The sequence below is a fragment of the Calliphora vicina genome, chromosome 5 (genome assembly GCF_958450345.1).
Source record: "Calliphora vicina chromosome 5, idCalVici1.1, whole genome shotgun sequence".
NCBI lineage: Eukaryota > Metazoa > Arthropoda > Insecta > Diptera > Calliphoridae > Calliphora > Calliphora vicina.
Genome location: NC_088784.1, coordinates 110816852 through 110961030, shown reverse-complemented (window position 1 = coordinate 110961030; position 144179 = coordinate 110816852). Strand labels below are relative to the sequence as shown.

Here is a 144179-nt window from a genome sequence, read left to right as displayed (position 1 = left end):
AAGTTAGTGACAATCCGGTTTTTCTGTTGGTTTATTGATGATTTTGGAACCGAAATATAAAAGATCATATTTGTTCCATACAATGAATACCCTTCATCATTATAATTTTTGTTGAATTTTTCTCACTTGTATGCATGAAGGCCTATACATACACACACTCATACACTTATTCAAACACATACAAACAGCCATAAATACATTTAGCCAACTGGGGAATTTTTGCGCTGTGTGCATCTGCAACGTGTATTAAATTGTAATTGAGGTTGTCAGCGTTTATGGCGTAGTGTAGTAGTGTAATAGTTGTTGTAGCTGTTGAAACTAACAACATCATCATCATCATCATCGTCATAATGTTGTTGCCATAATATTGTATAAAATGTTAATAATTATTTTATGAATTTTTCTTGTTTTTTTTTGTCTACTATTGCAGTTGTTGTTTGGCAATGTTTGTGCAACAGTAATAAAGACACGTTTAAATGTGTCCTAGTTAAGAACTCTGTTGCAATACATACAGTGACCAATTGTAAATGAAATCACATACATATTTATTAGCTGGGATTCAAGGTAATCTCTATGTAGGTTTGCACATTTATTTTATGTGCCAATCGTTTGAGGTTTTTTTGTTTTAATAAATTTGGGTGTATATAAAGATCAGATTGTTATTATTATTTTATACCCACCATCAAATAAGATGGAAAGTATATTGATTTTGTCATTCCGTTTGTAAAACATTGAAATATTTATCTCAGACCCACAAAAGTATATACCAAAACCGCTGCTAATGAGTTTGAAATTTTGCCTGCAATTGCACTAAGCAATTTCAATAGTTCCACAGTAAGTAGATTAAAAAAATCCCTGTAAAGATATTACGATTTTCGCTTTGGCAGCTTCTCGTATATTTTACGTATGAGTGTTATTAATAGTACATGAAACATAAATAATAACACGCATACGCCGTTGTGTCCTGCTTTTTCATATTTGATCGCTAAAGTTTTTCTATTAAGCAGTGTTGTTGTTATTTCTGTTGCTGTTACTGTTGTTTTTGTTAATATTTCTGTTCTGTTAATGTTTGTTAAGGACTTTATTATTTACTCTGAATGTTGATGTTTGTTTAACAACTTTTTAACATTTGAAGACCTACACAAATATTTGTTTATGATTTCTTCTTATCATTTTGCATCTTTTTTTCTTCTTCATTATTTCTACTCTATGTCAATTTCTATTCCTTTTTCTATTAATTTTGTTTATATTTATTTTTCTTTTTGCAAAAATATGTTCTTCATCGTCATCGATGACAAATGTCTTCTCATCATCGTCATCATCATCGCCAGCATCAAACTCTAGCATCGCCATCAGCATCATCATGTGTTTGTCACTTTTCTTGTGCTTCTTTGTTGATGTTTATTTAGTTGTAGCTGTTGTTGTTGTTGCTCTATATACAATACAAACATTACTCCTATACAGAACGTGCGATAATTGAATAAGGAAACTAACTACTTTCGGAACTGTTTCGGAATTAGTTTAATGAATATTACAAGAGAAGTTAATTTTTGTACAGAAACTTCAGTTTCTTCGGATCTTCCTTCATAGGAATTTTCATAAGAAAAATTTATAAAACAAAATTTGTTTTATAAACCTTTGACAAATTTAAAGAAGTAGGAAAGTATGGTCGGTCAAGCCCGACCATATAATACACTAAGTAAAAGAGCAAAAAAAATGTTTCTTTTAAAATTTCAATAATTTATATTTTTGAGTGATTTTCGGAAGTGGGGTTATATGGGGGCTATGACCAATTATGGACCGATCACCATTAAATTAGGTCGTGTGATTTATGTCTATATGAAAGTTTACTATGTTGAATTTTGTGAGTTTACCAACATTTTTAAGCGATTTATGCACGTTAAAGTGATTTTCGGAAGCGGGTCTATATGGGAGCTATGACTAATTATTTACCGATCGTAACAAAATTTCGGGAGGACATTTGTATGGGGGCTAGGTGAAATAGTGGACCGATTTCAGCCAGTTTCAAAAAATAATATGTACCAAATTTGATCGAAATATCTTCAAAATTGCGACCTGTACTCTGCGCACAAGGTTTACATGGACAGCCAGCCAGCCGACCAGACGGACGGACATCGTTTAATCGACTCAGAAAGTGATTCTAAGTCGATCGGTATACTTTAAGGTGTGTGTTAGACTAATATTTTTGGGCGTTACAAACATATGCACAAACGCATAATACCCTCCCCACTATGGTGGTGTAGGGTATAAAAACTTTTTATGCATATGGGGGTAAATATGCAATTGTAGATAAGTAAATAGTTATTTTATAATTATGACGATTTTCGGTTTATCACTTCATGAAGTTTAATGAAAAATGGGACGGGTCGGAAAAAATGGTGAGTCGCCTCCCATACAAAGTAAATAGTTATTTCTAAATATTTTGTGAAATATAATTGCAAGATTCTTCAAACTTAGTCTAAATGGCTCTTTTATAAATTTTCATAGTTTCGCTGAAATTGTTCGGGATTGGAATAGTGGGCGTGGCACACCCTATGCAAAGTATATAATTAATTTTCAATATCTGTAGAACTATAATTGTAAAAGTGTTTAAACTTTTAGCGAATTAATTTCTTATTACTGTGCGGAGTTTAGCTGAATATAGACGGAATTAGATTAGAGGGCATAGAACCCAAAATGGGAGAGGTCGGAAAAGGATGTGAGTCACCTCCCATACAAAGTAATAATTGCAAAGTTCTTCAAACTTTGTCCGCATAGCTCTCTTACCATTTTACACAGATTGGCTGAAAATGGTCGGGATTGCATTAGTGGTTATGGAGCAAAGTAAATAATTAATTTTGAATATTTGGAGAACTATAATTCTAAAAGAATTTAAACTCTGTATCAATCAATTTATTACCATTCTAAGGAGGTTAGCTAAAAACGAATTTATTCCTGATCCCTGTTCGAATTTTAGCTAAGCGTGATCGGTGTAGTAGGAATGACACCTCCCTTATAAAGGAAAGTTAAAGTAAAGCTTGATATTTACATAAAAGGTTTAAAAATGGGTGGGATCAGAGGAGTGGAATGGTATCTCCCATACAAAATTAGTTACTTATTTTCGACTATCAAGTGAACTGTAATTGAGAGATTATCAAATTTTGTATGTGTTATTTTCGTATTTCCATTCATTTTTTTTTTAATTTTACTAGGGTAGGGGTAGCGAAGTGCACCGGGTTATGCTAGTTATTATAAAAGACTGATCAAAAAAGTATCTTTTATCGATTCATCATAAGCATAATATCGTTTCTACTAAAAACATATGTATAATGGGCAATGAGCTGAAATTTGTAAAGGGACGTTCAATTCAATTCGCATTTCTTGCTTATATAATCTAGGAGTCCTATAATATGAATACTTATCTGAACGTCATCGTAATTTATTGATATAATTTGATCAGAATAGGAATAAATAGCTTGGATATGTTAGAGAACAGACTTATGATGCTGATAATCACCCCTATCAGCAATAACATGTGAAATTTTGTTCCCATGAAATATCCATTTCCCTCGAAGATAAAATTGCTATCGAGATATTCCCATGAACTTTTTAAAACAAAATTCCATCTAAAAATTTACAACATGGGGAATTTTTTTCACGTGAACAAAGTTGATGTTGACGAAAAATGGGAAAAGGGAATATTGATTCAAGGGACTACGTATGTAGTAACTCACCATCTCCACTACTTTGGGTGACCATATAGTCGCCAAAGAATTCCTTACAATGAAGGATTAAATTGCTTATTACATTGTATTTCGAATGTGTTTCGTTCCGAATCGAATTACATAACAACACCCCCCCCCAGGAAAGTCTAAAATATGTCTGTTGAAAAGTTATAGAAAAATCACAGGCTATATAAATCTCACATTTCAGAACAAAATAATATACATATCAATAATATAGCTGAATATGTTTGACTGGCATTTATCTAGGAAGGACTCTATACAGAAAAGTATGTAGAAGAATATGTAGTTTTTTTAGAGACTATTGTTTATACACTAGTGTTATAAAACCTATCCTGATTTATACATCAATAGTCTGGTGTCCTTCACAGAATAGCAGATGCAACATCAATCGCCTTCAAAAGAAACAAAAAAAGTACTTGCAGTACAATAAAAACTACATAGACAATTCACTCAATACTTGCAACAAGATTGATAGCTATGGCTGAAGGGCTGGGATACATAATTACTTACGGACATCAACCAATATTGAACATCTTGCATCTTGTTCTAAAATCAATTGACTTTATAAATTACAAACTATTTCTCGCTCGTTTAAACCGATAAAACACATTCACCATTCAAGCTAAAGAAGTAAAGCAAAACTTCCCACATATGACACTTTGTTGGCACAAAATTCGACATTTTCGAAGCAAAAATACTTTGTTGTTTACACTATAATGTTCAATAACTAAGTGAGAATAAATTACAGATATGTTCCCTTCCAAATGACATAGAAGTTATTAAAAGCAAAAAGCTCAGTTAAAAATATACGCCATCTATTGTAAACCCCACATTTTTAAGTCATACACCCAATAATTAATAATTAACCCCGATATATGTAAATAAAATTTTGTATGGAAATTTTGTTTTATTAAGCTTTGAATTTTTTAAAAATTGTTTCTGATACATACATATTTCAGGATTTTGACTAGAGAAAAATATAAGCTCCTTGAGTTTATTTTTTCAATTAAACACATATTAAAAAAAGTTTTACTTGAACTTTTCACAAGAAACCCGGATTCTTCATTAAAACCCTGAGTCCCTAATCTATTTTGGTGGAATATACTAGAATAAGTACATTGATTCGCATGAAGAGGGACTGTTTTATAAATTGTTTGTTTATTTTATTAAAGCTTAAAAGCAGAAAAAGTTAAACAAGTTACAAGCAAGAAACCCCATTATAAATTAACAAAAAGAAGGAAAAAAAAACTGAATGAAGAAAATTCATCAATAATGTTGTGCCAAATTGGTTTTGGACAAGTTAACACACAGTCAGGCAGGGGTGAACCGGTCACACTGCTGCAATATGTTGTTCCATTACGTAGTGACTCCTTAAACGGCAAAAAGAGAAAGAAAAAACAGAATATATAAAAATGGTAATGAGATAAAGATACAATTTGTTAAAAGGCTTCAGGGTCAACAACATGGTCATATCAACATCATTCATTCATTCATTTATTCATCCATCCATTTATCCACTCAGTCATTCCAGCAAACAAATATGTGTAAATACAAAGACAGTCAAATGGACGGATGGACGGACGCATCGAAAAAAAACACACACGTTCGTATATGATTATTACTGGCCAAAACAATTTGTTTCCATTTGAAAAATCAATTTAAGCCTCAGGAAAGGATATTAAAATTTCTATATTAATAACAAAAATTTATTACTTTCTACCAAAAGAATATGTAGTATTTGCTGTTACTTTTAATAGCAAAACCATTTACTTTCTCTTAAGTAGGAAAAAGAAGTTGTGAAATATTTTTATTTATAACTTTAACTACATTTCATTTTACAAGAGTGTTTATGTGTGAGTGTTGATTTGTATTTAAAAATGTATCTCGTTACTACACAGTTATGGAGTACTTTAATTTTCAAATAGAAATTCAAATTTAAATTCAAATTTGTTAATATCACCTCAGGGGGAGTTGACTTTCTTATTTATTCCTCTTAAACACAAAATGAATGAGAAGATTTTATGCAAATTTTATTAAAGCAATTTCCGTTTGTTCCCCATTCACACAGAAAGGGTGCATGTTGTTTGGCTGTGCAAAATATCCTTCTCTGCTTTACAAGACTTGTTTTTTGTTCCTTTTCTGCTTAATTTTGTTTGGGTTCTAAAATTCCCTTGAAAGTAAATGGGTCGTATGACAGAAATTAGCCAAATTACAAATTGGGTTGTTTTCCTATACCCAATAAGTGGAAGTACTCTCTAAGTACTTACATACATACATACTTACTTTGAATGCACTTGTATGGGGGTGGTGTGGAAGATGAGGTTGGGGGATGGTGTAGTTTGCTGTTGGAAAATTTTAAAATCAAATAAAGCTGAGGAATGTGCATGCATGTTAAGTACTTGATAAGGTATTAAACTCACATTCGATATATGAAAATTTAGCAATTTTCAAATTTAAAAAGTAATAAGCAACTCGACAAATGATGTCGATGTCGACACAGGAGTGTGCCAAATGTTAGTTGGCACATTGTAACCTCTCTCTACCCCCTCCCTCGCACAGCCTTAACTGAATTCAAATAAACCCAAAAAACACACATTCTGGTAGACACGACTGTTTGGTTTAGCTAAGCAAAATTTTCCAACCCCCAATTATAGCAAAAATAAAAAAATGACTGAATAGAAATAAAACCCATAAAAACAACAAGTCCAATGTGTTTTTTTTTATTATTTGTTTGCAATAAAAGTGAAACAAACTACATACAGCCATTTGGTTCGGAGTCCATGAAATGTTCATATGTCAAATACGGAATGTGCACTTTTTGACAGTTTTCTTTTATACGCCACTCCAAACGAAATGAACACACTCCTCCACTTAGACATATCATTACATTACATTAGATGTACAGTGGGCTGTTGTGTTGCTTTGCAAAATATTCTATACAATTTCACAGGGCATATGGTGGTTTTGCCCCCTGTAATTTCCTGGAATAATTGTTTGGAACACAGTAAAAATAATTTGTAGTTTATGGTTTTTAATTGAAGGCTGTGAGTTTAATAGGAAACTCAAAAAGCCAGAAACTAATAATAATCTTTACATTTGCAAATGGTTAATATTTTGGACCAACTCCAATCAAAGGCAGGATCTTCGCGATGCAGCATTTTGACAGGTAAAAAATTAAAATTTCAAATAGGTGGTCAACTTTGACTTGTTTTCATCTTGTATTCTAAGAGAGTGGTAACAAATTAAATTTTCTGAAAGCTGATGTCCTTAGAAAATTAAGATTTATTACCTCCTTTTTCCGATCGAATCCACTGTGCTCCATTTAAATGGAATTATCAAGTGTTTAGGAACCATATCTGTTTCATATATGTTATCGTTCCTTTTTAATTTGGACCACTTTAAAAGGAGTTAGAGCATGCATCCATATCCTTCGATAACACATCATTTGGGAAATTTAATTGTCTTTCGTTTAATGTAATGAACAGTTTATTGGAGATATTTGGAAAGTTATTAAGTTGGACTTAAGTGGGTATTAGTACACCGTGCGGGTGACTAGGGGCTGTCCCCAAGTTGGTGTATGATCTCATGTGGTCTTTGGTCATTGATGAACTGAAGAAGTGTGAAATTTACTTAACCTTACAAAAACCTTTATTGTACCATTTACCATACGTAGGGTTCTGAGATTCATGAGCTGGTTCTGTACGACTCAACCATTAAGTTCTAAAAATGTGTGATTACATATGGGTTATTCTTGATAGGACACTTGGAATAGTCATTTATCTAACACCACTAACAATGCCACTATTTCAATTTATGCCTGTCTGCGATTCTTAGGTAGAACGGGAACTAATTTATATAAGAAATAAGAATGTGGTTAAGTGAGGCAGGTCTTCATTGGTTACCAGTAGGGTATTCATTCGAGTAATGATCGTTCGATTAATCGAATAATTTCTTACGAATAATTATTAGAACAATTTAAAAATGGCCATTTTCGAATAACGAATAATTCGAACAATTTTATGTAGAATAATCAAACAAAACGAATAAATGTAAATTGCAAAAAATTTTTCATAATTCCAAATTTAAGTAAGTGTTGTTTCTGAAATTCGACAAATAACTAAAGATAAATGACGTCTTTCGATCACTGTAGACGAGTGAGAATTGATTTCGAAACAGAAATTTTAGGGTCTAAACATGAGGGGGAGGTGTGAACATATGCTGGCTAAATATTAGCAGAATCGAAATTAATAATCAAAAGCTGTTGAAAGTGGTCGCCATCACTGATTTTGAAACGGTCGTCGAAAGTGATATTGAGGATGACATTTATAATGATTACGTTGAAATAGACGAAGGCCACAAAATATACATACATATATACAGTGGTGGCCACCAATTTAAGACAAATACTTGAATTTTTTTCATCAACTGAATTTTAAGTGCGATAGAGCCAAAATAAAAGGACCTCTAAGGGTATGAAATTTATATAATGTTTCTAGTTTCTGAAAAATGTTTGGACAAATCGGTAAAACATATATGGACAAAGATATGTGGAAATACGTTGACCCACCTCAGCGAACATCCGCTGTTAATAACATGATATGAGCGAAACTAATGGAACTAAAAATACGAAATTTGGTCCGCATATTTTATAATAAATAAAAATATAATGATATAAATGTGAGAAAATATGTTTATTTAAAAAAAAATTTTTTTGGTCAAGTTTTAGAAAAATTGTATGTGTTCGTGGTGAATATGTATGAATTGACACAGTCGAATAAAACACACTTGTGTGTTAAAACAGTCCTCATGCATACATATTTGTGGAAATATTTGAAAAAATAATTGACAATCACGTGGAATTTAGCAAACAATTTTTGTCTTAAATTCCTGGCCACCACTGTAAGTGATGTTATTAACATTTTAATAAACTTTTTGCGTATTTTTAAATGTGTCAATCATGCACTGTCTGACTTCAAATTAGCCACTTTCACTGACAATGAGATCATAAGTTGGACATATTTGTGTATTTCTCTAAGACCACTTGATTAATCAAAGATTTGGCAACGTTGATAGAGCTTGTTATAAATAATTTAGAAAAAATTAATAAATTATTCATTTACTAAAGAATTAGTTACTCACTTTAAAATCCGAATAAACATATATTGTACTTGAATTCAGGATCATGTCCAACTAGCTCAAATTTTATTAAGCATAGCTCCAAAACGGAAACTAAAAAGTTAGCTAGTCAATTGTTTTGTAGATTTTTCGGGAGGGAATCTGATCAGAATATTTCTGATGAAAATTTAATGATGGACTTTGTTTTCGAATGTTTTTTAACATTATCAATACTTGAATTGTTAATTTTAACGTTATTTTTTGATTTTCTTTAACAATAAAATATTAAAAAACCTGCATCAAAAACTCATTCTTTACTTTTTTAAAAAAAATTAAATTAGTCGAATAATTCGATTAATTTTAAACGTATGATCGAATTATTCGAACAAGTTAAAATCTCTTACCCCCAGTAACACGAAGTCTGGTTATGTTTTAACTAATAGTTATACTGACAGTTTTCATACAAAAATAATTTTAACCTACAGTATAACTATTAGTTAAGGCATAACCAGACTTCGTGTTAATGGGGGCTATTTGAATTAGTCGTTTTATTCGAACAAGATAAAAATCGAATAATTCGAATACCCTAGTTACCAGCCACTTTAGACTACCATGCTAAGGTGGTAATTGTAAGTATAGGTCTGATTATAATAACAAAAGACATACAGAACATTATTAGTGCTGGTTCACATACGTCAAGTTTACTTGAGCAAGTCTTAAGTTTTTTGGAAAATAGAGAAGGAAAAGAGGAAAATCTTTCAAATCTCCTCTCTCATCTACAAACTCAAGAAATTCGCAAGTAAACTTGGATGAAGCCTATTGAAACTGGCTGTAGGAACGCTTTTAGACTAGGTTGGGCAAGCGTACTCAAGATTCTTTAGAATGAGGTGTTTGAGGATTTTTGTGGTGTCGGTAAGATGAGACAAAAAAGCCCTGCTCATTTCCTTAATTGGCCACCGTACAAGAATATGCTAGAGAACAAATTTGTACTCGGGCAGCATCGGCATGCATTCACCAATTTTCACCAATAAAATACTTACATGACAGTTTACCGTTCCTAGAAACCATCAGTATCTGATAGAGTAAAAATAACATTTAAATAATTACGATTAAGTGCTTGTAAGAAAGGCCGTGATAAGTATAGTGGTGTCTCCCAACACAGTGACTTTAATAGATGATCTTTACAATAGTAAAGAACAAAAAGAATGCGGAAAATTATTGTATTAATATCTAAAAATAACTATGTAACTATATTCTTTATAATCATTATAATGAAAATACTTAAGTCTGATTGAAAATTGATAAATTTAATTTTGTACAAAATATTTTACAAACAATTTAAACAATTTCTAAAAGAAGTTGCAGTCTAAAATAAATATAAAGTTATTGAGTAGAATATAATTAGTTTTTGTACCACTGTCATTTGCAGTTTGATTTTTATTTCTCATCCCCCCAAGTTCAGTTTCGTTTTCCTATAACTTTCCTTGCCGGTTTGCTGTTGTTGTTAATGTTGGTGTTATCAGTACTCCTTATAGACATGATGCACGTTTTTTCAATAAAAAAAATAAAATTTTCGAAAAGCGAAAACCAACTTTTAGGCTGGTTAAAGTAGAAACTCAAAAAAAAAACAAAAATTAAAATGGAAATTGAATAACAAAAATATATCTATGTACATATGTATGTATTTATATTACGGGCAAAACTAGAAAAAATAATTTTCTTTTTCTATTATTGTTTTTTTTTATTTTTTGCTAAACATTTTTTTGCATGTTTTTTTTTTTATTTTATTTTTGTTGTATCTTTAATTTGCCACCCGCCAGCAGCTGTTGACGGCTGCTGTTGCTGCCGGTTGCTAGACTGGCTGGCTGGCCATCTAGTTTGGGTGTCAAACTAGATGTAGCAAAAAGGCAAAGAAAAAAATAGATTATAAAAGGGTCTGGGTTCCAATTGTCGTGATTGACGGGTAGCACAGCGTTCGGTATGTTAAAATGAAATCAAATGACAAGATGAAATGGATATTAAAAGTTTCAACTTCTGTTTTTTTATTTTTTTCCTTTCTTTCTTTAATTTTTTGTTCGCTTTCTATAGCCATTTAATAAGGAGTTGTTTTCCAGTATATTTTGCTGCACTGCATATTGCTGAGTTATTTTTATGTCCTGTTGTTGTTTTGGAAGTTCATTGTCAGGGATTTTGGTTTTTGATGGCAAACAGTTTTTGTTATTTTACGGTTTGTTGTTGGTATGAAAGTGACATTAGATAATGACAAGTTTTTCCGTTCTAATTCCAACCATAAAACAATTTTCTTAAAAATGCAAAAAAATTAACTTTTTTTCATTAAAATAAATATAAAAAAGTAGAGCATGAAATGTGTGTAAAATTGAAAAGAAATTTATTAAATTTACATACATATGTATCTGTATACAGAGCGTTATATGTATATGAAATTAAGCCCTTTTTAGGTTGATGACGGATATTCATGAATTTATTATTTGAAACTAAAGAATGCATAAAAAACTCAAAATATGGCATTAGAAATATAAAATAATAAACTACTGATCGATTAATGTCCAAAATTTACACAATAAATTTTAGTAACATTTTATTAGTTAAAATTATCTTTTGAGAAAACGATGGAGCCTCCATCATGCTTCATCCATCTTTTTTGAAATTATAAAGAAGTGACGAAGAGTTACTGCCAGTTACTTTGTAAAGAAGCGAGAAAAGGAGAACGATTTGTGATCACTCATATTTTGGATAAAAAATCTGTTTTTCATATGAAAAAGCTCAAAAATCTCATATTTCTGATAAAAAGCGATTTTTCATATGAAAAACTTAAAAAACTTCACTCATATTTATTTCATATGAAAAAACTCAATAATCTAAAATCCTTAATAACTTTGTAAATAAGCATTTAATAGAGAAAAGGAGGTCGATTTGTGATCACTCATATTTCTAGCCAAAAAACGATTTTTCATATGAAAATACTCAAAAATATAAAATCCTTAATAACTGTGTAAATAAGCGTTTAATCGAGAAAAGAAGGTCGATCTGTGATCACTCATATTTTTAGCCAAAAAATGATTTTTCATATAAAAAATTCATAAATCTAAAATCCTTAATAACTTTGTAAATAAGCGTTTAATCGAGAAAAGGAGGTCGATCTGTGATCACTCATATTTCTGAACAAAAATCGATTTTTCATATGAAAAACTTCATAAATCTAAAATCCTTAATAACTTTGTAAATAAGCGTTTAATCGAGAAAAGGAAGTCGATCTGTGATCACTCATATTTCTGAACAAAAATCGATTTTTCATATGAAAAACTTCATAAATCTAAAATCCTTAATAACTTTGTAAATAAGCGTTTAATCGAGAAAAGGAAGTCGATCTGTGATCACTCATATTTCTGAACAAAAATCGATTTTTCATATGAAAAACTTCATAAATCTAAAATCCTTAATAACTTTGTAAATAAGCGTTTAATCGAGAAAAGGAGGTCGATCTGTGATCACTCATATTTCTGAACAAAAATCGATTTTTCATATGAAAAACTTCATAAATCTAAAATCCTTAATAACTTTGTAAATAAGCGTTTAATCGAGAAAAGGAAGTCGATCTGTGATCACTCATATTTCTGACCAAAAATCGATTTTTCATATGAAAAACTTCATAAATCTAAAATCCTTAATAACTTTGTAAATAAGCGTTTAATCGAGAAAAGGAAGTCGATCTGTGATCACTCATATTTCTGACCAAAAATCGATTTTTCATATGAAAAACTTCATAAATCTAAAATCCTTAATAACTTTGTAAATAAGCGTTTAATCGAGAAAAGGAAGTCGATCTGAGATCACTCATATTTCTGACCAAAAATCGATTTTTCATATGAAAAACTTCATAAATCTAAAATCCTTAATAACTTTGTAAATAAGCGTTTAATCGAGAAAAGGAGGTCGATCTGTGAACAAAAATCGATTTTTCATATGAAAAACTTCATAAATCTAAAATCCTTAATAACTTTGTAAATAAGCGTTTAATCGAGAAAAAGAAGTCGATCTGTGATCACTCATATTTCTACCAGAAATCGATTTTTCATATGAAAAACTTCATAAATCTAAAATCCTTAATAACTTTGTAAATAAGCGTTTAATCGAGAAAAGGAAGTCGATCTGTGATCACTCATATTTTTAGCCAAAAACTGATTTTTCATATGAAAAACTTCATAAATCTAAAATCCTTAATAACTTTGTAAATAAGCGTTTAATCGAGAAAAGGAAGTCGATCTGTGATCACTCATATTTCTAGCCAAAAACTGATTTTTCATATGAAAAACTTCATAAATCTAAAATCCTTAATAACTTTGTAAATAAGCGTTTAATCGAGAAAAGTAGGTCGATCTGTGATCACTCATATTTCTGAACAAAAATCGATTTTTCATATGAAAAACTTCATAAATCTAAAATCCTTAATAACTTTGTAAATAAGCGTTTAATCGAGAAAAGAAGGTCGATCTGTGATCACTCATATTTCTGAACAAAAATCGATTTTTCATATGAAAAACTTCATAAATCTAAAATCCTTAATAACTTTGTAAATAAGCGTTTAATCGAGAAAAGAAGGTCGATCTGTGATCACTGATATTTCTGAACAAAAATCGATTTTTCATATGAAAAACTTCAAAAACCTAAAATCCTTAATAACTTTGTAAATAAGCGTTTAATCGAGAAAAGGAAGTCGATCTGTGATCACTCATATTTCTAGCCAAAAATCGATTTTTCATATGAAAAACTTCATAAATCTAAAATCCTTAATAACTTTGTAAATAAGCGTTTAATCGAGAAAAGAAGGTCGATCTGTGATCACTGATATTTCTGAACAAAAATCGATTTTTCATATGAAAAACTTCAAAAACCTAAAATCCTTAATAACTTTGTAAATAAGCGTTTAATCGAGAAAAGGAAGTCGATCTGTGATCACTCATATTTCTAGCCAAAAATCGATTTTTCATATGAAAAACTTCATAAATCTAAAATCCTTAATAACTTTGTAAATAAGCGTTTAATCGAGAAAAGGAAGTCGATCTGTGATCACTCATATTTTTAGCCAAAAACTGATTTTTCATATGAAAAACTTCATAAATCTAAAATCCTTAATAACTTTGTAAATAAGCGTTTAATCGAGAAAAGGAAGTCGATCTGTGATCACTCATATTTCTAGCCAAAAACTGATTTTTCATATGAAAAACTTCATAAATCTAAAATCCTTAATAACTTTGTAAATAAGCGTTTAATCGAGAAAAGGAAGTCGATCTGTGATCACTCATATTTCTAGCCAAAAATCGATTTTTCATATGAAAAACTTCATAAATCTAAAATCCTTAATAACTTTGTAAATAAGCGTTTAATCGAGAAAAGAAGGTCGATCTGTGATCACTGATATTTCTGAACAAAAATCGATTTTTCATATGAAAAACTTCAAAAACCTAAAATCCTTAATAACTTTGTAAATAAGCGTTTAATCGAGAAAAGGAAGTCGATCTGTGATCACTCATATTTCTAGCCAAAAATCGATTTTTCATATGAAAAACTTCATAAATCTAAAATCCTTAATAACTTTGTAAATAAGCGTTTAATCGAGAAAAGGAAGTCGATCTGTGATCACTCATATTTCTGACCAGAAATCGATTTTTCATATGAAAAACTTCATAAATCTAAAATCCTTAATAACTTTGTAAATAAGCGTTTAATCGAGAAAAGAAGGTCGATCTGTGATCACTCATATTTCTGAACAAAAATCGATTTTTCATATGAAAAACTTCATAAATCTAAAATCATTAATAACTTTGTAAATAAGCGTTTAATCGAGAAAAGGAAGTCGATCTGTGATCACTCATATTTCTAGCCAAAAATCGATTTTTCATATGAAAAACTTCATAAATCTAAAATCCTTAATAACTTTGTAAATAAGCGTTTAATCGAGAAAAGAAGGTCGATCTGTGATCACTCATATTTCTGAACAAAAATCGATTTTTCATATGAAAAACTTCAAAAACCTAAAATCCTTAATAACTTTGTAAATAAGCGTTTAATCGAGAAAAGGAGGTCGACCTGTGATCACTCATATTTCTAGCCAAAACACAATTTTTCATATGAAAAAACTCATAAATCTAAAATCCTTAATAACTTTGTAAATAAGCGTTTAATCGAGAAAAGGAAGTCGATCTGTGATCACTCATATTTCTGACCAAAAATCGATTTTTCATATGAAAAACTTCATAAATCTAAAATCCTTAATAACTTTGTAAATAAGCGTTTAATCGAGAAAAGAAGGTCGATCTGTGATCACTCATATTTCTGAACAAAAATCGATTTTTCATATGAAAAACTTCAAAAACCTAAAATCCTTAATAACTTTGTAAATAAGCGTTTAATCGAGAAAAGGAGGTCGACCTGTGATCACTCATATTTCTAGCCAAAACACAATTTTTCATATGAAAAAACTCATAAATCTAAAATCCTTAATAACTTTGTAAATAAGCGTTTAATCGAGAAAAGGAAGTCGATCTGTGATCACTCATATTTCTAGCCAAAACACAATTTTTCATATGAAAAAACTCATAAATCTAAAATCCTTAATAACTTTGTAAATAAGCATTTAATCGAGAAAAGAAGGTCGATCTGTGATCACTCATATTTCTATCCAAAAATCGATTTTTCATATGAAAAACTTCATAAATCTAAAATCCTTAATAACTTTGTAAATAAGCGTTTAATCGAGAAAAGGAAGTCGATCTGTGATCACTCATGTTTCTAGCCTAAAAACGATTTTTCATATGAAAAACTTCAAAAATTTAAAATCCTTAATAACTTTGTAAATAAGCGTTTAATCGAGAAAAGGAGGTCGATCTGTGATCACTCATATTTCTATCCAAAAATCGATTTTTAATATGAAAAACTTCAAAAATCTAAAATCCTTAATAACTTTGTAAATAAGCGTTTAATCGAGAAAAGGAGGTCGATCTGTGGTCACTCATATTTCTAGCCAAAAATCGATTTTTCATATGAAAAACTTCATAAATCTAAAATCTTTAATAACTTTGTAAATAAGCGTTTAATCGAGAAAAGGAGGTCGATTTGTGATCACTCATATTTCTAGCCAAAAATCGATTTTTCATATGAAAAACTTCATAAATCTAAAATCTTTAATAACTTTGTAAATAAGCGTTTAATCGAGAAAAGGAGGTCGATCTGTGATCACTGATGTTTCTAGCCAAAAATCGATTTTTCATATGAGAAACTTCAAAAATCTAAAATCCTTAATAACTTTGTAAATAAGCGTTTAATCGAGAAAAGGAGGTCGATCTGTGATCACTCATATTTCTAGCCAAAAATAGATTTTTCATATGAAAAACTTCAAAAATCTAAAATCCTTAAAAACTTTGTAAATAAACGTTTAATCGAGAAAAGAAGGTCGATCTGTGATCACTCATATTTCTATCCAAAAATCGATTTTTCATATGAAAAACTTCATAAATCTAAAATCTTTAATAACTTTGTAAATAAGCGTTTAATCGAGAAAAGGAGGTCGATTTGTGATCACTCATATTTCTAGCCAAAAATCGATTTTTCATATGAAAAACTTCATAAATCTAAAATCTTTAATAACTTTGTAAATAAGCGTTTAATCGAGAAAAGGAGGTCGATTTGTGATCACTCATATTTCTATCCAAAAATCGATTTTTAATATGAAAAACTTCATAAATCTAAAATCTTTAATAACTTTGTAAATAAGCGTTTAATCGAGAAAAGGAGGTCGATCTGTGATCACTCATATTTCTAGCCAAAAATAGATTTTTCATATGAAAAACTTCAAAAATCTAAAATCCTTAAAAACTTTGTAAATAAACGTTTAATCGAGAAAAGGAAGTCGATCTGTGATCACCAGGGAAACCGGAAATATGCTCTAAAAAAAGCGTTTTAAGCGCATTAAATATGCAGTAAAAACTTTAAAATATGCTCTTAAAATTTAAAAAATATGCTCTTAAAAAAACAAACTTTTACATAATTTTTAACCAAAAAATATACTTTTATTTAAAAAAATCAATAAAATTGATTTCTAAATAGTTAAAGTAACATAAAATAAACAAAAATAACAAACTAAAACAAGTATAACAAAAAATAAATACAACATAAAAACCATAAGCTATGAAAAGGCCTCGAGAGGTATTTTTTGATGATATTTTATATAAATATAAAGTCACTTCTTCAATTAAGGTTATTATTGCAATAAATTACAAAATATTGACTTAAATTTTCAAATAATAATCGTTGTCTATTGGATCTGAAAACATTTGTATACATAGAAAATGTTCGACATCAACTGATGTTATAGGAGCAAATTTAAAAGACAATATTTCTTTAACACTTAGAACTGTTAAGTTTGAATTAGAACTAAAATTTGATATTTAGATGGCGCTATTATTAAAAAGTGCTTATTTTATATTAAAAAAAGCAATATATTTTTCAATTTTAAATTTAAACAAAGGAAGTAAAACCTGTAACGCAACAACGAAAAATAAGTAAGACAAAATTTGTTTTTGATAAAGTCAAAATATGCTACTAAACAGTAAAATATGCCCTAAAAACGTAAAATATGACATAAATATGCTCTTAAAACAAATATATGCAAAAAAATGCATTTAAGGGTAAAATATGCAAAAATATGCACTAACAAATCGATGCCCAAATTCTTAAATAGTTCTGAAACCTGTAAATATCTTATCCATGTGCTCATTAGACTCACCAGAAAAAACATGCATTTGCATATTTTGGTTTCCCTGGTGATCACTCATGTTTCTGACCAAAAATCGATTTTTCATATGAAAAACTTCATAAATCTAAAATCCTTAATAACTTTGTAAATAAGCGTTTAATTGAGAAAAGGAAGTCGATCTGTGATCACTCATGTTTCTAGCCAAAAACTGATTTTTCATATGAAAAACTTCATAAATCTAAAATCCTTAATAACTTTGTAAATAAGCGTTTAATCGAGAAAAGGAAGGAAGTCTGTGATCACTCATGTTTCTAGCCAAAAACTGATTTTTCATATGAGAAACTTCAAAAATCTAAAATCCTTAATAACTTTGTAAATAAGCGTTTAATCGAGAAAAGGAGGTCGATTTGTGATCTCACATTTCTAGCCAAAAATCGATTTTTCATATGAAAAACTTCGTAAATCTAAAATCCTTAATAACTTTGTAAATAAGCGTTTAATCGAGTAAAGTACGTCGATTTGTGATCACTCGTATTTCTATCCAAAAATCGATTTTTAATATGAAAAACTTCGTAAATTTAAAATCCTTAATAACTTTGTAAATAAGCGTTTAATCGAGAAAAGGATGTCGATCTGTGATCGCTCATATTTCTGACCAAAATCGATAAATGTGAGATTTACTTTGTTTGTTCGTAGAATATAAGAGAGTGAAAATATGAAAGCTTTACAGAAATCGCATTGAAATTAAAATAGATATTAATTTAGTATATAAACAAAATAAAACTTCATTTGCTGCAAATAATACTTTTGGATTTTAGTTTGGATTAATGAAGACAAAAAAATTACAGATATATTTTAGACGATTTGTGTTCCTCCACCCCTGTTTCAATAGCATGATATCAGTTTAATAGTTTGCAAAATTTGGCCAAACTATTTAAAATCCTCAATTAAATTTTAGCTTTAATCTATAAAAAGCATCAATTGTGTGCGTGTGTTTTTGTTTATTTGGTTTCAACTTTGCCCAACCAAACAAAAAACTAAAATTGTGTTTTTAAGCCAGAAGTCAATAAGTCCTTGTTAATATTTTTAGTTAAAATTTTTTTCCACTTTTCCGTTTGTTTTTGTTTGTAGTATGCAGCAGATACAAACCATTGTATAATAAAATTAAATTACTTTATAGTTTTTTTTGAAACATTTTAGTTGGTAATGGCGATAAAAATCATCACACATGTTTGTAATTTTATCGATAAGAGCGAATAAAACAAAAGGAAAACTTGTTAAATTTAAACATTTTATCGTGAAACTTTAATCAATTTTACACAGCTGCACACAGACACACTTATGTGTACACATTGTTACAATTTTTAATTGTAACAATAACACACACACACAAACATTCATACACATACACAATATATTTTCAATAAATATTCAATTGTAAGTTAGTAAGTGTGTATGTTTGTGTGAATTTATATGATGATGAATGAATGAAGAGTACAAAAAAAAAATGAAAGAAATAGAATAAAACGCGTTTACTGCTCTGATAATATTCACAAAAGCATAAACTTTTAATTACTCAAACCATCAAACCCAACCCCCTCCACCACAGCTCTCTCCATAAACCAACCAAATCCTCTATGATAAATAGTTGTTGAAACAAGAAAAAGAAACTCAATTTATTGAAATGGAGCGAGAAGGAGCAGTTGGAGTTGGAGACTGCAGCTGAATTTTTCTGTTTAATAGAAAAAAATTAACTGGCCCTCATGCTGAGGAAATAGCAATTGACCCATAGTTCGTTCATAACATTTTTTTTCCTTTTTTCTCAATTGTTTTTTCTTTGTTGGACGAATTTTAATTGTTTGGGACACCCTCCTACGCGCCTTTTGATGTTTGCGTTTAATCAAATGGAAAATTTGTACAATCAAAAACAAAAAGAGAGAAAAAAAGAAAATTGTAAACTGTTATTTCAATTTCAATACATTCATCCATTCATTCATTTGTTCATTCGTTCATTGATTCATTCCTTCATTCATTTATAGTGTGCGTATGTTGCTACATAAAAACAAAACTGCAATGCTGGACGAAAAAAAAGAAGCAAAACAACAACAGAAAGAATATTAAAAAAAATTTTATATAAAATTGAAACAGAAATATTTATGCTTCAATACCAAAGTCCTTTTTTTATAAAGGCAGAGGGTTAAAGGAATTGATTCATTGTAGAATTAGTTGTGTTTTAAATATTTGGAATTTAGAGAAATCAAACGAATTTTGATGGCATTAGGGAATTTAATTCTATTGAAGAATTTAAGCAAGATCGCAATTGGAGTTATTTGTCACGGTTCTATCAAAACTACAGTTCTATTTTGTTCTGATGAAAATATGGAATTTCTTCTCCACAACTTTACAAATTAGCTTTACATGTCTAAAAAAAACCTTAAATATTTGCTATCGACTGAGCCTGGAATCGCTCAGCTCAGACAATGCCTGTAGATATCTATTCTGTCAGTTACAATATGGCCAAATTTGTACTCAAATAAAAAACATGGTTGTGGTGACCATAATCGAACAGCGAACGGTGGTTATATAGACAGAAAAAAGAAGGGAAATAAATCTGTAACTTCTAAATGGTTAGTTCGGTTTTAATGAAATTTATTTTCAAAAATTGTACCCACCATACTCCAGTTTTGTGATAACAGTGGGGCCACATATTTCCCAATTTTCTGCGATTTTCCTTCATTACACTAACAGCAAATTTATGTGTTAAATAAAATTGTTTAAAACTATTGACTGAGTCTAATTTTATATGGATTTGAATTTAAAAAAATAGAAAAACGTGATTTGTTGCTAAAATTTCCCATAGTATTTCTATGGGATTGAGATCTGGCGATTGGGCGGCCACTTCAAAACAGGTACCTAGTTGGATTGTAACCACTCGGTCGTTGTCGTGTTGGAATCTCCGAACTAGTGTCATATTTTCCTCAGCGTATGGATACATAACATCGTTTAATATGATTCTGTATCCTATACCTGTCATGGTATCTTTTATAATATGAATTGGGTCCATACCTTGCCCTGAAAAACATCCCCATACCATAGTATTGCCACCGCCAAACTTTACAGTCTTATTTGTGTACTTTGGATCTAATCTTTTTTTTTAAGTCTTCACAAATCTTAACTTTAGCCATTTTCATTAATTTTGAAAAAAACAATTATGCGAAAAACTTAGAAAAAGAAATTGTGAAAAATTACCAGAATTTAAAAATAAAATAAAATAACTGTAAAAAGGATGCTTTTTACATCGTTCTTTTAAATATTATTTTCGTTTTACACTTCTTTCTTGCAGAAGTTTAAAAGTTTCCATTGTGTGTGATTTTTTTTCTGAAGAGTGCAAGAATGCCTGCGGCACTCTTCAACTTTTTGCACCAGGTTTCTAAACTTAATTTGCAAATTAGTTTATGATTTATTGGGTCATTATTACCCTAAAAAAAATTATTCGGCAACTTTTTTTAACTTTCTAAAGTTTGCGGGAATTAGGGAAAACTTAACATCTCGCAGAGAATTTATTCTAGATCGATAATATCTTCGTAAATAAGCTCAATCGGTGATCGTGATAGCATTCAAATTTGTTGCCAATCGAATGATTCAACCTTTGTCACCGAATTTTATAGTTGTGGCTACAACATTTTGGAAGGGGTAACAAAACTTTGGTTGCTTCAATCGAAATTCTTCTTTATTAACTGACTTTCTGTTGATAGAACCGAAAAATTCTATATGTGCAACCCAATCATTCGATTGGCAACAAATTCGTTTGCTAACACGAATCTGTTTTCTTTGTGTAAAAATCGAATTTTTGTTTAAAAAACTCAAATATTTAAAATCGTTAATATCTTAGTAAATACTGCAATTTTAGGGAAAATATGTTTAATCTGTGATCAAATATATTTTGTTCCAAAAAAAAAAAAAAATAGATTTTTAGTAGAAAAAACTCAAATATTTTAAATCATTAATAACTTATTAAAATTTTGAAAGCACTGAATGATTTTATTCCTTTATAAACTGTTTTTAAAATAATCGCTTTGTATGGGTATGCGTGCTGTTTATGTGTCTTTGTATGTATAACAATTTAAAATACGAACTAAAAAAAAAAACAGAACAAACTGTCAGCACGGGGGGGCTGAAGCAGCGTGAAAGTAGAAGATGGACGATTAAAACTGATGACGAAGCATTTAAAGGAATTAAAAAAAAGCACAACAAGTTTTTCTGTAACAATTTTATATAAATATTATAGAAAACACAAAAAAATATTTTATATAAAAACAACAATGAATGTGTTTCTTTGTTGTTGTAGTTGTTGTTGCATACATATTTCGAAAATTACCAGGATTCACAAATACACTTACACACACACACGCATATTTGCAATTATTTGTACAGAAATGGAATTTTATTTAAAACATTTTTATTTTTTTTTTAGTTTTTGTTCTGTTGTTTTTAAGTGAAAATTAAAATTGATTATTTTTGATTGTTTCAAGTCTGGCCATTATTTTCAATTGTTTAAATGTATGAGTTTTTCTATTGCAGATGTAAAAAGTGTGTATGTGTGTGTGTGTGGAAGTGTGTACAAATGTATTTAAATTAGAGTTCTGACCAAAAATTAATATTTGTCTAAAATCAAAACTTAAACACAAAAATATAAAATTCAATAATAAAATCTATACGCAAAAAGAAACATACAGGCAGGCAGGCATGCAAGGCAGGCTTTCAATGACATAGCGACACACCACATATTGTTGATATTTACATACATACATTCATAATTACACACATACAGTCGCTCACTCACTCTCATGTATGTGACAGTATATATTTTATATCAGTGTTGGGAAAACTTGCTGAAATAGTACCTTTTCTTGTGTACATACTTTACAAAAATCTGAAAACGCTTTAGCTTTTAGAAGATAAAAGCTTTAGATCCGAGTTCAGCATCCATAGACATCGGGGTCCGACACACAAATAACTATTTCTGCTACAAAAGCATTGACATACCACCTGCTTTACTTATTTTCTTGTTTTGGACCTTATTTTCGTTACTTTTCCGGCCTGCATCTAAATAAAGTAGGCGAGAGGGGGGCACCTTTGAACACTTTTTGCTTTCAAGCTTCATACAAATTTATGTTTTTGAATTATTGACTTTTTATATAATTTAGCTAATAGGTATGGAAATTAACTTTAGTTTAAGTCTACAAGTAACTTATTTTAAGTTCGATTTATATATGTTTTCATTTGTTTAATGGATGAAGTCATTATGTTCAAATGTGCCCCCCATACGGGGCAGCTTTGAACGGAAATTTTTATCTTGTAGCGTTTATGTACAAAAATACCATAAATAGTTCTATTTTCTTTATATATAATAAATTCGATTTATTTATGAAGAAAAACCATAAACATTAACATTTAAAAATAAAAAACAATAAATTTATTTCACGAAAGAAAACACTCTTACAAAAAAATAAAAAAATTTACAAAATTTACTGCAAATACATGGTCACCCTACTACATTCGGTCGACGACTGAAAAAACTAGCGAAAATTGTTGACGTTGCTAGAAAACAAGGTTGCCACGTGAAAAACTCGGTTAAGGGTCGGAAAAAAATGTTAGCTGAGATTTTATTAACATTATTCAAAGGTGCCCCTGTTCAAACGTGCCCCCCTCTCCCCTACTATATGAAAAAGTAATTATTTGTAATTTATTACCACCTAGATCTTTATCTTTTTGAGTCATTAAAATCAAATCTAGACGGAACTCTAGAGAAACACACAGCTTTAACGGAATATTTTCGCTTAGAAATGTTTTAATAAATTAGGAGTTCCTTCCATACACTCTAGAACTTTTAAATGATTTGAAGAACATTTTTCTAAATGAAATGCATCTGCTACATACTTCGCAACCAGAGTTAAAAAATGTATAATAACAATCGCAAGCTACGATTTAGAACTTAATGATTTTGAAATTAAATTTTCATATCAAGGTTACTTAGACCCCTTTCACACTAGGCCATTTAGTTGCCCAACAACAAAACAGCAAAATTTTCTTCTCCTTAAACCGACATTACCTCTAGCATCTACAAACACAAGAGACTTGCGCAACTGAATTACCTAGTGTGGAAGGGGTCTTATTAACATTGGAAAAAATGTATCTAGGAGATTTAGCTCAATTTAAAATAAATCTCAGTCAGAGAGATTTATTGACTTATTAAATAAATTTCCTAATTTAAATAATATGATGCAAGATTTACATGAAGAATATCGTGAGCATTCACTCCTCTACCATGAGTACCTGATTTAACTCGTTGCGGTTTAGTGGTCACTTTTCTAACCACCTTTTCTATAGTCTTTAAAACATAGTTTATTGGCATCTATTGGAATTTTTCTAAACTTTGCCGTCAGATTGGTTAGATTAATATATTAATTTGAAAATATTGTAAACCGCAGTTTTTCTAAGAGACTTTCACGCATTCAATAAATAAAGCACAGAGAGTTTATTGTTCATCGAATTCTGGGATACTTTGCTATGTCGTTTGTTTTGGTTAGAAAATTTAGTCAAAATGATTAGCTTTCAAACAAATTTATAAGCTACGAAAATGTTCATCATAATTATTTTTAATTCCAACCACCGTGGTGGTTAATAAACTAAATCACCCCATTCCACCTTGGAAAAAATTGTGTATCCTGATTTACAAAACTCTTCTTTTGACATATAAACTACTCGCATCCCACTAAGAGACACAAAAAGCCCTTAAAGGAATGAAGCTAAGCTTTCTATAGAATGTAACATTCATTAATATAAATAAATCTACATATTTCTACAAAACAATGCAGAAAGTTAACGAGTTTCACCTATTTATTCCATATAAATAGTAAAATTTTGCATATATCTGAACTTTGAACTTTGGCTCAAATTTTCAGCACTTAACTTTTAGACCTAGTGTCACAATATTCCACCCGGCACTCTTTGAAATCTAAAAAAAAAATCGGCTGTCACTCTAATATACATATGAGGTGTTGTTGCAAAGGGTTAATGGGTATGATAGGGAAAAGTGAGACAGACCACTGCTATATAATCTTACTAGCTAGTAATCATCGTAACAACGTATAAGTAATATTATTGCAATTAATATAACTCATACGTTGTTACAAAGAAACTAATTTTTAAATTGGGAAGCAGCGCTAATAAATCAATAAATATACGTATTTCACAAACAAAATATCCAGCTATATCCAAATAAGTACCATTCTTCAATGGTGTTGGTACATTTTGCAATATACATATGTATGTATGTATATTTGTGACATTATATGCAATTGAACTATAAAATGAGAAGGGTAGATGGAGAGCCAGAGAAGAAATATGAAAATTTTAACTGAAAATGTTCATACAATAAATGACAATCAAAATTTTACTAAATTGTTTTATGCACAACTACTTGTACAATGTACAACATATGGACACACATACACACTAATATATTTAGTATTATATATACCCAGCAGTTTTTGGAGACTGTCCCGAACTGGTGATTTTACCCATCATTTAGGGTGATAATTAGTTACATAACTAGCTACGTGACTAGTTATTTTAACGCATTGAATAACTCTGAGACTGTCTGATAGCTGGTATAAAGTAGTCAATGCATTGGATTCACATACCGGTTACATAGAGTTAGTTACCTTACTATCTACCTAACTGGTTACTTGTTTAGCTACATAACTATTTATTTTAACATGTACGAGTGATAATTGACATAAATTAGTCAATTAAAAAGACATCTCATAGACAGTCCAATAACCGATTGTTTGTAAACAAACCTTCCTCCGACAATTCTCCAATAGATTATTTCTGGTGAGTAAAATAACTTAAAGTGTAGTACAAAATAAACGCTAAAAGTGACTACACTCTAGATTACTTAGAGACACTTAAGTGACAATTGTTGCACGCTTGATTACCTGGGATGTATAATGTAACCAATTGTCTTCTCTCTACACTACAAAGAGCACATACGTCTCAAATGAACTAAAATATATGAACTGGAGTCAGCCAAGCGATCAGACATTAGTGACAATTACTGTCTATATAGGATACACTGACTACTTTCTTAATGGCTGGTACGTACAATATACAGAAATACATATGTATTTAGGTAATATCAATTTGTATATATTTAGTATATGTGAGAGTTTGTTGTACACTCTAAAAAATTCATGTAAATTTACTAAATTTACTGTTTTAACAAGTGTCCAATATCTCTACACTGGCCTTAGATCCAGGCATTTTAGAGGATTTCCATCTCTTGGTACATATACCACATTATTGTTCTCGTACCATTCAAGTCCTTGCTTACTATAGTGACAGTATGCCAAATCAGGCTAAAAATTTGAGGACACATTAAGAAGTCTTATGAATGGAAGCATCCTTTTTTGTAAACATTCCTTAATGTATATTTCAGTATTTATAGAGCCCTTTGTAACAAATGTTTGGCTTCTTTTGCCTTAACTGCATATTGCTTGCCATACCAAGAAATTTTCTGTTTTTCGGTCCTAAACTTTTCTACAACATTCCCTTGAGCATCAGCAACATACAAATGTTGTCTTGGAAGCTGCAAGAAAATTCCCAGAACAAACTTATCGTCATCCATTATGCAGCAGGTATATTTTTTTTAAAGAACTTGACTTCAATTTCCGTGCTCTGTTTTTGGCCTCTAAATTTTTAGCAGCGTTCCAGACAGGAACTTTTTGAGTCTTGTATGTTTTTAAACCTGCATTGGCTTCAATTTTTCTTACCAAATAGTCTGAGTACTGAGCAAACAGGACTGCTTTCCTACCGGATGCAGCTCTTTTGATGCTTTCTATTATTTGATGCTTTCTATTTATTGGCTTTAGTAGCATCATGTGGACCCGCAACTGTTTAATAATATTGGAATCAGTTTGACGGCAGACCTTTGTTTGGTCAACTTTTTATAATTAAAATTGTGAAAATTTCATTTAAATAGTGGGGGAAATCATATAAGTAAATGTAAGTAACCTAACAAGAATCAGTGATTTTTCAAAATTTAACTTAAAGTTTAAAAGCATAATTATTTTTACAGCTAACTCAGTTGGTATAATACTGAGTAGAGTGTGATACAAGGCTAGTTTGGATACAAAAAATGTTTTATTTTTCATATCAGCTCTATGCTGTTAATCAAAAGTTTCTCCAATTTGTTTAACCCTTCCAAAAATAAGATTTGTTGAGGTCATCCAAATAGGTATTTTTTGTGAGATGATTTCATCTTTTAAGTCAAATCTCTTTCTTTTATCAAGTTTAACCTTTATTTAAGTGATGGTTTCTTTCGAAATTAACTTTTTTCCAATTTCTCCTCAAGTCACGAGGTAGTGTGCAGTCAATGACTGTCAAACACAAACTAAATAACACAGCTTGTTCAAATTTTGACAGGAGTCAACTGATAGATGGCTGTTGCCAGGAACAGTGTTTCCCTTTAAGTTAAGAGCCGGAAATTAAAAAAGTCGCTGACTTATTGACCCATCCTCGTATATGCGCATTAGTAATGCATTGTTAAAATATCTGTCACTATTACATTAACTTTATTTATTTATTTCATTTACCAATTTACCAAAAGTAGTTTCATTCTGCTTTACTATTTTGCATTATACTTCATTACAAATAAAATAAATTTAGTTATTTATTAAAAAAACATTTTGGATGATTTTACAAAACTGATTTAGTGCGTGAGTAGATAAGTTAAATACTATAAATGGAGTAATTTTACATGAAAATTTATTAGAGTGCATTGATGTACGTACATGCTACATATGTATGTATGTGAATTGGTGTATAGTTAAACATTATTGATGTTATACATGTGTTATTGTCCACTTAATGTCCATCTATCTCTATGCCACACACCCATACACTAGCTATATATATATTTAGGTGCAGTTGTATAAGTGTGAATGTAAGTGTGTGCATCCAAATATATCTGTATGTGAGTGGATGTGGTACATAGTTGGTGTCATTTTGTTTTTACAGTACGAATATTGTTAACATTTTAACCAGAAACAAATGCAAAACATTTTGAGATTCGTAAAATGTTTAAATACTCGTTGTACTAACACTCTACAAACATACATACATCCGCACACACACTCACACACATACACACACATGTATGTATGCAAGTGTGTATGCATGTGTGTATCTATGATACAATTTTATTTTACTGTTGCTTTTTGTTTAATCATGTACATTTCGTTCTTTGGTTATTGTTTTAAATAGGAAAATCATTTTTGCAACGTTAATCACGTAGGATCATATAACATCAAGCGTATCATGGTCATCTCATCGGGCAAACACTCGCACACATACACTCACACTCAAATGCAGATGCACACATTCCTATAAACGAGTGGATGGATATTTTTTTCTACTCGTACTCCTAGCGGGACAGAAAATAGCATGGCCTTCGAAAAGGCCTTATTTTGTAAACAACAGATATCTGATTGCAAAGCTACACGCAGAGAAAAAATATAGTTGTACATGTTAACTGTAACCATACCACTGTAATTATTTATATGATTGTGGTAACCATAATATGGTAAAGTTACCATCCAAATGATTATCGCAATCATATATATGATTGTAGTAAATAAATATATTTGAATTCATTCAAATGAATGAGAACAATGAATTGCAATTCAAATGAATGAAATCAGAATGAGTTGCAATTAGGGTTTTTATCCTGGGAATTCTCGGTACAAATTTCCCGGGAATTTTGCCAATTTTTCGCTACCCGATTCCTGGGATTTTTAGTCGGGAATCCCGGGAATTAAAAACTGACGAAAATACATAGAAAACAAGTTAGGACTCTGTTTTTTTTTCAACAAAAAACAGTGAAAAGTTTTTTGCTTATATTTTGGCAATAATAGACCGCTTATTATTATTTATCTGGGGTTTTTCGTATGAAAATTTAAAAAGAGAATTCATTATTTATAGAATTTAATTCTTATTGAATCATTGTAATTTCTTTAAATTTCTTCTTCAAATCCATAACAAAATAGCTTCAAAAATTTATTAAATGATTAAATTTTTCTTCAATTAAAATCGAGTACAAAAAGGTTTAAGACAATTTTTTCAATTAATTTTGGAAATGATTTGATTTAACAAAAATTTAATCATTCAAAGTTTGAATAAATTCTGTTATTCATTAACTTTAAAATTAATTCAGTTTATACAAAGGCTTTGGAATGAATCTAAAAAATTAAATATTAGGAATGGAGTTATGGAATGAAAGGCTGACATATTTTAATTACGGATTAAGATTTTAGTGAATTAAGCTCAAATTTTATTAATTAATTCGAAGATCTGATATTTAATAATTATAACACTAAGTTTGTATATGAAATTTGGCTATAATATTCCTAATTTACAGTATCATTATATATTTCGGGAATAGCCGGGTGCCCGGGAATGTAGAAAAAATTTCCCGATTCCCGGGAATCAAAAAAGGTCGGGAAATTAAAAATCCTAGTTGCAATCAAGAGCAGATCTAGGGGGATTGAAAAATAAAAATTTAAGTTCATTTTAGCAAATAAACAAAATTTTCCCATTTTGATAGGATTTTCGCCGATAATTAATATTAAATTCCTATTCTGCCGCTACCTGACAATTCCAGTATATCATGGTATAGTCTAGTATATCATTTCAAATCTAAGAATTTTTTGTCTTTGGACTATACAAGTGTATACAAAACGACAATGATTTTTACAGAAATCACTGTCGTTTATTAACAAAACAAATTCAAATTTCAATCAATTCAATTCAAATGAGTTGGAAATGAATTGCTAATTTTTTTTTCGAATTCATTTGAATTAATTAAAAATCAATTCAAATGAATGTCAAAATGAATTGCAATTCACTTTGACAAATTCATTTGAATTAGAAACGAATTGCAGTTTATTCCACAAATTCATTTGAATTGGAAACGAATTGCAATTAATTTTTACCAAATTCATTTGAATTGACTAAAATTTCAGTTAATTAATTTTTTGTGTGAAAATAATTAATTCAAAACTTGCTAATTCAGTGCATGAATAATTCACGAATTAATTCAAAAATGATCGATTCATTTACAGCTCTGATTCACCCCTATCGGCAATAACATGTGAAATATATGTTCCCTTGAAATATCTATTTCCCTCGAAGGGAAAATTGCTATCGTGATATTCCCATGAACTTTTCATTCACAATAGTTGATTATGTTTACAACAGTTGTATATTATTTTCAAAATTCCATCTAAAAATTTCACAACAATGGGAATTTTATCACGTGAACAAAGTTGATGAACGAAAAATGGGAAAAGGGAACATATTTTATAAGCTAAAATATCATCATAAATTGTTGTTACAAACATATACATACTTATTTACTTCAATCATGAGAATCTTTATTTTAACATTCTATGGTTACCGCAATCATATACATAATTACAGTGTCCATAATATTGTTATAATATAATACCCTACACTAAGTAAATAAGCATAAACATTTTTCTTTTAAAATTTCAATAATTTATATTCGTGAGTGATTTTCGGAAGTGGGCCTTAATTAAACACTAATGACCGATAAAGTCCAATTTCGGAAGAACTTTTGTATGCCGTATAATCGACCCAGAAAGTGATTTTGAGTCGTTCGGTATACTTTAAGGTGGGTGTTAGACTAACATTTTTGGACGTTACAAACATCAGTACAAACGCAATATACCCTCCCCACTATGGTGGTGTATGGTATAATGAAATGACCAAATGACTCTATGTGTTTACATAATATGCTCAAAATCGGAAATTGATCTTTCTTGCTAACTTCTCCAAAGGATAATATTTTGGCAAGTTGTATTCTAATGAAATCTGACCAGTAGTTTAGAAGTTAAATTTATATGGCCATTTATTTTGCGATAGGTCGGACTTACAGTGATCAGCTTTATTAAAAGCTAAACAAATTTTAACTGTAATTTTTGTTTCTCTTTGAGTTTCATTGATTTGAACTACAATGACTGTTTGCGATATAAACATTCCCAGTGCTCGAATCTTTTACTTGTCAACAATGTTGATATCAATCTGTTATTAACATTGTTTGTAAGTATAACAACATTAACTGTTAATGCTGCTAAAAGCTCTAGAAATAGAATATTCTAGTTGTCCGTTAAATAATTCATGAAACTACTAGAAGATGGTACACAGTGCCATACAGCGAGTTGCAGAGAATTAGTTTATCGTAGATGCTGTTAGCGTTAACACCAACTGTATTATCAGTGCATTGTTGTACATTATAAAGTCTGTAGAAAAAGTGTGTGTATTAAAAGAGAGTGACTATTTATTTTGTTGTGTAAATTTTAATAAATAAAGAGTTGTTACTATTTTAAACTACTAAACTGCTTTTATTTGCAATTAAAAGAATACGTTTTATTTAAAGGAAATAAACCACCGTTTTTAAAAGATAAAAACAAAGTATAACAAGTAGTCCAACTCTCTGACAGCAGTACCTAACTCTAAACATGTGATAGTGAAAAAGTACCTAATTCTGTAACAAAAATTTACATGTGTTGGTGCCTTTTCAATTTTCACTAGAATGTTTAAATATTAATTTATTTAAATTTTCTTCTAATTCCAATACCAAAACTTGAAACTCTGTTCTATAAATTACATAAATTCTACCACAAATAAAATTATGTGTCAAAAATTAATAAAAAAATATTTTTTTCATTTGAGCAAAATTAACATGTTTCGGGAATAAAAGTGTGCTGCAAAGTATTAAAAAAATTCGTAAAATATTGTGTAGAAGTGTAATAACGTGGTTCGGCCTTTATATAGTCGGAAAATAGTTTTTAAAATTTCAAGTATTTTGATGTGCATAATTCTCTCACAAGGGTGTTGAATTCACACGGTACCGGGTACCCGTATATGTGGGAGAGTAATTTTAAAAAATTGAGAGTCTGACTATTTGGTATACTTTGGGTAAAAACGTAACGAAATATATACATAAGTAAATTACGGATTGCATTCCGTCACTGAATTATAATGTCTTCTGACATAAGGCAGGAAACCAATAAGGCCTTGTCATTTTATCCAGCTCAATATTTACACTGATATTAATATTCATATAAAACAATCAAATTCAAAATTTATGTACAACTACTTCTATACAAATATACACACACGTACATACACACGCCCTCAAAAGTGAGTAAACACCAATGAATTATTTGTTTTTTTTTAGATAATGAAACTCATTAGAGTCCGATCTAAACCTTTCTTTCTGAACTGAATCTTCAACAAACCGAAATTTTAATCGATGGTTAGATTTTATAATTTTTATTATCTTAAAAAAATCAAATAAATCTCTGGTGTTTACTCACTTTTGTGGCTGAGTGTATATATAATTTTTTTGGATTTTTTTTTTTTGGATATTACCTTGTTCTGGCCTTTTTAGTTCCAGTGCACATCAACTGACCGTTCGAACCAGTCAACGAACCAAATGCTGTTGTCTGTCAGTAAAATGTCTACTACGGTGGCCAGTTAGCATTTCTGTTGCTGCTGCTGCAGTTCCTCTTCACAACCGCTACCCCATTTTGTTGGGATTTGAATTGGAATTGCTAGTGTCATTGTTGCTGAAACTGCTGTTGCAATTGTAGTTTGAGTATGTTTATGTATCTGCAATGCAAGAGCAAGAGCAACAATAACAACGACACGTAATTAAAAGGCAACAATTCATGTGGTATTCAGGCTGTCACGACCAGTTAATATTGTTGAATTTTGAGCAAATAACAATGTACACAGCACATTATATTGTTTAACACAATTCTATACACGCACATGTGTACTCTGTACATACATACATATACTTATATTTAAAATACATATGTATATATGGAGCTACTTTCATATGTATGTATATACAAAATTATATAAACAATAATGTACATAACTAGTTGCCAATATTATTAAATTTCATGTTCATCGTGTAGATATGAATCAAATAAAGTTTTTCTTCAATGTAGGCATTTTCATTAAATACTTTGATTTTGGTTTATTAAAAACTTCTAGATGGTTTTAATCCCAATTAATTAACTTAAAAATACCTTTTGTATAAAGAAAAACATTTCATAAGTTTATATATAAATAGTTTTTAAAATTTCATACATGATTGTCATCATAATATTATAGGATTTAATGATATTATGATTGTTCGCTATCACTCACTAATATAATCATATATTCTTGAGTTTTTTTTTTTTTTTTTTTTTTTTTTTTTTTTAACGTTTATTTATTTATCGAATCTGCCTTGCTTAGGCCTGACAATAAGTAATAAAATCTTATAACTAAAATTAAGACTAAATGCTCTCTGACGGGAGCGTTGATGTTCATATGGGCCACATCTTAGCGGGGTGGTAGATCGGCTCTTCTTGAGTTTAAAAATATTCTGATTGTGATACGATCATATCAACAAATAAGTTTAAAATAATGATATGATTGGTATGTTTTCAAAATAATCATATTATTATTGTCTTGAAATTATAATATGACTGGGCTCAAACCGTTAAAATCATATAGTGGATTAGTTACCCAGATAATAATAACAAATTATTATACCCTTCTAGTGTCTATAATCCGGTTAGCCGGTATTTCTTCAAAATGTCGGTTTTTTGCCAACAGGTTAATTTGAAATGTTGATTTTCGGTTTATTAACCGAAAAAAAGTTAGTTTCAGAAATCGGCAACGAAAATTGGGAACGAAACGGCACCGATCAGTAACGAAAAACCTTTCATTTGGGGCCGGAACGAAAACAATTTCAAGTAGGTTGTTTTCAGTGCTGTAGGAACGAAATTATTTTAATTATTTTTTTTTATTTAAAATTTAAGGAAAATCAAAATGAATAAAAAAAAATAATTTTCTTTATCGGAAGAGGAAAGAATAATAGATTTTGTCAAAAATAATGAAATTCTATTTAATGTGCGACATCCAAAATTAAAAAAATAATTTCGTTTCTGTTTTATGCCGCAACGCACCCAACTGAAACGAAAACAATTCAGAAACGAGACGTTGACGAGCACCAACATTTTTCAGTCTCAGTTTTCGTTATCGGCGCAGATTACGGTGTATGCGGAAACCCAGCTTTAACCGGTTTTTAAATTTGAGACTAAAATCAGTAAATCTCATGAATTTTTTATAGTAATTTTATACAAATTATATCAAACATTGTATACCAGCTCTTTCAATAAAAATTTTTAATAATTACAATGATTGTAAGTAAATATTAGAGGACGATGAGTTTCCTTAAAAACTTTTTCAGAATCAATTACACACAACGAAACTATGAAAAATTAAATTCCTCATAATTCTAGAAGTTTTGGTTAAATCTTACTAATGATTCATTAAAAAGCTAGTGGTGATTTTACCAAACGTTGAATTGAATTTGATGTACATATCTTTGATGTACACACATTCTTTCAATAAATGTGACTTCCTTGTGTGTTTTGTTTTTAAAATTTTATTTTATTAATCATTTCGTGTATAAACGTGTTATGTTCCTATTATAATACAGGATAAACAAAAAACAAAAAAATTTATAATTTATAAAAATGTATAAAAATTCTTTTTATAAAAGATTATTTCAGAAGATCTCACTAAAACCCTAAAAACCTCACACATCGCACATTTGCTGCAACAACGTTATAATTCAAAAAAAAGTCGTTTCGAGAAAAACATCTTTGAATGTTTTATGACACTTTACTATTTCTTAAATAAATTTTCAACAAATCATGCGATTTCAGAAATATAAATAGTAGATGTTAATATCTTTTTAATCTGTATTTATCCCAAATTTTTACTAATCAAATATACGAGAAAACATGAATTTTGATGTCTACAACAAAAAACACTCTCACACAAAAAATAATTAACTTTTGTGAAAACTGATAAAACTATATGAAAGATTTAGAACACGGATTTTGAGTTATGACGTTGTTGCAGCAAATAGGCGATATGTTTACAAAAATGATCTCAAATACCTTATTTGCCGTTTTTTATGTTTTTGTACACAAAATTCGTTGTTGTATTTTCAATTTAAAATTAAAATAGAAATTATTCGGTGAATCGAATCATTTTAAATTAACCGATTGTTAACCGAATAAATCTAAACCTCGATTAATTATTTGCTCGATTAACCGATTAAACCAGAAACCCGATTAATTGAATACGCTAATAGTTATTAAATATAAACAATTCTTGACTACTAAAAATTTGTTGGATATTTTATGTTTTCTACATAATGTCGGTTAACAGATTTTTTCGAAGTCGGTTAACCGAAAAACCGGTTTTTTAAAAAAAGAAAATTTTCGGTTAACCTACAAACCGGTTTTTTAAAAATCGACTTTCCGTAGCCCTCAAATAACTTACATACATACTTGGTTCATAAATCAATATATCCGTTCGGTTGCTAATTAAAAACGATAAAATCGGACCAAAAATGGCTGAGATATAAGGAAAAAACCAGGACAACCTGATTTTTGGCCTATTTTTGATCTATATCTGGATTACTAAAGCAAAAATAGAGAATATGGATATCTAATGAATGATATTTCTAAGTCCATAGTAATCTGGAAAAATATTGAAATTTTTTTTTTTAAATAATGAAAATCAGTGAAAAATTTTTTTTCTTTTAAATTTTGTTTCCCTAAAACTATTTAAAATTTTTATTTTAAAGTATAATTTTGTGAAGTGCTGAATATAGCTCTCTTACATGTTAAATTATGGTTAATTAGGACCATATTAGGATATTCTATGATACTAAATATTAATAATATTTAGGTTATATACGAACTATAATTTAATTTGACAGCAACCATTCGATTAGGATCACTGCAACCACGCTTTTCTTTTGCGTGAAGAAGCATTTTTAAAATGAGCAATTTTTTTTTTTAGTTTTTTTGTAAAAATAAATATTCTATCACAAAGTCATCAGTTAATTACTTATAAAAAGTGATTCAGTCAGAGATTTTTTTCTTCAATTGTCATCTTATTTCAAAAAACAAAAAGTGCTAAAGTATTTGTTTAAAAACTTATTCAGTATTATTTTCATAATGGAAAGACTCCCATCTTGGCCGTAAAAAATACGGCCCTTTTTACAAGTTCCAACTTTGGATGCGTATTACTTTTTATAGGGAACAGATAACTGTTAGCAAGTTGTTTTTATTTTATTAAGAATTTTATCGTCAATATATCTGATATTTTAAAAATAAATTTCGACCCTCCGTAGGCCCTCCATATCTAAAAAAAGATCGAGCAAAATTAAAAAAAATAAATCAACAAACCTAAATATCTCATCAACTAATAGAGATAACCTACACTTTTGTAGTTTGTACATTAATGTGCATGTTTGTGTGTATGTAGGTATTACGAACGAAAACACAAAACGAATTTCAAGTACATCAGAGTGTGTACCCCTTTCTATTCCTCTTGCCTATAAAGTAATCTTTCATGCGAGGAAAATCTGCATGTGTAAACGGCGACAAAGATCGCACAGACCAGCCAAAAAATTTTGAATACCAAGAATTGGAGTCATTACTACTCTTTATTTCACTTTCTCTGGGATACTCTTCACTTTGGAATAGAGTAGTTTTTCACCATTGATTTATATTGGTTAAACTCATATTTGGTATTGGCATATTGTCTGGTTAGACAATATGCCAATACATTATTAGATAAGTTCACGAAAGAAATGCAGATTGTAAGCATTGTTTTTATACATTTCTAAACGGGAGTTGATAGGTACTTGTAACGAGGTTATTTACGGTATCAGATTGTTTGGAATTTTGGAAAAGTTATACGCAAGTTTAAGGCGTAAGCGGATAATGTAAGTGATTATTTTCATGACACATTGTAATTATTTGTGCTGATGCAAATGTCTTGTAAATAAGTACTTGTATATAATAACTCATTATAGGACTACTTCAGAGTAATGCAGACAGTATGGAGTAGCCATTGAAAATTCTGTTATTTAGTAATTGCAAGTATGTACAATTATCACGTTTTTGCTGGGCAGTTCATGGTCTCTTTCATATTAATGTCATGTTTTAATCATGCCCTCTCTTTAACACTCAAACATACACATTCATGGCTGAACACATAAATGCAAATATTGAAATATGTGAGTTTTAAAAGTAGCCACCCAGCAGTTCTGAATTGATAACAAAAACAGTAATTATCTCTAATATTTAATAACTTAACTGAGTCGAATTTATAAATTTTAGAGCACGTTTGAGCTCACTCACCAGAATTAGTCTATTGGAGAGGCAATTTTTACAAAGAGTCCTCATTGTTATCTATACAGGGTCCTACTTACTTTTACTTTTTTTAAAATAAATATTCACCAATCAAAAGCCTTATTAGTCTCTGGTTGCATAAATAACTACATAGTTTCATGAACTGTGAGGTATATGTTTAAATAATCATCAATCTGTTTGTGATGTGTTTGTATTTTATATAACTTTTTTGTGCCCCTGCTGTTGCCAATATAATAATAATAATAATAATATGAAGTTGGCCATTGTTGTTGTTGGTTTTTCATATATTTTTTTTATTTGTAATTTTTTGTTGCAAATTAAACAACACACATTTTTATAAACTCATAAATATGTGGTGCGTGTTTGATATTTTCTACCTTGTTACACAAGTGATTGTAATTTGTTTATCATTAAATTGAAAAATTTGTTAAATATTGTTTATTGTTGTCATTGTTTTTCACTACATAACCATAAATATTTACTAACAACTACAAACAACTACAACAATAACAATAAATTATAATGGTAGTAAATATTTAGTAGAAATAAAAATAAAAAAATTAAAAAATATTATTAAATATTAAATTGTACCTGAATTAAAATCTACATTATAGATGTTATAGCTTGTGTATCCCTTATTCCTTATATTATTATTATAAATATCGTCATCTAAAATACAAGAGACAGCGACTGACATTTTTAATTTTTTAATTTTAAACAAAGTGTAAACAAATTTAATCAATTTATCCATGTTAGTAAAAAAAATACTGTGAGAAATTAATAAATTGTTACGAAATTGTACTTCAATTCAAATACAACGATTTTAACGGCTGATTTAAAGTAGCATAATGCTTTCAGTGCCTCTCAAACTGTAATATATCTGTGGATATTATTAACATTGAATAAAAACTTTGAGTTGATCATTGATCGTAAGTATGGTAACGCTGAATGTTTGCTGCGACTCGTATATTCGAATTCGATTATTCGAGTTTTGACAGTTAAATAACATTGTAGAAAGTTCACCAGAGATGGCGTGTGTATTCGAAAGCTCTGGGCTTCAAATATTCGAGCTCTGACAGTTAAAGAACAATCTAGAGTGCAGATTGCAGTGTTATAAATAGTGACATAGGTTGCAGTCGTTAGTGAGTTTATCAGAGACGCTGCTCGAATAAACATCAACTGAGTGCCTTAAGGTGTGTTGTATTTTCAAGTTAATTCGTGTATATTATAAAGTGTGTCTGTATTTCTGCGAATTTATAAACGTGTTAAAAAAATCACTGAGTGACTATTTATTTCTGTGATTGTTGTACATTTTAAATAAATAAAGAGTTGTTACAATTTTTAAACTACTAAACGGCTTTTATTTTCAATCAAAAGTATCCGGTTTATTTAAAGGAAATAAACCAACGTTTTGAAAAGGTTAAAACGTAACAATATTAAAATTATGTGAAACAAATTGCACTTAATCGCATAGCGAATTTTCTGTAATAGAACTGCTTTAACTCTTTCACCAGAGTCATATGTATATTTTCCGCATTTTTTGTAATTTTTATAAAAATATTGGAGGATTTTGAAGAAAATTAATTCACCAAGTTTTAAAATGTGATTGATAATATGCTCTTTGGTCAAAAATGTCTTAAAAACTAATATTGGTCAATTTTAGTCCCCAGTAATAGTTAATTTTAAATGTCTGTCTTAACTTTTCATCTTTACTTAAATGTTTTTAAAAAAATTGACTCCAATTGGAAGCTCAGTTTTGACTAACATTTTAAATAAAATCTGTTAATAAATGCAAAATAATTTCAAACAATTTGATATAAAAAAAATTACAAATATTAAAAATTTTAACTGTTGACACTGTTATTGAAAGCGTTTGCGTTTCAGTATAATCTTCAGTATATTGTTAAGTTTTTACCTTTTAAAAACGATAGTTTATTTGTTTTAAATAAACCGTATTCTTTTAATTGCAAATGAAAGCGATCAGTGGTTGTAGTAACGCTTTACTTATTTAAATTAACACAACAATTTAATACACACTGGTAATACAGTTAATGTTAAGTCTACGATATATTAATTCCTCTACAGCAAAGTGTTGCTATTTATAAACACGGTGCCATCTTTTAGTAGTTTCATGAATTATCTAACAAACCATAAGTTATTTCCAAAATTCCGCATTTCTTAAAATCCTTATAGTCTAATCTCCACGTATGTGTTTTTTATTATCCTATACATTCGAAATGAAATCCTGAAGAGCAATTCTTAAATTTTTAGAATTTGTTTTTAAAAAATTACCTTTTTTTGGCCGCATATGGGCAATTCCACGAGAATCGCTACCACAACTGAAAACAGAAAAACCCTTGAAACTTTTTTTCAAGATGATTTGAATAGAAGAAAATAATAAAAGTATGAAAGTATTTAGCTCATATTACAACATTTTAAAGACAAAAATAATAGTTTAAACTGATTATATTTAATTTTTAATGTTTTAGGTATGTTTTAGGCTAAAATTGCGGAGAAAAATAGGCTCCCAATTAGCTTGTAGTATGAAATGAATTTGACTGATTGTTTTATTTCTATTGTCAAATTGTTTATTGAAATCGAATGTATATTTTCTATTCACCTTTTTAGTTTTTGTATACATATATGTATTTACAGAATATTGTATATTGTTTTACTATAAGAGAAAAATCTGTCACGTAAGGTTGTCACGTACGATATTAAATTTTATTTATTATAAAATCATCCAAATATTGTTTTTATTTAAATATGAAGAATTGTAAAGGAAAAATATTTCGTTTAGTGTAAGAAATTAAAAGAAAACATAACGTCTCTCACGATTCGAATATTTTCGCATATTTCTACATGTACCTCAAAATGAGTTCCGTTCTATGTCACGTACAATATTTCGAAGAAGCTTTTTATTATTTTAAAATATAGTACCCTCTGAATGGAACTAAAGACCAAATTATTTTTTAGATACTCTTATTTTTGCAAAATTTATTCCACTTTATAGGCGTACAAATGTCACGTACGATGATATGGAATTGCCCATATGGGAATAAGTAAATGTAGTGAGACAAAAGTCCATACCTGAGCTTTGATATATAAAATTTTTAAAAAAAATATTTCTTACGTCTTTCTTTTCATGTGGCCGGGAATCGGTAAATTTGTTCATACGTTCTCGGGTACCCGGGAATTCCCGAAATATATAATTATAATGTAAATGGTTGGGTGTATGCATTGGACCTTTTTCCATCTTTCTGGCAACATATGAATTCCGCGCCAAATGAACTATTCATCTTTTGAGGCCAAGAACGAATCAAGCCAATATCGGATAATCTGTTCCAAAGTGAAGCGTATCTCAGAGAGAGCATTCTGCATCGATCGAGACAAATAGTAGCACGACGGGGCACGGTCTGGACAATAAAGCGGGTGAGGCAAAACTGCCCAACCACTTCATTCTATATACTTTTAAACAGGTATGGCAACATGTGGCCGAGCGTTGTCAAGATGAAATAATAATAATGTGTTTGGTTACGTATTCTTGGTATTTATCGGCCAATTCAAACTTTCGGTACAGGTTGCCTATTGTGGTCTGGACAGATTTCAGCAGCTCATAATAGATTTGACCCTTTTGCTAACACCAAATACAGAGCATTACCTTTACGCAATGTATATTTGGCTTTGGTGTCTATTCGGCTGTTTGGCAGGGCTTCCCATACGATCTCTTACGCTTCGAGTTATCGTAATGAATTCATTTTTCAGAACAAGTAATGATTCGGTGCAAAAATGATTTTTTTTTTTAGCATTCAAGCAGCATTTCAGAGATACAAAACGTTTTTCTAGGTCTTTCAGCTTCAATACGTATGGTACCCAATTTCCCTGCTTTTGGATGAATCTTGATTCTTGCAAACGTTTTGAAATTGCTGATTTAGTAGCTCCCAATGATTTTGCAAGCTCTTGTTGAGTTTGACAACAATCTTCATGGAGTAATGACTCCAAATATTGGTCTTCAAACATTTTTGGATGGCCTGGGCGATCTCTGTCTTCCGTGTCAAAATCACCACTTCTGAACCGCAAAAACCATCTCTCGCACGTTGAAACCGATCGAACATATTCAACATAAGCTTCGGTGAGCAATCGGTGTGCTTCAAGGGCAATTTTTTTCTTGATACAAAATTCTACATTTTTGAAGCAACAACAAATTTGTTGTTCACACTAAAATGTTGAATATCTACTTAAGAAGAATAACTGACAAATATGTGCACTTCATCTGTTGTGAATCCCGCATTCTTAAGTTATACACCCAATATTTAAATGTTTAGTTATGGCATTTTGCATTTGAGTTAACGATATACAATTTTCTGTATGGATACATACCTTTAAACACATACAAACCTTTTGTATAGATTTTTACCTTGTTTTTGTTATTTTAACTAATTAAAACACACAACCAAACCCATAGTGAGAAAACTCAGTCAATTTTTTTTTTTTCATTAAATGACGTTGTGATTTTTTCATTTTTATTTTATTTATTCAGTTATGTTTTTGTTTTCATTTAAAGTTTTTATTTATTTTTTATTAATTAAATACATTTTAATTAAATTTTCATTATTTTATTATTTTTATATTAAATTTTGATCAAATTTGTGTTATTTTTTTTTGGTTTTTTTTTTTGCATTTGTTGGACAGAAATTAAAGAAAATGACATTTGATCAATAATTTTTAATGTGCTTTTTTTCATTAATTTTCTTGATTTCGTTCAGTTTAATTAGTTTTCTTGGAATTTCACAAATACATACACATACATTTAGATAATAATGACAATAATGAGATGAGTTGAGTTGAAATAAGTTAAGTTGAGTTGTATTGAAATGGCTGGATGTAAGTAGGGACATTTAAAAGTGCTAGATTTTAAGGAAATAGTGTTTATTCGTTTGTTTGGTTTTTTTTTCTCTTAAGTTTAGGTGAGTTTTGCGAGTTAAAATTGTGGGGAGGGGATAGTGGAACTTAATATAGTAGGAGTTGTTTTTCTTTTTATTTTTTTAGTTTAGTTTAGCTAATTTGAGATGTTTTTAAATTGTTATTAGTTGGCTGACAAATTACCAAGAATGAGTGCTAAATAACTTAATTAAACTTAAATTTTTATAAATGGTTTGTAAAATATTTCAAAAAATATATTTTATGTTTTTTGTGTTTTAATAAATAAAATTTGATTATAGATATTTAGAGCATTAATGTGGGTAAAATTTAGTCATTAAAAATGAACCAAATTGAAATTTTATGTTCTTAAACGAATTAGCTCCGATAGTTTAGGCGTTAGTGTGCTGGACTATTAATCTGAGGGTTGCGGGTTCGATTCCCGCAAGAGACTCTGGATATATCTGCAGACAAGCAAAACGCTTCGCAGTTTGTATTTGTTTTTTTTAAAAAAAGTTATGGTCCCTAAAATTGCAACTTCTAAGTATAAGAATATTTAGAGAAAATAATAACAATCGGATTTGAAAAATGTTTCTTTCGATATGAGTTAAATTGGGCACTAAGTTAATTGGTCACTTTAGAGTATCGAAGTCATCAAAAATGAGAACTTAGTTATTTAAAAACTTTAAAACACTTTAAAAAGTAGTAATCTAATGGAGAGTCAATTGTCACTTAGTGTATGAGCCGTTTTATATTATCATTTTACTGGTCTTTGTTAGTTTAAGATGTAGTCATTTAAAATTTGCAGTTAAGGAATCCCCTTAAAAGTGTCTTTGCAAATAATTTTATATTATAATTTATATTTGATTAATCCTTAGTAGACAAACATGAAGTCGATTTTAAATGTTTACATATTGTTATCTACAATTATGGTCGTAATTCAGGCACAGATACAGGTCAACGATTTTTTGTAAATAAAGTAACATTCATTATACATTTTTCTTTTTTCATTTGTTTATATTAAAACTTTTCGGTTTTGGTGTTGGTGATTTCCATTTTTAAACCCCCTGGTTCCGTGCTTGATTAAATTTATATATGGTTTTAAAGATAGTTTATTTAACCCTTTCATGACCATAAAACTAATTTTTAAACAATTCTTGAACACAGTACCAATAAAACTGTAAATTTTCAATAAAAAATAAATGCTGTAACTGAACTTGTTCCAATCTAAGCAAGTTTTCTTGCGGCAAGTCTGAGTTGTTAGGAGAGAGAGGCTAGAATAAATAAGAGGGGTACACACCTGCTTGAACTTGCAAGTCTCTTCAATTCTCTCCTGTTTTCTCATTTTCACTATGGCGTCTATTAGGTTTTGACATATAAAAATTGAACACAGACTTGCTATGTGTAAACAGACGAGCAAGTTTAAAAGATAATCGAAGAGACTTGCTTTAAGTAAACTTGCTGTGTGTATAAGCAGACTAAACATATTAATAAGATACATGTTTACGAACTAATTAAAATTAAAATGGACCCATTCTATTTTAGATATTTAGTTATTCAATATTTTTTTGTTTGGACACCGGTGTCCCCGTGGTCGTCTAAGGGTTAACTTGCTAAATATATTTTATTTTAATTACACTAGGACACATACAGTTAAAAAAAACAAGTAAGAAAGCTTACTTTAAATAAAAAATTTAAACATTTTTAGACCAACAAAATTATTTTTTTAATTTTTTTTTAAAAAAATAGTTTTTGAATTATTAGGGAAATCAATTTTAGGGCAAACAAATTTTTTTTAAATTTATTTTTTTAAAAATATTTATTACAAGAAAATTTTTTTTCGTGAATAACAAAATCAAGTTAAACAAAGTAAACATTTTTAAGTAATCAAGATTTAGAAAAACATTTTTTTTTAATTTTCATTTCAAATTTTTTAGTGAAAAAATTTTATGCCAAAAAATATATTTTTTTTTAATTTATTAGTGAATTTTTAAAAAAAAATTTTGATGAAAAAAAATTCAGCTTAAAAAATATTTTTCCCTATTTTGATCCATTTTAGGTCCGACTTACTATGGCGTTATATACTTTGTTGTAAAGGACTTTGAAATCTATCAATCGATATCCGAATTGTCTATATAGTAATCTTAGTACTTCAGATATAGATCAAAAATCAAGGTTTTTTTCATTTGTGGGCCGATTTTCTCAATTTTAAAGGGAAACCGAACAAAGTTTTACTGAAGCTAAACTCACAATATCAACTTTTGTACCCATCGGTCAATAGTTTACCATAGTTCCCATATTAATGAGCATAAATCTCTGAAATATGTCAGTATTCAAATAAAATTAAACACATCATGCAATTTTTTTGACGATCGGTCCATAATAAGTCGAAGCTCCAATATAAGGTCCACTTCCGAAAATCACTTTAACGCTCCGTTAGTCGCAATCATTTTCAATCGAGACTAGTCGCAATGTATCAAATTGATATCAATAAAAGAAAGGCGAGTTTGAAAATAATCTCTTCACTTTTTATTTCGAAAACATAAAAACAATATTAAATTCAAAGTATTTAAAAGATCGAAAGAGTATAGAAAATGATAGCAGATTTTTACAGTGGGTAGATATGACCATGCACATCGATTTTTTGAAAAAAAATGAAAAATTTTGAGTTGACTCTGTTTAGAGGAACCAGTGCGATAAGTTTATCAAAAAATAGCTTAAAACTTAGGGTGTTTAAAAAAAATTTACAGTAACGGAGGGTTAAGGAGCACAGATATCTTTCAAATGTTGGTATACAACTGAAATTATACGAAAGACATGCCAACTAATTTTGTTACGAGCGGTCCCTAATTAGTCATAGCTCCCATATACATTTTAAATATGGTATGGCTTGACCGTCTATACTTTCTTCTTGTTTTGGTTGACTTTGCTAATGAAAATTGTGGAAGTTATAAATTTTTTTTTTTAATAATTCTTTATTATTATAGTAAATTTCAAAGAAGCCTTGATAAAAATAACCCAAATATTACTCCAAATATCTTTGTTTTTTTTTGGTAGTTTGCCTTCCATTAATAAAAATTATAAAACACCTCGTATATATTATGTACATAGTTAGTTGTTGTTTCAAATAGCATTTTCTTTTTTTATTTAATTTGTTGTTACTTTGTATTTGTTTTATATTAAATTTAATAATATCTGAGATTTTTGTTTTGTTTGTTTGTTTGTTGTTTCTTATGAAATAATTGATTTAATAAATAATTACATTAGATTTGTTTAAAAATAAATTTAAAAATTAAAAACAATATAATCACATTTAACAGTTTTTATGTTTATTTAAACTTTTGTTTTTCTGTTGTTTTTGTTACAGGTTAAATTTTATGGAAACCCAAAGTGAGTAAATATATGTATGTATATTTTTACCAGTGTATTTGTATTTTAAATTTATATTTATTTACTTTTTTACTTTTTAATACATTTAGTTTAGTAAATTTACTTGAATTTAAATTATCTTAAAGACAACATTAACATTTATACACACAAAAACTTACATACAAAAAGGACATACACACAGATACAAAGGATACATAAACACAGACTTACTTATTCATACAAACATACATACATCCATACTTACATACACACATATATAAAGAGTTAGTTACAGATTAAGTAATAGAGAGGAGTAAGTTAGAGAATGAAAGTAGTAAGAGAGGACAGATTTAGTTTACATATGTATTTGTTTATTATTTTGTTGCAAAATGTTTCGTTTTTTGGTTTCACATTTTTACACATTTTCATAGAATTTTTGAAATTTTTTTGTTTGTTTTTCTAAACAAAGTTTTTTCTTCCTGTTCTTTTCCTTAGGAAATAGTAATTGTAACTATTATTAGTTTTAGTAGCAGTGTTAGTTGTTGTATTACTTATGTAGTAGTTAGTAGCAGTTTAAAGTTTTACATCTGTATTTTTTTGTTGCTGTTTTTACTACATAGAATATTAGTTTCTTGTTTTTTGTTTTTTAAATATAATCAATGGTTTAACAATCACAATTTGTTTATGCAGCCTCCAGTGCTTTCATCTTCATATTCATCTTCTACTTTTATTTTCTGTTCACTACCACTTGCTCATTTAATAATTTATATACATAAAAATACCTACACACATAAACAAACTTTTAACTTAGACAAATACAAATACAAACAAAAAATAAATAAGTAAATACATATTGTTGGACAACATTTAAACAAGAGACATTTAAAGACGATTTTATTTGAGAGTCAACAAAGAAACATTAAAATGAAATAAAATCTACAAAAGAACATTTAAGACGACGACCATTGACTGACTGACTGACACTGATTAAGAGTTTTAACATTTTAGTTTTAGATTATACTACATAGAATTGTGTGTGTTTGTGATTTAGTGTTTCCTAAAATAGCACAGTGGGCTAAAGAATAAAGAAAATGTAAATAGAGCTTTGAGTAGAGTTCCTAAACGGAAAAAATCCGCGGGAATATCTTTTTAGAAATTCCCGGGAATATTCTAAAAAGATATTCCCGGTAATTTTCTGTACAGATAAAACAGATTCTTTGTGATTTATATCCATAGAGTTTTTCTAGCAACATAAACTCAGTTGACACAAAAGAATTACAATTTAAATTACTGAATCTTTAACTCACCAATAACATCAAAATTCGTTCATTTGACTGAACCTGTGCGATAAAAAAATCTTTATTACAGGAACATTTATTTTTCTAATAAGTCGACTTAGTACAAATTGTAATTATAAGTTCGTGAAGAAAATATTAAAATGCTTAACCCCTTGTGGACCAAGACTTTAAATAGTTGAAAAAGTTTTATTTTTGTTTATGAAATATTGAAAATAATGACTTCAGGAAGTTATTTACAAAATTTTAACTTTGTGGAGTACCTGCAAGGTACCGAAAGGGACCTTCAAAGCTCCGAAAGAGACCTGCAAGGCTCCGAAAGGGACCTGCAAGGCTCCGAAAGGAAAACTCATAGTATTATTCCAAAGATGATAGTGTACTTCAAAGTACTTTAGGGCAAAAAGGGTCAAAATATGTTTTGTTTTCATTTTGTATGCTTATTATTGTTATGGTACTTAAAAGTACCGTCGGTCGACAAAGGGTTAAAATTAAAACTTTTAAGAATATTCATATTTAGAGAAGATAATGTCAATAATACTGGTTTAAATTTGTTTATAGACATTCTGATTTGAAAATGCTATGTATTGATCATTTTTTTGAGATTTTATTTAGTCAGAACTATCTTTAAATAAAAGAATTTTGATGAATTATTTAAAAAAAACTGTTTTTTCTAGGAATAAAATTATTTTTTTATTATTTCCCGGAAAAAAGTCAAGAAAATTATTAACACTAGTTTTGAGAGATTTCTCAAGAAATTATTTAAAATTTAACAATTAAAATATAATAATATAAGAAAAAACTCCTGTGTTCGGCTGAAAAATTTGTTTAAAACACAACACAATTTTTGAAATTTTTTTTTATAGTATTGTGAAACAATTTTTTGATTTTTTTTTCATTATCAACCGAAACGGGTCTATATCGGATATATTGATGTATGAATCAGGTATGTAAGTTATTTAGGGACTACGGAAAATTGATTTCAACATACAGATGGACATGGCTATAGCGACTCCCTATCTATAACGATCCAGAATATATATACTTTGTGGGTTCGCTAATAAGAAAGGTAAAAATTATAAACGGAATGCCATGGTTACGACAACAATACTATGTTCTTTGTAACAATATATTGTTGTCGTAAACATTAATTGTTGTTTTAATTTAATTTCATCTACACGCAAAGAAAAAATATAGTTGGACATGGTTACTGTAACCATTTCAATATTGTTACAAGTTTTTTAACTATATTATAGTTACAGTAACCATTTACATGATTGTGGTAACCATAATATGGTTAATTTACGATTCACATGATTGTATCAACCATATACATATATGGTTACATTAAACAAATATATTTTTGTGACAACCATTCATATGATGAAGGACTTATCATATTATGGTTCTTTCGGCTTATCATAATCTGAGAACAACATATTATGATAAAATTATTCATCATAAATATGGTTGCCACAAACATATATTTGTTTACTGTAACCATATATATGGTTGATACAATCATGTGAATCGTAAATTAACCATATTACTGTGACTATAATATTGTTAAAAATCTTGTAACACTATTTAAATTATATTTTTTCTCTGCGTGTACATTTTTGTTACTGTAAACGTTTATATTTTCATCGCAATTATTAATATGAATATTGTTCACCAAATCATAAGTATTTTTCCAACAACTACATAATGATAAATAGGTAAACATAATATATTATGTTCAATCATTAAATGTTAAGTTTGTATACGCGTAGTCATAATAAGTTTAAGATGCAAATAAAATATGTTCACTTTTAATAAAATTTGAATGTCTGCAATTCTCATTCGCTCTATAGTTTTATTTGAAAATAAATTTCAGTGAATTTATCAATAATATTTAAATTGGGAATTTAATACCTTCAAACTAAAACCTATTAAAATAAAATTTTGTATTTCCAAAAAGAAATTTTAATCATAATATGATTTAATTGTGATTGATCATAATATGCATATTTCAGAACATATTATATTTGATGATACTAATAATGATCATAATATGTTTGGACATCTAATCATAATATGTTGATCTTAGATTATGTTTACCACAACCATAGAGTCGATTAAGCCGAGCCACAGAGTCGTGAAAATTGGAACATTATGAAAATATGATAGGGGATCTTGTGAGTTGACCATAATGTACTGCAACAGTTATTTGGATGAAAAAGAGGTAGAACCGAAGCAACACTTGTGACTAATTCTCTCTACAAGAGCGTATAATAAATAATATTCGCTAATATTTCCAATGAGATTCGTCATGATCATTGGATGATTTTTAAGCCACATGGATTGCAGGGACGTCCTTATTAGGATGGGCTGTTCTTATTTGAATTCTCTGTGTTTAATTCAAATAAATTATATATGTATTTAAGAGTATTATAATGGGCTTCGGAACCTCACAGTGTAGTCTATGAGGTTCTAAGAGGCGATCCATGAAACTTAGCCTACCTATACAACAGAAGTAGATTTAAGAATTTTGCTATTGCAAATTATCGGAATCGCTCAATAGATTAATGAGTTACTGCAGAGTTGCTCAGTATCAACAACATTTTACGTGAGCGAATGATGATCTCGTAACAGCAACATTAAAAGCATTTTATTTACGTTTTAGTTACTTTGGAAAATATTCAAAACATTCCGTCAAATTTCAATACTCTTTTGCTGATACGCGTTTTCTAAGAATATTGTAATCATTATGAACATTCGCTTCCGCCGTTAACTACAACTAGAGTTTAAACCTCTCGCTGTCCTTCCACTCCCTGATATAAATTGAAAAATCTGGCTTCGTTAGGATTTGAAACGCGATTTTTTTTAATACCAGTCTACCTCTAGAAAGAAGCAAACATACATAAAGGTACTTAGGAAATTATACATATATTGTAGATATTATCCAACGTATCCCCAGTTTTTAGCCCACAGTGCTTTCTTTCTTAATTTTTGTATAGATTTAACATTTTATTGATATTTGTTTTCCTTGTTTCATTTTTTTGGGTTATTTTAAGTGTTTTTCTCAAGAAAGAGCAAAAAGTGTCTTGAATTATTTATTTGAGTTTTATTTAGACTAGAGAGTGTAAGTATTTTCTTTACAAGTACGAATACAAGTAGTAAGTGGGTTTTCAATTTATGTAACATTTCAAATCATTTCAAATTGTCTTCAATTGTTTAACTAACCTAAATTGTCTTTATAGTTGTTTTAAAATCAATAATTTTTCTTTTTTTTGTTGTTTTTTAGTTTATTTTTGTAATAATTAGTCTTAATTCTTTCATGTGTTGTTTGTTATCTTTCGTTTTATTATTTATTTTAGTTGCTTTTAAATTGAATTATTTTATGCTAAAAAATAAACTTATATTTTCATTCGACTACAATTAAAATTTTACAATTCATTTTCATACAATAACAATTATAATAATTATATTTATATTTATTTCTGTTAGTTTCTTTAATGTTTAATAAATAACTATTTACATATTCTAACTACTTTAATTATACATTTATGATTTTGTTTTATTTTCTTTTATTTTATTTGAATTTTGCCATGTTGGTCTTATTCTTATTCTTATTTTTTGTTTTATTTAAGTTCTATGAAACAAGGACTTTAAATGTTCAGGTCCTTTTTTTGTAATACAAAAAATCAACAACAACCACAACAAGAAATTCTATTTTGCCCCCTTCATTGTTCATTTCAAACTTTCAAAGTTTGTGCATTTTTTAAAAGTTTTTCTTTCTTTTTTTAGTTTTTTGCTCTTGATTGGTTTCTTTTTGTTGTAGTTGTTGATTTTTTTCTCTCTAAGATTTAAATAAAATGAAAACAAAAACTTAAAAGCTAGAAGATAATTTATATGTACATACTTAAATCTTCATAAAAATCCTGCAAATATGCAATTAGTTGTGGAAAGGACGGTCGTTGTTTGGGATCCACCAGCCAGCAGCAGGACATGACAGTGAAACTATAACGAATAAAAGATGGATAGAAAAAAAGTGGAACTATTAGTTATATTGCTACGAAAATTGATAGATTAGGCAATAATTATTGAAATACACTTAATTAATAAAATAGTTATTATGTTTAACTTACAACTCATCCGGGCAATTAATTGGTTGCGATAGACGAAAGCCATCCGAGAGATATGGAGTCAATTCAAAAATATCCACCTCTTCAAAGGGTGTCAAGGCCAGGGTGGCCAATTCCCAAAATAACACACCCAAACTCCAAATATCTGAATATTGATTGTAGAAATTTTTCTGTTGCAAAGACTCCAAAGCCATCCACTTTAAAGGACGATTTTCGTTGTCACACAAACAGTGATAGTCATCGGGGAAGAGGTCACGTGAAAGGGCATTATCACATATTTTCACATAGGAATCCGAATCCAAGCTAAAAAAGGGCAAACAATGAAATAGAAAATAATATGAAGATTGAGTTATTTGAGAATTAAAGCTTGGCTTCTGTTTAGGTTAAATATCAATATTCAGTGCGATTTTGCGAATACTGAAAAATTTTCCTGAATTTTTGTTAAAATAAATCTGTTTTGAAATTGTGAATATACATGAGATGTAGTCTTTAAAACTTACTAGCAATTCCTGGTGGCCACATCTTTGTGTATTATGCCCACCGAGTGCAAATGAGCCAGGCCTTTGGTGACATGCAGGCCAAACTCCACCAATTGACGGGTGCTTAAAGAAGCATTCATTTCGCGAGATTTTTGCAAGAAACTTAAGGAAAAAACAACAAATAATTAATTTAATAAAGCAATAAGATTAATTATATTTTATAAAACATAAGTTAAGAAATTCATAAATTTCAACAAAATTATCAAAAAACTAGCAATAAATCAATAACTAAAAAACTCACATTTTCAAATTCCCTTTTAATGGATAAGAATACGCAATTTCCGGAGGTCCCGGCAACTCTGTATTGGCCAGTATAGGTGCCATAACATTTTGATGGCCAATACCAATCAGCATAGAAGCATCTTGTAGTAAACACGCGACTTGCGTCAGCGAAGCTCCATCAACCACGGTCTTTATTAGAACATCACAAGACTCCCCCAGTTTACCAGCATATATGCGACCATAGGTGCCTTCTTTCACCAGTTGCTCACATTCCAAAGTACCCGGTTGGACATTGGGTATACGGCGCATTTTCTCCTTGGTATCTCCACTACTGCCACCCGCAGTACTGGCTCCGCCAAAGATGCTGCCATTACCCCGACTGGATTTGGGTGTGGACATGCTGTAGACCTAATAAAGACGAAACCAAACAAAATAATATTGTTAAATGAGAATTTAAGCTAAAAACAAGAAAATCATGAACAACATCATGATAAAATGAAGTGATATTGGCCACAATAATCTAAATACCATTTTCATTTACCCTTGACATTTAATTTGAAATGAAGAGTTAATCTCTGTTATAAATCTATGCGGTATGTGGCATAAAACATATTAAAAAATACTGTAACAACCAAAGCTGGGCTGGTGGTGTGGTCAGGGTGATGGTAGTGTGTGACAGTAGTCCATAAAATAAAGATCTACTCTCTCGGTAACAGAGTTAAAATAACCACTTCAATATATTAACTCATAAATCTTGTTTTGGTCATTGTTGTTTTTGCTCTTAACCACACACAAGGTATGGGAGTAGGGAATACACAAACAAACACATCCACACACACACTCATTCATGTCCAGTTCAAACTCATTCATAATAATAGTTGGTAGATTGCTGGCTCTGGTTCGTTTCGTTGTTCTATGTGCCACAAAATGTTAAACGGAAGCAATAAAAACTACCAAAAAAAAGGCTACAGCCAACAATTATATTAAAGGATGATGGTGATGAGGTTCGAAATCATAATGAAGTTGAGGCTGACAATAATGATGGTGACCAACTTAAGTTGACGAGCAAGTAGAAGGAAGGCTTTGCATATAATGAGAAATGAGAGAAAAAAAAGAAGAAAATCATTTATGTCTGATATCGTCACCATCACCAACAGCAACAACCGAAAATCGGCAACTTGACTGTAATCATTATTTTCAACGCCATCATTTCATTCAGTTTAAGTCATCGCTTTTTATTGTAATCGTCCACGTAGACCTCATTCCCATTTCCATTCTCATTCTCGTCAACGCCAACACCAATACCAACATTGCTGTTATTGCTGTTATCCTTGCCATCCATCGTTTTCTTAACAATGTGCAATCGTAGTTTGTCGTTGCTATTGTTGCTGTAGTTGTTGTGCTTTCGTTTACGATTAAAGAGTACACGACCACAATATGGACAATTTATTTGTGTTGTGCCACAAATTGCTCAACATTCCCGCCTGTTGTGTTGACTTTAGTTGATACAAAATAATAACAATTGCTTGAAGCCAACCAGCCAACAACTAGTCCCTCAAACTCTATACAACATGCCAGCCAGCCAGACAGGCAGTCAACCAACCAGCCATACAGCCAAACTGCCAACCATCCAGCTAAAGCAACAGCAGCAGCATCATCCTCATCATCATCGGTAAGAGGACAATGACAATGAAATAAAAATCATTTATTGTTGGTTCGTACAAAAGCATCAAAAGCAGGACTCAAAACAAACGAAGACCAAATAATATAATGACCAGAAACAAAAGCAAACAAAACCGAAGAGTGCGGAGAGGCAGAATTAAAGGAAACAAAGCAGCAATAAAGGAATAAAAAAAACTTCATGCAATGAAGGAACCTACAAATCCACAATACCAACAAACTTAACCAACTACAATTGCGAATTGAGGCACACAGACGGACAATCACTAACAAACACTTACACACACGCACTCACTCACTCACACTCAAATTATAGTAATTCGAATAAAAAATAATAAAAGTAACGGTTACTACCACTGCTGCTGTTGCAAATAAAAAGAGGCCTGTAAGCAATAACTTTATCAAAGATAACTATCAACTAAGCGAGGGTCCAGTGATAAGTTATTTGAGTTTAATTGAATAAAGTGTGAATTTATCTGGAAATATGAAAACTATCGTAGAGAAGCACTTAAGCTTTTAATAATTCCGTGACTTTTTGAATGATTCATTTTGGATAAAAAATCATTTTATTTTACAACATAGTCTTTAAGCTTTAAGCTCTATACATTTTGACTAGCGTTTCTCCAATTTGTTTCCCTTTAATTCGTGGATTTTTGCCATGGAAACTGCAAGTTGGGCACAATTGCGTTTGCGGAAAGCTTTTCCCAAGTTATCATTTAAAACTGAAACCACTGAGCCATGTGAGACCACAACTAGTCGTCCAGAATATTCGACAACTTACGTGCTTGTACGGCCACATCGAAATTCAGTAAACCACTTTTTATATAAGTTTGTCATTCCGTTTGTAATTTCTACCTTTTCCATTGCGACCCCACAAAGAATATATATTCTGGATCGTTATAGATAGCGGAGTCGATATAGCCATGTCCGTTTGTCCATCTAAATGTTGAAATCAACTTTCCACAACTATTGCAATTTAAAATCAAGAAAATCGGTCCGCAAATGGCTGAGATATAAGGAAAAAACAGGACAACCTCGATTTTTGACCTATTTTTAATCTTTATCTGCATTACTAAATCAGTAATATAAACAATATGGATGGCTAATGATAGATATTTCAAAGAACTTTGCAAAGACGCATAGTGCCGCTATTTGAGTTTTTTCATAGCAAAAATCATCAGCTTTGAAACAAATGAGATAATCAAAAAATTTAAAAGGCATATGATAAATAATTGATCAATCTATGAAATGAGTGTTTCAAAAGTGTTCAACGCCTTTTAGGTGCCTACTTATTATGGGTTAGCAAAGTTGAAGTTAGTGGAAAAATCAAATTTAATTGGAAGTAAAATAAAATATTTTTTAAATGATTTTTTTATGATTTAAAATTATTCCAGAGAAGATTTTTTTTTAAATTTTTTGTAAAATATTCCAGAAAATTAAAAAAAAAATATTTCTTTTTTCAATTTATTTTTAAATTTTTGTAAAAAATTGTTCACAATCCATAAAAGAAGGTATATCTACTGAGTTTTTGATGCATGCAACACACTTTTAGAACCATGTCTATCAAAAAATAGGGCAAGGACGGACAGCTGTAAATGTTTGCATTAGGTAAAGGAATAATCACCGAACTTATTTTGAAAATATGGCAAATACAAAAATTTATAGTTTTTTTTTATTTTCCATCAAAGTTGAGAAACATTGAACAAATGGATAGTTGGTAAATGTCGATTTACCTGGACAAACACAAAGCAAACAGTACCATTTTTTTTATTATTTCCTTAATAAATATATCTATCAATAGAATCCGTTACATAGTTTTCGAGATACTGTATTTGAAAGCGAACCGAATTACCTAAAAATGGTCTGTTTTTTTGAACACTGAAAATCAGTCTACTTTGAAGGGCTATATCTTCTGAATCATAAATCTGATTATGATAATAGTAGCATATTTGAAATCGTTGGACAATTTCCTGTATATAAATAGGTTTATTCTATGGGCGCCACTGTGCGACGTATATAACGCCATAGTAAGTTGGACCTGCAATGGATCAAAATCGGAAAAAATATTTTTTAAACACAATTTTTTTTTCACCAATAAATTTTTTGTCATAAATTTTTTTAACTAATAACTGTAAATAAAATTTAAATTTAGTTTACCTAAAAATAAATGAATATACATATGTAGTTTTGTATACATTGTCGTAAAATAATCGAGGTAGTCGTGTATTTTTGCTTATATCTCGGTCATTTATGTGCCGAATTCTCATGATTATATTTGATATATTGATACCACAAGTAGGTCTGCGTTCTTCGAAACAAAACAACGGACAGACGGACATTTCTAAATCGACTATCTATAAGGAATGGCTCTGAATTGTGATGCCTTAACCAGGTAAGGATTTGCCTTGTATGTCGAATTTATTTGAAAAAATACTTCAGTGCAAAATTGTGCTATACTTAAGTTATCGAAGTATTATGACAGATCACCAATTTGGCCTTGGTGATCATCATAAAACTATTGAACTATTATAACTGGAAATTTAAAAGAAAATAAATTTTGAAGAAGAAATGATGTTTGGAGTTTCTTCAAAGTATGACTTGATGAACTCATAAACAACATTAAATATATTTTGACCGATCACGCATAGAGAGTAGGTTATTTTAGCTGATTTTTAGCATTTTATTTACAACATCAGCATGACCAATTTTCAATTCAGCCACGTATACTGGTATATGTGTGCTCTCATATGAATAAGTTTGTGTGGATATGATTATTTTGTTCTGTTATTGTTTTGGTGCTGTTGTTGATACTCTCCCCGTAGAAGAGGAGCTGTTGTAAATAGTTTCGTTCGCACTGCTACATATTGCTTTTTTAATACAATTGCTGTTGTTGTAGTTGCTGTTTGTGATAGTTATTGTTGCAAATTTTAACAATATACAAACTATTGCTACATGAGTATATTTACATCTGCGTTTGAGTATGGGCGCACAACAAACAAAAGATTCTGCATTATTATTATTATCCCTCACCAACTCCTCCAAGCCAACATCTCATCTCCAGCAATACAACTGCGTAGCTCCCACTCTGGGCCATCTTACAACCTATGAGTCTGTGATGGGTGTTGTTGCTTTAGCTGCTGTTGCTGTTGTTTTTGGTTTTTATCTTTATCACAATTTATAGTTGGTGAAATGAAGAAAATTTCAATTAAAATGAAACAATACACAACAACCAACGGCTGCTTTTGTTCATTTTATTTAATACAAGGGGGCGCTAACACCGAACAAAGCACACTCTCACTTACACTCTACACTCCAGCAATAGCAACAGCAACGCACAAACTAGAGACTACAAGTCCTCAGAAAAAAGATAGAAGAAGAGTCGAAGCAATTGGTGATAAATCTTTGTCACCAAATAAATGCCAAACAAGCAGAGCAGCAGAGAGCCCAACAACACAATATAGAAAACAATCGCGCTGTTTTTTTTTCTTCTGTTTTGCTTTAGCTGCTGGTGCTATTGTTGCTGACTTTTATGGAAAAATAATAGATAGAAAACAAAAAAGCGACAATAAAATAAAATTGAAATTGGAAGCCTTTCCCTAGTGGTGTTTTCATTTAGCACACGGTCGGGAGTGTAATTAAAACTTTTGACTAACGACTAACGATGCTGCTGCTGATAACCCGAATAACACTAACAAATAATAAAACAACAAACAGCAGCAGCAACAGCAAACGGCAACAATAATAAAAAGATAAAAAATAAATGATAGAGAAGAGTAACCACTATAACATTGTCTAACAACTGGATATTTTAATTTTGTTTTTGTTTCTGTGCAGTTTTAATGTTGCAGACTGCAGTTGCTTGCTTCCTGTTGCCACATGGCTATGACTTGTGGCATTGGTGATGACTTGTGGCATGTAGTTGTGATAAACAACATACACAGACACCAGCAACAATCTCACACACACACATACACCTGCCAGCAGTACTGACACCGACCACCCAGCACCAAGTCCTTCCTACTCCGTAGACATACATAAATACTTAATTATGAAATTGTTGTACGAGTATTTTGGCTTGTAAAAGCTTAAATTTTATTTAAAGGATTTACAGGTAACGAGTTGTTTTTTGTTGTTGTTGTAGTTTTATTATATTGTTTCCATGTTTATGGTTGTTAAATTAACTTCTACTACACCAATTCCAATAGCAAAGTTTGGAAAAAAAGTCAAGCATTTGAAAAATAAAACTATATTTTTCATTGTTAATAAAAATATTTAATGTAGTAAAAAATATGTTAAAATATGGAGGTACATTGTTTATATATCAGCCATTTGTGAGTCGATTTTCAATACCAAAATTCTATAATTTATACTATATGTGGGTCCATCGGAGACCTTGGACAACACATGGACAGACTGACATTGTTAAATATCCGGAATATACTGGATTTACAATATATGGCATATCTATTGAACATGATTTTAGTTTTCAATCACTTCTATATCATTTTGATGGGTACATATCTTTCATTTATTCTCATTTAGTTATTGAACATTATAGTTTTTTTTTTGCTTCGAAAATGTCGAATTTTGAGTCATATGCGGGAGGTTTTGCTTTACTTCTTTAATTTGAAAAAAAGCACACCGATTATTCACCGAAGCTTATGGTGAATGGGAGATGGTTTGTCAAAAGTGGTGATTTTGACACGGAAGATTAAAAAGTTTGAAGACCAAGAATTAGAGGCATTGCTTCATGAATATTGTTGCCAAACTCAACAAGAGCTTGCAACATCATTGGGACCTACTCAATCAGTACTTTCAAAATGTTAGCAAGCAGCCGGATACATTCAAAAGCAGGGAAATTATGGCACCATACGAATTGAAGCCGAGAGACCTTGAAAGACAATTTTGTATGCCTGAAATGCTGCTTCTACGCTATAAAAGAAAACCATTTTTGCACCGAATCATTACTTGCGATGAAAAATAGATCTATTACAATAATCCGAAGCGTAAGAGATCGTACGTGAAGTCCGTCCAACCAGCCGAATTTACACCACAGCCAAAAGGGTCTTAGGCAGGCACGGATCTACGTGAACCATTTGGGGTGGGAAAATAAATGAAAATTTGGGTTTTTCGCGCCTGCGCTAAGGTAATGCTCTGTATTTGGTGGAACCACAAGGATCCTGTCCATTATGAGCTGTTGAACTCTGGCCAGACCATCACAGGAAACCTGTACCGAAAACAACTTATTCGTTTGAAGCGAGCATTGGTCGAAAAACGGTTAGACATGAAACTGTAATATTCCGTCATGACAACACTGGGAGACTTGTTACAATACCCGTTAAAAATGATGTAGAATTAAGTGATGCTCTGTATTTGGTGAGAGCAAAAGGGTCCTATCTGTTATGAGCTGCACAACTGATTCGTTTGAAGCGAGCATTGGTCGAAAATCTCGGCCAGATATGAAACCGTAATATTCCATCATGACGACACTCGTACATATGTTGCAATAAAAAACTAAATGGTCAGTGATATTGTAAAAAGACCATGCTCTTCCATTCAGTACGTTATTCAACAGTTCAAAAAAAAAAACGGAACAATGGCAAATAAACCAAGAACTGAACATCCAAGAAAAATAGACCACAACTTAGAGAGAAGAATCTGTAGAAGGTAATGCAATTAGCGCATATGTATTTGCGAGAAACTTGAAAACTGGTGATGAATTAATGGTAAACCCCAAACTGTAAGACACGCTCTTAAACTAAATGGATACAATGGTTGGGTAAGCCCTAAGAAGCCCCTTATTCAAAAAGGGAACATGAAAAAGAGATTGGATTACGCTATCGAGCATATTGATAAAGATTTTTTATTTTGGGATTGAGTTATTTTTAGCGATGAAAGTAAATTTAATTTTTTTGGTTCTGATGTAAGAAAAATGGTATGAAGAATGCCAAATACTGAAATGGAACCGTAGCATTTGACGCTAACCGTAAAGCATGGAGGAGCTAACGTTATTGTTTGGGGTTGTATGGCTTTTTGTGGGGTGTGAAATATTATTTTTGTTGAAAACACGATGAAAAAATTAGGCTTGGGACGTTTGTATTTCTTCCAACAAGACAACGATCCCAAACACACCTCTAGATTAATAGAGAAATGGCTTATTTATAATGTTCCTAAGCAATTAAATCGCCCAGCTCAGTCACCTGATCCCAACCCGATGGGATCACTTGTAATGAAAGATTTGGCAGTACAATATAACGAGTAAAGACCAGCTAAAAGCCGTTATAATGGAAGATTGATATAAAATAGATTCCCTGACAACAACAAAGCTGATCCACTCCATGTACAGCTATTTAAATGCTGCAATTGCTCAGAAAGGAGGGCCTCCTACCACATATTAAATGCAATTAAGTTTAATACTGGGATTCCTTGCCTTAAAACAGTTAACTGTACGGAGACTTTTTTGGTGATACAATTAATGAATTTATGTAACTTTTTATGTTTTTAAGGAAAATGTTCGTATTTCTATACCCTTCACCTTCGTGAGAAGGGTATATGTATATAAGTTTGTCATTTCGTTTGTAATTTCCACAATATAATTTTTCGACCCTATAAAGTATATACACTGAATCAATTAAGTCTCCGTACAGACATACTCATAATATAAACTAGCAATTTATGGTCACTTTTCAATACATATTTAAAACTTTTTTTAATTCATTTTATAAAAAATCTTATAAACTAGAAATCAACATAAAAAAAATACAAACGTTTTCCTTAAAAACATAAAACATAAATTCAATAATTGTACGAAAAGTATCACCAAAAAAAGTCTCCGTACAGTTAACCGTTTTAAGGCTAGGAATCCCAATATTAAACTTAATTGCATTTAATATGTGGTAGGTCCTCCTTTCTAAGCAATTGCTTAATTTTAATGGCTGTGCATGGAATGGACCAGCTTTGTTGTTGTCAGGGAATCCAAAAATAAGCAAATTTTAATGGATAGAAAGAAAATTATTATTAACTTGCAAAATGAAGGAAAAAATCTAACCGAAATCAAGGATATTGTAAAAAGACCACGCTCTTCCATTCAGTACGTTATTCAACAGTTCAAAAAAACCGGAACAATGGCAAATAAACAAAGAACTGACCATCCAAGAAAAATAGATCACCACTTAGAGAGAAGAATTGTACGATTTGTAGAAGGTAATCCAAAAATTAACGCATGTTTAATTGCGGGAAACTTGAAAACTAGTGATGAATTAACGGTAAACCCCCAAACTGTAAGAAACGCTCTTAAACTAAATGGATACAATGGTCGAGTAAGCCGTAAGAAGCCCCTTGTTCGAAAAGTGAACATGAAAAAGAGATTGGATTACGCTATCGAGCATATTGATAAAGATTTTTTTATTTTGGGATCGAGTTATTTTTAGCGATGAAAGTAAATTGAATGTTTTTGGTTCTGATGGAAGAGAAATGTTATGGAGAAAGCCAAATACTGAAATGAATCCGAAGCATTTGACGCTAACCGTAAAGCATGGAGGAGGTAACGTTATTGTTTGGGGTTACATGGCTTCATCTGGGGTGGGATAACTTATTTTTGTTGAAAACACTATGGTATAATATGCATACCTTAATATATTAAAAGAAAACTTAAAACAAAGTTCTGGAAAATTAGGCGTGGGACGTTTGTATTGCTTCCAACAAGACAACGATCCTAATCACACCTCTAGATTAGTAAAGGAATGTCTTATTTATAATGTTCTTAAGCACTTAAATCGCACAGCTCAGTCACCTGATCTCAACCCGATTGAGCATATATGGGATCACTTGGAAAGAAAGGTTCGGCAGCACAATATAACAAGAAAAGATCAGCTAAAAGCCGTTATAATGGAAGAGTGGTATAAAATAGATTCCCTGACAACAACAAAGCTGGTCCATTCTATGCACAGCCATTAAAATGCTGCAATTGCTCAGAAAGGAGGACCTACCACATATTAAATTCAATTAAAATTAATATTGGGATTCCTTGCCTTAAAACGGTTAACTGTACGGAGACTTTTTTGGTGATACTTTTCGTACAATTATTGAATTTATGTAAATTTTTATGTTTTTAATGAAAATGTTTGTAGTTTTTTTATGTTGATTTCTAGTTTATAAGATTTTTTATAAAATGAATTAAAAAAAGGTTTAAATATGTATTGAAAAGTGACCATAAATATCTAGTTTATATTATGAGTATGTCTGTACGGAGACTTAATTGATTCAGTGTATATTCTGGATCCTTATAGATAGAGGAGTCGATTAAGCCATGTCCGTCTGTCTGTCTGTTGAAATCAACTTTCCGAAGCCCCCAAATAACTTACATACATCATACATCAATATATCCTGAATTTAAAATCGAGAAAATCGATCCACAAATGGCTGAGATATAAGAAAAAACCAGAACAACATCGATTTTTTACCTATATCTGGATTACTAATTAATTAATAAAGACAATATGGATATCTAATGTTAGATATTTCAAAAACCTTTGCAACGACGTATATAATAGTAAGTTGGACCTACAATAAGTCAAAATAGGAAAAAATATTTTTTAACCCGAATTTTTTTTTTTCACCAAAAGTTTTTTTAAAAAAAACAATTCGAAAATTTTTTTTTCCAAAAAATTAAAAAAACAACTTTGGAAAAAAAATTGTTTACCTAAAAATATTTAAAATTTTTATTTTGAAGTATAATTTGGTGAAGGGTATATAAGATTCGGCACAGCGGAATATAGCTCTCTTACTTGTTTTATGTAGATTTCTCTTTTATAAGATTTTTTGTAAAATGAATTAAAAAAAATGTTTAAATATGTATTGAAAAGTGACCAAAAATTATGAGTATGTCTGTACGGAGATTTAATTCTTCTAAAAATTATAAGTAATACAAATAGCTAAGCTAATATACAAATAGTTTAACCCTTTCCCTGTGCATCACATATAATGCACAGCAAGTTTCTTTCACACGTCCGTGCATCACATATGATTCACAAATTATATTATTTTTCAATTAACAAAAAAAACTTTGGACGTACTGCAAATTTTTTTTTTTGTGTTTGTGGACAGGCAAAGGGTTAACAAAATAGGGCGAATCCATCGAAATAACTTTGGAAATGGTTTTTAAATTCAAACACTGGAAAACTAATACTTGCTACTAAATTTTAATAGAGTCTTCTAACATTTCCCTTTCTGAGACAAAGTGGTGTAATACTACAACAACAACAACAACATACACATAAACAACTACTATTGAAATAATGTTTTAAAGCAGTTTATAGTTTATTACAGAATCCAGCCAGTAAAATTAAACAAGAATACAAACACAAACAAGTAAGAACAAGAATATTTGGATTAGAATTTTCTTATTATGGGTGTATCTTTGGATGTGAAAGTGTGTGCGACTGTGTGTGTGTGTGTTCACTAATTATAATTGTGATTAGAGATGCTGAGATATCATTTAATGATAAATAGCATGCATATTTTCAAAACACAAGAACATAATTTCAAAATGTTTTTGGTTAGATTTACCGATAATTAAGTTTGTGTAACAACAATGACAACAACACACAGCCGGCAAAGGAGGGATGTTAAGGAAATAGTAGAAGCAGGCGGATTGGGGTGGGCTGATGGTAATGATGCTGCTGCTGATGATAGCGGTACATAGTAGTGGTGTTAGTATAGTAGTGATGTTGGTGTTATTAGAGGAGGTGTGGTAAGTATTTATAATTTTCGACAAGAGTTTCAAATTTATTTGCCATTATGCACCACGTGACAGTTATTTCACTACTTCACTCATCCGTTGCTTCGTTCGTTCGTTCATTCATTTAACATGCTTTTGATATCTATATCTGTAATCATTTACTCACTCGTATGTATGTATGTATGTGTGTGTGGATATGTGTATCAATGTATCTGTGTATCTATTGTTAATAACAACATGGTGCTACGACCACTGCTGCTCCGGCTGCTGAGATGATTTTTTTGTGTGTCACATCAAGTATGACACATCATATCAAATCACAATGTCACAACGTCATCGTCATCTTCATCATCTTCGTCATCATCATTATTATTATTGTTGTTGTTGTTGCTGTTGTTTCTAACCACCTCTAACCTTGGTTGAGTTGTGTGTGTGTGTGTGTCTGTGTTCATGTATTGTTTTCATATTCTATTCCCTTAAGGCGTTCATACAACAAAAACATCAGCAACAACACAAAAAAGGACATTTGAGAGTGTTTAGACATAGTTACTGATGCGACTCTGTGTGCGTGTTTCTGTGTGTTTCCTTACATGTTTATGTTTTTAGTTTCTATTGTATTAGATATTGGTTGCCTCGTTGTTGGCTCCAGGTTTATTTGGTTGCATAGGTAACGCTTTAATATTTTATCCTGTGGGTGGCAATGTCGTAATGTATTTAGGTGTTGTTGTTGTTGCTGTTTTGTTTCTTTTCCTAATGTGTCAGATTGTCTTGTTAGCTTTTTATTTATGACTGCAAGTGACACACGCTTATCAAAAAATCAAGTTTTGCTCTGTCTGCTATAATTTAAGTTTTTCATTGAATTTAATGCTTCAGAAAGTTTACATTGCATTTATATGCTTATATGATGGCAGGTTGTTTAAGAAACTTTGAAAGCAATTCAATGTTTAATTAAATTGTAGATGTTTTGATTTGATTTTGTCGAAGGAAGTTTTAGGTTTTAATTATGGACCGATCGGCACAAAATTTGATAGTGAGAGTTCGGCTTAAATAAAACTTATTTGTGCTGATATCTACATATATAACAGAGATATTTATGAGAGCTTAACTATTTTCAGATGGGGGCTAGGAGATATAATGGACCGATTCTAATCAAATTCAATAGGCTTCATCTTTATAGTAATAAAAAAGCCACATTTTGTAGAATTATCTTTGAAATTGCAGCCTGTAGTTTGATTACAAGGTTTACATGGACGGAGGACGAATGTACAGACAGCGACTAAGAAAGTAATCCTGAACAGATTGGTATACTTTAAGGTAACCCAATATACCCTCCCCACTGTGGCGGTATAGGGTATAAACATGAATGCATGTATGTTTGTTTATTTATTTCAATATTTGTTTGTTTGTACCTCCTGACGGTTTTACTGTATATTCCTCTATATCTGGAAGGAACAATTGGCTACTTTTTATTTTGAAATTTCAAGTGGGCGTGGCACCTCCCATACAAAGTAAAATCGTGAAAGGCTTCAAACTTTACATGATTCAATCAGTGCATGAAGTTTAACCAAAAATTGTCGGGTTAGGAACAATGGGTGTGGACCCTCCAAAACAAAGTACATGGTCAATTTTTATTATCTGGATAACTATAATTGCGAGATTCTTCTATTTCTGCTACATTTTTAGCGTTTGGGGTCTATAGCAACCGAGCCTATTTTTGATATATGTATATCTGGATTACTAAGTCATTTATACAGACAACATGGATATCTAATGATAGATATTTCAAATACCTATGCAATACGACACATACGAAATCATAACTTATGAACCAAATGAGATAATCAAAATATAATTCAACCTATTAAATGAGTGTTAAAAAGTGTTCTACACCTTTTAGGTGCCTACTTATGGGTTAGCAAAGTTGAAATTTGTGGAAAAATCTATTTTATGGAAGTGAAATTAAATATTTTTTTAAAATTTTTAATTTTTTATGTTTCTTTTTATGTTTTAAAATTATTGCAGAAAAGATTTAAACAAAAAAATTTTAATTTTTTGTAAAATATTCTAGAAAGGATTTAAAATTTTTTTTTTTTTTCTGATTTATTTTTGCCCAAATTGCCCAAAAATGCATGCAACACATTTTTGGAACCATGTCTTTTTTTAAAACTTTACTTCTAGCTATAAATGGGGCAAGGACGGGCAGCTGGATATTTTTGCATTAGTTTAAGGAATCAAAGAACTTATTTTGAAAATATGGCAAATATAGAAATTTATAGTTTTTTTTTTTTTTTAATTTCCATTAAAGTTGAGAAATATTGAAAAAATTGGATAGTTGGTAAATATCGATTTACCACGACAAACACAAATCAAACAGTTCAATTTGTTTGTATTATTTTCCTAATTAAGAGATCTATCAATAGAAAAATGTTCTGTTTTTTTGAACACTGAAAATCAGTCATCTTTGGAGGGCTATATCTTCAGAACCAAAAATCCGAGTGTAATAAGAGTAGCATATTTAAAATCGTTGGACAATTTCCTGTAAAATAGGTTTATTCAATATTTTTTACCGGCACATGTAATTTATGATTTTTAAAATAAAATGAAATTTTTAAAAAAAAATTAATTTTATTGCCTAAATATATCGACTATTGGTTTATTTTTCCGATTGTCTGTTGCACAGTTTTACTACTGCTGAGGAATTATAGTTGAGAATAAAGCAAGTTCAATGGAATACGGCATATTATCTGAGGAGATAAAACATATGACGTAAGTCCCTACAATGGACTAAAGTTGATCAATTCGCATATAAAAAAACACTTTTAAGGCCGTATTCATAAACAAATTTAAAATTTAAACAACATTTTAAATTCAAATTTTGTATGGAAGTTTTGCCTTAAAACATTGTTTAAATTTAAAATTTTAATGTTTAGAAAAGTTTAAGAAATATAAATAGACGATATGTCGCAAGTTACGAGAATTTATTATTTTTTGCATCACTGACAGTGTGGTTGTTATTACAAATTAGTAGCTTTTCATTTCTAAAATCCCAAAATAAATTCTTAATTATGATTTAAAATCATCATAAAAGAAGATTAAGAACAAATTATAAAGAATGCCTTTTTTGTTTACAATTTATTCAAATTTCAAATTGTTTTTTTTTGTTAAAGAAAATTGTGTAAATACAATATAAAACCCCCCAGAAAAACACACAAAAAATGTTAACGAGGTGTTAAAAATTTCACTTAAAACACACACGTACCAAACAACAAACAAAACCAAAAAAATAAAAAATTGACAAGCAAATGAAAGACACCAGACGAGTCAAGACGCGACATAATTATAAAGATTTCACAAAAATTATGTCGCTCAGCAACGTTTCACTAATAGAGAAAAATGTAATGAAACTACATGGAAGTAGACACAAATGCACAGACATGCAGACATATAGCAAATGTAAATGTTTTGTAGTCAAATGGAAAATAAGCATAAAATAACAGCGACAACATCAACTACAAGCAAAATTACAAAGGAACTCGAGCACAAGAATGACACAAGTTTCCTTTGTTTTGCATAACGCAAAAAGTTTCTAAAGTGTGAACACGAGAAATATTTTTAAGAATTTTAAATATTTTCAAAATTCTGCAAAGTAAAAATAGCTGATTTTTTTTTTGGTAGGATAAAGATATGGATATACCCAGTTTTTGCATTCAATTCATATCTTTGCTGGCTGTATTAAATTCAGATCTGTTGAATTTATAAGGTTTTCTTCGCTCGAACGATCCTATAACCGATTTTTTTTATACAGCATTTAGTGCTATCAACAGTTTATATGATGTACAAACTACTTCTAGTACTTCCTGTACTGGTTTGAAGAAAAATACACAAAGTGAAAGCTGGAAAAAAAACGTAACACATTTCGTGCATACATTAAAAAAAGACAAGGTGTCGTTTAAACAATTTCTTCTTTACGACGACATTTACACGCACTTGTTTCTTTCAAATACATAAACCATACAACCGTAACCATGTTCCCAAATGATCGTTATCCTCATCTTCTTCCCAGGGAGAGATGTATGTATGTGGAGTTACAATAAAGTAATAAAGGATTTCGTCTTTTACGCACCCTGATGAACAATTATCTTTCAATTTGTACAACAAGACTAAATTGAAATTGTCTTGTATTTTTTTACTCACAGTTTAACTGTGATACGAAAGGGTTGTACAAAATAGACTAGAGAATCTTTTAGATTGAAAGGAAAAGCAACCTTTTGGTAATTTAAAAAAAAATTTATGTAAATTTGTAGCTTCTTTATATTTGTATTTTGTGGTGATAAAGGTGGAGAGAAGATAATAATGGTGTGTTGCTGTTGCTGTTATTTAGTCTGTTTATAATTTATGTTAATTTGGTTTTACTTGGCATAAAAACACAAATATTCCCACATTTATATAATCGACACACAAGCAATCACTCTCGTATTTGTGAACATATAAATTGGATGAATAATTTTAAATGAATTTTCCATTTTAAATTAAGGTTGATATGTGTGTGTGAGGCTTACACTCATGCCTGTAAACATAAACAAATTTACAGCCACATTTCATCATTTGTATCATTTATATGGATGACGAATAATGTTTCCAATTTAAAAATAAATTAAGAATTTGTTGTCTAAATGATTCCACCTTCAGCCTTAACGATGTGTTTAAATCTCCTCTAAAAAAAAAGTTATAAACTTTTGTCACCTACACATTTTTTGAAAGGTGTTTTATGTTCATGCTATTAATTGACAAGGTAAGTATAAATGATAACAAAACTTAGTTCCCGTATTAGTGCCATTAAGTAGCATCTCTTGATTTGTTCCATAAGCCAGTTTTGCTCATATCCAAACAATATATAAAGTTTGAAACTATTAGTCCATTTTCTTCTCGAGAGTTATTCCACGATTTAATAAAATTTAGAGCACTTGAAGTCATTACGAAAATAACTCAGATATGACCTTGCTTAGGTTTCATCCTCTTTCTTATTATTTAAATCATTATAAATGACACTCGTATCTTTGGTGTGTTCTCCCATTGTCATAGATACATGTATTTTCCGGTTATGCATATTTACTTTCTTCCGCGTTTATTTCCTTTACAGCATACACTCTACAGAGCTCATCTGCAGACAGGTCATTCCGCCTCATGCATGCTCCTAATTGATCTACCCCAGATAGTTGAGCCTTATTATACGATACTCCGAAGCTCCTTTGGCATAATTCTGCTAAGAAAATTTATTATTGCTGCTGTCTTTCCTCTCGTCGATCTGCACTCGCAAGTATTTAATAACTGCTCTTCCTAGATATACTCTCCTTCTTCCTTCTACTACTAATTAGGACAGCTTACATTTTAAGGTTTACAAGTTCCAACTCTGTTTTCGTTAGCCACGATTTTTTAATACGGATGGTAGTTTTTGTATTAAATCTATAAAAAAATAATTTTTGTTGCAAATTTTTTCCGTATATGGACAATTTCATATCATCGTACGTGACATTTGTACGCCTATAGAGTGGAATAGATTTTGCAAAAATAAGAGTATCTGAAAAATTTGGCATTAATGTTCCATTCAGAGGGTTCAGAAGGGTATTATATCGTACGTGACATAAAATGGAACTCATTTTGAGGTACACGTAGAAATATGAGAAAATATTCGAATCGGTATATTTTCTTTTAATTTCTTACACTAAACGAAATATTTTTCCATTACAATCCCTCATATTTAAATAAATACAATATTTTGATGATTTTATAATAAATATAATTTAATTTTCGTAATTGAAAACACTTTTTTGTTATTTTTTGTGTTTCAATTACAAAAATTATCTATTCAATAATTTTTGTATTTGAAATTCAACCAATAACGAAAATTGTATATTCAATTGTCAAAATAATCAAATTCAAAACTCAAAATTCAATAGAAAATATCAAGAAATTTTGTTTTTGAGCAAATGAATACTTGATTTAATTATGAAATAATTAAAACCAGTTCAATATGGGATAAATGTTTGAATTGAAATATAATTTTTTAAAATAGAGACCTCCTTTTGTCTCTATTTTATAGTGTAACGCAATATGTATAAGTCGAGTAGTTGTAGATTTATTTAAACAATTTGGAATGTAAAGTTTACAAAACTGAAGCCAGAAATTTTATTTCTTCTTTCTTTTAAAAAGAAACTTATTAGTTTTGTAGTTTGAATTTAATTAAAATAAAAATAAAGATGAAATTGAACGAACTATTTTTCCTGTTGTAGTATTCCTTAACTTCTTTTCATATATCAAGCCAAATATTTATATTTATTGCTTTAATTTTATTGCAAAAGTTATAAGAATAACTTGTTTTTATTGTCTTTTCAATATTTGTAATGAATGTGTATGATATACGTATGTACTCATAGTATTCGAATTTTTATGTTCTTATTTTCATATACATACAACATTTATTTAAGTATGTGTTACAAGGAATCATTTTGTTGCTGCACATAAATTTACTTTTATTCGTATATTTTAATATTCCTGTTTATGATTATCTTTTTATTTATGTAAATTGCTATTAATTTAACGTAAATTGATTTTAATTGTAACAAATACATAAAACGAAACCATAAAACACAACACATATCAACTACTAACACATCCATTAATCTATCCATTCAGATATTTAACCCAGTACACAAGCCATACAAAGTCAGATAGATACAAATGCCTTCATTTAACATCACACAAACATTAAATAAATAAATAAATAAATAAATATGTAAGTATATAGTGCTCGCTGTTGAATAAGCTGAATTTTAAATACTATAATAAATACAATCACTAATATTGGATGTTTGAATATACAGACTGACAAGAAATCAAAAATTTAAAATGCCGTTTAAAATTTAACCATAATTACATGTCTTCCCTTCAGTTCGGTTCCATTATTATCAATTCAGTTGAGTCTTTTATTTTACATATTTATTTTGTTGTCGGTATGTACATATATCTCTTTATTTGTGAATGAATGTGGGGTAAAACATTTAAATATTTATGTCAGCCATATTATTAGGTAAAAAAGAACTCTGTTAACGATTCGTAATTGCTGTAGTACGTGTATTCAAAATGTATGTAGTTGTGGTTGTTGTCTTGAATCGTTTTGTTGAAACGTCCTTTAAGTGACACCTTTTAATTATGTCTTTCTCTTTTGATTGAAGTTCCCACAATTTCTAATTTATGATTCCTTTTTATCTTTTGCTTTCTTCAAAATATGTACATCAAAGCTATTCTGTTAATTATGTTTTATTTCCTTTTGTATTCCACCGTCATGTTTCCCATTCAAATGCTGTTGTATGTCTGTGCAAGTTTATTTATTTTAAAATCAAATTCGACAGTTCAAAAAAAGTTCTTGTCAAGTCAATTCATATATACATATCGCTCATTTGCTGCAACAACGTCATAACTCAAAATCCGGGTGTTTTGAACTGAGTAATACAAAATATTCATATAGTTTTATCAGTTTTAAAAAAAGTCAATTAAAATTCATGTTTTCTCGTATATTTGACAAGTAAAAATTTGGGTTAAATACAGATTAGAAAGATATTAGTATCTACTATTTAAATCATGTTTTATTGCTGAAATCGCATGATTTGTTGAAAATTTATTTAAGATATAGTAAAAAGTGATAAAACATTCACAGCCATTTTTCTCGAAACGAGTTTTTTGAGTTATGACGTTGTTGCAGCAAATTAGCGATATGTAGTTAAATAGTAGAAAACAGTGGACAAGTTTTAAGAAATTTTTACAATTTTGAAGTCGATATAAGTACATCTTGGATATGGGACAAATTTAAACCATAGGCAGTCGGAATATAAAATCAACAGCTCTAATGAAGTTCTAATGAAACTATGAAATATATGAGGAAAATCTAAAATTTTGAAGAATTAAAATAAAAATATTTAAAATAAAATTAAAATAAATTAAAAACAAAAATATTTCATTTTATTTTTTTGCACAAATTCGTCGATATCAAGAAATTTTTTTTTTTAAATTCAGTTAATATTAGTCGTAAATTTCTATGCTTTGCAGACAAAATAAAGTACATATCAATGTTGGTTAAAAAGTTACAAACGTACTATTCATTCCAAAAATAAGGTTTGGCATATTTTTAAATTTGTATTTCGGTTAAATGCTATTTTTATGCAGGATTCAGACGGTCTAGACTGTAAAGCGAGTAAGGCAAAACTTCCCAACTACTTTATTCTAAATAGTTTTTAACAGTTATTGCAACATGTGGCCATGATGGAATATTACGGTTTCATGTCTGGTCGCATATTCTGGGCGTTTTTCGGCCAATGCTCGCTTCAAACTATGATGGTTTGGTAAGACTTCAGCAGCTCATAACAGAAAGGACCCTTTTGGTCCTACCAAATACAGAGCATTATCCATTGATATTTGGCTTTAGTGTCAATTCGGCTGGTTAACCGTGCTTTACATACGATCTCTTATGCTTCGGGTTATCGTAATGGATCTACTTTTCATCGCAAGTAATGTTTCCGGATATTCTTTTATAGCGTTCAAACATCATCATGGATGATGTATATACCAAATTATACTTTAAAATAAATTTTTTTGAATATTTTTACGTAACAAAATTAAATTTTTTTTTTAGTTTTTTAATTTTGTTTTAAAAAGTTTTTTCAAATTTTTCTTTAATTTTTTTTTTTTTGGAAAAAGAATTTATGGCAATAAAATTTTTTTTATGAAAAAAAAATTCGGGTTAAAAAATATTTTCACGTCCAACTTATTATAGCCTTATATACATTGTTGCAATGGACTTTGAAATATCTACACGCAGAGAAAAAATATAGTTGGGCATGGTTACTGTAACCATTTCAATATTGTTACAAGTTTTTTAACTATATTATAGTCACAGTAACCATTTACATGATTGTGGTAACCATAATATGGTTAATTTACGATTCACATGATTGTCTCAACCATATATATGGTTACAGTAAACATATATATGTTTGTGACAACCATTTATATGATGAAGGACTTATCATATTATGGTGCTCTCGGCATATTATGATAAAATTATTCATCATAAATATGGTTGCCACAAACATATGTATATTTGTTTACTGTAACCATATATATGGTTGAGACAATCATGTGAATCGTAAATTAACCATATTATGGTTACCACAATCATGTAAATGGTTACTGTGACTATAATATAGTTAAAAAACTTGTAACACTATATAAATGGTTACAGTAACCATGCCCAATTATATTTTTTCTCTGCGTGTATCATTAGATATCCATATTGTCTCTATTAATGACTTAGTAATCCAGATATAGATCAAAAATAGAGGTTGTCCCGGTTTTTTCATTATATCTCAGCCATTCGTGGGCCGATTTTTTCGATTTTAAATAGCAACCGAGCCGGAAGAATTCCCGATATACTGATGTACGAATCATGTATGTAAGTTATTTGGGGGCTACGGAAAGTTGATTTCAACATACAGACGGATAGACGGACATATGGACACGACTTCATTATCTATAACTATCCAGAATATATATACTTTGTGGGGTCGCAAATGAAAAATGTAGAAATTACAAACGGAATGACAAACTTATATATAGTGGTATAATGACAGATATGTAACCTTCAAAATGACATATAAGTTATTAAAAACAAAAACCGCATTCAAAAGATACGCCATCTATTGCAAATCCCACATTTTTAAGTCATACACGCAATATTTACCTATGATATCGTATTCTACCGATATGTGTCATTGTTTTATTTTTCATTTTGAAACACAAAAGAAATACAAGCCATTTTAATTCAGTTTCAACATATCTCCAACATTTTTCATTTTCCTCATATAAACTTTAATTTAAAGCAAAATTTGCATATTTTTGCAAACAAAAAGTATAAAAACAACTCCTTATGCCTGACACTTTAACGTTTTAATAAAAATTTACATTAAAATAAAGAAAGAGTTGTAGTTGTTGTTGTTGTTCAACTTCTAAGAAACTTCTTAGTTTTTCTCAAGTATTTATGAATTTTTTTTTTTTTATATTTGCCTTTGCATACATGGTACAATAATAGTCCTTAGCATCTTACGGAGTACTACTACTACTACTACTAACTTTAGAATCCAATTGACATAGTTTGAATGGAGTACAATAATTAACATACTTTTGAGCTGGTTTTCAAACCCTGCAAAAAGTTTTGACCTCCAAAGGAAACGACAAAATAAAAGTATATGAAAAAAAAACCATCTTGTAATTGCTGCCACAATTGTACATTCATTTTCTTTACTTTTTCTATTAGTATTGTTGTTGATTGCTGTATGTACCCGGCAGTTTTAAAGATAGCAATTGTCAAATAGGTCCGAGTTGGTATGGTCGTTGTTAGTAGTTACAGTTGGTGTAAATAGATTCCCTCCTCATTATTCTTCACCACAAATCAAAAATCTGTAGATCGAAGGTTTACAAATAAACAGTTTTATGAATTAACAGAGCTGATATAACAAAAAAAATATTCCCTGTATTTAGAACATGCCCCCTACCGTGCACCATTCACCAGTAGTTTCACTAGTAAGTGTTGAAAAGCTTTGAAAGTATGTTGGTAGGTAACCAATATTTGTCATTAATAAACGGGGACCTAGGTTCAAGAGCTGCTGGATAATGTTAGTAGTAGTTGTCGTTGCTGTTGCATGCAAAATTATACTTGTACGTATTGTATTATTGTATTGTGTTGTGAGTTGTTCAATTCACTTTTACTGTCGGTCTGTTGTAAAGTTTTTATTTAACAAAGAGTGTTTCCTCATCAGCTGCACATGAAAATTGTATAAAAAATGTGTGGCCACATTTACAACTACATACAGCAACATTTACATTTACATACTCTTACATTCATAAATGACTGTATATTTATTTAAAAATATACAAAAATTTCCAGATCACATTCTCCACTTCTATGACATTCTGGGTACGTGTGTTTGTGCGTGTCTTTGCCGTTTTAACAACTAAAAATATTTAGAAAATTTAACCGAAATGTTTTGTATGCAAGTCACTACAGTGATAAATAAAACATATTCTACTTATCACCCAGCAACTTACATCTGTTTCCAAGCTTACTTACGTAAGATATTTTTCAACAATCGTAGAGGATTTTTCTTTGTTCAACAATTTATGCAAAATTTTAAAAGAAAACCTTCACCATGAGTTGCAGGTTTGTTACTCAGTTTGTAATTTCTACATTTTTCATTTGCGATACACAAAGTATATATATTCTGGATCTTTATAGATAGCGGAGTCGATATTGCCACGTCCGTCTGTATGTTGAAATCAATATTCCGAAGCCTCCAAATAACTTACATTCATGATTATTACATCAATATATCCGATATATACCCGGTTCGGTTGCTAGGATAACCTCGATTTTAGCCTATTTTTGATCTATATCTGGATTACTAAGTCATTAATATAGACAATATGGATATTTAATGATAGATATTTCAAAGTTATTTGCAACGACGTTTATAAGGCCATAGTAAGTTGGATCTGCAATGGGTCAAAATCGGGAAAAATATTTCTTAACCCGAATTTTTTTTTCACCAAAAAAAATTTTTGTCATAAATTATTTTTTCAATAAAATTAAAAAAAAAAATTTAAAAATATTTGGAAAAACTTTTCAAAAAAAAATTAAAAACTAATTTAGGCCCTAATTTTTAAATCACGTCACCAAGGATATTTATGTGGAAAGCAAAAACAAAATTTCAAAAAACTCACGTCACTTTGGTGACGTGATTTACAAAATTAGAGCCTTAGTTTACCTAAAAATATTTAAAAATTTTAAGATTCGGCACAGTCTCTTACTTGTTTTTCTTTAGATTGTTTTTAAATATATTGGGAAAATTATAAGAAAATCCGCGACAAATTGTGAATGCATTTGCTTTTCAAGAATCACATGTGTGTTATTTGAAACTAGGGTTTTTAACCCGGGAATTCCCGGTACAAATTTTCCGGGAATTTTGCTAATTTTTCATTAGCCGATTCCCGGGATTTTTAGTCGGGAATCCCGGGAATTAAAAACTGACGAAAATACATAGAAAACAAATTAGAACTCTATTGTTTTCACCAAAAGACAGTGAAAAGTTTTTTACAGTCTTTTGCTTATATCTCGGCTTATTATTATTTATTTCGTATGAAAATTTAAAAAGTGAATTCATTATTTATAGAATTTATTTCTTATTGAATCATTCTTTAAATTTTTTCTTCAAATCCATAACAAAATAGCTTCAATAATTTATTAAATGATTAAATTTTTCTTCAGTTCAAATCTAAGGCAATTTTTCAATTAATTTTGTAAATGATTTGATTTAACAAAAATTTAATCATTCAAAGTTTGAATAAATTCTGTTATTAATTATCTTTAAAATTAATTCAGCTTAAAAAAAGGCTTTGGAATGAAACTAAAAAATTAAATATTAGGAATGGATTTATGGAAAGAAAGGCTGACATTCTTTAATTAACGATTAGGATTTTAGTGAATTAAGCCCAAATTTTATTAATTAATTCGAAGCTGTGATATTTAATAATTATAACACTAAGTTTTTATATGAAAGTTGGCAATAATATTCCTAATTTACAGTATCATTATATATTTCGGGAATAGCCGGGTACCCGGCAATGTAGAAAAAAATTTCCCGATTCCCACGAAATTCAAAAAAGGTCGGGAAATTAAAAACCCTATTTGAAACCCAAATGGGTTAATTTGATGTATTAACAATGTGATTAAGGTGAAAATATGGTTAGAACGTTTATGCTTGAAAATCGTTCGTGATTATAGTGTTTAGAAACAGGTTAACCGAAAAACCGGGTTTTCTTCAAAATCTCGGTTTTTTGAGAACCGGTTAATTTAAAATATTGATTTTCGGTTAACCAGTTTATCCGGTTTTCATCACTCGGTTAACCGGTTTTTAAAATATGGGACTAAAATTAATAAATCTCATGTTTTTGTGCATTTTTAATATTCATTGTATACACATTATTGTTCTGATTTGAAACCTAAACTGCTGATTTACAAACCTCATTAGATTAATATTTTTTAGAATTACAATGATTCTAAATAGTAGAGGACGATGAGTTTACTGAAAAACTTTTTCAGAATAAATTGCACATAATGAAACTATTACACAGAGAAAACAGATTCGTGATAGCAACCGAATTTGTTGCCAATCGAATGATTCTGTCTTAGTGATCGAATTTTACAGTTGTGGCTACAATATTTTGGAAGGGGTAACTAAAGTTTGGTTGCCTCAACTGAAATTCTTCTTTATCAACTGACTTTCTGTTGTTAGAACTGAAAAATTCTATGTTTGCAACCGAATCATTCGATTGGTAACAAATTCGGTTGCTATCACGAATCTGTTTTCTCTGTGTACAAATTAATTCTAGAAGTTAAGCTAAATCTTAATAATGATTCATTGTAAACTTAGTGATGATTTTACCATTTGACGGAGATAATAATTTTGAAATTTTTACAAAATAAAATGGATTTAGCACTTTTGTATATTTATAGTTATTTAATATTAACCATTCCTGACTACTTAAAACTACAAATTTTAAAGTTCTATATACTTTATAGGACATTTTATGTTTTCTACACATATATGACGGTTAACCGGTTTTTTCGATGTCGGTTAACCGAAAAACCGGTTTTCTAAAAAAGGCAAATTTTCGGTTAACCGACAAACCGGGATTTTTAAAAAGTCGGTTTTTTAGAAACACCAGTCGATTACTGTTTTTAATGCAACTTTTAGGTTTTTCTTTGATTTTCTCAAAATCAATAATTTGTTGCTTAACTGGTTTTTGAAATAAACGATTCAATTAAAAACTACACAATTTATTTGATTTCAAATAGTTAAGAGTCGGTTAAGAGCCTTAAAAAATCAGAAAGTGCAGTTAATCAATTTTGCTAATTCGGCTTCTATTTGTTAGTTTTTAAAGTAATTTTTCATTACTGCAATTACTTTTGTGCTGCACTGTATGTGCATGTGTAGAATTTGAGTGTTTGTTTTTATTTTGGTTGCTGACGTTGTCTACTTTTTTGGTGTGTGTGGCTGTGAGCGTGTGTGTTAACTTCTTTTTTTTCAGTTTGCCAAAAAAAGTGTTAAAACCATTTTAAGTTGGGTTTGTTGTTGTTTGCTGCTGCTGCTGTTGTTGGTATTGTTGACGTTGATGTTACTGTCATTGTTTAGTTGCTGTAGTTTTTATGCATTATTTATAAAGTTGTTACATTTGGGGGGTTTTTCGGTCTTTTGTTTTCATGTTGCTGTTAGTGATGTTGATGTTGTTGTTGTATGTTAAAACAATTCTAAAACAATGTACCATTAGTATTTTAACGTTGCAAACAGGCACCAGCAACTACAACATGTAGTTGTTACCACCAAACAAAAAAAACACACAAAAACCCAAAAACTAGACTAAAAAGAGACACTTGCAATGATGGTTATGGCTGTTGTTGTTGTCTTCCTTTTAGTTCATAATAAAAATATTATTTTTCCTTGCACACAATTGTGTAAATGTTAATGTAAGTGTATGTAGCAATAGGTATACATACATACATACCTACATTTGTACATGTGTACTTTTCGTTATTAAAGTGTGTGTGTGTTTATTTTGATGTAAATTTTTGGTTTTACTTGTCGTTGGTTTTTTCATGTTGTTTTATATTATGTACATAATAGTTTGCTCTAAAAATATAAAAAAACTGCAACAAAAATCAATGAGATGTTAAAGTAGGTCACAACTACTATTCGCATTTCATTTGTGTTTGTTTATTCTTCTTTTGTTTTCTTGAATAATGTTCAAAATTTTAAATTATTGTCATTATTTGTGTGTTTGAGTGTGTAGTCAACACATTTATAACCTTATGTTTCTTAATTTCCAATTAAAAAGCTTTCAAGAAAATGTCCAAATTTAAATTTATGAAAAATTGGTTTCTACTTTTAAAAGAAAATAATAAATAAATATGTACATACATTTTTCTGCAACTTAATGGCTTTAAGTTATTGAATTTATAATAAATTTTATTATTTTTTGTAACAAACATACATACAATGTTGTGCAACAGTGAATGAGGCAATGTTTCTAAAGGTTTTAGAAAATTTTCAATAAATTTTCGGAGCATTTTAGAAATTTAAAACTGTTTTTAATTTTATTCTCTCCGATATCTAGAAAAATACTTCTATTTAAAAAATTAGAAAAATAATTTCTGTTTTTGAGAAATAAGAAATTCTAAAGGACTTTAATTTGTGATTATGTTTAAAAATTGCATTTTTTTTTTAAATGATTCAATGCTATGTATATAAAGGCTGTTTTTTAAGCCCGATATGACTTAAAATTGTAAAAAGAAAGGCAAAAAGTAAATTTAAATCAAAGAATTTTTTTTGAAAGCGACGATTTTGGGCCACTTTTACGAGCATTGCTGGCGTATGTCACGAACAATGTTTGCCTTCAAAGCGTCAATTGTTGTTGGTTTATCAGCATAAACCCGTGACTTTAGGTGGCCGCACAGGAAATATTGGAGAGCTCTCAAATCGCATGACCATGGAGAAATTGACGGTCAATTTCTCGAAATCAAGTTAACGCTAAATTTTTATTTTAATAAATTGATGGTTGCGGTCGCCATATGTTACGTAGCGCCATCCTCTCATTCAGTAGTTTAGAATATTCAGATTTATTACCAATTGTTTCGATCTAAAATCTGCTAACATGAACATAGCTGCTAAATTCTCTAGAAATAGAACATTCTAGTTTTGCCCATTAGATAGATAATTCATGAAACTACTAGAAGATGGAACTGTGTATATAAATAGTAACTGTTGTGTAAATTTGAATAAATAAAGAGTTGTTACAATTTTATGTTTATTTAACCGTTTTTAAAAGGTAAAAACGTAACAATATGTTAATTAGTTACTGGATTAGTTCCGCATCAGTTCTGGCTTCCACAACTTTACCATAAGATTTGCTAAAATCTAATATAAAACTTTGTATTTTCAACAATATTAAATCGTCCCCTTAATAAAACAATAGTGTATAATTTTTTTGCCATTTCGAAATAATTGAGTTTAAAATTTTTTTGTTAGTAGACATCTAGAACAAAAGTAATATTTCAATTGATATTTTGACCCACTTTGTGGAAGTAGAATTTCACCAAATTCACTATTGTTTTATTGAGTTGACGAAATGAAAAATACTTCAAAGAGCTTACAGACAAAAAAAGCAACTTTTGGTTTAATGAAAAGCGGGACAAATGTTTTCCGATTTTCTGCATACTTTACAGTAAAATTTCAAAGCAATTACAACTAATTTGTGTAAAATTTTATCTGGATTGCCGAATAATCAACATATTTATGACTGCTCAAAAAGTATTGGGGCTAGGTGAAATCATGGACCGATTAAAATTTTAATTCCAAACAAACCTTATCAACAGAGGGTATTTGTGGAACCTTTCAGCAAGCTAGGCCCTATCGTGCTATATAAATGCTATAATCTTATGAAGACTCAGAATATATGTACTTTTTGGTTCTACGACCAATATTTCGATATGTTAAAAACGGAATGACATAATCAATATACCCTCATCTTTTTCTATGGTGGGTATAAAAATACGACTCCCATGATTCTTGGAAATTTCGATACTAAAGGTGCGTTTACATTGTTGAATTATTTGACGGAAAAACCACAAAAAAAACATATTTCTCTTGCTTTTGAACAAAGTTTTTTTTAAAATCAACAAGCTTCAGTTTAAGAAACATAAAATCTTATAAATGTCATCTAAGGTCAAAAAACATTTGTAAACATACCTTAAGTTTTATACGTGTAGAAAATGGATATCAAATGAAAGATTTCCGGGGACTTTCTCAGAAGATTTTCTAATATTTTGATAAAACGAAAATAATTTTCCACTAAAATAGTTATTTAAAATGAAAAACAAAACAAAAAAGTCTAACGATATTGAAACAAATTATTCACAAACTAAAATTAATAATACTTTTTGTGAATATTTTGTAATAAATGCATATTTTAGAATATATAGTATTTCTGTTTTGTGCATGAAAATCTCCTTCATGTTCAAATTATCAGTTATGTGACTATCGATTTTGCTCTACTATCCATATTCTTTGCAATATTCTGTCAATAAAACAAAATCAAATTTACGATACTGCCCCATTGTGTAGTTAAGTTCGACTCATAAGAAGATTAAAAATCTTACTATCGTCCGTAACGCAAGGCAGAAATGTAAAACCCTTTTACAATAATATAAAATTAGTTCAGCACAACACACTGAAAATTACTTCAATAGAATTTATTTCAATTAAATAATTATTTAAGTAATTTTTATGCCCGGCTTGGTGTTACTTTATTTGCCATCAAATTAATTATGACGACCACTTAGCAGAAAACAAAAAACAGACGTCTTGTGTTGTTAGTAATTCGTTGCCTTAAAAATGCTAATAATCCTTTATTTGAGTTTGTCGTTGTTGTTGTTGTTGATGCTGTTGTACTAAAGGAAAAATAAATTTTAATCCATAAATTAGTATTTCTTTGCTTTTAATCTTTCATCTTGTTTAATCCTATTACTCGCTCACAAATACAAACAAATACACAAGCAGAAGTGGAGAGATGAAAAAATAACAACAATTTCACTTGCAACCGCATTATTAAACACTTTAATTCCTTCTACACAGACTTTAATGATTTTTGTTTGAATATTAAAGGAATTTAGCAGCTAGGGAAGGGTAAAAGAAATAAGGATTTTAACACTGAACTTGAACCTACCAAAGAATGCTGAATACTGACTGCATCCATAAATTAGTTGCACTTAAACCTACAAGAGTTTTACGTTTCAGTCAAAGTAACAACAAAAACAATTACAACACAGCGATTTGATTTCCATAGAGAGACAGACAAAAGGTCTAAGAGAGAGGGGAACTCGTTCGTTTTCATTTACAAATGAAAAAACAAAACATTTATTACTTTTTTTATTTCAATTGTCTAAAAGAGGAATTTTATGGGAACATTCAGCCATTAAAACAAGTACAAAAACAACAGCAACAATAAGTAAAGTTGTACGGAAACCCCTTCTTTTTTTTGTTTTGTGTTTTGTGTTTTGGTTTCTCCTCTTTTTGGCCTTTAAGTCTACAAGTAACATATTTTGTAATAATAGCAACAACAACAACATGCAGAACATAAACAACAAAAGGCCATTAAATGGATTTAATGGGGCGACAACATTTTTAATTAGCACCTGTTGTTGTTGCTGCTGTTGTTTTAATTATTGTTGCTGTTGTTAAATAAGTGTAGAATGTCGTAATAGAAATAAAGTATAGACAGAGAGACAGACAGACTGACATAAAGTCAGTCATTCAGCATACTAAACGGTCTTTTGTTTGTTTTTGTAATTGCTGTTGTTGTTCTTATTTTTCCAATTGTTTTCCTTTTTAATAAACTAAAAGGTGGGTGGTTGCTTGGTTGTCTAATTGTCCCAACGGCTAAATAAAAATCCTTGCAGAGCAGGGGAAAAATAAGATTTTCAATTAAAACTAGAAACGGAAAAATAAAGTCAATGAAGTAAACTGTAAAAAAAATAAAAGTATTAAAGCTCACAAGAAAAGAAAAATAAAAAGAATTTGAGATTAATTTCTTAACGATGTTTATAGTTTTCTTTAGTATTTTTTAAGTAGAATGAATAAACAGTGTGAACTCTTGGTATTAGAATGTTGAAATAAATTAAAGGCCTATAAGATGATGCATAATGTGGACTTTCTTACAAATAATTTAATTGTTGTCGTGGTAATTGCAGATTTTACAATTGAAGTTATATGACTTCTTTTATTGTTTTTTTTTGTTATTAGAAAAACAATAGCGTGATATATAAGTGATCAAGTTACAAAATAGTGTTTTGAATTCTTATTTTAAATCATCTTTGAATACCCTGATTTTTTTAATGTAAAATGCAATCAGTTACCGAAATTTGTTTAATTGAGCTAGTAGTATGTACCTAAATTGGAAACTTTAAAACCGAAATGAGTTGAAGGCCTAGTTGCTCATACTCGTACTCTGTATTATATAATTTCATTTATTGTATTATATAATCATTAATAAAATAAAAAAAAAAAAAAACCGAAATATATTTCTGTACCATTTAGTAATTAGCCTGTATAACATAAAAAGGAAGATTTTGAAAGATTTTTCAATTTTAAATCTCAAATTTGAAACAACTAAATTCATAAATAAATTCATAGTAATAAGCTTTTTATATAAGTATTTGTCCCTAAAGAGCACTTGGGTTCAAAATGATTTTAAAAGTTCAGGGTTATTTGGACCCCAAGTGCTATTAAGGGTTAATTTTATTTTTTGTGTTTATTGAAAATACTAGACTTCATTTTATATTTTTCTTAAGTTTCATCACAATCGGCCCAAAAATATATAATATTTCGCTATCTTTCCATTAGAAATTCCAAATATTGAAAAATTTGACCTTCACGATTTAAGAGTTAACGTTTTTCGATGTTTTTTAGAATATTATAGTCCAGGTAATTATATTTAAAATTACCTGGACTATAATATTCAGAACTGATTTTACTTAAAATTAATAACAGTAAGGAAATTGGGCTCATTCGCCAAAATATGGCCAAAAAATTAGTTTTTTTTTTTTTATCGAAAATCGCAAAATTTAAATCGCAGGTACGGAAAAACTATGGGAGGTATTGGCATACTTTTTTCACATTTTTATTCCCTATTATATTGTAAATAAATCCCCATGTGATGATCAAAAAATTCTGAAATTTGTTTAACAAAATTTTTAAAATTTTGAAATTGGAGTTTTGCCGTTAAAAAAAAAATATTTTTTTTGGTTATACCTGCGAATAGGTTAACTGTATCCTATAAAGATAAAAACTCATATACAAGTAAATATGGATATATTTTAAGTAAGAATAAGCTTTTGTTTTAATATTTCTCAGAATATGTTAATTTTGTTCCTACATTTCATGTTCTAGTGGTCTGAGACTCGTTAAAAGCCTGGCGATTTTTTAATAACTTTAACATTTTATAACCAATTTTTATCTTTTATATCTTATTAGAACGACAATTACGTACACATTTCGATTCTTTTAAATTAAATTGCAAAAATGGCAAAAATTTAAAAAAAAAATGCATTTTTTCCCCTTGTAAATGCACCTCAAAACTAAATCGAAAGTCGGCACAGCACGGGTTGTCCTTCTTAGAACAAGCTACAAATTTTGTTCTATATATAGCAAATTTCCATACAAAATTTGTTTTATAAATATGGGGTTTAAAATATAACTCTACTGATTATTTAATATATGAAACGTTTCCATGAACTTTAAATTATTTTTACTGAATTTTCAAATAAAAAGTTTCAATGTAGTTATCCTTTTGGTTTAAAAGTTATCATAATTAAATCCCTCATTGAAAGCATAGATATTTTTTTAAATTATTCCAGTAATATTTCCTTTTCTTGGAAAGTATAAATACTGTTACAGACATTTGTTTAATTTCTTTTAAAAGCATTTATACCAAAATGTTCCAATAATCTGCCACCCCATAGTTAACTGCATTAATGTTAGTGAAACTGTGGCAAGTGTTAGTTTTATAACTGCAAGCAGACAACTAAATCTTGTAAATATTTGGAAAATAATAAAACAAAAACTTTTTTTTGTTTTCATACTCAAACAAACAGGACTTAGTTCTATTAAAGTTAAAGACTACAAATCCATGTATGCAAGTGTCTGCCTGTGTGTGTGTTTTAAAAGAATATGGATTCAATGTCGCCTACTTGGTAAAGTCTGCCAACAATTTATATTTAAGTTGTTTTTTGTTCTATTCTTGAAAATGTTTTTCTAACATTTTTAATTTTCTTTGTATCTATAATTGTGAGGATGGCATGTTGTGAGTGTGTGTGTGAGTACTAAATAAAATGTGGCATAAAGTCATGTTGCAACAGATGTGTAGATTGTTTATTTTGTGATAGAAAAAATTGAGAACCCCCACCCCCTACCGCTTGTTTGGCTTTTAAGTTAAATGAAGAGTTAAGGAAAGTCAAGTAAAGATGTTTCTTTGCGACATGCATGTAAGCGTGTTAATTTTATTATGGAGTTTGTAATTTTTATTGTTTTTTTTATTTTGTTTCAACATTTGTTGTCGGTGCTAAATTCTTAAACGTTTATAGACTGATTTAATGTTAAGTAAATGTTGTAAATGAGTCCTAAAGTTAATGGGGGAAAAACAAGTTGGTCCTCCACTCTACACTCTTACATACATTTACATACTTGGCCTCACTAACATGCATGCATGCTTAAATTCTCATACATTCATACATGTCGTACAAACACAAGGCTTAGCATAAAAATCATAAAACATTGTTTTCATTATACTGTGAGTGTATACTGTGTGTTTGTATAGATATACATACTAATACAATTAAAAACAACTACTCCAACTCTATAGCAAATTTTTCTATTATTTTTTTTTTGTTGACACAGCCAGCACATAAATACATGCACTACAATTACAATTTACTCTAATTTCACAAACACAACATGAAAGGCACTGAGATGGGGGGAAAAACAAAAGTATAATACAAAAAAAAAAAAGAATAACAATATCCCTTGTATCCCCCCTTAAGCTCCCCCCACTCCTTGGCTAACTCTAATGTTAATTTGCTCCCCTTTCTGGTTGTCTTTGTTCAACCATTCTACCATTTAAGTCATTACTGTTTTTGTTTGTATTTGTGTTTTTGTTTAAGTCTGGAAATTCATTAAATTCTCTTCCGACTGGTTGAATACAAGCATGTTTATAACACTCACACATACACGTACATTTGTAGATGTATATACCAACACATGCATGCACTCACATCACATACATACGTAAATATATAGACAGACAGTCAGTCAGGATTTTATGTATGGGTATGTATGTATATTTGCTACATATCCAGATACACATACATTGTAAATGTAAATAAACATTTATACATCTTTAAAAGTTCACAATACAAGAACTTTAAAGAGCAACAACAGCCGTCGAAACATCAGCAGCAGCATGTGCAGGAATGTTCTTGTTAATTTGCTGTTGTTTTATTTGTGCTATTTTGCATGGCCATAGTGCACAGCAGAGTCAAAGCTAAAGATGGCAGCATCCTCTTTGCTGAACTATGGGACTGAAGGCTATAAAGACAGGGCAAGACTTTAAAAAACTTTTATTAACTTCTGATCTAATTATTGCTTAGGACAAATAAAAATCGAATACGAGTAATATATGCCGAATCTTTTGTATCCTTCAACTTAGTATGCAAAAAAACAAATGCAATTTTTTGTGAAATTAGTAATTGTTTTGTAAAATTTGCAATTTATTACACTATATATGTGTTCTAAGAAAAATTTCAAAAAAATTTGCAATTTATACTTATTTTCGCTGAGTACACATTTTTTAAATTAAAGCTATAAGTAAATCACACTTTTCTATTCTAATCTAGATTACTATAAACATGTTGCTGCAACATTTTTACTATAAACATGTTGCTGCAACATTTTTACTATAAACATGTTGCTGCAACATTTTTACTATAAACATGTTGCTGCAACATTTTTACTATAAACATGTTGCTGCAACATTTTTACTATAAACATGTTGCTGCAACATTTTTACTATAAACATGTTGCTGCAACATTTTTACTATAAACATGTTGCTGCAACATTTTTACTATAAACATGTTGCTGCAACATTTTTACTATAAACATGTTGCAGCAACATTTTTACTATAAACATGTTGCAGCAACATTTTTACTATAAACATGTTGCAGCAACATTTTTACTATAAACATGTTGCTGCAACATTTTTACTATAAACATGTTGCTGCAACATTTTTACTATAAACATGTTGCTGCAACATTTTTACTATAATCATGTTGCTGCAACATTTTTACTATAAACATGTTGCTGAAAGATTTTTACCATAAACTGAAACATTTTTCTTATAAACATGTTGCTGAAACATTTATATTATGATGCTGAAACATTTTTTACCATAAACATGTTGCCGCAACATTTGTACTATAAACATGTTGCTGAAAGATTTTTTTGCTGCAAGTTTTTTTACTATAAACATGTTGCTGCTACATTTTTGCCATAAAATGAACATGTATTAGCACGATAAATTTTTTTTTTATATTTCTTTGAACTTTGGCTTTGAAATATCATCGAATCATTTCAATCAAAGTAATAATTCTTGAATCAATACATTTGTCGAAGATAATCAATGAATTTATTTATTTATCTGAAGGCATTTCGGGCATTAATTTTATTAAAAATATTTATTTTTCCGATTAATTAATTTATGACTTAATAAGTTCATTAACAAATATCATCATACCCATTGTGTTCAGCAGCTAAAAGGAAAACAAAAAGAAACTAATAGGCAGCCAGAGAGCTACTCATATAAACAATAACCAACCATGCAGGAGTCAGTCCTCCGTACAGTGTATGTATGGGTTTTGTTAATTCAAATATATATGAATAGTAATCCCACCCGACCAAACAATTGAAACTTTGTAGAATCGAATAATTCTTAAACAAAAATGTGCAGAATAACGAATAATTCCTGCAAATTTTTTGAAATTCGAGAATTTTTAAAATATCTAAACTGATACTGTGATACTTAGTATATAAAGCTGGATCGATAGTGCTAATGATTTGTTATTGATGTCAATTTGCTACCACAAACTGAGCAAAATTTTTACTATAAACATGTTGTGGCAACATTTTGGCAATCATCATTTTGATGCAACATTTTTGCTAGAAACATATTAATGCTATATTTTTACCATAAACATGTTGCTGCAACATTTTTACTATATTAAGTGAAACGTTCGCACAAATTTCGATGGTGATAAAATTTAGGAATGCTCTGGTCAGATGGGTTGTCGATGTGTTGTTTTTGCTGTTGTTGTATAAGTGGGTCGGTTTGTTTTTGGTGTTTATCCTTAAAGTTCTTTTAATTTTCTGAATTTATATTAAAAAGCAGGAATGAATCTTCTTTGCATTTACTTGACTAAACGCCAGAGAAGTGAGTGAGTGAATGAATGAATGAGAGGGATGGGAGTGATGAGGGTGGGGGTAATTGGTGAATATATCTGTTTGTATGGGTGTTGTCATGTGCACTATGCCGGTATTTGTATTCTAGCTTTCTGTTGCTGCTGCTGATGTTGTCAATGTTTTGCTTTTATTCTTGTTCTTGTTGTTGTTGTTTTTTGTAATGAGGGTGAAATTGAAATCTAGGCAAATATAAACAGTTTAAACAAACAAGCATTTTTGAAATTAGTATCCAATCTTTGAGAATTGTCACACATGAATATGATGATAAAAATCCATCTATACATACACAAATACACAATATAAGTATATAGAATGTTTAACTGCTGTGTGGCTGTGAGGGTATTTTTTAAAAAGTAAGTACATTTTACAATGTTTCTATGAAAAAAAGACAGATTTTTTTAAACTGTACTCTAGGGAATGTATGTATGTATGAAATAAAAAAAAAACAAGCATAAGACTAACACTGATACAAGTACTTGCACTTTGTTACACCAACACGGTCTACAGTGTATCTGGTATGTTGGTTCATTAAAGTTCACCGAGATAGTCAGTTTTCTATGGCTTGGTTATTTGGTAGTGCACCAGCAGCAAAGTGCTGGAAAGTTGTGATGATAACCTAGAATTTTAATTTATACATTCATATTTTTCATATTTTATGCACTATATTTGCATGTACATACATATATACAGAGATGTTAATATATGTATGTATATCTGTGTGTATGTATGAATATGTATTTATATTAAAGCTGAATTTTTGTTTAATGCTAAAATCATTGCAACTGACAAAGAGGAAGTATTCCTAGAAATAAAATATTTGGCTTAAAATATTTTTGTTGTGCATTCTGTATAAAAAGCTTTGTTTTTTGGTTTTTTTGGCTGCTTTTGAAAGGCTTTTCAAAAAATTACTGCTAGAAAACTAGGCTTTGTGAATGATTTCGTGGAAATTTAAATTTAATATTTTAGTTTTTTTGTGCTTATTTTTATGTTATTTTGTTTGTAAATATATGTAATACGTATATTATTTATTTTTTTTAAATGTTGATTTTGATAAAAAATTAAAGTTAAATATTTATTGCTGTATGTGAGTGTAAATTCATACATAACATTTGAATCGCTAATGACAATAAAGTTCATAATTCTTTGAATTTTTGTAGGATTAAGTATAAAAAAATAATAATCTCCTGTTGCATATTGACGTATGATTGATATTTATTTGTTAATATTTGTTTTTAAAATATTACTCATACGTAACATTTTACTATGATTATATTCAATACTCATTTTAACTCAACGTATGAGTGCTATTAATTATAAATTTCCCAAAAAAAATTAATAGAATTCTTATATTTGATTGTGACGATTATTAAACACCCTACACCCAGAGTTAGACTTACTTTCAGTATAGGTTATTATTGTTTTTAACTCAAACCTTGTAAAAAATACTACAACAACAAGCAACAGGCTTAGCTTATCTTCTGTAAAGTATTTTCGGTGTTGTCTTACATTTAGGTTAATAACTTCATTTCTACTCAATCGATATTACTGATTTTCTATAACGAACTGACTAGGGCTATTTAAAAACATTTTAGATGAATTTTATTAATTTCAATGTTGTATTGCTGATGCTAGTGTGTTTTACACAGACACTAAACTTTGTTACAAACTAAGAAGTAATATTCACTGGAATATAAATTGTCTTGTGCCTTTCCATACTAAGATAAATCTTGTTATTTTTAAATTGTTAAACATATTACACCCTTTCTCTTTATACTGTAGCATACTTCCTCGTTACTTGCAAAAGTTTTTTTGCTAGCAGCAGTAAAGACTATGCAACATTTTCTTATCTCACTTGTTGGGATCTCTCTAAACTTTGGTTTGCTAATTTCAGAGGTTAGATATTTATCTGAACAGCAACAAATTGTATGGATTGTACACTTAAAGTTAACACTACCACCACCATCTACACCACAAGCAGCATTACAAAGAACAACAGGAGGCACATGCAACATGATCTTTAAATAAAAATCAAAAACTACATGTGTGTTCTTGTCAAGAAAACAAAGCAAACTTTTAAAGTAGATAAATAAATAAATATTTGCTGCTTGGCACAAGTAGAAATAGTAAAAATTCATATTAAACTTTTTGAAATTTTTACATTTATTTTATTAACTATAAAGAGCAATACTTATTCCGTGTACGTGTGCGTTTGAACACCTTTTAACGAAAAAGGAAATCAAATTTCAACCCCTTTTACTTTCGTTTGATATCGTAAACGTGCAGCAAAAAACTTAAATAGCGATATATGAGCGGATTTTAAAACGGAAAAATACAAAGAACATGAACATGAACTAAAAATGAAAATAGAATAAATGAACGAATTATAACTGCTCATTGTAACCCAATCTATGTTTGAAGTGCAAAGAAAGTTCAAGTGTACTAAACACTCAGAGAAATTTTGATAAGGGCAAAGAAAACAATTGGACTGAATTAAAATGAATTTGGAAATTGATAAGTCCCCCCTATAGATCCTATTATAGTGTCCATGGACGACAAAAAATTGCATGCCAGAAGCTATGGCGCTTTCTGTATTTTCTAGAGTGTAAAACATTAATAAATATTGAATTCTTTATCTGCACAGAGAAAACAGATTCGTGATAGCAACCGAATTTGTTGCCAATCGAATGATTTTACCTTAATGACCGAATTTTACAGTTGTGGCTACAAAATTTTGGAAGGGTGAACAAAAGTTTGGTTGCTTTAACCGAAATTCTTCTTTATCAACTGATCTGTTGATAGGACAGAAAAATTATATGTGTGCAACCGAATCATTTGATTGGCAACAAATTCGGTTGCCATCACGAATCTGTTTTTTCTGTGTGAACATCATGTATAATTTCAATCCATGGACTGTAATCGTATATATTGTATTTTACAAGTCTCGGTATTGTGTCAATTGGGCGATGTCCAAATTTAAATCGCCTGTAACACATGTTATTTTTCGATAAATTCAATATATTTTCTTTAGTTTAGTGGCTACCATGAAATTGGGCAAATGCGTATTCTAGGCATCTTTGGGAATGATCCTATTATCAGACTATATGTCACCAACTTTGATGTCATATAGGAAGTTTAGGGTGCTTATACCTGAAAGGGATAAGTGCATAAATCAGTGTGGTTTATTGATGGTTCCCAAAAGTCTAATGTTGACACTGGGGTGGGTATTTATGGATCCAATTTTCAAAGTGGTATCCCTATGGGTACATTCTCATCTACATTACAGGGATACTAGGATATTTGTTACGTCGGATATCCAGGCTGCTTTTAGAGCCTTATTATCATATGAAGTAAGGTCTGGTGTTGTTATGGACTGCTGGACATCTTGAATGAACACGGAGCGCACAATAAACTCACTTTTTGCTGGGTGCCTGAACATATGAAGGCCATTCTGGTAATGAACGTGCACGACGCTCGCTTATAGACCCTAAACAGTTTTTTGGCCTCCCACGTCGATTGACCCTATTTTCCCAATTTTGGGGTAATTTATCAGGACTTAGATAGTCCAAACGATTCATTACTCTGTCCAAACGAAGATCTCAATTGCTGCTATCGCTCGGAAAGGGTGACTTCAGAATACTTAATGGATTATTCACCGGACACTGTTGTTTTAGGTATCATTCATTTCAGGTAATGTTGAGAATGAACAGCGCAGGTTTTGGAACTTCAGAACAAAATGGCTCGGAAGGGCCTTAATGACCCCGGGGGATTTAATTGATTTCGCATCAAATAGAATAATTGGCTTCATACGCAGCCTAAATCTGTTATGGTGAAACTTTAAGGCTGCACAAAATATTCAGTGTGTGAAACCCCGCAAATAATAATAAAACTGAACAAGCATAGGCAGATGCTATCATCTAGAGTTATTAAAATGGACTAATGAGTAACATCCAAGCCTACACGAGGAGCACATAGCCTATACTATGGACTATAGTTATTGATGAACTGTTGAAAAACTTAATATCATAGAGTTTCATCATATCAGCTTGCGCTTAATACCACCACCAAGTGGTGCGGAGAAAGTGACGAATAGGTCTATGAGTTATTGAGCCGACTTTGAATGGCTTATAAATTGAGTTCTCAAATGAGGTAAAATATCTGAGGATCACAATGACAAGACCAGATTCGTACTTGGAATAGTATATGTTCAATACTACACAGAGAAAACAGATTCGTGATAGTAACCGAATTTGTTGCCAATCGAATGATTCGGTTGTACACATAGAATTTACATATTGTTGCCCGTAATTTCATCAAATAGATATCTACGGTGTATAATACACATCTGGGCATAATAGGGAAAAGTTGGCCTCGTTCTGTTCAAGCGATTCATTACAATGTACAGTGGAAAATCCCATAAGTTACTTTCGCCAATCTGAAAATACTTAAGGGACTATTTACCTGACATTGTGGTTTCATATACAAACAACTTGCTTTGGGCAAATTTGTGAAAATAAGGTTTGCGACTGTTCAATATTGTTGTCTTGTAGAAACCTGGCCCTGTTGTGGTGAAGTTTTTAGCTGCATAAAATATCCTATGGGTCACTTATAATAATATTCAGATACTCATTACAATAACAATTTAAGCTTTCTATCATTTTGGTACAAAACTTTTGTGTACTGAATCTATTTTGCTGATTTTCAATACCAAAAATGTTAGAAGGATCCTAAACATTCTAAGTGAATCTCTTTAATTTAGATTTTGTATTTTGGAATTGAGCGTGTCTTACACAGGGAGAAATATATGTGTGTACTTTGCCTTAGATCAATATTTTTAATTATCAAACTTGGAACGACCTTCATAGCTTATGGAGTGATGTCCCTGTACGAATTTCCTGCAATGTAAACAAGTGCTGACAAAACACCGTTTTAATGCTCTAGAGTTTCAAGAATGTGGCACAGCAGAAGTTTGAGTGTAAATAAAGTGGAAATGTGTTTTCAGTGTGTTTAAGTGTGTGTGTGTTTGAGTTTGTGTTTTCCGGTATAATATGAAATGAAAGGATGCGCTCATATTAAAAAACATTAAAAAAGCTTTTTCAATATTACACTTTTTTTGTCGTTGCCTTGATGTTGATGTGGCTGTTGCCAGCGTCACAATATTTGAGGAAAATTTTGTTGAAATGTATGTATGTAGAGTTAAAAAGTATAAATATTTGTTGGTCCATTGAGCACTTGTAAAAAGTAATCGCCTTTGGCACGTTTTCAACTTTAAACAATCTCAAGTAACAACTACAACAAAAACAACAACAACAACATCAAGAAATTGGTGCCTGCAACAAAAACACAGCAAAATCATTTAAACACCGGCACGTGTTGAAAATTTAAATTTTTGTTAAAAGCTTAACATAAACGCAAACATGAGGAGCAAAAAAAAACCCCAACGCATTTCAACTCAAACAGCCATTAACAGCTAAAAAAATAGCTGCAGCAGCAGTCTAAAAGAACAAACAAAACGAAATGAAATGAAATAAAAAAAACACAACATTTAAACGAATTTAAATGAACCCACTAACCCAAAGACCTTAAAATAGCACAAAATAGAAATTGAACAACAGCTTAAAAAAATCTGAAGTAGTTTTGATAACAAACAAATAAAAAAAAAATTCTAATAAAATGAAATGAAATTAAAGTATTTTATTTTTTTATTAACAACTCCACTCAGCAAAAAAGCACACAACAACCCTTATACTCAGTCGTATTTACTGTTATGAAACGGTAAATCACAACCCTCAAACCCCCTGTGGAGTTTTGGCTCCCATAGAAATTTATCATAAAATTTGTATCAAATTTAGAAATTATAATTGCTTTTTGAGGTTTATGGTTATTTTTGTGATGTTTTTTTTCCGCTCGCTCTGTCTCAATTACTATAACAACAAAAACAACATACATTCGTACAAAAATACATACCTGTGTTAGTTGTGACGATGCATAATATGAAATTCTCGAGGGACACACTGATTCGGGTTTCGAATAAATTGTCTCTGCTATCTGATCACCCATGGGCAGCAAAGCTGTTGCATATGGTGAGGGTGTTGGGGAACTACGAAATTCTAAAACACGAAATAAACATAACAAAACATAATGAAATACGTATTAGTTACACTGGCATATCAAATACACTTGTTGTCTATCTACTGCAATATAAACTAAATAAATAACTAAATAAGTAAGTTGTAAGTTAAGGAAACAAATTTAGAAAATTATAAGAAACTTACTTTCAAATATGTTGCATGACTTCTTTGAATCGCAGGGATATTTATTGAGACTTGCTATGGTGGCATATGAACCACTGTTAGCACTGGGTGGACGGCCTAAAGGATCTAAGCGTATAAAGACATTTTGATGACTGCCATAAGCAGCGGTTGTAAAACTGGTGCTAAAGATAAGAGAAAATATTAAAGATGAATAATAAAATATGTATTTAAGTTCCTATAATACTATTATTTATGGTATGAGATTTTTAAATAGCACCAAACGTGTGATTAAAGGGAAGGTTTCAGTCAGCATTAAATATACTTGTACATACTAGCATAAAATAATTTCCACAATTAAATGCATAAAATTTGTTTTACATATAAAATAACATCTGCACACTTTGTGTTTTTGTAGCTCCTATCATCTAAAATGTTCTCCGTCTCTAAATAATAAATGCAGAAAATTTGTATAAATTCGGATGACGTTTAGAGGTTTAATAGTATTATCTGACAAAGATAATTGACATTGTCTGCTTAAGGTCCCTTTAAAATGTCCCTTTAAGCTTGATAAATACTATGAGAACTCTGCACCATCAATTTCAATGGTATGCATGTGAATTTCGTTGTGTAAACGAAAGAAGCCGAACGTTCTGGATTCCCAGTTTAGGTCTCTGCACCCGAAACAATTGAACAAATTCACGATATATTGTTGGCCGATCGGAGATTGAATGTGCGTGAGATTATGGAAGTCATACAAATATCTCATGGCTGAGTGATTTTGAATGATCACTTGGGTATGAGAAAGCTTTCCGCAAGATGTTTTCCACGTTTGTACGCAATTTATTGCGTTTGTGCAATCGCTGGAATGATTGGTGTTGTTAAACCTCAATATGGACGAGTTTTTGTGCCGTTTCACACATACCAAATGGTCGTCAAAACAGTGAGTTTCTCGGGGTGAATCGATCATCAAATGTCTATTTTGATGACCTCGACAAATCTTTTTTTTTGGGAGGGATAAAAAAATATCGGTGAAACTTTGGACAAAGTGTATAGAGCTCAATGGAGTCTATGTTGAAAAATAAAATGAATTTTTATAAAAAACCAGTGTTTCATTCAAAAAGTAACGGACTTATTGACCGCCGCACAGTGGTATAGGAAAAAAAATAGAGGGAAATAAATCTGTAACTTTTAAACACTTAGTCCGATTTGAATGAAATTTGACATGGGCAAAGAAGAAGGGGTCCCCAAAGTAGAACACCTCTGGTGTGTTAATTTTTTAAAACGATCATATTTTTTCGGCTGTGTTCCGATTTCAAAAAAAATTACACCTCGTCGTAGCTAAAAATTATCTATATAACTTAGGAGATATTCGCATTTGGAAATTAAATTTTCAAAATTTTTACCCACCCTACACCACTTTTTTGATAACAGCGGGTCCAAATATTTCCCGATTTTCTCCACTTTTATTTATTGGACTAAGAACAAATGTATATGCCAAACAAAAAAAAAGATTTATTGCAAAATCATAACTAGGAATTTCAATTTAAAAAATATTAAAAAGGCGATTTTTCGCTAGTTTTGGAAAAAAGTACTTTTTTTCATTTTAAGTTATCTAAAAATTTTCTAAGATGTATTAGGAATTTATTTTAAATGAAAATAAATTTAAAAGATTTTCATACCGAGGGGACCAAGTCCATCCAAAAAACACCTATTTTTTATGTAAAATCCCAATTTAGGGCAAAAATTCTCAAATCGCATAGTCGATATAAAAATATAATAACCCTATTTAGATGGCCAAATATGTACTTAATTATTTTGTATAGGATTCCGATAAGTCCGCCCTTGGTATGGATATTATAGCAAAAAAAACTAAAAATTCCATTTTTAGGATTTTTCAACACTTTTTTTGGAATTGCGGGATTCCTGATTACAAATTTCAAAATTTTGTTTTTATTTATCAGTCTATATAACTGTAAAATTTCATTAAAAAATATTCAAATATTTGCAAAAACTCAATAAACAGCATTTTCTGTTATATTTTTCAAAAAAGTATTCCATGAATTTTTTAATTGTCAAAAGTAATAAATATTTTTGAAAAGTAGATAAAATTCCCTATCCATTGATATAAAACATGCCTACCTTATGGTTTTTACGTGGCAAATTAATTAGGGAAAATTTAACAACTCTTAGCCCCATTTTCTCAATCTCTGGTTATTTTGTATCGTGCGGATATACTGACAGTTCTCATACAAAAAAATGTTAATAGGAAGTATATCGTTACGAAAAACCATAACCAGATATTGAGAAAATGTGGGTTAGAGAATTTCCCGCGTAGGAACCCTACATATAATAAGTGAGATGCAGATAACAAATTTTAAAATGATTTTCGAAAAAGAGTACAAATATCCTTACAAATCTTGGATGACCTAATGATATAAATGATAATATAAATATTTTATGAGATTTTACTCTAATAATTATAACACTTTCAGTTTTCTCCTTGCTACGGTGTTGGGAGTTAATCTATTTGGCAATCAATTTTTTTTTTATAATTCAATTTGTTGCTACTTACTGTAATGAATCCTGGCGTATTTGTTTGCGGGCCCTTAAGTACATGGTGCTGGCTATAAGACCCACAACTAAAACCAGACCCAAAGCACAGGCAGCTGCACCCAACAGGGCTGGTCCCTGGGAAGGAGCATGTGCCGGAGCCGGTGATTGATTGGGAGCTGGAAAAAGACCTTGAAATGTAGAAATATTTGGGAAATTATTTAACAAAATGGAAATGATCAAATGAGAAATGATAACAATTCGTTGTTCCAGCAGCAGCAGCAGTGGTGGCGGCTGTAAAACTGTGTCAACAAAATCATCATCATTGTGAAGGCATTAATGTAAAATGAGACACAAACAAACGAATAGATGTGCTTAATATTCTCTTACCTTTAATACAAATTTTATTACGTTTAAAATGTAATTTGGTATCATTATGGCGTGGCGGTCCCCTCACTAGCATATTCACACTGAGGGGTACTTGTTCGGTTACGTTGCCACTACAAGGCAAATGCACCAGGAATGTTTCCACCTGCTGAGGCACATAACCTTTTTCAGGTATACTAAGGGTGGGTGCGGACAAAGCCTCTTGATCATGGTCATAATCGATGGTAATTGCATATGGCAGCTATAAAATGAAAACGACAACAAAACATACAAAAAAAAACAATTTTCAAGAATTTCCAAAGTTTGGTGGGGTTTTTGTGGGGTTTGTTTCATTTTATTGGGGGGGGAGTGGGGGAAATGAAAGTAGAGTAAAAGATAAAAATGAAATTAAATAGAAACAACAGCAACAACAACAAACAGGGAAAAAACAGAAACAAGTAGGTGGTTAATGGAGTGCAAATTGGTTTTTGAGTGGTTGCAGCAACAACAACGACCGCAGCAGCTCTTAGACAAGCCATACAGTAGGAAAACTAATACAAACACTGGCTGGCAATGTCCACGTATAGATGGGTGTGTGTGTATGTATTTCCGTGAGTGAGTGAGTTTGTATGTGTTTGTTTATATATTAAGGATAAACTTTAATGTAACCAAAATACAAAACAGCAGAATTGTATAAAGGAACACAGACGACCCCACACAAAATAAGTAAACAGAATCACACAGACACAAACATAAACAAACAACACATGCACAATTTCCTACATATTCACACATTGCACACCCATTTATTATCTGATAATTTAACGTAATGTGACGTGGGTTCCTGTGTGCATGGGTGTGAAGTTTGGGTGGCAGTGGTGGGAGTTTAACTGTTTATGCGGTTAAAGTTGACTGCTGTTGTTGTTGCTGCTGTTTTATGTGCTAAAGTTTGCAACTTACCGGATAAGCTGTGAGACTTTGCCACGAAAATTCGAGGTCATGTACATCTGCCGGCACCGGTACCGTAAAATGCATTGCGTATGTGTTTATTGCTCCCTCGTGTACATAAAATAAATCTGCCTCCAATCCTGTTGTATTGTTGCAACATCGTTGTTTAAGTTGTAGTTGTTGTTGTTATTATTATGTTGTACAAATCAGTTGAAGTTTTCATTATTGCAGTTGTTGTATTTTTGTTTTCGTTTCACACCAAATGTATGTGGGTTGCAAAAGTTCCAGCCACAAGAGTTTCATTCCAGTCAGCAGAAGTGGAAAAAAAGTACATGAAAATAGAAAAATAGTTCCATATAGACCATGTTACATGAATGTTGATAAAAAAAAATCGCATGAAAGGGAAAAAGGAAACAAAACGAAACACAAATAAATTTACAAACAAACAAACAACTCACATAAATTTCTTGTGTCATCTTCTCTACTTATTTTTATTGTAATTTGCTTTTGTATCAATTTACCCAAAAAAAAGGTCTGTTATCACTTTACCACCCCTCCTCTAATAACCAAGTGCCCTGACCCTTGCCGCAGTATGTTTTTTATTTCATTATTTAGAATGTCCTGTAACACAATGTCTAAAAGACAGTCTGTCTTATATCCGCCCGTCCTAACGTCCGTCCATCTGTCCTTGCAAACTCCTACTACTCCAGAGCTTTATTCATTGTCTTCTTAATAAAGGTGGTGACTCGTAGAATGAATGGATGAATGTACTATACTAGTGAATGCATGAATTACGTTATTCTTTGTCAAACAACAGTTTTATTCAATGTCTTAAATCAATTTTGGTGTTGTATTAAACAGGATAACAAAAAAAAACTAGAGAGAGGGAAATAATAAAGAAAACACGGACTAAACTAAATAGAAATTAACTGTTTACTCTGCTTCATCGTTTGTGTATTTTGTGTTTTTATTTTGTTTAACTTTTTTTTGTATTCCTTTCACTGGCTTCTCGCTTCACGTCTAAATGTTGCAGGAAGAAAATGTTGTTTTATATTGTTGTAGTTTTTTTCTATTCTCTATTATTTTTTTTTTTTTGCTTTTTTTGTTAAGACTGGATATGCGGAAGCTTAAAATGAAATTCTTGAGAGATTTAATGTTTCCTCCATAGCACAGAATGATAAAGTATAAATGTATGTATGTAGTATATATTGTGTATTATACGAGTAGTTTGGTATGTATACACGTTTACATTGCTACAGTTTTACTATAAATAGTTTTAAGAAAGTCATATAAAAAAATCTATCAGCAAGAGTTTATTTTGCTGGAAAATTAAAGGATTTTAATTTTTGTTTTTTGGGGAGAGTGAAGGATTATAAATAATATACATTATTGAAGATTAATGTGAACTATCCAGGTTTAAATCAAAGAGTGTTAGAAATTTTAATATAACCTTGAAACTGAAAAATGACTTATTTCAAGAAATTAAAGCAAGAAACTGAAACTTAAATTCAATCCGAAATAAAATTCTTCCAGCTTTGTTAAATTTTTCTGAATTTTGAATTGACCTTCTAACAAGATATAAAACATCAACTTAGGAAATTTTAGTCAAATCGGATAATTAAAATCCATGTCGCAGCGGCTTTGAAATTTGAAAATGTATTTACTAGGAAAAACATTTATTTTTTGAAGTTTTTTTTTTCATTAAATAAAATTTTGCATGTCTTATTACAGAAAAATATAAGAAAATATTTAGCTTCTTTTAATGCAAGACTATTTTCAGCTTACTACGATGTACGATATGTCAATTACACAGGACAACAAAATCGAAAAAAAAATTTAGAGGCTTTTTAAACCACTACACAATTTTGATGTATTGTGGTTCCAGTTGTACAAATATGCTCCAAATTTTAAATTCTATGGAGAAGTTTTTTTTTTAATTTTTTCAGTTCAGTAGTTTCGGAGTTATAGTAACAAATTGAAGCAAAAAATATATTTTTTACGTGAAATTTCCTCATTTTCACAAAATTTTAGCTTTTTGTTTGATATACATAAAATTAAATAGTTAATGTACTTCTTTTGAATGATTGAATTTTGAAAATATTTTCCCCATGCTATGTACAGATTTTTACATATATATTATGTTTTAATCGACTCAGTACTTTCGGAGTTATAATAACAAATTGAAGCAAAAACAAGTAAGAAAGTATGGACGGTCAAGCCAGACCATATAATACCCTACACTAAGTAAAAGAGCAAAAACATTTTTCTTTTAAAATTTCAATAATTTATATTTTTGAGTGATTTTCGGAAGCGGGCCTTATATGGGGGCTATGACCAATTATGGACCGATCACCATGAAATTAGGTCGTGTGATTTATGTCTATATAAAAGTTTACTATGTTGAATTTTGTGAGTATACCAACATTTTTAAGCGATTTATGCACGTTAAAGTGATTTTCGGAAGCGGGTCTATATGGGAGCTATGACTAATTATGGACCGATCGTAACAAAATTTGGTGACATGAATTTTGTATATATAAAACTTATCTGGAGCGGAATTTGTGGAGATACATTTATAAATTAAACATTTATGACCGATAAAGTCCAATTTCGAGAGGACATTTGTATGGGGGCTAGGTGAAATAATGGACCGATTTCAGCCAGTTTCAATAGGCCTGGTCCTTGGCCCGAAGAAATTACATGTACCAAATTTTATTGAAATATCTTAAAAATTGCGACCTGTACTCTGCACACAAGGTTAACATGGACAGCCAGCCAGCCGACCAGACGGACGGACATCGTTTAATCGACTCAGAAAGTGATTCTAAGTATACTTTAAGACTAATACTTAGACTAATATTTTTGGGCGTTACAAACATCTGCGCAAACGCATAATACTATGGTGGTGTAGGGTATAAATATATATTTTTTACGTGAAAATAGCAAATTTTTTTTTGTTTTAAAAAACTCATGAAAAATCGAAAACGGGAGAAATTTTTAAGATTTATTGCTTTGTCGCTAACCACATGTAATAGCAATAAAATGAGATATCGATTATAAAAATCGATGCATTATTTACGAATTTATTAAGTGAATTTAATCATTTTCACAATATTTCAGTTTTTTGTTTGATATATGTATGTACATAAAATTAAATACATAGTTAATATTCTTCTTTTGAATGATTGAATTTTGAAAACATTTTCCCCATGCTATTTATAAATTTTCACATATATATTGCATTTTAATCGGCTCAGTAGTTTCGGAGTTATAATAACAAATTGAAGAAAAAAATATATTTTTTACGTGAAAATAGCAAATTTTTTTGTTTTAAAAAAAGTCATGAAAAATTTAAAACGGCAGAAATTGTTCAGATTTATTGGTTTATCGCAAAACCACACGTAATAGGAACAAAATGAGATATCAATCATAAAAATAGATGGATTATTTTCGAATTTATTCACAATTAAGTGAATTCGCTCATTTTCAGAAAATTGTAAATGCTTGAGTGCAAATTTTACATGTGTTTTGTTTTTGTTACAATAACAATGACAATCCTAACCTACATGCGGCAAAAAGGGTTAGTTTTTGTTACACAATTATCCAAACTCAAATTTAAACTTTTTTTTAAAGAAATTCTGAAAATTTAACAATTTCTCTTTAGGACTTTATTAATGATAGCTATGGGAATTAAACTCAATACATCTCATCATTTTGATTTACTTACGATTCGAACTTTAAGGATCTCGGGAAAGATAAAAGTTATTTAATATTAAAGTTCTTTCGGTTTTTAATTTGAGTTAAATTCCTATATTTACAGCCAAGGTTGTTAAACTGTTTTATATGTTTATAAAAATATTCATTTAAAATGAAATTACTTTAATAATTCTAATATATTTTACTTAAATTGTTCACTTGAAGTTTAATATAAACTTTTTGCTGTTTTGTAAATAGTTTTACTAAGAAATTTTACTACGTCTCTGCTTTCTCAAAATGCATACGTTTGTATGATAGATACTCTGCTTCAGCACGGTCACAAAGAAACTTTTCGAGCATAAAATAAAATGTTAAAATGTTGTGCTCAATGTAAATAGCGAAATGGAATATTTTCACTTTGTAAAAGAAATTTTTATTGCAGTTTCTTCTGCAAATACTTTTTAAATGGCAACAAAGCAGCAAAATTGAAACACAAATAGCGCTGCAGCCAAAGCAACAGACTAAAGTTTGAAGAAAGAAGACGCAGACGTTTAATAAAATATACATAAACAGACAAATGAAAATTTAAACAGAATAAAGAATAAACAATATATCAAACATTTAACCACTTGAACATACTCCTGCCAAATATTGGAGTAAATATAAATTACTTAAGAAGAAAATCATATAGTGCGTAATCAGGGAATTAGTTTTAAAAAAAATCAAGGAATGAATTTGAACAGCAACATCATCATCATCATCTTGAGCGGTTACAAATGAAAATGGAATTATTACAATGAATATTTTATTTAATTTTTTTCCATATTTTTTTTTACAATTTTTCATTTGCTTCTAAGTATTTCTGAAATGGCAACAGTTTACAAATTTTCCGCATGACTGCAAATAAACTTAAAATGGTCTGACAAATTTACAAACAACAAATTAAAGCTAAATACAACAGATTGAAAAAATAAATATTTTCTTTTATTTTCTTGTGTTTAACATTTCTTAATTTCAATCTTGATATACTTTTTGCGCAAAAAAAAAACCAAATGCCAGTATACTTTTGGGTATATTTTTTTCTTTCTTCTTTTTTTGTCAACAATTTTTATTGGTTCTTGTTTTTTTTTAATTTTTTTTGTTGAGGTCTTGGGAAACTCAAGCAGCGTTTTCAACTTCAAGCACACTTCAAAATGTTTTTTTCTCCAAGTGCCTTGTTAAGACGTCATATTGAGCAATTAATAAATTTTGATGATGTTGAAGAAAAAATAGAAAAACGAAAATATAGCTAAAGAAAAAAAAAATAAAGCAGTTTTCAAGTGAAAAGGAAAGAGAACATGAACAAGAACTTTGGCGCCACTGTATGCATTTGAAACATCAATGATGGATGAATGTGTTTGACATTTGTCAAAGCAACAAGAAATAAGAAACATTTAGTTCTTCAATAAAGAAATTATAAAAAGGCGAACAAAAAATTAAAAAATTCTAAGACCAAAAACACTTTGTTGGCAATTTCTAACTAGACGCAAACATATATACATTTTTATGTTGTTTTAACCCAGCAATAAATCTTCTTTGAAGTCCTTACACTTCGAAACAATGATTATAAAAATGTTGTTAAAAAATTGTCGGAGAGAAGAACATATCTATAACGACTCCGATATCTATAGGGATCCAGAATATATATACTTTATGGGGATAATGAAAAATGTGGACATTACAAAAGGAATGACAAACTTATACAAATATACCAGTGGTGCCCAAACACATACCTACCATCGAAGCTTTGGTTGTGTTGGTAAAACAGCGGAGAATAAAAATCAACTCAACATATGAATGTCGTACACTGAGAAACTGAAAGAAAGAAATTTTGTTCTCTGAGATGTAAACAAAGCAACAAAAACATGATTATGATACTTTGTTGCCAATAAGACATCAGCCGACCAAAACAATCGAAAATTGTTTCGCAGATGTGAATAATTCTTGATACCGAATAATTATGGAAAGGTTAAGCTACGTTTCCGCATACACCGCAAACGGCACCGAAAACAAAATTCCATACATTTGCACCGAAAACAAGTTCGTTTCATAAATCGGCAACGAAAATTGAGAATGAAACGGCACCGATCAGTAAGTCCCGGTCCACACTGTGAAACATTTGCTGCAAAACATTTTTAAATTCTCTTTTGAAACTGCATTCGTGTCCACACAGTGATGTTTTTGCTTTTCAGTTTTTGACATTTCTGTACAGTACGAATACGAACTAATAAATGTGGATGACATACTCAAAAAAAACTTCATGTACATGAAACAAAGTTCCCTTTTTCATTCCTCTTTCCCCTTTCATCAACAAACTCAAATGTTTTGCAGCAAATGTTTCACAGTGTGGACCGGGACTAACGAAACACCTGACATTTGGGGCCGGAAAGAAAACAACTTCAAGTTGGTTGTTTTCGGTGCTGTAGGAAAGTAATTATATTAATTATTTTTTTATATCAAATTTAAAGAAAATCTAAATGAATAAAAAAATAAATTTTCTTTATTGGAAGAGGAAAAAATTTTGTCAAAAAAGAATTTCATTCTATTTAATGTGCGACATTCAAAATTAAAAAAATAATTTCGTTTCTGTTTTATGCCGCAACGAAACTGAAACGAAAACAATTCAGAAACGAGACGGTGACGAACACCAACGTTTTTCAGTTTCAGTTTTCGTTATCGGCGCCGATTACGGTGTATACGGAAACCCAGCTTTATATGGGTTGCTCTCCATTTAGCGAGTTCACTCGGAGGACTTTTTTCTGATGACCATATGACTCCTATGGTCCCCGTGAGAACCAAACGGTACTTCTAGTAAATTTGATTAGATTTGATTAGGTCTCTGAGACAGTCCAGATCATGAAAAAGAGATGTAATAGTCTAAGCTCTTGTAAGGCCTGGCTGTCACATAGAAGGTGTTGTACCGATTCCTCTTCCTCCTCATCTAAATAACTAAACAGTACCCAGTAAAGATTCCTGGTCCTATCCTTTGTCAGAGTGGACCAGATAATTCTGGATATTCTACAAGTGATGATATTTGACCACTTGAGTTCAGTCTCTCTCAACGCCCATTCATGTATCAAATTCGACACGGTCTCCAAGGGAGTGTGAGTATTCCTTTGCACAAGATACTTCATTTCCCCGGATTCTCCCATGACCTGTTAACCCATGTTAACTCGGCGTAGTGTTTTCCTATTTCTGCCAGTAAATAAATACAATTGAGAAGACTTTTCGACCTAATTACGTTGGGGTTAAGAGCCTTAGATATGTTCGAATTTTCGAAATTCAGTTCTAGAACAATCTGAGATATGGACAATCTGAGATATATCAAAAGCTCCAGTTCATTGGAGAAAATTCCTGAGCCCGTTTCTGTCTTTGAGCCATTAGTGTAGTCAATCTATCATACCTTCCCTTGTCGGTATACTGAGCTTTACTCGAAATCTTCCGAAGAGTATCATCCAGTCGTGGAGGTCTGAATTCTGGAAAGGGAAAGTATTTTAAAATAACTAATGATTCGTTATTAATTACTTTATTGAACCTTTGAGAATGAAGGTTTTGATGCCAAAAACTGAGCGATAGTCTTTCTCAAATATTTGCATTTATCAATTATCAAATGATCGCGTCAGATGAATTATTTTAGATCTAGAAAAGTTACTGATCTACTCCGAAATTTTTAAATGTTATAAAATTCTGGGTATAAGGTGTAAAGTTTATAAAATTGATAAATTTTAAATGTTTTTCTTAAAGAAAAGTGTGCTGGGAAACTTTTTTTTATTGTTGCAATTTGATTTGTAACAGTTTTTCTTTATTATTTCAATTTTGGATTTATTTTATTTCTCTATACATTTATATGTAAGTAGTTGTTGCTCTTGCTCTTGTTTTTTTTTGGTTTCTTCTGTAAATTATATATTGTTGAATTAAGTATTTCTTTAGAAACCAACATCAAGTTTATAAAAATGAAAGGAAAATTAAGTTTCGCTTTCAGCTTTTTTTTCACAATTTTCCTAAAATTCTTTCACACACAGCTAAAAACCGTAAATAAATCTTAATCTTAAGGCAATTGGAGAAAAAAGGTCCTTTAATTTTTTGTTAAAACATAAACGTTTGTTGATGGCTGGCTGGCTGACTGTCTTTCTTTTACATTACTTACTTTGAACAACAATTTGAAACAGTTGAAAAAACGAAATGAGAAAAATAAATATGACAGCGGGGTGCCAAACAAAATTTATTGAGAAATCTAAGCTGGTATCATGGAGGTATCGTGATGGAGGTTGTGGAAGCTGAGCAGCTAAATGTTGGCAACAGTCATGAAACAAAGGTGATGACAACGTCGTAGTAAGTGAATGAAAGGGAAGAGCATAGAAGAGCAGTGAAGGAGTATAAGGAGATTTGTAGAAAATTGAAAGAAAATTAAACTGACAAGATGAAAGTTGAGTGAAAATGTTCGTATTGAATGAATGAATGTTCTATAATTGGATTTAAGATTCTTTCAAATTGTTCTCTTTGTTCTACTTAAAAATCCATTTCACAAGGCTATGAATTCATCTTAAAAATAGACGTTGAAACAACATCTTAGTGTCATACACATCCCCTCACACACTCCCACACATTGCTCCACACTTTTCTAAGATGCTGTGTAACAACACTCATTCAAAACTATTTAATATTGCCTCCACCACCACTACACCACCCTTCCCTGTATTGTAGCTTGTTGCTGTTGTAGCTTATTTCCGTTTTTAGTCTTCTTTTCTGTTTTTGTTTAAATCTTACAAATTCTTAAGTAAACACAGATACATACATGTAAAGACACTTATACTGCCATACATTTACACTTATACATTGTACATACATAAATACATATGTACATACATTTTCCGGGTATTTATTCCTTGCATTTCAGTTCAAATTGTAGTTGGAAGAAAAAAAAGAAACGACAAGTAAACAAATACAGCCAAAACAGCAGCAACATCATGATGATTGTATTTTAAGCTTTTTTGCTTTACTTGATATAGCCCTCGTGGAAAAGCTTGAAAGAATCTATTCTTTCCTAAATTTAACCTTCATAGGCTTTTCGGGTAAAATTTGACCCATATTGAATGAGTTAAGAAAAAAATTGGCAAAACAAATATATATGGGGCATTTCATGTCAAGTGAACCAACTTTTGAAATCGATGTCTTCCGATCGGGATGAAATTTGCACCAAGGTTAGTTCTATTGGATAGTAAGACACAATTTTCAACAAGATCGGTCGAGAACTCTCTGAGTTATAGGGGGTCAAATTTTGACACATGTAACTTATTACCTATTGTTCTTAGCAAAATGTGTCCCAAATAGTTTAGATAGCTCTTTCTTCAATCTTTCGAAAAAAAATATTTAAAAAAATAAATAAAAAAATTTTAATATTTTTTTTCCGAAATCAAAAACTTTTTTGACTTTTTTTTTTAAATGGGCTTAGATATTTTCCTTGAACACCTATTTGGTCGCTTAGTGGGATGCGAGTGGGATATCTATCAAAATAAATATTTTGTAACTCAAAACATACAATTTTTGACTTTTTTTGCAAAATCAAAAACTTTGTTTTTTTTAGTCAAAAGAAAGCTTAGGTCCATTCCTTTAAGATATTTTTAGTCCCTTAGTGGGATGCGAGTGGGATATCTATCAAAATAAATATTTTATAACTCAAGAAATACAATTTTTGACTTTTTTTTTGCAAAATCGATTTTTTCTTCAATATGGGCCCTTTTTTAAATTTTTTTTGCTCAAAAGAAAGCTTAGAAATAGAAAATATATATATATATATATTCTATTTGGGTCTAATTTGACCTTAAGATCGTTAACGTCAGTAAATTTGAAGACCTTATGAATTTTAACCAATTAGAGTTATGTTTGAATTATTAATATCAAAGAATATAATGGTAATATCACGAAATAAATCCTGCTGTCGTTAATATTGGAAGAACATTTCTGATTGATGTTCAATATTAATGGAAGCGCTTAAAATTTCAAATCTGGGCATTACAAATAAATATTACAGAAATTTGAACGCTGCACCTTTCATCATCTTGGTATAAGGCTGAATTTCTTTGAGAAACAGTATAAAATAACAGTATACTGAAGAAATTATTGAACAAACTTGCATTTTTCTTGAAATTATGAGAGAAATTGTCCTAATAATACTTGGAGTTTATTTTCTGGGTGTGTGACTTGAAAGTGCTGGATTTTTTTTTCAGATTTTTAGCTCTTATTTTGAAACATTTGTAAAATATCAATTTATTCAAAGTATTAGCCCTAACAATGGTTATGACATTTTCATATCTTTCTGGCAACATGTGGATTGCGATCCAAAAGAACTGCTGATCTTTCGAGGACAAGAACGAATCCATTTTTTTTTATCGCAAGTAATGATTCGGTGCAAAAATGATTTTCTTTTCTAGCGTTGAAACATAATTTCGGACATGCAAAATAGTCTTTCAAGGTCTCTCGGATTCAATTCGTATGGAACCCAATTTCGGATGAGTTCTGCTGCTCGCAAACTTTTTGAAATTGCTTATTGACTAGCTTCCAATGATTCTGCAAGCTCTTGTTGAGTTTGGCAGCAATATTCATGGAGACAATTCGTAGGTACAAAATTCGACATTTTTGAAGCAAAAAAAAAAACATTATTGTTTACACTATAATGTTCAATAACTAAGTGTGAATAAATTACAGATATGCACCCATAGAATAAACACATAGAACGGAAGGAGAGAGTAATATATTGTTACGAAATTGTACTTGAATTCAAATATAACGATTTTAACGGCTGATTTAAAAGTAGCATAATGCTTTCAAATAACAGTGCTGTAGAACTGTAACATATCTGTGGGCATTATTAAATAAATGCTTTCAGTTGATTTGATCGTAAGTTGGCAACGCTGTATTCGATTTCGAATATTCAGTTAAAGAGCATTGTAGAAAGTACACCACAGATGGCGTATGTATTAGAAACCTCTAGACAGTTAAAGAGCTTTCTAGATGGTAATGCAGTGTTATAAATAGTGGCAGAGGTTGCAGTCGTGAGTGAGTTGATCAGAGACGCTTTTCGAAGAAACATCATCTAAGTGCCTTAAAGTGTGTTGTGTTTTTTTCAAGTAAATTCGTGTACATTATAAATTGTGTCTGTAATTCTGAGAATTTATAAACGTGTATAAGAAAACATTGAGTGGCTATTTAATTCTGTGATTGTTGTACATTTTAAATAAATAATGAGTTGTTACAATTTTTAAACTACTAAACGGCTTTTATTTGCAATCAAAAGTATCCGGTTTATTTAAAGGAAATAAACCAGCGATTTGAAAAGGTTAAAACGTAACAATATATGGAAAAATTACTCTCTTTTCAAACATACGGGTGATACAATAACAAAATACATGCAATACATTCTCATGAATTAGGTTTTTGACAACAGACTTAGGTTTTTGGCTCTCAGTTACCTATCTAGTTGTTGTCTATGTATGCACCCTTCAAAATGACATAAAATCCTTAATTTTTTACAATTTGTTAAACAAAATTCTGAAAAATTAAATTTTTCTTGCAAAAGATTTAAGTTCGAAATTGAAAAATTTAGGAAATTGGACTCATACATGACACAACATAATCATAAGAAAATACGTTCTTAATAGTACAATTCCTGTAACGTCAAACAAAAGAAAATATGAAAAAATCAAAATGAAATGATATGTCAATTAAAAAAATTATTTTCAAATATTTCTTTTTGGAAATTGTTGAAGAAATATTTTCATAGTTTGACATTGCAGGCGTAAATATTAAAAACTCTCCATAGCGTTTCTACCTTGTAACACCCTGTCTATACTTGACAAATATTCATCATAACAATAAATGACATTTGTTGTCAAGACAAAGTTATCTAAGCAAAAGCACTAACAATTTTATCACAATAATACTAATAAATGGAGACTATACCTGATAATTTTTTATCTAGGCAACCATTTCGAAGTTTATCATGATAAAAATTTATCAGGTATAACAATGGTGTAATGATTGAACAATATATCATGACGTTTTTAAATAATTTTCTTGAGTTAGATATTATTTTTACAGCCTAAACATTTTTCGAATATATATAAGTTAGAATTTTCAAACATAAATGAAAATATTGCTTCAAAACTCTGACTCGAATATTCGTATAAACTTTATATGCAGCATGTAGAAGCACAGGGAAAAGTACAAAATGAAGTGTTTTTTGTCTTGTTTTACTCATGTTGGTATTAAAAAGAAAGTTGTTGCTGCTGCTGTTAATAAAGAAAAAAACAACATCCATACAACGCCATACAAAAAAAGTGAACGGAAACATATTAGAACATGATGTTATAGAGTGTTAGTGTCGCACTTTAACTGTAATTTTTTGCATGTATGTACGAACAAAGTGTTCGTGGGGTAGTGTGTGCACACAACAACAATTCTCTAGACAGAAATGCTTCAATACATTCGCAAATTCCCTGCAAAATATCCTTCTTATTTGTTATTCGATACCAGGATAACAAAAGAACAAAAAAAGAAGGAAAATTGGAAAAAAGTTTTAAAGAAATGCGTTCATATATATGCCAAAGTGTGTGTGAGTGCGTTTATCTTGTATCTAGCTTGGAGTGCTAGAAAATTTTACTAAGAAAGCGCCACTAGATAGATAGTAGATACACTCACTTGTTACAACATGCTCATGCACGCACGCACGCAACAAAACGAGGGCTTTGTCAAAGTGAAAGCTGTGGGATTAAGTACAGATCCCAATGAGTAAATAATGCAACAAAGAAATTTAATTTCGCGTCTTATTCTTTCAATATATTTCATTCCTTTTCATTCCATTTTATTTTATTTTGTTTGCTTTTCTAAGTATTTTCATAGTTAAAGCACAAAAAGATCTTGGATAGTGGAAGTGGGTGTTAAGGGTCTCATTTTTAAGAACTTGTCAAGAATATGATGGTGATGCAGAGGTGTGGTGAGGTGTTACATAGAGAGAAAGAGAGATAAAGTGTAAAATAAAACACCTCATTGTATTATATGATGTTTAAAACAAATTGTATATGATGTGCCAAAGATATTAAGAATAAAGAAATGTTGATTTAGAGAAAATAATAAAATGGAATGCTATCAAGTGTTTTGTTTCTTTTTTTTACTAATTTTATTTATCGAAAACAAATTCATTTTCTATATTAAAATTGTTATATTAAGAGGGAATGCTTGTTGTGAATCTTTTGAAATTAAGTTTCTGTAAGAAAAAAAAAACTTGTTGATTTCAAGCAAACTAAAATGTCATTCAATCTTAAAGGTGTACTTTATATTGTGTTTTAAGAGGAGGAATAATGAAAAATAATTTATTTCAAGATCAAAGATTTCAATTTATATTTACAAAGCGAATATATATTGGAAGTATTGTTGGCATATTCTAAAATTTAGATTATAGATTCTAAATTATTAATCCTCATAGAGGTACAGTGTGGGGATTTATCGTCTACGGTGAAAATAAGTTCATTGATGCACTTTTGTCTTTATAATCCACTTTGAAAATCAGAATAAAATTGCAAAATAAATAAATTTTTAGCAGAGCCAATACATTCACTTCAAATAACATTAATCACTCTTAAATAAAAAATAAATAGAAAATATGAAACTTTCCAGTCGAAATGTCAGATATGAATTCTGTTAGCACATTATGCTTTTTTCTGTGTTGCAAGCTGTTGATTGTACAGTTAAATAACTGATGTTTGCCCCTGGTGGCTGTGAGTGCCGACCACTGATTTGTATACAATTTTACATTAACCTAGTTCTTTTAATACATTATATTTGTAATATAAACAACAATTTTAAAATTACTTTCAGTAGTTATTGAATAAAAACTCGTATTAGAAGAAAAGATTTTTAAATATTTTTTTTTTTAGTTTAAGGGTGCTTTAAAAATACTAGCTTTCAATTACATATTATTCCATTTACCACTTAAGCGCTGTAAAAACACTTTAATTTCTATAAATATAATGTTTTCCAGTGCATTCAATAATAATATAACTGATAAAAAGTATGAAGTATTTAATTTAATGGTTTTATGTATTTTGTTTGATTTATTTTACATATTTTTAATATTTTATTGCAAATAAAAAACGTGTAATAAAAAAATTTCAACATATTCAGTATAACAAACATTAATATGCTTATTTAAAACGGATAAAGCTTTAAGGAGAATCTATGAATTTGAATTGAACTATTTTCAACCTTTTTGGTGGAATGTGCATTTTACATTTCCCTTTGAATGCTGATGTTTATATCTTCAGTATGAAGTTTTTACACTAACTATGTTCTTATCTGTTTACTATATCATTAATTATAGATAACCGTATTGTGGTTGAACTAAACATAATGAGATTGTACTCAATGATATTATGATTGTGTAGCTATCACAATATGATCATGGTTGTCTTATAGTTATGATATAATATAGATCTCTTATTATATTTATGCATAACCATCTTATGCTTTGGCTCAATCATACTCTAATTCTGCTCCAACCATAATATAATAACACTACTATACAAAAACAAAACATTTTGGGAAGGGCTCCTCGTATTAAATACATTTTTATATAATTTTGATACGCAGATCACAAATATTTCAAACATTTTAAAATCGTATGGTTTGTTTTTGAGATACTTTCCTTTTTATGTTTTCTCTAAAAACCTTATTTTTCATCAGTTTTACCACAAGAACATGATATTTAAGAACAAGTCTTAACAATTGTTTATGGATGTAAAAACTATTGAAGTTAACTAATTTTACTCAATTAATAATTGAGTAAAATTAGTTATGTTATTGGGTGCATAGAGAAACATAGAGCGGAAACTAGGAAAAAACTCAAACAAAAAAAATACTCAAAATAATCACACATACGTGTGTTGTTTTTGTTTTCACATAGTTTTGTCTACAAATACATTCTCAGCACTTAGGTTTCTGACAACTGAGTTAGGTCTTTGACAGCAGAGTTTCCGCTCTATGTCTATTCTCTATGATTGCGTGTATAACTTCAAAATGCAGGATAACTTCACAGGACGTGACGTGTCATTTGAACCCGGTTTTTTTTTAATAACTTATATGTCATTTTGAAAGGTACATATCTGTCATTTATTCTCCCTTAGTTATTGAACATTAAAGGCTCTATAATATAGAGTAAACACCAAAGTTTTTTTTTTCGAAAATGTCGAATTTTGTACCAACAAAGCGGGTGTTGCTTTGCTTATTTAATTTAAAAAAAAAAACTGCTGCTTAAAGCACAACGATTGCTCACCGATGCTTATGGTGAATGTCTTTCATCGGTTTCAACGTGCGAGAGATGATTTGTTCGGTTCAGAAGTTGTTATTTTGACATGAAAGACAAAGATCGCCCAGGCCAGCCAAAAAAATTGTAAGACCAAGAATTGGAGGTGGTCAATTCCGGCCAAAAATCTATAACTTCTTTATTTCTTCATAAAAATTTTTGAAATTTGGTATTTGTATTGAGAATAACATAACCGATCGATCTATAAATATTTCGATGTTCAAATACAGGGTTTGGCCAAAAAATCATATACGTTCTAAAAGTATCAAAAAAATTGCATGTAAGTGGTTGAAATTTAGTCCAAAAATAAAGAATAATATGTGATCGAAAAAAAATTGTTCATTGAAATTTCGGATTTAATATACAGGGTTTGGCCAAACATTCATGGACGTTTTAAATGTATCGAAAAAATTAGCTTATTCATGTAAATGCCTGAAATTTAGTCCAAAAATGAAGAATAGCATAAGTGATTGAAAAAAATGGTCGTAAAAATTTCGGAATACATTTACATGGTTTGGGCAAACTATCATGGACGTTTTGAAATTATCGGAATAATTAGGTTATTCATGTAAATGCTTTAAATTTGGTGTACATCTAAGAACAACACACTTGATCCATCGCAATATTAGAAATTGCATACATGGGTTGGCCACATAAACATTGACATTATAAAAGTAACGAATAAAGTAAGTATGTAATTTATGGAAATGGCTTCAATTAGATTTATAATTAAAAGTTACATAAATTATCCTTGAAAAAATTTCGGCATACAAATACGTGGTTTGGCCAAATCAGCATAGATGTAAATAACTCTCAAACTTACATAATTTTTTAAATTGATCAAGAAATAAAAAACAATGTGTAAAATATGAAGGTACTGAAATCGTTCTGGTTATTGGAATGGCAGATAATTGCAGCTGAAATTTATAGCACTTACTCTTGATACTGTACAGTATTAGATGTAATTTACACTTAACCTCTAATAGCCCCTTTTAATTTGTTCTGACCTTTCAAACTTTTTTTAATTTAGTTTCTATAGATTTAAAACTAGTTCCTAATCACTTCACTTTTATATAAAAAGAACACGCAAAAACTCCGTAATAACCACGCGGATAGGTTAACTGCTAACTGTTTTATAAAAACATGTGATAATTTGCAACAAAAAAAACTATAAAGAAAAAAGCACAGGCTACTCGATTCAAAAGTAAAAAAAAACATTTTTCTAATATTAAAATGAAAAGAAAAAACCTTTGACTTTACATCTCTATAAATAACCATATAATAATTTTATAGCCAAAATAATAATGCTACTGTTTATTCTGAACAGTTAAGAAAAATTTACCATCAAAATTTTATAAAAAATAAAAAAAACAAAAAAAAACATATTTGGCCGGAATTTACCACCGTGCAATGGTTGGCTCAATCATAGCCTGATTGGTCTACAATAATAAAAACAAATAATTTTAATCTTTAATAATAAAACAAAGGTTGAGCTGGAATCATAACATCGTTGGAATCAACAATAACAAATTTTTTCCAAAATTACAAGGTCATACCAATAAATTTTGATAGAGGAGACAAAAAAAAAAGACACGTGTATCGGCGTTTTGAAAGTTTACATCTGAATTTCATTTGAAGGGGGGTTAAAGTTTCCCAACTCTGGCACATTCTTATTGTTAATCGGCATAAGAAACTATGTGATCCTTACATTTTAGGTATAAAATGTGTTCAGAAAATTTATGTAAAATGTCAAGGAGAAGATTTTTGTAGAACATGTTAACCCTCTAAATCCTGAAGACATGGGTCTTTTTTGTCCTTCTTTTAAAAAAGAGTAAAAAACATCATTAGAACAGAGATTTATGGGGTAAAAATGTTTCGCAAAAATATTATCCGTGAAATTTTACAATAAGTCCCTGAATTCACCAAAACGGAAAATCCAACTAGAAAGTGATGTACAGTGTAATCTTTCGTTTCTAAAATTCTCACAATTTATAGAAATGTTGTACAGTTCACTTTGGTTAACACGGTATGTGAAAGTTACAAGTCTCTTTCAAATTAAGTGTTATTACTAGAATCTAACTAGTAGGTTGGCATTACACTAGTTATGTATGTGTATTATACAAGTATTATTATCAAGATATGAGCCGGCAAGTTGAAAAATTTCTGCACTGTTTTCAAATTATAAATCAAACGCTTAAATGAAGCACGCTTTACATCTTTCTGCCAGAGTATTGTAGCATTTCTGTTTAATTTTGTTTTTGTTAAATTTCATCTGAAGTATTAAAATCTCTTAAGAATGACTTTATTGTATTTTGTTCTGTAGTTAAGACGATGATTTCAATTGGTATGAGGGTGTCAATATAAATGTTGAGGTATTCTATGATGTGTAAAAAAGTACGATGAGAATGGTTTGAAATGTCAAATATTCGACAAGGATTATTCTCAATGAAATGAGTTGAAATGAAGCTGATGATGGCGACAACAATAGCTACAACACTGGAGTCGTTGACAACAATACTCAACAGCTGACGATGGGGCTGATATCAATATATGTACGTACGAAAGTACAAATTTAGATAATAAGAAATACAATTTTGCTAAAATCACAGTACAAATATACAAAGACACACACAAAACTGCAAATGATACTGCGACAGCGACATCAACTACGATTACTTGTGCTGCCATCGAAAAACAAATTGAAATTTAATATTTTTTTGATAATATTACCACTGCAAGGAGATAAAGAAGAATAAAATAAAACAGCATCAAAGTGAGGGAAATTAACATTTGAACTGTAATTTGAGCTGTCGTATTTTCATGGATTTCACTTCTATAGAAAACGACATTTGTTGTTGTTGCTGTTGTCGTCTTTTCATTTACTTATATTAAAAAAGAATGAATTTAAGAGAGACTATGCTAAAATGCTGAAAGAAATAATGCGTTTAATAAGATTTTCCTTTTTTCTGGGTTTAAATATAATTGTTGTAAATTATAGCATACTTTTGTGCTGTATGCAAATACATACATACATACATATTGTATGGATTTGTATTTGTATGTTTGTGAGTGTTAGTGTGAGTGCATGGAAATGTTTTAAGCATTTATAAATATGGTGATAAAAAGTGGAAATAATTGTCTTATTATAAATGAGAAAGGAGTGAGAGAGAATAATTGTCGTTTTTATACCATTTAATACCCTTAAGATATGCACACTCAGCCAAAATGAAAGTGTGTGTGAATGTTTGTTAAAGAGCTGCATGCCAGAAGGACGTGTTACAAAAAAACACTATTTTACAACATAAAAGCTTTATAATAATACTTATGCCATTTTCCCCTCTATATCCTTTACTTCCGTTTCATGTTTTTGTTATTTTCCCCATTTTTTGTTCAGTTTTGTTTTTGGCATCCCTTTTTTTAATGCAGGGACAGACAGACAGACTACTCTTCTACGTACTGCGATGAGGTTGAAGTTAATGGCTGTAATTATGAGTTTAATCTTTATGCAAACTTTGTCTATAAATGAGATGAAGTATTTAAAAACGAGAGAATGCAAAAAAAAAACATTCAACTGGATTGAAAAGTTTTTACTAAATAACAAAAATTACAAAAAACAAAAAGAAGCCAAGTCAAGTTACACTAGCTAGCATCGCATGAATGATGACAAAAAAACATGCAGAGTCACGTAAAATGTATAAAACGAGTGAATACGCCGAGATTAATAAGCAAATGATGCAGGAGGTTACATACAAAGTGTAGTTATGCTGTTTATGTGGCAGGCGAAAGGGGTAACAGAAACTTTCTAATGCACACACACACTTTTCTAATGAAAGTCTAAAGATATTATATTTCGTTTTGATAGAAAATAATGAACTAAAAGAGATTTTAAGTTTAATGTGCAAATAAATCAAGCAGCTTTCTAGACAATGACACATGAGACTCTTATTTAAGATTTCCACGGCTGCATGCAGTTCTGCCTAAGCTCAGAGAGATCCAATTTAAATGGAAAATAAATGGTAACGCATACAATTGCGACTTAAGATAAATGAAAATAAACATTTCAATGTAGGTTTTATGGGAAAATGTTTCTTTTGATTACAAAAAAAAGAATTTATAAATAATAAAGCAAATAATTTCTGTAAATAAATTCTATTTTATTACAGGATTTAATGTACAAATTAGTTAGATAGAGAGAAATAAGTGAACTAAGGTATTAGAAATCATGGATGTAATATTTTCAACCTTGAGGTAATAAAACTAAAATTTTTAATTACTTTCATTAGAACGAATTTGCTATAGAAAATATAGTTACACATAAAATGTACAAAATCTTATCTTTTAACTCTCTCGTGCCCAAATAGTGTGCAACTAATCCTAATCATATCTGGTAGCACAAAGCATCTGGGAATTATTTTGGATTCGAAGATGTCATGGAATAATAGCACTCAGAAGATCTCTGACTGCTGCAGCCATATATAGTAGTGTGGTCTGGAACCGGATCAACTTCGGCCTAAAACCATATGGGTGTCTACACGACATACAATACGAGTGTGGAATGTCTGAGATATTTATACACCAGGACAATCTCGATTTTTGACCTATTTTTGATCTATATCAGGATTACTAAGTCATTAATATAGACAATATGGATACATAATGATAGATATTTTAAAGACCTTTGCAACGTATATAACGCTATAGTAAGTCGGACATACAATGGATCAAAATTGGGAAAAATATTTTTTTATCCGAATTTTTTTTTTTCAACAAAAAAATATTTTTTTGACGTGAAATTTTTTTTCACTAATAAATTGAAAAAATTAAAAAAAATATTTTTTTTTTAAATTTTGTTTTTATAAAAATAGTTTAAAGTATAATTTGGTGAATTATAGACAAAATAATTTTGAAAAAATAATTTTTAACCCTCTAACCCGCAAACTTTAAAAAGCCAAAAAAAGTTGTCGAATTTAGGATAATTATGATCCAATAAACTCAGAACATCAGAAAATTGAGATTAGGAACGAAGTGCAAAAAGGTGAAGAGTGCCTTAACCTTGGCTTTACCAATACCCACCCGGGTGACCACATCGTTTTTATTGGATTAACATTTTTTTTAATTTTGTTTCGATTTAAATGAATTATGTATTCACTGAACAAATTTTAGAGTTCTATAGAATTTAATAGAAACATTTTAAATTTTTATAAGGTTTTTTCAATTTTTTAAAATTTCGTTCGTCGCATATATTTATAGAAGTGTAGTGTCACCCGGGTGGGTATTGGTAAACCATGAACATAAAAAACCTTTGGTAAAGCGAAGGTTAAGGCATTGTTGCCGGTTAGGTGTAAAAAAATCCATAATTATGATACGATTTTTTTGAAAAACTAATGAAAAAGAACTAATAAAAAATATTTCGAATAGATCAGGCGACTATAAGTCAGTAAAATTTTGTTTTAAAAAAAAATTACACACACACGTGCTAAAATTATGACAAAAACTAAAAGTCAGAATGCATTTCGACCTTCGAGGGAAATGTTAACAAATCTGTAACTAAAGTCACAGTTAAATTTAAAAAAAAGAACTTATTATTACTTTTTGAGATAATTGGTGTTTTGTAATGCATGCCTTGAGGCACTCTTGCGGGTCAGAGGGTTAATATAATTTGTATGCAATTGAATAAAATGCTATTGAAAATTTGAATGTTTTTGGAAAATCTGCTATCCTGTCCACGGACAGGAAAAATTAAAAGGCAAATTAAATGTAATAAAGAATCAAGGTCTCTTTCACGATGTCGAATGATTCTAACAAATATGTATGAAAACTATTCGAAAGAATTTTAAAAACTAAGTGTTTTTCATACAAATTTTTTCGTCTCATTTTTCTTTCGACATCGCACAGTGGTATGAGAAAAAAAAGAGGGAAATAAATCTGTAACTTCTAAACCCTTAGTCCGATTTGAATGAAATGCGCAAACGGGAAGTGTTGTCGAGTTTAAGTTTTGAATCTGGACCTTGTGAGCCTACCAGGAGCTGGGCCAGAGGTCGCCAAAGTAGGACACATCGGGTATTGTCAATTTTAAAAATTATCCTATTTCTTCGTTTGTGCTCCGATTTCAAAAAAAATTTCATATATAGAATCTTCTCATCGAGCATTACATAAATCTATCAATTATCTCTTATTGCTTAGGAGTTATTCGAATTTGAAAATTAAATTTTCAACATTTTTACCCACCCTACTCCAGTTTTTTGATGACCGCGGTTCTAAATATTTCCAAATATTTCCCGATTTTCTCCATTTTTTCTTTTATAGGATTAACAACAGATCTATATATCAAATAAAGAATGAATGGTTTAAAAATCATGACTAAGTCCAAAGTGACATGCATTTGAATTTAAAAAATTAAAAAATTTTTCGATTTTTCGCTATTTTTTTGAGAAAAAAGTACTTTTATTCTTTCTAAGTTATCTGAAAAATTTCTAAAAGTATGTATAATGAATTTGTACTTTTTGAAAAACTAACTTTACATCAAATATTCTAAATTAAAAAAAAATATATAATTTTTGATACCGATGGGACCAGGTCCATTCAAAAAACGCCTACTTTTTCTGTAAAATTCAACTTTTGGGCAAAAATTCTCAAATCGGATAGTCGATGTCAAAAAATAGTAATCCATTTTAGATGGACCAATATGTTCTTAATTATTTTGTAAAGGGTTCCGATAACCCCACCCCTGGTATGGATATTATAGCCAAAATACGAATTTGGAATTTTTTAATACTTTTTTAGGAATTGCGGGATTCGTGATTCCTGATTACAAATTTCAAAATTTGTTTTATTTTTCCATTTTCAATAAAAAAATCTATATAAGTGTAAAATTTCATTAAAAAATATTCATAAATAAAAATTTTATTTCAATTTGAAAAATTTGTATCTATGCAAAAACTCAATAAAATTATTTTTTTGTCATATTTTTCAAAAAATTAATTTTTTAATTGTCAAAAGTTATATACATTGTTTAAAAGTAGACAAAATCCTTTATCCGTTGATATATAACATGTCTACCTTATGTTTTTTACGTGGCAAATTAATTAGGGAAAACTTAGCAACTTAAGCAGATAATTTACCTAACATAGAAATTCATAAAAAAGCATGTTGCCTACATAACAACATTTTTATGAATGTAAATAACAGTGCTAGGTAAATTCTCAGCGAGTTGTTAAGTTTTCTCTAATTAATTTGCCACGTGAGAAGATTCTATGTATGTAATTTTTTTGAAATCGGAACACAGACGAAGAAATAGGATCATTTTTAAAATTGACCATACCCCAGGTGTAATACTTTGGGGACCTCTGGCCCAGCTCCTGGTGGGCTCATGAGTTCCAGATTCAAAACTTAAACTCGACAACACTTCCCCTTTGCGCATGTGAAATTTCATTCAAAGTTACAGATTTATTTCCCTCTTTTTTTTCTCATACCACTGTGCATCGTGAAACAGGCCATTAACCATTTTTCAAACTCATTTCAAAATGTTGACTTTGATTTTTTTCACGTATAGATGGATTGATATATTGTCTTTAGAAATAATAAGATATTTTTAGAAAAATATTTGAACAACAACTTCCGAAGATATTTTCGAAAGACAAAATAAAGTTATGATAAAAAACGAAAATTTCAATATTTAAGCTCTAATATATTTTAAACTGTGAGAGATAATTTAGTAAAATAAACAGGAGTTTCTTTACATTTTCACTTGTTTTATAACAAAGTTGCATTCACTTAATATCTCTCCATATTTGTAAAAGTCACCAGATCTACATAGCTTTGCAAATTAGAGGTGGTCGAGTTTGACATCCTGTATCTCAACATGTTTTTCAACAAGAGTATCACAAATTGTATTTCTCCTAGCATCCTATGTCGGAACAGTAGTTTATAAGATTCAGATTTATTACTATTTTTTTTCGATCGACACCAATGTGCAACATACAGAGAGTCTCAAAAGTGAGTAAGCACCAGTGAATTTTTTGTTTTGTTTAAGATCATGAAAATCATTATAGTCCGACTTAAATTTTTTTTCTTTAGAACCGATACTTATAAATTGTAATCGATGGATAGATTCTAGGATTTTCATTATCTTAAAAAAAAATCAAATAATTTGTGGTGTTTACTCACATTTAAGGATCTTTGTAGGTTGTGAATTGAACATATTATTTACAACTATTCGAGAAATAATAAATCACTTATTATTTATACTTAAAATTTATTACTAATTTCAAAATGAATAATATTATTGTAATCTCTTGTAATTACAGATTCCGAAATATGACCAAATGATAGAACTGGTACACCATGGTGTAACCCTGATTGCATTTTTAAGCTGTAGTTTTAGAAAAATTCTAAAAGAGTTGACAAATTTTTGTTTATTGTACTTTTTATTTATTTATACAACATTTTCGAAGTAATATTTTATAACAAAATTTCCATTAATGCTGGTCTTAACAATATTTTTATGTTTTTATTCACTACTAATATTTTAATCCCAAAAATAGCGATCAATTAGAATTTAATATTTATGAAAGTGTGTATTTGTGTATTTTTTTTTTTATTCAAATGTCGTTTAGTAATTTATGTACGAATATGAGTGTAATTCATAAATTGTCGCCTTTACTAAAGTTTAGTTAAAATCGTACTTTCTCTTTAGCGTTTCGTAAATTTTCATTTCAAATTATGTTTAAGTGCCGGAAAATGTTATAAATCTGGGTTAGCCATTCATTCGTTCGTCTGTCCGTTCATCCATTATTGCCAAGTAAAGCAGGCATTTGAATTCGCATTCGTAGCTGTGTGTGTGTGCACAATACAGCAGTAATACATGCATAAACACAGACACAAACAAATAGAAATATAAATATGTATGTATATGTATGAATGTGTCCTTGTATGTAGAATTATACAATCCATTTAGCCATCCATGTTATTTAAGCTTAGGAAGGCACTTATGGCACCATTAATCAATTTACAAATCAAAATGTTTCATTTTCGTATGCTACATTAGCATTTTGTTGTTGCTGCTGTTGTTTCTTTTGGTTTTGCTTTGTTTTAACACAAAACACGACAAACAGCAAGAAAAAGCAAAATGAAATGAGGAACCATCATACTTAGCAAAAGTGAAAGAGCCAGAGCACAACATAAAACAACAACAGTAAAAGCAATAGCAATAGCAGAGGAAGTACCTTAGAGGGTTTCATTTCCAAGGTCGACAGGATATGACAACAATGAATATAAAAACAATAACAACAATAAAAACAACAGTGGCAGGAACAAGCCATGTTCGTTTTCTAGTACTTTGTATTCATGATTAGAACAAAAAAAAAAAAAGAAACAACAAGAAACCATCCATTCCAGCACACAATCAGCCAACCTAACAAACAAATAAATGAAGGAGCAACTAGCACCAGGCGAGACCATTAATATTAAGGATTTCCTAATATTATTCTTGTTTTTTTGCTATTTGTTTTTCAGTGTCTTTAGAGAACTTTTATACGATTTCATTTATCCTGCATTTCGAAAGCAGGATGTCTTAAATACGTCAATGCTTAAGGAAATCGATTATGTCGAATGTCTGTCTATGTGTACGTGTGTCAGTCTATCTTTCTCTATGTGGACAAGTGTTAGTGTGAGTGCGTGTAAGTGTGTATTTATTTGATTGAAAGCATTTTTTGTACTTCTTTCCTGAGACAATAGGCAAGGGTCACATTACCGGATAATTTGTTATTTTTATTTATTTATTTCTTCCTCCGCTTTGTTGCTGTTTTTTTTATACATATTTTGAGCAACATTTGTATTTATTTACGAAAGAAAAATAAAATTTAAGAAACAAAATAATAATACAGATGGCCTATGAATTCAAAGTAATTTTTTTTTGGCTGCCTCTTGTCAGGGACATCACACGACAAATAGAAAATTGCACAGTGGTATTGAAAATAAAAGGAATTTTGAGCCACCGATTCAAATGCATCTCTAAGTGTTTTTAAGGACTGATTGAACATTCCCTAGAGTAAAGGGGACTTACTAGGGTTATTATTCGTATAAAAAATTAATCGAATAATCGAGAAAAAATATATTTTTTATTCGAATGAATAAAATTTTTCAATTTATTAATCGTATAATCGAATAAATTTATTTTCAAGCTAAAATTTAAAAAAATATATTATAGTTTATTAAACAAACATTTATTACAATAAAAAATTGTTCGATTAATAATTGTCGATTAATCGAATAATAAATTTTATTAAAATATTCGAATCATATTTTCAATTTTCAAACGAATAATCGAGAAAATTTTAAAAATTAATCGATCACTCGAATAATTTGAAAAGTTATGAACTTTTATTCGATTAAAATAATACTAGAATAATTGACAACAGAAATAGTCAGGTAATAGTTTGCTCTAGGTCTGGACCATATTCGATCACTTTATCTTTTTTTACAAAACATGATTTCTGTATAAAAGCTACAATGCCCAAGTAGATTTATGACATTTCCATTATTCCTATTTTTATGATTAATCATCATTTGCTCCTGGTGCTGCGTTTTTTTCCTTTCTATCATATTTATGTATGTATGTGTATATTTTTAAAATAAAAATATTCTATTGTTTTTAGTCAACAAAAAACAACATAAATATTTAACAATATTTTTTCATTTATTTCACAGGCTCTTAGTTTTGTGCTGTCACATTATTGCACAAATCAGAGTATGCGGGTAAGTACAGATCTAAAGATTTCTTTTAATATAGTGAATATTTAAAATTAAATTGAATTAAATCAAAATAAATAATGTCATTTTTGCTGTCAAAGTCAATGAAAATTGAAATTTATGCTAAATAATTTAAACAAGAAATACACACAAATTTCCAAATGAACGCACAATAACTTTCAAAGTAAATCAATCGATTGCAAATGTTAAATGCATCAACAAATTTATATACTTAATACATCTTTGTTTATGGTTGTTGGAGTTTAACCACATTGAAATTAGCAAATATTTGTTAACTAGAATATACTATTTTATGTGGGTTTTCATAATTAAATCTATGTATTAAGGTTTTTGTGAAATTTAAGATTTTTCAAAAATATACTTAAAGAAATGTCTGTAATAAGAAAAAACTGCACGCAGAGAAAAAATATAGTTGTAACCATTTCAATATTTTTACAAGTTTTTTATCAATATTATAGTCACAGTAACTATTTATATGATTGTGGTAACTATAATATGGTTAATTTGTGTTTCACATGATTGTATCAATCATATATGTATATGGTTACAGTAAACAAGTATATGTTTGTGACAGATATATTTATGATGAATCATTATATCATAATTGGGGTATTCACATGGTCTACTATTTGGTGATATTGTCATAATGTCCTAATATATTATGATAGTTTTAACAAATTTTTGTTGTGTTTCAAACTAAAAAGTTCTCAGCGTTAAGAACTATCAAACAATTTCTTTACACACGCATAAAGAAAATATAGTTGGTTACTGTGAAACCATTTCAATATTGTTACAAGTTTTTTAACTATATTATAGTCACAGTAACCATTTACATGATTGTGGTAACCATAATATGGTTATTTTACGATTCACATGATTGTATCAACCATATATATGGTTACAGTAAACAAATATATGTTTGTGACAACCATTCATATGATGAAGGACTTATCATATTATGTTGCTCTCGGCTTAAGGCTTATCATAATCTGAGAACAACATATTATGATAAAATTATTCATCATAAATATGGTTGCCACAAACATATATTTGTTTACTGTAACCATATATATGGTTGATACAATCATGTGAATCATAAATTAACCATATTATGGTTACCACAATCATGTAAATGGTTACTGTGACTATAATATTGTTAAACATCTTGTAACACTATTTAAATGGTTACAGTAACCATACCCAATTATATTTTTTCTCTGCGTGCAAATACAATCATTTATTTTCAACTTTCCTCATTACATGTGTCAGGCAAGGATTTAGATCTACCATTTCGGAGGGAATTTTTACAATTTTCTATTTCTGGAAATCTAAAATGTAATTGGATGAAACTTTTTACATTTTACTTCTTTAGAAAATTTTTATTTTACTCATCAGAAGTACTGAAATCACTAAAGGTGAAATATTTACCGTAACCGTAACTTTCCCCAAATAATTTACATACATGATTCATACATCAATATATCCGCTATTATCGGGAAATTTGGCCAACAAATGGCTGAGATATAGGAAAAAACCAAGCCTTAGATTTTTGAACTATTTATGATCTATATCTGGATTAATAAGTCATTAGTATAGACAATACGGATACCTAATGATAGATATTTCAAAGACCTTTGAAACGACGTATATAACGTCATAGTAAGTCGGGCCTACAGTTTGTCAAAATCGGGAAAAATATTTTATAACACGAATTTTTTTAAACAACAAATTTTTTTGTCATAAAGCTTTTTCACTAATAAATTTAAAAGAAAACATATTTCTTAAAAAATTAAAAATTTTTTTTTTTTAAAAATTATAGCATTTAACAATATTTCGTAAAAGATATAAAATAATTGCTTAAAGATGGAGCATTAAGAATTCAAAATTGCTAAATTTCCGAAGATTTAGTACACAATTCTTAACACATTTCCTATTAGCGTCCACAAATAAAAATAAATTTAAGCAGACCTTTTTCATATTAAATAAAAATTTAATATACACCGGTTTTTTTGAAGACAAAAACCGAAACCGTTTAACCGCATTTTATAAAAGGCAATAATCAAAACCGGTTTATTAAAAAACACACTTTTTCGGTTAAACCGGAAACCGGTTTTTTGGACACTCTAGTGAAGGGTATAGCTCTCTTACTTAAATATAGCTCTCTTACTTGATTTAATCTGACTTTTTGTGGTTAGTACTTAAATAGGAACCAGTAATACTATTAGAGCTTTATGAAAATTTTCTTTAAAGCTAGAGAATTGGTTGACTTCATGGTCCCGGTTGTTTGATTGCACCATTATTAACACATATAAGATCGTGAAGTCAAATTAACTAATCAAGTAACTATTCCGGGAGCTTTATGGTAAAGAAAATCATGAAAATCGGCACATAAATGGCGGAACTATGAGCACAAAAATCTCGATCTTGGGAAATATTTTAAGGTACATATATCTCGAAAACTGTACAAATACAATATATATTTACCTAATGAAAGATATTTCAACTGGCTTTCCAAACCCTTACACAAAAGAAGTAGTTAGAGTGCTAATTCGGCTGATCTTAATCTTTTAGAAGAATGTTAAGTATATGCAAGATATTTGATAGAATGAATCTTAATTTTTCTCTAAACATGTGATTTGAGGTAATATGTGAGAATCAGTAACAAAATCGATTTTGATTTTTTGTTAAAAAAAGTCCGTTGGTGTTATAGGTAACAATATAAGATTCAGCACAGTGGAACTCTTACTAGTTATTAATTACAGTTTTTACTACATTGAAAAGCTCCCTGAGGATGTAGAAATTTATAAAAACTTTATATATAGATATGTATGTATATTAAGCTTAATACACCATTACTGTGCAGATTTGTTCAACCCAAAATAATTTATAAAATCATAAAGTTTTTAGTCCATTGTTGTGAATTTTACGTAAAAAACGGTATACTTGTTTGCTAATAGACTCTGCAGCTGTAGGAATTCCCTATTGTATTGTACTGTCATCAAAAGTGTCATTTTATAATCAATCACTTTATATTTTTTTTTGGTCTATTTTTCTACTAACCAACCATTGATTCATTCAATTCATTTATTTTTTTTATACGTTTTTTTGTTATTTTGCGTAAAACCACAAATACTCTTTGGTTGGCACAAAAAAAAAAATAAAAACGAAAGCCCAAAAGGAAAATGTTCTTAATAAATTGGTTATAAAAGTAGACAAAGAAAAAGGAAAGAGGAAAAATACAAACAACTAGAGTAGAGAAAAAAACAATAACAGTAACTGTAACAGTAACAGTAAGAATAAGAGTGTAAAGAGTAAGGAGTAAGGAGGAGTAATAATAATCTCGTACTTACCCATAAGTTTCATCACTTCTTTGTGGCTTATGAACACGTTGAGATAACCACTTGACAACAAGGGATACCAAGCAACCATTAGGCCCCAATAGAGCAACCAAAATTTGGCCATTTGGTTTAAGAAAAGATGTCGATAATATTTAAAGAAATTGAACAATAATTTTGTATCCTTTTAGTTGTTGGTGTTGGCGTTGCTGCTTTTGGTATTTTTCTGCTTAATAAATATCGATGATGAGAGGTTGATAATGTAGTAGTTGATGAAGAGAATGAGTTTATTTAATCTTGATGAGAAAAATCGTTGAAATGTGTCCAGAGTTGTTTGAGTTGTGTGGATGTAAATTTAAAAATTCATTAAATTTTATTTAAATTGACAATTTATGGTTCATTCAATCGTTTCGGGCGGGCAGCATTCAAAGGCAAACGTTGTATAGTGACCAATGGAAGGATGAAAGGACTCTAACAAAATGAAAACCAAAACCATTCGATATGTGTGAGAGTTTGTATAGTTGGCTTTGTAGTTGCAATAGTTTTTTGTTGGTTTGTTTATTCTTTTTTTTTGTGTTGTCCTTTAGCTGCTGTTGTTGTGTTTCTCTCGTTTAATAAGTCTAAAAATTTAAATTTGGTTTTATTTTTTTTTCTGTTAAATCCTTTGCCACATTTAATTCAGACCAGTCAACAATTTAGAGTGACAGCATTTGTTTTCTTCTTCCTCTGGCCCCGTTTCCTCTGCTCTTGTTCTGCCCTTTTGCTGTCTTTTTATGGTAAACGAGATGGCGGGAGTCAGTGGTAACGGTAACGGTTTGTGTAGGGAGTTGTATGGAGGAGTAGAATACTGTATAGTTAGTTGGGATATGGTTGGAATATATTGGATTTTGTTGATGCCTGACTGCCTTGTTGTTGTTGTTTCTGTTGCTGTTGTTTTGTCTGTATGCTTTTGTGAGAAAGTGCGGGTGTAAGCATATGTTGTCTCGCCTGTCACGTGGTTGTTGCTTTGATGATACAACTCTAACAACAAAAGCAAAAAATCCTGTTGTCGCTGCAGTTGTTTGCAGTTGTATATTTATGCGCGTTTATTTATCTGTGTGCCAGTGAGTGTGTATCTCTCTGTGGGTGTATTTTAGTTGTCGCTATTCCTGATGATGTTGCTGATGCTGCTGTTGATTTTGGTAGCTTGGAGACCATCAGCATATATGTGCCATTTTCATGTTGTTGGCAGGCTGCCTGACTTGACTTTAACATTTCACCATCCTTTCACTCAACTTTTCCAAAATTTTGTGTCTCTGTGTTCATATGTGTGCAAATTTATTCTTCTTTTGGTTACAATGTGTGTGTGTTTGTGTGTGTGTTGAACTCTGTTTACTGAGGATGACTCCCAGTTGTTGGTTAAGTGACAATATATGGGTATTATAGCTGTCGAGAGTGTGTTCTTTATAGTGCGTTTTATTTAAGTTTCCTTCTTCTAGCTGCACTGCTTAACTCAGCTCAGCTGTACTACTCTGCTTGCAACAACTTGACTTTGCCCACTACTTCTTGACTCTACTGTAGCTGTCAGCTGTTGTATGTCTAGAAAAACAAAACCGAGAATAAAGAGCAGAGAAGAAGAAGTTAAATAAAAAAGTTTAACAACAAGCAGTAATGTGAACAAAAAAGATATAAAAAAGAACGACAAGAATGTGAATAAAGTAAAATTTTATTGAAAAGTCAAACTCAGTTTAAATAGTCCACAAACGAGAACATTCAAACAAACGTATAGACCAATAGACAGACTCGTACATAAAAAGTTTTTTTTTAGTGTGAGTAGAGTGTTTAAAGAGTTTATTACCCAACAGTTTTGATTTAACATTAAAATGCTTTACTTCCAAGAAAAAGATTCTTAAGGAATCTATAATGTTTTTTTTATATATTTTTGAAAGGTATCTCAACAGGGATACATTTAAAATGGAACACAACCAAAATAAACTAATTGAGAGTTTCCTAAGAACTTTTGAATATAACCTATTATTTGAATGAATTTAGACTAAGTGTTTGATATTTTAAAGATACCGCTTATTTCATCTTAAATTACTTTTAAATTATTAAGTCAAAAACTATAAACAACTTTGTCAACTTATTTTATATCGGTAATTGCAGGTATTTCTATTACTGTAGCTTAGCGGTAACGGTAGTTGAGCTGAGAAGGTATTATGAAGGTAGCGGTAGCTTGTACCGTGGCTTTAAAATTTAATATTAAACATTTAACCCTTATTCATAATGAATTTATAATTGTATAAAAGGTTTATAACACAGAATTTCCATACAATATTTGTTTTATAAACCCGTAATAAATTTAAAAATTAATTATGAATAAGGCCTTTAGACTTTTATCGAGTTTTATATTAGTAAAAAATCCAATACAAATATTTTTTTTATTTTTATTATTTTCTTAAGGATATAACAAAGATTATCTCAACATAGAAATTGTGTTGAGTTTTTATTTGGGGGCTTTCACACGTCTTTCAAAATCAGCCGCGGATTTTGAAAGACGTGTGAAGGGTATATATAAGTTTGTATCCTTATAGATAGCGGAGTCGATACAGCCATGTCCATCTAATCTCATCTAGCCTTCAAATAACTTACATGATTCATCAATATATCCGCTATAGACTCGGTTCGGTTGCTATTTAAAATCGAGAAAATCGGCCCACAAATGGCTAAGATATAAGGAAAAACATCAGGACAACCTCAATTGTTGACATATTTTAGGTTTATATCTGGAAAGACCTTTGCAACGGCGAATATAAGGCCATAGTAAGTCGAACCTACAATGGGTAAAGTCGGCAAATTTTTTTTTTAACCCGAATATTTTTTTCACAAAGAAAATTTTTTGTCTACAATTTCTTGCACTAATTAAAAAAATAATTTAAAACATTTTTTTTCTCTTAAAATTTGTTCACAAATAAATTAAAAAAACTAGTTTTGTTTACCTAAAAATATTTAAAAATTTTATTTTAAAGCATAATTTCGGTTTTGAGGAGGATCCGCACCTGTTCTAAATTTAACCTATTTTATTTAGAAATTTAGCTTATTTGTTCTAAAATGCCAAAGCAGGGAATACCCAATGGTATACATTTTTATAAGTCCTGGTATTAATTGCAATTTTTATTTATTAACTATTTGGAATTACATAGTCTGCCTACGTAGAATATTTCATTACATGAACATATTTATCATAAACATATTTTTTATACCCTACACAACCATAGTGGGGATGGTATAATGAGTTTGTGCAGATGTTTGTAACGCCAAAAAATATTAGTGTAAAGTATACCGATCGACTTATAATCACTTTCTGAGTCGATAAAACGATGTCCGTTCGTCCGTCCGTCTGGCTGGTTGTCTGTCCATGTAAACTTTGTGCGCTAAGTACAGGTCGCAATTTTGAATATATTTCGATAAAATTTGGTACATATAGTTTTATCGGCCCAAGGACCAAGCCTATTGAAACTGGCTTAAAACGGTCCATTATTTCACCTAGCCCCCATACAAATGTCCTCTCGAAATTGGACTTTATCGGTCATAAACGTTTAATTTATATAAGAATCTACACAAATTTCGATTGAAATATGTTTTATATATACGAAATTCATGTCACCAAATTTTGTTATGATCGGTCCATAATTAGTAATAGCTCCCATATAGACCCGTTTCCGAAAATCACTTTAACGTGCATAAATCGCTTAAAAATGTTGGTAAACACACAAAATTTAACATAGTTAACTTTAATATAGACATAAATCACACGACCTAATTTCATGGTGATCGGTCCATAATTGGTCATAGCCCCCATATAAAGCCCACTTCCGAAAATCACTCAAAAATATAAATTATTGAAATTTTGAAAGAAAATTTTTTTTGCTCTTTTACTTTCTTACTTGTTGTTATTGTAACAAAACCAAGATACCTTTAAAATTATCACTCAAAGTACTCGCATTGGATGTAGAAACTGGTATTAAAAGTATTTTTGAATTTAACTAAATAAACATCGGTCCACTCAGGATGCACTAAGTAAGGTGAAACCAACAACACAGCTGATTTTTATTTATCTATTTTGAAAGTGCTTGAGTTTTGTCAAACTGAATTTATTTTTAAAAATTAATAAAATTCCCACGAACTGTTTCACGAAGATCACGATATGGGTTTTGGACTTTTCGATTAAACAGCACATCAGTATCATATACCTTACATTTTTACTGGTTTTTTAATAATATTATGGTCACTGAAGCTACGTATATGATTGCGGTTACCATAATATGTTTAATTTAACATTCTTAATATCATATTATGTTGTTCTCAGATTATGATATCAATAATCCGAGAACAACACAATAGTATGGTGAAGTAATACATCATAAAAATGGTTGCCACAAACATATTCTTAATTACTACAATCATAAATGTATACGACTACTTCTATGTAATGCAGATGGTATATAGTACATACTAGGGTATTCATTCGACTAATGATCGTTCGATTAATCGAATAATTTCTTACGAATAATTATTCGAACAATTTAAAAATGGCCATTTTCGAATAACGAATAATTCGAACAATTTTATGTAGAATAATCGAATAAAACGAATAAATGTTCATATATATTTAAAATTAGTAAATTGCTTAAAATTTTTCATAATTTCAAATTTAAATAAGTAATAATGACTCACAAAAATTGTATTGTTTCTGAAATTAGACAAATAACTAAAGACAAAGGGACTTTCGATCACTGTAGATGAGTGTTCCGATAGCTCCTTCTATAAATATATAAATATTACTGCAAGATGTTACAATTCTAAAAACAAATTTTTCAAAATTTTTAAATTAGGGCTTGAACCAATGAAAAATAAAAGGTACGGAATAAAATATTTGTTATTTAGCTTGCGAAATATTAGAAGAATCGCAATTAATAATCAAAATATTAACTAAGATTAAGGAGGAGTTGAATGTGATGGAGAATGTGATTTTGCAACGGTCGTCGAAAGTGATATTGAGGATGACATTTATAATGATTACATTGAAATAGATGAATCCCATGATCTTAAAATATATGTATATAAGTGATGTTATTAACCGCGTACGTAGATATGTGTTGCAAAATATTTAATAAATCGAACGATAAACACAAATATTGCAAACTAACGTTTTGCTGCAAGAAAAGCATGGAGTTCGTCTAATATATGATTTTCAACATCGTTGAACATCTTTCCTAACATGGTAATAAACTTTTTGCGTATTTGTAAATGCGTCAATCATGCACTGCCTGACTTCAAATTAGCCACGTTCACTGACAATGATATCAAACATTGGACAGATTTCCTTTATTGTGTAATTCCCCAAGATCACTTTATTAAGAAAGACGTTGATAGAGCTTGATGTATAATACTAATTGTTACAAATAATTTGGAAATAGTGAATAATTAATTTACTAAAGAATTAGTTACTCAATTTAAAATCCAAATTAATGAACGACATAAAGTTCGTAATACGTTTATATTGTATTTGAATTCAGGATCATGTCCAACTAGCTCAAATTTTTTCCAAAACGGAAACTAAAGGGTTTGCTAGTCAATTGTTTTGTAGATTGTTCGGGTGTTAATCTGATCAGAATATTTCTGTTGAAAACTTAATGATGGACTTTGTTTTCGAATGTTTTTTAACATTATCAATACTTGAATTGTTAACTTTAACGTTATTTTTTGTTTTTTCTTTAACAATAAAATATTAAAAAACCGACAAAATTAAATTATTCGAATAATTCGATTAATTTTAAACGTGTGATCGAATTATTCGAACAATTTAAAATCTCTTATTCGAATTATTCGTTTTATTCGAACAAGAGAAAAATCGAATAATTCGAATACCCTAGTACATACTCATTGAAATGCATATTATTCAGTAATTGCTCATTATTACCATGTTTTAGTTGCGATGGTAAATGCTATTTAAATTAGTTACCCACATTATCACAATGTCATTTTTTTTTAAACTTTTTTTTAACAAACAAAATGGCATGTATGAATCACCAAAACAGACTTTCTATCTGTATGGTGACATGACTTCATACGTTGTGACACTGGTTTCCCAGTTTTCAGATGGTTGTCTGGGCGATGGCAAAGAATTCAAAAAAAAGTGTATAGAAATGGTTTTAAGAGGTGTTGCTATCTGTAGCATGTTGCCATGCATACGTATCCATAAATAAATCTATGTGCGTTTTGTCTCTTTTGGTATGTTTAAATAAATTTATTTATTTATGTCTGTCTGTATGGTTTGTGTCTAGATATTTTTGTGCTAAAGTGAAAATATTATATTCTACAATAAAAGCCAAAAGAGAGAAAAAAAACTCAAACGAACTTGACTAAACAATTTATAAATGTTTTGGTATTTTTTTTTTGGTTTTGTTCTTGTTGCTATTTTATATTGTACTGTTTTTATTTAAAGTTCTTCAAAAAGTAATTAAAAGTTCGTAAAGATTAACAGTCTCTCGACGAACACGCAACTTTGTGCGCCAGTGGGTCATGCAAGTGGCTTTTATTTTCTTTATTATTTTGTTGCTGCTGCTACAGCTGCCACTGCACTGACGCTGTCGTCGCCTGACGACTGGCTGCTGTTGAAATTGTTTTGAATTTTTATTGTTGTATATATGTATTTCCGGTGTGCGGATCAAAGGAGTACGTATGAGGACAACGTTGGCAATGGTGATGATGATGATAGAGTTCACCGCAACGTGAAATTTAATTGAATAAGTTCTGCATGAATGTTAGAAAATAAATGACCCTGCTGTGGTAACAGAACTTCACCTAAAGGCCTTCATAAGAATAATAATTTACAATTTATAGAAAATTCCATGGCACACATACAAACACACAACAAACTTTTAAATACAAATTGAAAGGGGATAAATATGTATGTATATAACTTTGGGATAAATGTTTTTTTATACACTTCACCATGTGTGATAAGTGATAAGGTTATATATAAGTTTGTCATTCCATTTGTAATTTCCACATTTTTCATTTGCGACCCCAAAAAGTATATATATTCTGGATCATTATAAATAGCGAAGTCGATATAGCCATGTCCGTCTGTCCGTTTGTATGTTGAAATCAATTTTCCGTAGCCCCAAATAACTTACAAACATGATTCATACATCAATATGTATATCCACTCTAGACCCGGTTCGACTACTATTGAAAATCGAGAAAATCGGCCCACAAATGGATATAAGGAAAAAACCTAGACAACCTCGTTTTTTTTACCTATTTTTGACGTATATAACGCCATCGTAATTCGAACCTACAATAAGTCAAAATCGGGAAAAATATTATTTAACTCGAGTTTTTTTGCTATAAAACTTTTTTTTAGACAAACATTTTTTTCATTAATAAAATTTTTTCAGAGTTTTTATTTTTTATACTTAAAAAAAAATTATTTTTTTTACATAAAAATATTTTCAACATTTACCTTAAAATATACTTCGATGAAGGGTATATAAGATTCGGCACAGCATATACCTCTCTTACTTGTTTTCTACAATTTGTTATAGTTAGTTTTGGCGAAAGCGTTTAAATACTAATTATTGTAGTACTCTTTGGTACAAAGAGATTCTTAGAATGGAAAAACGCCTGTCCGAACACTACACTGCAGAGCGGAACCTTAAACAAAGCTTGGTCTTATGGACAAATTTTAAACAATAGAAATTCTAACGTTTGTTAAAAAAAAACAATAGGAACTAAACTCTTGAAACTTTGATCAATAGATATTTATCATTATGAGTTATTGATACCATTTCAATATTTTTTATTCAAATTAAAAAAATTATAAACAGATCTATTGGAATAAAGAAAACCAATTTTTTTCAGATATCATTGTTATTTTTACTTCAAATGTGTATGAATGTCGCGTTTGGGACCGTTTGAAATTTTACAATCAATTTTCCATGTGTACAAATATGTCTGTTGCATGGTGTAATGATTCAGTAATTGTATGGATTTTTACAGAAACAGTTATCAAGTAAAAACGGTGTATGAGGTTAGCTACTACAGTAAGGGATCAGGTGATGGCTGCTCATTGAGAATTATATTGATTCCTTGTCTGACAAGCTACAATTACGTAAATGTTGATTAGATAAGTAAATACTTATATAACAGCTAATAAGTAAGTCAATATTAGACTGCTTCTAAGTAATGCATACGGTATGTAGTATCCATTAAAAAACATATTATGCAATTACCAAGTTAAATTGTACATTAGGGCTATAACCAATATTGTTTTATTTGCGAAAATATATTTCAAAAATAGTGAAAAATTGATGGCCTCATGTTAGCAAATAATTATTGTGGAAAACTCTTCAGCAAAATTTGCCACATATTCAAATCAATATTGTTCATTTTAAACTCGAAAGCCAAACAATATGTTTTCATAAATTTACTAGACATACATACAAATTTTCCAACAAATTTTAAAATTTCACAAGTTGAAAAGCATTTTATTTATGTATAAATAAATCTTATGTTTTATTTAATAGTTACACATTTGCTTTTGCTAAATACAGTAACAATAAATATTGAGGATTTTAAAAGAGCTTGACTTTTGCAAAAACTTTTTCACATTTCAATGCTTGACATTAATAAATACATTTCAAAGATTATACATTATAGTCAACAACAACAACAACAGTAATAATAATAACAACAACAACAAAAAAATCAGAAAATAAGAATGAAAAATCATAAAAAGCACTCATTCTTACAAATACCCGAATTTTATAGACCAATAAACATGTGAATTTATGCATGAATTTATGCATGCTGGGAACCAACAATAACAACAACAAAAATTGAGAGAAATTTTCGGAAAGAAAATTTTAAACTTTTCAGTTTTTAACAAAAATAAATGGAAACAAACAAATAAAAGTTTTGCGTAGGTGTGTTCGTTAAACTGTGAATGTGTGAAAGTGTCTCTGAGTGAGTGAGTGAGTGTGGAAGAGTCTGTGTAAACCAGAGTTTATGAAAGGAAAAATTACAATGCGGCTTTATTTTAACTTCGAACATTATTCAAATGCTTGAGAAAGTAAGAAAACAACAAAACTACCAGCAGTAGCAACAGCAACAACAAAAATAAAGGAAAAGTTTAAAATCAAATTTTCTATTATTTTTTGCAAAATCTACAAACATTTATACAAACATAAATACATATTATATATGAATGTATGAATGTAATAGCACAAATACACATTTACACACTTAAATAAATTTTAACAAAAAATTATTCGAGTTTATTATTTTCTTGTTACATTCATAAATTTTGAAATGTTCATTTATATGGCTGTATGTATAATAAAGTATGTGTAAATAAAACAGAGTACTTTCTATATAAATACATATTAGGATGGCCCTTATATTGTACTTTTGCGATTCTCGATGCTTCCAAAGTCTAAAAAACCAATAACATTTTATTTGAAGTTTCGAGTTTGAGTAAAAGTAGAAATTTTGCCAAAAAAAAAAAAAAAAAAAATTAAGTTGAAAATAACATTTGTATTTTCATGGATGTTTAAATATAGAATAATTCCGAAATATATCGACCTAAAAATAGATTTTAAATTTCATATCTCGAAATTAACCCTTCGTTAGTCACAACTGATCTGGTTGCTACACGCCAAAAAATTTTTATCTTAAATTTATTTTTGAATAAAAATATATTTTTACTACAATTTTAAATTTATTACTCTTTTAAATACTGGGAAGGTCCATGTCAAAGCGGACAGCAGTCGGATTCACCATCTCCAATTAATGAAATTTACCACATACAAAATATATCCAATATGTTCTCATATCAGTGACTTTTTCAATGGAAACTCATTCCGATGTAAAAATACAGCGATTTGAAAATTGAAAATTTTTTTTAAAATTGTATAAATAATATATAGCTACACAGAAAAAAGTTTCAACATAAATATTATGATTCGAATTCATTGATTTCAATTCATAACATTTATAAATAATTTCTTAAATAGTATGATTTTTTTAATATTTTATGTTTTGAAATAAAGTCTAGAAGGCTTGAAAAATATAATTTCAATTTCATTTTTATTTTTATGTTGTTCAAAAATGTTTGAAATTTTTCATGGAAAATTTTTAGTTTTTTTATGATTTTCAGCTACAAAATGATAATTTTTAAGTTTCAGATATTCTCCTTTTGATCTTAAAATATTGGCCAATATATAGCTATTATGCAAATATTCTTGCACTAATTCATTATATAATACAATTATAATGCAATTTATTAAAAAAATTAAGTAAAAAAAGCAAAAATTTCCGTCATGTAAAATTTTATAATATTTATGAACATGTTCTTATTTTGAATGAAATAAGTTTGGGAAAAAAAAGTCAAGTTCGATTAATAATATTTATTACAAAATTCATTCCAATTATGAATTTCTTTTTTCTGTGTACTCAAAGTCCAACATAATTTTTGATTCCATTTTAAAGACAAAGATATTGTACTTAAAATGGTATGAATTAAACTGTTTACTTCCAAAAAGTTAAAGGTCATTAGTCGGACTATATATTTCAACGTGAAAAATATCAAAGATCGCGGTGTTAAAAATTCAAAAAGAAAATGGTATAAGGACACCTAAACTCTCTACTATATTCGTGCGAAAAATGTCGATGGAGACTCGATTAGTTCAGGAGTTATAAAGAAAAACGTTATTAGAAATACGTTTTTTCATATAAATTTATATAAAAATTTAAGCACCTATGTTTTACCACATAAATTGAAATTGATTCAACTGTGTTGTTTTCTATTTGCTTAAATTTTTATATGATACATTGCGACTAGTTTCGATTGAAAATGATTGCGACTAACGGATTATCATACATTCATAATTACAACCTGTAATCCATTATAAATTTATAGCCATTTTTTTTGGATATTAAAGGATATCATGGGAATTGATTTTAAATTGACAGATTTAAAGAAAGTTTAGTTTTTAGTCACAACTTTGTTAAAATTATTTCATAAAATAACATTTCGTAGACTATGTTCTAATATTTTATTTCAGATTGTTTCTTTGGATTACTTATTAAAGATTTTGTAATTTTAAATTTGTCCAAAACAGCAAAGTTATACCTACACAGAGAAAAAATATAGTTGTACAATAAGCGAAACTCAATTTTTTTTTCGTAAAACTGATATCGCCACCGTTTTAAGTGTAAAATTTTGAGATAGGATATATTTAAAAAAATTTAAATCGACGATATTTATTTATCATATCTACTAAAAAACGTTAAAATTTAACGCGTAAAACTTGGCTAAAATTTAAAGAAAAATATTTTTTGGAAAAACTGGTATCGCCATCGTTTTAAGCGTACAATTTGACAATGGAAAGATAATATATAAAAAAAATAAATCAACCGATTATTTTTTTTATTACCTACTAAAAAAACCTTAAAAATAAAAGTTGAGTAAAAGTCAAAAAATTTAAATTTGGTCACCTCGATTGTCGTAATGGAACTTTTTTTCCTCATGCCAAAAGCAATCGAAAAATCTGTGACACGATATCGATAGCCAAATCGATATTGTACTTAAAAGTGTTTGAACAATATTATGGTCATTGTAATTATTTATATGATTGCGGTAACCATAATATGGTAAAGTTACGATTCACAGGATTGCAGCAATCATATATATAATTGCATTAAATAAGTATATATTTGTGACTATTGGTCAATTCACAAAGTCTCCTATCATGTCATATTGTCATAATGTCCTAATATTTCACGACTCGGCGTAGCTGACTCTTAGGCTTTCGGCGCATGTCTCTCCTGGTTGGTTACGATATCACCTTAAACATAGCATACAGAGTAGTACTATTTTAGGACATTTTTTGCTTGAAAGGCAATAACAAAATTTTCAAACCATTGTTAAATATTACGACATTATGTCAATATAACATGATAGGAGACCATGTGAATTGACCAAATTATTTGTATAATGAAGGATACCATATTATGTTGCCCTTGGCTTATTGATATCATAATCTGAGAACAACATATGGATGGCCTGGTACTAAAGTAGTCTGTGATACAAAATACACATTTTGAGATAGCAAATGAAAATCGTGTGTAGTTTGAAAAAAAAGCAATAATTCTAAAGTGGTAGTTTCGATAACCATATTTTGGTGACGTAAAAACACATAAATCACTTTTTTCGGGATTTATTTATCGCATTTTTATTCGAAAATTCTCATAAGTGGATTTAGCCAAAAATGTTATTTAGATCAATTTAGTTCCAGGCTAGCCATATAAACGATTCATCATGAACATGATTGCCATAAAAATAGGTATATTTAGTTAGTACAATCATATATGGGCAATTCCACGAGAATCGCTACCACGACTGAAAAAACAAAAACCCTTGAAACTTTTTTTCAAGATGATTTGAATAGAAGAAACTAATAAAATGTTACTATGTGAAAGTATTTAGATCATATTACAACATTTTAAAGACAATTATAATAGTTTAAACTGATTATATTTAATTTTTTAATGTTTTAGGTATGTTATAGACTACAATCGCGGTGAAAACTAGGACCCCAATTAGCTTGTAGTATGAAATGAATTGGACTCTGATTGTTTTTTTGCTATTGTCTGATTGTTTATTGAAACCGAATGTATATTTTCTATTCACTTTTTTAGTTTTTTTATACATATATTTACAGAATATCTATTGTTTTATTATAAGAGAAAAATCTGTCACGTACGATATTAAATTTTATTTATTATAAAATCATCCAAAGATTGTTTTTATTAAAATATGAAGGATTGTAAAGAAATTAAAAGAAAACATAATGTCTCACGATTCGATTATTTTCGCATATTTCTACCTCAAAATGAGTTCCGTTTTATGTCACGTACGATATTCCCTTATTTCGCTCAATATTTTGGACAACAATATTTCGAAAGAACTTTTTATTGTTTTAAAATATAGTACCCTCTGAACGGAACATAAAGACCAAATTATTTTTCAGATACTTTATTTTTGCAAAATCTATTCCACTCTATAGGCGTAATGTCACGTACGATGATATGGAATTGCCCATATATGAATACGATACTTATGTTGATGGTAACTTTACCATAGTATGATTACACCAATCATATACATAATTACCGTGGCCATAATATTGTTAAAAAACTTGTAAAAGTATTGAAATGGTTACAGTAAACATGTAAGCTATATTTTTTCTCTAGGTGTATACACTAAAAATTATTAAATATGTGAAAAATACATGAATACATTTTCCACTCTATACATCACATTTTAGACATTGGGGACATAAGGGCAACCCTAATAATTATATAGCGAACGTAGTGATGTTGAAGTTCAGAGTACTCAATACTGCCTCGTTTTTAAGTACTCGCTTAGGACAATTTGGAAAACAAACAAAAAGAGAATAACATTTATATTGAAAAAGTGTTTGAAACAACTTAAAATTTTTTAAAAATTGAGTTAATATATTGGCAATTAACCACGGAAATATCTTAAGTGCATAACAACAAACTTTGCAAGAGAATCTTTGTTTTGTGATTGCTTACATGTTTTAATTCAATATAAACAGACGGATTATTTGCATTTAAGAAAAACAAATAGTTTGCTATAAAATTGTAATTTACATTGAAAAATTAAAATCTAATATATTGATGGTTAAGATATTTTCGCTGTTAGGGCTATGCGATCATTTTCAAGAAAAATTATCCAGTTCGATATCTTTAAAATTTTTTATTCTAAAATATACTCGCTTTTTTCATATGTTTAATAAACACTATGCGACAAATAGTTATGAAAAACTGATTTTCCAGGGTTCCACTTGACTATGTTGTAGCCGGCGTTGAGCTTAATAACTTTACTGAGCATAACTTTGCAATATTCGGACATTTAGATGGTCAAAATGCATGAAAAAGGCAAAAGAATTACAATTTTTCCTATACGATATATACTAACTTAAAATCGATATATCTCGATTCCTAGACCTGACCCAGCGGGACACGTATAACTTTTTTTTACCGATCTAACATTTCCCATTGGGCAGAACCCCCGCCGATCACTGACCCTACTATTTTTCGCATAGTGTAAATTATTGTTTATTTGAGAAAATATATTAAGTACTCAATACTAAGTATTGATTACTATCAAGTATTGGGTGTTGACATTTTACATCACTAATAACAAAAATAATGATGATGATGCTGATGCTGATGCTGACGCTCTTAAATGATCATTAAACAGTTTGTTGTTACGCAATCATGTTGATTGTGAATGTTGCTGTTAAAGTTAATGTTACTGGTAAAATTTATTTTCATCTTTAAAGTTAAACTTTTTGGGAAAATACTCGTAAGTTTCTTAAAATAAATTTCATTTGTCGGTTGTGATTGTATGTGAAATGTTGCCAAGAAACTCTCATTTAACATACAGTGGAAAAAAAGTTTCTAATATAATAAATGCACGTTCACAGAAGTAACCTTAGTTACACATAGAACTTTTATTATTTTTTTTTTGTGTGAATGTGTTGTATCCCTTCTCTACTCTTACCCAACTAGAAATAAAATATGAGAGGTTATGAAAAAATATGTGGAATTTTTCAGTACTCTACAACAGGTATTGGGGTTACACAGCACGAGGTAAAAAGTTAAAAAAAAAACAAAAATATGAAAAATGTGGCTTTGTACATCTTATAAATCCTTCACCTTAGAATTGTTGAGAAAAAAATTCAAAATTAAAAAAAGAGTTTCGGGGTTTTTACTTTAGCAAGAATATAGTGCACTGGGCTATCAGTCTAAGAGTTAAGGGTTCGATTCCAGACACAGACAAGCGAAAAGTCTTCGATATCCTGGATTTTTGATGATATCTTAAACATTTTTTGACTTATGCTTTAGCTTCTGAAATATCATGAAGATATCAAGTAAATTTTTGTTGCAAAGAATTTCTGTCAGAATATTAAAGTTTTGTTTTAAAGAATACCCTGAAAAGCAAACAATCTGTATATAATGTAGGGTGTTGAAATGTGTAATGAAAAATATTCCCTAGAGAACATTTGCTGCTAGGTTGATTTGTTTATAAATGTTTTTGGGACAAGCTCATTCTCTTTCATACAATTATGTACGTACAATATATAAATACAAACATGCATAAAATGAAGCAATAGATGCTTAAGGGAGAGAAAAAGTTTCAAAGTTATTGCTGGAAATAATTTTTGGAGAAAAATTTAAAATTGTTTTTTAAATACATAATGACAAGTTGTGCTTAATAATAAACATATTCATATTTTAGAGTTTTTATATCATGAGTTTTATTTATGCATTGACTAAAACACAGAAGACCATAAAAGAAAATATAAATAAATATTAAAAGCCGGCAAGTAAATGGTAAATGGTAAAAGTAGAAAACAAAATCCTCACTGATGATGGCAATATGAATTTGCACAAAATTGGCCAACTTATTTCTATCCTTTTTTTTAAGTTGTTGGTTTGTTGAAAATATTGCTGGGTGCTGCTGTCTGTTGCCTATAGACAGTTTGAGTGTGGGCCTGGTTTGTGTGTAGTTGAGGAAGCAACAAACAAAATCAAAAAAGAAGCCAATCATCTATCATGGATTTTTTTCCCCAAAAATAAAAAAGTAAGAAAAAATGCCAATATAAAAAAAGTTGGGAAATATCAAACAAACAAAATAAAAAACCAAAGACTTCCAATAAAAATATAAAAAACTTTTTTTTTTTGGTGGCTGCTAAAAATTGAATGATTTACTACAGATTGCAGGCTCCCCCAAAAACTTTTTGTTTTTTTTTGTACAATACAACATTCATTAATAATTCAAAAAACAAATTTCCCCACCAACCAATCTAAACATACATGCAGAGCAATGAAAGAGTACATTAAAAAGTTTAACTAATAAAGAATAATAAATAAATCGAAATCGTAAAATTAAATAAAATTCTCTTTGTGGTTAATTGTATCAATATTATTGATTGTGTAAAGACAAAATTTTTGTTTAAACTAGGTAATTATTATTGCTTTTTTATATATAGAAAAGTGAATCAGTTTTGAAAAAACCTCTTGAATTATATTGTGAGTTAAATCGATCATATTTACAAACGATGCCAAGACTGCTGAGGAAGGTCTGTAGGAAACCAGCAAATATGTTTCCATCAGCCTACTTAACTGAAAGGCCAACACTGCTCCTAACAGGCATCTGGCTCCTGTCAAAATTTGAATAAGCTTCTTCATTTAGTTTGTGTTTGACAGCCATTGATAGCAGATTACCTCGTGTCATGAGGAGAAATTTGAGAAAAGTGAATTTCGCCTTCTTTATTTTTTGTGATTTTTTAAATAATTTTATGTAAACAAAATTAGTTTTTTTTTAGCAAAAAAAATTTATGGAAAAGAAAATTTTTTAAAATTTCTTTTTAAATTTTTTTTTTAATATTTAAAAAAAATAATAGATTTTATATTAAGTTTTGTATGAAAATATCGATTTTTAGTATGAAATATGAGTGATCACAGATTTTCATTATTATCGCTTTAAACCCTTTAGTTTACGAAATATAAGCAAATTTAGATTTTATTAAGTTTTGTATGAAAATATCGATTTTTAGTATGAAATATGAGTGATCAAAGATTTTCATTATTATCGCTCTAAACCCTTTAGTTTACGAAATATAAGCAAATTTAGATTTTATTAAGTTTTGTATGAAAATATAGATTTTTGGTGGAAAATATGAGTGATCACAGATTTTCATTATTATCGCTCTAAACCCTTTAGTTTACGAAATATAAGCAAATTTAGATTTTATTAAGTTATGTATGAAAATATCGATTTTTGGTGGAAAATATGAGTGATCACAGATTTTCATTATTATCGCTCTAAACCCTTTAGTTTACGAAATATAAGCAAATTTAGATTTTATATTAAGTTTTGTATGAAAATATCGATTTTTAGTATGAAATATGAGTGATCACAGATTTTCATTATTATCGCTCTAAACCCTTTAGTTTACGAAATATAAGCAAATTTAGATTTTATATTAAGTTTTGTATGAAAATATCGATTTTTAGTATGAAATATGAGTGATCACAGATTTTCATTATTATCGCTCTAAACCCTTTAGTTTACGAAATATAAGCAAATTTAGATTTTATTAAGTTATGTATGAAAATATCGATTTTTGGTGGAAAATATGAGTGATCACAGATTTTCATTATTATCGCTCTAAACCCTTTAGTTTACGAAATATAAGCAAATTTAGATTTTTTTAAGTTATGTATGAAAATATCGATTTTTGGTGGGAAATATGAGTGATCACAGATTTTCATTATTATCGCTCTAAACCCCTTAGTTTACGAAATATAAGCAAATTTAGATTTTATTAAGTTATGTATGAAAATATCGATTTTTAGTATGAAATATGAGTGATCACAGATTTTCATTATTATCGCTCTAAACCCTTTAGTTTACGAAATATAAGCAAATTTAGATTTTATTAAGTTATGTATGAAAATATCGATTTTTAGTATGAAATATGAGTGATCACAGATTTTCATTATTATCGCTCTAAACCCTTTAGTTTACGAAATATAAGCAAATTTAGATTTTATATTAAGTTTTGTATGAAAATATCGA

General features: G+C 29.7%; 1 protein-coding gene across 1 annotated transcript; it reads right to left on the bottom strand.

Moving 5' to 3' along the window:
- Positions 1-50472: 50472 nt before the first annotated feature.
- On the bottom strand, positions 50473-126650 carry Drl-2 (Derailed 2). The gene is made up of 10 exons (XM_065512544.1): positions 126470-126650; positions 97271-97398; positions 96335-96572; positions 95967-96135; positions 93416-93576; positions 93108-93250; positions 51514-51902; positions 51234-51374; positions 50737-51036; positions 50473-50608 (listed from the first exon to the last, which is right to left on the bottom strand). Exons 1-10 carry the CDS (start codon positions 126579-126581, stop codon positions 50497-50499), a joined length of 1893 nt encoding a protein of 630 aa, XP_065368616.1. The 5' UTR covers positions 126582-126650; the 3' UTR covers positions 50473-50496.
- Between the last annotated feature and the right edge of the window lie 17529 nt (positions 126651-144179).

Coding starts and splice junctions, on each gene's coding strand:
- Drl-2 (XM_065512544.1), bottom strand. CDS start 126,581: ATGGCCAAATTTTGGTTGCTCTATTGGGGCCTAATGGTTGCTTGGTAT. Junction 96,573..97,270: donor AAAGTCTCACAGCTTATCCG/GTAAGTTGCAAA, acceptor TTCATTTTATAG/CTGCCATATGCAATTACCAT. Junction 93,251..93,415: donor GTCATGCAACATATTTGAAA/GTAAGTTTCTTA, acceptor TTCGTGTTTTAG/AATTTCGTAGTTCCCCAACA.